The following is a 144,179-nucleotide window of genomic DNA, read 5'->3' as shown; positions in this document are numbered from 1 at the left end:
TCATGGTCCCGCCATCAAAGTAGTGGGGACCTGCACAAACGTGATGTGCTCTGGGGACCCCAAACCAACTTAACAGTGTTGAAGCCTGTGATTCTTTATCTTTCAAAAACAGCAAATTAATTATTCACAGGGAATGACTCACTGGAGCCCTTAGAACCAAACGCAGCACAGAGGGGTCTGTCAGCTCCAGCTTGCCAACACAGAGCGAATACAAAAGGCAACAACCAGGGGTTGCGCCCTGTCATTACTTCTAAGCAGCAGCAACCATCTCCCTGGGAATGAAAAGACGTGTGCTCTTGGGACCCAAAACCAGCTTGAAATAGTGCATCTCTCTTTCACAGCAGCCTCAGCACACACATGGTGCACAGCCTGCCCGGGGGCCCACAGCTAAAATACAGGTAGGGGCGACACATTATCATCACAATCCTTAAACACAGCTGTAGGAGCCATGGGAACATGTTCAACTTTAACCAAGGCCCGGGACAAACTGTTCCGGCGCTGCGGCACTCCTTGAATATTCAGAAGAAACAAGAAACATTACATTTTTCTGTGATTTTGTTCTCACATTACTTTCATGGTAACCAACAGTGTTAAAAGTCTACAAGAACAGTAAAATCATAATAATGTGTCAAGTACGGAACGGCAAGGCTCGCACACTGCCGGGTGATGTGGGCCATGAATGGTCAATGTTTCGAAAAAGAAATGTGCAAGGCAAATACATAGATACAAGACAAAGACATGAAGCACGTTAAGTGTGATTGTCAGCTGCTAAAATACAAGTGAAATACATCTAGATTAAAGGAAGCAGATGTACATAGGTGAGTCTTGAGCAAACCAGGTAGGCTGCATTATGCTAAACTTACATGAGGTGCTGTTAGGTGTGTCTATTTAAATATATTTCCAAAATAATACAGCACATTATGACTAAATTAAGGAAGACAATAACAATAAAACTGAAAATGAAGGGATGTAAAGCCAGGGAATTGAACCCTGGATGTACATGAGATAATCATGGAGATTATGGGATGGGCTGTTTTGTGCTACACTACTGTGACCCCCTGTTAGATGTGCCCATTAAAATATATTACCAACATAAGTTAAAATAATTTGAGTAAGCTACATCTGAATTATACATTGAAGAAGAAAATTGTGCAATCTACATGACTGATATGGGACTACTGCTGCCAAAGAGATTCAACCCTTGATGTGCATGAACAACAGATGATACACAGTAAGAAGCGTTCTACTGTACATTGCTGTTTTGAGTAGTTCCAACGTCAGTTGGTAAAGAGCAGCCTCAAAGTGCATAGCTGCCAAGCTTTCAGATTGCTAGGTGTGATATTTTAATAATTTTATTGTAATTGTGAGTCCGCCGCTGCAGACATTTGCACCAGTTTTAGTCTTCTTAGAGTTCCTCATTGCTCAAATGGGTGTAATTACTGATATATATGTTTCCCTCGTCTTCATTGCTTGAGTTTTGCTTGCACAAAAGTGTCACTCACAGTCGTTGAAATGTCACTCATAATTACGATTTAATTATGAAAATGTCACACACAGCAATTTGAAATTTTGGCAGCTATGCAGGGGGCCCTCGTGGGGTTGAATTACGACCTGAATAAAGGCCTAGAAACTCCAGCCAGAGCGATCGGTGAGTGAGTCTCTCCTTGAATTCGTAATCTCAGGGAGAACTCCAAATGCTACCCCAGCAGGCAGCGAATGCTCCATCGCCCCCACCCCCTGATGCCAGTGTGATACTTGGCAGGACTGCCTTTGTCACCGTGCGGCTCAGCTGTCTGTGTGAGGAGGTGAACAACTGCTGTAAATGTGAAACCCGGCCATCGCCACAAAATTAATTGCGGAGAGGAACTGGCAGCTCGCTGAGAAACTAGGGACTTTGTTTTCGAAGAGCCACAGCTTACTCTGCAATATCATGACCTGATTGATCACCATTAAGGCCCCCAAGTAACTGTACGGTCTCATGCTCCTTAAAACCACTAGAATAGAGTCAGCTGCCTGGCAAGTGGTTTGGAATGTGCCTGCTGATGTGCATTTCTGCAAACGCAAAGCATTTTTTTTTTCACGGGCACATTAAAGCATTTTGTCAGCTGAATTTATAAATCTGCTATATAAGTTGCAGAGAGATGGAGGAAGGGAGACACTGGCATAGTAAAGAGAGTGGGCAGAAAGAAAGGTATGGAAAGTGGAGGGAAAGGCAAGAGGAAGGAGGGGGAAGAGAAGAGAAGAGGGAGAAAGGAAAGAGAAGGAAGAGGTGAAAGGAAACAGGCTGAGGCAAGAAAAAGAAAGTAGAGAGAAAGCAGATGTGTGACCCTAAAAAGACCAGATGTCAAAATTATTAGAGACAAGAGGGGAAGAAGACGAACAAGATAAGCGAAAGAGAGAATGGAGAGAGGCTTGATGGAAACCAGTGTTTCATTCAAGTTTTCAACCTATGATGCCAGCTCTGTCCCAACTACCAGTGATGGATGAGCTGAGAATGGAACCGCCTACCCCCCACAGTGAAATTATCTTTTAATAATTTTATCATATCATAAATCGCTTTCTTCAAGCTGCTGCCTGGCTGAGATTATTCTCTCTTAAAGGGGCATCTGAAGAAAAGGCAACAGGCCTCTCCTGCACCACTAATGGGCACCACCAGTAACCATTCCAGAATGCTGTTTGATGACTGTGACGTCTGCTTGGATATTGATAGCTATTGTGACTTCATTCACTAGATGCCCTTTAATGAATGGTCCTTGGGTAGCGCACACACAGTATGATTCAGTCTTGTTGCACAAATGGGTGCAATGTCTGATATTTATATGTTTGCCTCAGCCTCGTTCCTTGATTTTGCTCGCCAGAAAGCGTCACTCATTGCCATAGAACTGTCACTCATAATTACACTGGAAAAAATTATGAAAATGTCACTCATTAGTATCTGAAACCTTGGCAGCTATGCATGATGAGCCACTCAGCAACCCACCCCTCTAAAAACGTTTATCTAGCTGGGCTCCTGCTGCTCTCTTACCTCACTCGCTCCATGGTCTCTACTCTATGGCAGGCAGGGGTTAATAACTTCAAGTTCAGGTGCTCTGACTGCAGCGGCCAGACTCCAGAGCCAGCCTGCAAATCACCCATAGCAGCACTGCCACTGACTGCCCCAGACCACAATTGACTCCTCACGACTTGAGCGCAGTGTTGCCAGATTTTTAGACCCGTCCCAAGCCCGAAGCCGCTCAAATATAAGCCCAAAATAAGCCCAATCAGACCAGTTCCAGCCCAAAAACCAGCCCAAATTAGCAAGTCTCCAATTAAGCGCAAATCGACATCAGAAACAATTTTAACGACAAATATACATTCTATTCAATATACAGATGGTGGGAGGGTGTTAACTGGGCACCTGCCTTAATGCTACTCATTTTTAAGACCAGTTCTCCCTGTGACTTTGCGGTGGCGCTGTGCTCATGACGGAGCCACTCCGTCATGAGCCACGGTTGAGCTGTGCTCATGACGAGTGGTTCCGTCATGACTCCGCCCACTGCGCTAATCGCCCGCACAGGCGGGGAATCAGCGCAGCGTGGGCGGAGCGGCGGCCAACGGCCGCAGCATGACGGAACCACTCCGTCATGAGCACACGGCACCCGTGGCTCATGACGGAGTGGTTCCTTCATGAGCGGGGAAGGGGTTAAAGGGGGAGGTGTGTTGGGTGCACGCCGGTTTCCTTGTTATTATTGTATGCCGCGAGGTAGTCACGAGCATTGCGCTCGTGTCAATGCTCGTGGCTTCCTCACGATCGTGGATGTTTATGCTTGAATGTGGGGGTTGGAGGGAGCTCCGTTAACGAGGTTTGAGTGGGCATTACTAGCTTGACCTCGGACTGCATGGACGTCTTTTAATAATAAAGACGGATTCTTCAATTACTGTTTCCTGCCTTTTCTTCCTGAAGATTACTCCAGCAGCGATCATTTCTTAACATTAGTGACTCTAAGGGTTCACCCACTCTAAATAATCAAATTTCTCACAGCCTGCATGAACACAAAGTAAACCCAAAACTGATGGTAAACATCACTGGACTGAGTAAAATAAAACTGGTGCACCGTTTATTACAATTAATGTTTATTTTTAAGGTTGTTTTCTGTTTAGAGGGTCATTGTATATATTTTGCACAATCTATTTTACTCTTGGTGGTAGAAAGGGTAGTATTAGATGAATGGAGTTCTGGCGCTTCCACACACGACAAAAATTATTTACAGTTAGCATTCCTCCACATATAAGATCACGTGCGCACAGCTATGAACTGAACTTGCAGAACATATATTGTGTTCTTTCCGAGGCAATCTTTGTATTGTATATAGCAGTAGCATCCATATTTAACAGTTTGAATTTAAACGTCAAAATGATTTGTTGCCCTATAATGCCAACAGATTGTCGTTAATGGAACAGTATGCTGCACAGTTTGCACCTTTTATAGCTGCGTAATTCAAGCAACTGAACAGTATAAAGTGAATCTAGCGTGCCTCGGGAATACAGCGCCCGTTCTCTTATAAAACATAATATAGAAGCGGAGTACGTCAAAGCAAAAAATTAAGCGAAGGACTGAATGACAGCTTCATCTGAATTCGTGGCAATAGTAGTACAACATGGTTTCACCTTAGGATGCCACGGAGCATACAATCAATCCGGAGTTCTGACCGCATTTGGACAAAGTGACACATAACAAAACAATAAAAGCCCAATGTAAATGCATTGCTTTTACTATGCGGATAGTATATCTAAAAAGGTTGTTGCCTGAAGCCTATGTTGGCGCTGTGTGAATACTATTGAACTTATTCTGGTTTAGGGAGCACTTGGTGTTACTTGCACCGGTTACCTGCGAACGTTCTTGACTGGGAAAGTCAGGTCCAGGCTCTGCAGCCAGCGCAGCACCTCACGGGGCAGACCTGTCCTGCGCGGTGGTTGAGGATAGCTGGAAGGGAAAGACATGGCCGGATCCAGCTTGAGCGCGTAGCGGTGAAGCGCGTGACGCATCACTGCTACGTTCTCGCGTCGCGAGGGCGGGCTAAAATCATGTCGTCCAGGGCCGTCATTGGTAGCGCTCGCGCGCTACAAGATTGACGGCTCTGGAGGTTGGGACTGACCATTCTGCCACCAACAGTCAAGGCAGGCAACTTTACAAACGCGGGACGTCGTCGCGGCCGCCTCGGCAATTTTGGCAGCACTGTCAATAACTGGGCCGCGCGTGCTGCACTGGTGGCCCGTTGCGGCCGCGACGGCCTTTAGAATTTATTTGGGGACACTGTGTCCCCAAATAAATTATAAAGGCGGCCGTGGCCGCAATGGGCCGACAGTGCCCGCGGCCGCCCCCAAAATAGTGCCGCCTGGGGCGGACCGCCCCCCCTTAGCTACGCCACTGCACCATTAGAAAGTGTGGCGATGCATTCCTGAAAAGATTTAAGAAGAGGTGCGCTATCAGTCAAATTGATAGAGGCCCGAGCCTCAGCCAAGACAGGGATCAAGCTTGCCCTAAGAGACAACGCACAAGTCAATGTGTCAGAGAAATGACATGTAAATTCCACAACAAAGGCCATGCAAAAATGTAATAACTACTCTTTATTATGTTTACAAATAGTTATTTCGTTAACGTGCATTTCAATTTAATACATGAATTAGTTTCTAAACTAAACTGCATTAGCAAAGGAAGGAGCTGTGTCCGAGGACGTGGCCTAGCTTTATTTTGTCATAGACCAGATTGGGCAATTGGGCAGTGCCCGAATGGCTGGTCTGACAAATAATTATGTGACCCGGTTCTTATCAGTTTGTGTGCCTGTTCTATGGCTGTGAGGGCTGGTTTTCGCTCTTGTTTTCTCTGATATTACCACAAACAATGCCTACAGCAGGCACAAATGCATGTGCTCTACCATGCCCTGGAAAATACCCATGCAGCGTGGCTTTACAAGTTCAAAAGTGATGAGATTTGCAAATGTGGGCCTCTTTTTTTTATGCTATCTGATTCACTAATTGGGGCCATTGTTTTTAGTGCCCAGCAGTGCTTAGTTTGTAAAAAGTTCAGGGGCATTTTCACAAGGAATTGGCATAGGGCAGTGTCACAAATAATTTTTCTGTGCTGCCCTAAGCCAATTCAAAAGGACAGGAATGCACCATGCTTACAAGATGCGGTGCATTCCTGTCCTTTCAGCTGGCACACATTTTGCAGCCATGTGCCAAGGCATGCAGGGCCAGACTGGGAACGCAAAGAGGGCAAGGCAATTGAGGCCGACCGGCAGCGGGGCGGGGTGATGGGGAGTGCGTGTGGAAAACGCTGCTGCTGCTTTTGTTACAGGGGGTCAATAAAACCACATCAATCATATAAAATGCATCAAAGACCTGTTCCAGGTCAAGGGCCAAACTGATGAACTTATGCCACTGACATGGGGAGACCTCCACTATTTGATACAGAGGGTGTATATTAAGGAAGGTATCTCTTCTTGGTATGAAGCTGTTCTGATCTTCCTGAACTAGGTCGGTAAAAGAGAAAGGAGCCGCTTGGCCAGCACTTTACTAAAAACTTTTAATTTTATGTTAAGGATTGAGAGGGGACAATATGAGTTCATTTGCAGTGGGTCCTACCGCTGCTTTATCATTGAGGTCACTATTGCTCTGATCAGGCTTTTCCAACGAGTAGCTCTTGAGCAGCCGTCAGCTCTCAAGCTACATGTATGTAGCTCTCCTGTATGCAGCCCAGTGAGCTAAATCGGAAGCTTTTCCTTGGCTGAATTAATGTATACATACCAAAATTGTAAAGTGTTTATTCGAGACATAAATGTGTCAACTTTTAGAACTTCTAAGTTGATGTTTGGAGAAAAAAATGGTAAAATTTCCAAAGAATAGTTTAAGCTCATATTTGAGTGCTAAATCACATTGGGGGGATATTCTCAAGAACGTGTGAAAACTACCACAAAAGTAGCTTAACGCAACTCTTCACATCGCAGTCAATCGCGGGAAAATAACACTGTGGTAAAGAGGCATTCTGAAGCCGGCGGCACCATGCGATAGGCCCACGATTACGCGTCAAAAGTCCACGACAAAGTCAACGAGACTCTGCCAAAATGCAGAACACGAATACAAAAACAGCTGCGATGAGGCCAAGCGCGATACAAAAATCAGCGAAAACCAGCCACAGGCCTGGAATTCTGAAGCGTCATGCAGGAAAATGCACCATAAAAGCAACAAAAAAACCACACCAAAACCAAATCAAACTGCGTAGCACCATGGATGCACCCAGACCGAGTGCAGAGGACAACCCGAGCCCCAAAAGCCCCACGGAGGACCAGCCAGAAACCCTGTGCTCGGGAATGGGCAAGGAGAAGAGGAAGACAGGGTTCAGTCTGCAGGAAGACCAGAGACCAGATCATCGTCACGGAGGTGATCGAACACTACCAACAACTGTTCGTCACCTCCACTGCCGCATTGGCAAAACAAATGGAAATATGGCAGTCCATCGTCATCAACGTGAATGCAGTCAGAGTGTCGAGGAGGTCAATGGAGGAGGTCAAGAGGCGCTGGCATGATGTGCACAGCCAAACCAAGGAGAAACTCGCTGCCAACAGGAAGGCAGCAAAGGCGACTGGAGGTGGGCCTCCTGCGCAAGAGGAGGAGCTGGATGAGCTTGAGCAAATGGTGGCCACAGTCATCAGTTCGGAGATGGTGCAAGGAGTTGGGGGTCTGGACACAGCTCGATATGACCTGACCCAACAGCAACAGGGTGAGTAACGACCAGGGACTGGGGGGATGGAGGGAGATGGAGGGAGATGGGCACAATGGCACACATGCACAATCATGCGCAGCACACTGCACACCCACAATGAGTGTGGAACATGTCCCTGACACCCTTGGCACACTGCAGCACACATAGAAACACCAAGTAGGCCCTGTCCACTATGTGCACAAATGGGCCCCCCTCCATCTCACCAATGCCACAACCTACCCATGCACATGTGCTGAATCCAGAAAAGCAGCGGCTCTATGAGCCACATGGACTATGCAAGTGACACTGCATGACCGATAGCATGGCTGCACTCACAATACATGACATGGTGCACAAGACGACTTTTTTTTTTTTTGTTTAAATTTGTTTATTGGTTTAAAAACATCATTATACAACATAGACTGAGGATAGGTTCCTTCTGACCTCACTTTCTTGTGTACCAAGTCATTAAACAAAATATACATTCCAATCAACCTGTTCCTTCTGCCTGTTGGCGCATTTCAAGTTCTGCCAAGGGGGATGTTACAGGCTTCCCTCGGTAATTGTTCCACCTTTCCCACTTCCGATCCCATTTTTGCACAAGACGCCTTTGAGGTGGCTGAGTGTGGACCACATCCGTAAAGGAGCAGGTCACACTCTGACACATCCATGTGCACCTACAACCCATGACGTCAAAAACACATCTGCAGACAAACAATGCTCAAGAGTACCAAATATGTCCAAGAGCACAAATGACCCAAGTTGCAAACATCACAGCACCCGAAAAGCACACAAGTCAAAGGCACACCGACTCAAAGGGATAAGGGGACGCCAAATCAGAGCTGCAGAGCAGACTCACCAACAATGCAGCACACACACATAGCAATCACAGCACATCAACATTGACGACAATGTGGTACAAAGTGCAACACTTACACCACAGGACAGAGGACACAACTCGTGCGTAGAATCTGGCCAATCACATCTGGCATTGCATGACACCGTGACATGAGAATGTACAAGTACAACCTCACATCCATCATGTAGTCGAAATGTCCACTGTCTCCCATCAAATAGCTAGCTCCTCCAAAACAGTCACAATGTACATTGTCATGCAGTCTGTATGTAAACATGTACAATGCTCAACATACATGGAACACACTGTTAACCTGCATCTGACCATTACATTGCAGAGGGACAATCAACACCTCCTGCAGAGCAGACCACACATCTCTACAGTGATGATGAGGTGGACACCCTGCACATTTGCCCAGATACCCTCCAACGGCTCATGGACAGCCTCTGCACTCCATCCCCAGGGGCAGGGCAGCCCAGCTGCATCGCGGTGACCCCACCCCCTGCACAGACCACACAGCGGGAAGCACTCACCACCACGGCTGGCCCACAGGACCCCCACAACCAACACATGGAATTCCAACGCTGTGTGTTAGCGTGCCAGGTGGAGTTGGCAGATCAGCTGCGGGTGGGTTTCGACCTCGTGACAGCCAAACTCAATGCCATATACGTGGGTGTCTGAGTCCCATCAGGGACCACGTACAGTCCCTAATGGACACCCCCTGTCCACACCATGCTCACTGACAATCCCTGGCTGACCTCGCTGGGGCCATCACTCGGATACAAGAACTGTCTAGTCAGACAGGCTCCAGCGATGACAGCACAGAGTTGGCACAGATGCGGAGGACAATGGAGACCATGGAGCGGATGCAGGCTGGAAGTCGGGCTGCCTCAGCTGAACACCAGCGACATGTAGCTGGGATCTTCCAGGCCTTGCAGATCCTCATCTTGCCATTGCTGCCACAGAGCCTGTACCAGATAACTGCTGCTGGAACCTCGACACACACATCTCCGCCCCCTGACGTGTCATTGGCACACAGTGATGCAACCCTATCACCTTCGCACCCGGATGTGTCAGTGCCCCACAGTGATGCTGCCATAACACCACCACACACACCTGACACACCGGACACAGAAGACATCTCAGAGGAGTAAGATGTGGAGGGCAATGACTGTGTGAGGAAGGAGGCGGTAGCTTCCGTACCCGCCACATGGCCTGTCCCTGCCTGGTTCAGACCTATGCATCATGCCCTGGTACAACACCTCCCACTGTCCCCCGGAACACTCTGCGACATTCAGCTGGACCCCAACATGGACTGCCATATCTGCTCTTGTACCAATCACACAGAAATCCAGCTGTGGACTGAACTCCTCCTCTTCTGATTAACTTTGCATTCCCCAAGGACTCTGGTTGGCCCACCACTGGGCAACGAAATCATGTGGGCTTGAACTGCCCATGTACCCCTCCGGCACCGAGACTCCCCAGAATGTGAATAAAACATTCCAAATCACACAGATGCGTCATGTCTATGTTCACTCATGTGTACAAGTATGGATGAATGTACGGACGTTGTTTGCACTAAAAGGTACACCCTGGTAAAGGTCATCAATGTGCATGTTTGAGCCTGACCCACATGGCCAATTAGATGAATGTGAAGGTGTGAAGTAGCTGTGGCCTCATTGCACATGAACAACAATCTCGCATCACCCAACGTAGCCTCACGTCCATGTATTATATAGGGCTGTGTGTGTAAATGTCAGAATCGGTAGCCCGCCTGAAGTAGTGTCCCCTATCGCATGTGGCTACAGTACATCTCTCCGCATGACGTACTCACACACACATCAGTGTAGACACAGCCTGTTTTAATGGATCACATTATTCCACATGGCAAGAAGTTGGACACCATGCTAACATTGCTGAAGACATGTGCGTGCACAGGTCTACCAGCAACTATCCCAAACACAATGTGTGGCTCACAGTGGTGGAGCTGCCAATAGGGATTCACCACCTATGTACCAGAGGCAGTCTGTCCCTCCCTGTGTACGGACAATGCTCATTGAGGCACACGATGTGTCAAACTAATCAACACTCATCACAGTTTTACACTGGTGAAGTTGCGTAGACTTTATTAGCATGCGCGTGTCAGTACGGGCAAGTGATGGGACACAACAGGCAGACAGATGCTTAAGACACTTACAGGCAGAATGGGAACGTGTCGAGGTGCAAGAAATGGGGTGGCAAAAATGAACACATATCCTTACGGTTGGCAACGGTCTCAGCCTACCTTGCTTTGCTGGTCGAGTCATGTGATGTTTGGCGTCTGCTCATTGCCCGGTGTCAGGGGACACGACTCACAGCCCATGGGATCTGCATGGAGCTGTATCACCGGACTGCGCCGACTGTGTGCTATGCTGACAGTGAGCAGGTGAAAGTGACCAACAAGGTCACATGTCGTGCTACATTGCCATGTGTGTAGTCTCCCTCCAGCAGTATATCAGATTTAGGAACTTTGCCAAGCGACGCTGTGCAGCTCTGCCCATGGGGCTGCAGCACCTTGCACAGGTGTGTGTCAACACGCGTAGGTGCACGCACATGCATTCTGAGTCCGAGCGAATGCAGACATGTCCACTGTTGTTCTGGCTTATGTGACCATTCCTCCACGATGCAACATGGTGTTGGGACCTGTGCTCTGGGTGTCAGTCAGTTGTGGCTGCAGGAAGGTAGTTACTCGTCCATAAATGCGAGCGCTGCTTCATAGGCAATCAGTTCCAGAAGTACGTCATTCTCGAATTCAAGGAACACGAGGGAGAGCCAATTCATTCACTGGTCCAAACAGATGTGCTCCGACCATGCTGTTTCAGAAGACCGCAACACAGCCCAATAGGGGAGCACCTCGATGTGGTCACTGAACACGATGACTTGTGCAATATTTCATCCACTTCTGCTGGCACAGACACCACATATCAAGGCATCCCATGCCCGGGTATCCCCGTTGCACTCCTGTTTGTGGGCCAACAGGGGCCGCACACACAAGTCATAATCCAGTTCAGCTACCGTTGTGTTGGATAGGCAGACCTCCATGGGCCACTCAAATGTACATGATCGACAGTGGAACCATGGCTGAACGCATGTGACGTACGCAAGCAGGAAACTCAGACGGTAACTGATTAGCAAAACTGCCATTGGCAGGGCTCCCAACAGATGCAGAATTCATGCACGGTACAGTTCCATGTGACAGGGGTTGTGCATGTGCCCAGGATTGCCTGCCATTTCGTTTGTTGGTCTCGTACCACCGGCACTCCTCAGACCGGCGGCAGTTCTGTGGATGATATGCCACAGCTCCGAGCAATGAGTCGTATGTGTGTTTGACGTTTGGGTTGTCTTTTTTACAGATGTGTTGGGGGCATGCCATGCAGGTGTAGCTCGAGCAGGGACAAATGTGTATGGGGTGTGGACACGTTGCTCTTTCATTAGGGCAGTTCATGGTGTGGTAGTCGCCAGAGTCTGGTATGGTATCTCGCTCAGGGGGTGCCGGGCACATTGGAGACCAAGGTCGGAGGTACGGATGTCCTTCCGCCGTGTGTATTGAGGCAAAGGAGCTTTCATGCCTAATTTTAGTCTGACTACTGCTTGCATTTCTGATTTGTGATGTGGCCTTCGCGCTGAAATTGTTGGCAGGCCTTCGATTTTGGGTGCACCAATTGCGAGACACGCAACAGTTGGCATGTATGTACCAAGAGACCGATTGTCCTTGCACTCCTTGTTCAGTCTCAGTCTCAGTCTCAGTCTCAGTCTCTCTCTCTCTCTCTCTCTCTCTCTCTCTCTCTCTCTCTCTCTCTCTCTCTCTCTCTCTCTCTCTCTCACTCTCACTCTCACTCTCACTCTCACTCTCACTCTCACTCTCACTCTCACTCTCACTCTCACTCTCACTCTCTCTCTCTCTTATATATATGTATCCAGACTCACCTTCTTATCTGGGATATAGTCTCACAGGCTGTCACTTACGGATTGTCCAGGGATGACCCGCCATGACTCTTCCAAATAGTTGTTTGGTGAGAAATTTAATTGTGATATTTTGTTTGGACTCTCAATGGTGAATGGTTGATTCTGCTTTTTCTGTACTCACATGACTGTTAGTTGTTGTGATTCTGCACCATCAGGCGAATGGTTTTGTTCATGATTTTGTGACGTTGATGTACAATCTCTTGGTCCGTGGGGTGGGGCCCCGGGGGAGTGGGGGGTGATTAGGGGGGTGGGTGGTGGTGGGTGTTGTGGCCCTCTTGGGTGTCCGAGCTGCATGATCGTTGGCTCCATGGCATCTGTTGTTCTTCTGGTGTGGCTCTGGGCTGGGCTCCCTTTTCTTGTGCAGGTTGTCGTCCAACTTTGTACCAGGTCAGAGCAGGTGTTAATTTCCTCCTGCTAACGCGCCTTATTGCATGTTTTGTGTTCTTATCGCCAATCTGGCTGGTCTTTGAAAATGCTGAGGTGTGGTGTTTTCGCTGCTTTTTGCTCGGGAATGCCTACTCTGCATCTCATTAGCGATAGTTGCCGGGGTCATCTGTGGCAATGTTTTTTGAGGATTCTATTGTCGGAAAACTGATGGTACCAGCTGTTAGCACCAGCTTGTGAATGGGGCGGTATTTTTATCGCGACTTTGGCTGTGCTAAAGTGCCGATAACTCTGCAATAGCTCCTTGAGAATATGCCCCATGGTGTTTGGGAGACTTATTACTAATATTTTTTATTGCCTCGGTGCCGGGGGCTTTGCAGCTATTACCCATGTAAAGGCATTCAAAATTGACAAATTATTTTTTGAAGGCATTCAAAATTGACAAATTATTTTTAATGGTACTACTGGCAACCCTGCCTGATGCCCTGAAGTGATCACTCGTGCTAATCTTTCACAGGGTGGCCATGATTGTAATCGCTATTACAACACTACAATACTGATAATATTAGTAGCTTAGAATGATTTCCACTGAACCTAATTAGCTCTTATTAAAGAAAAGGTTTGAGACCCCTAGCTAAAATGGTGGTAGCAGGGAGATGATCCTAAGCTATCACCAACTCATATATTGCTGGTAACTTAGGTGCCAACAGTGGCTCAAATGTAGCATAAAACTCAACAGGTAGACTGTCGTAGCCTGGCGTTTTGCCCCTCGCTAAAGCCCGTACATCCTTTCAAATCCTCGTGCTCAGAGATTGGGGCTGTTAAGAGCTTGTTCGCCTCTAGGGGCAGTGGCAGCTGCTCTGGCATTTAAGAGGTGGGGCAACGTGAGGGAGGGCAGCGTGCAGGGGCAGTGCAAAGAAAAGAATACAAAAAATTATACTTGCCTGCATTCTCCAGCATCTGTGGTCTTCTGGCCTCTGCTCCTCGACTACTGGCATGACATAGGATCCCCTATGCCAATCCGGACGCTTTTGTCATGCTTGTATTACCCAACATAAGAGCAGCACCATGATTGGTGTGAGCACCCTAGTTAGGTGCTCATTAAGGGACTTCGACCCTCTGCTTGTTCTCCACTCGGATATAAAGCACAGCTTGTGCGGAGAGATATAAGTGTGCGTGACGGTTTGGCCGGCCAAACCGTCATGCGCACTTCAAGCAGCGCATCCACTCCTCCTCCTTCCTGCAGCGGTGTCAATGGGTCGGAATGGACAGCCCCGCCCACAGCTCAGCTGCAGGAAGTAAGTGAGGAAAAATAAAATGATAATAACCTTTGTTATTATCATTTTATTTTTAATTTTTCACTGCTCAAAAGCAGTGGGGCGACGCTCCTCCGCCTTAGCGGATGAGCTGCCACTGTCTGGCGGTACATGAGGCAAATTAACACCTTCAAAGAGGGCCGCTAGCCTTTTCGGGTTAGGGTCATCTGTGATGGAGTAAAATTTCACATAATAGGGGCATATTATCAACGGCCAGCAATAATTATCGCTGGCCGCTCTTAGCGTTAAAATGTTTAAAGCCGGCTATCGCAGATAATTATCGCCATGCTAGTGCTGTATTAACAACACTCAGCGCAATGGCGATAATTATCCTAGCAATAGCGATGTTTTCCATGGAACATCGCTGGTTTTCCAACAATGTTCCATGGAAAACGGCGATACCCTTGATGATAGGGGCCTGTGGTCTTAGCCACACAATCCACCCTCCATGTGAAGTATGCATTAGTCAGGAATGTAACAGACGTTAAATTTCTGCGTTAAGGCATACTTAACTCGATTTAAAAAATCGCTACCCTTCCTTGATAATATCGCAAAGCTGCCTTCACGATATTTTACCTGGTTGGTTTCACAGCCACGCCTACTTTGCATCTCATTAGCGATGCAAAGTTAGCCGTGCGGGAAACGGGGGCTAAGTCAGCAAAACACGCGCTAGTGTGTCCTTGCTGATAAGGCGATGAAGTTATCGCCGCTTTACTCCCGAACACGGACGCTAAAGCGGCAATAAGTTTATCGCCTGGCCTTGATAATATGCCCCATAGTCTTTGAAAGTGGCAATGATCTTGGTGTGGGTATGAACTGTTATACCCGCTGGATTTGTGATGGATAATATAGGGGCCTGCATTAATGAGATTTGATTATCCAGTTCTTTATGAATACTTATTAACGTCAAAATATTGGCAAATGTTTAGTCTAATCATCTTACCAAAGCCATAGTGAAACATGGACAAAGAAAAGGGAGTCAATCAATGTGATGGACAAAAGGAAACAATTAGTCTTAAACCGCTGGCACAGATTACTTCTGAAATGGCAACTTTCAAAGTAGTCTTTAGAAAACACACTACAGTTATTTGCACATTAGAGGCCCTAAGAAGGGTCCCAAGTGGAGTAGATATATGTCAAGAGTTCAATTTCGATGGAAATGTCAATGCAAGAAACCTTTGCCTCGTATCAGCAACATAAGAAATTCACATTTTCCAGGAGACTCAGATGTTGCAACTCTTTTATTTTCTTCTACAGAGAGCACCTTTGAAATTGCTGCCACCGCCTTTTGAAGAATCACTTGAAAGAGCACAGCAGACGGGTCATTGAAACCTAGGGATACACAAATGCCTAATGCAATGTACACTTAACTTCCAATTATTTTCTATAAAAGATGTGCAGGCCAAAAGGGCAACAGGATTGAAGGAGTTTAAATGCGACACAACAGTAGCAGGGAAGATCATTAGCTGAGGCTTACCTACAGTAATTGTTGAAATGAGCAGACACTGCTAAAGAGCTGGACAGAAAAAAGCATAGTATCTTTTATATAATCTAGGGGGCATATTTACAACGAAAGTGTCGGAGCGCGGCGTTAAGCCAAGAAGGCTAACGCCACGCTCCGTCACTTTAGAAACGCAGGGCTGCACCGTATTTACAACAATACCATTCAGCCCTGCGTTTCTCCTTGCGCTGGTGCTCTATTTAGCTACATAGCGCCAACGCAGGTACCATTGCACAGGTGCCTGCATTGTCGGAATGATTGTTTATGTGCATGAAGGTGTCCCTTCCTGCACAGAAACAATTATACATGGTATTTGCTGTTTATGTGTGCAGCACAATGCAGCACACCGAGAAACAGCAAAAACGAGGATCAATAATGCATTTCTCCTCGTTTCACCTGCTTAAGACCAGGTATTCCCTGGTCTTAATTTTGGCGCTGCCCCATATTTACGTGACCCTTGTAAATATGGTTCAGCGTCAAAATGAATGGTTGTTGTAGCAGAATGCCCACCGCAACACCCATTGCCCACCCCTATCACACTAAGTATAGTGTGAAAGGTTATGTGATGTTACTCCGCATGCATTTACCCCGCATGCTTTTACCCCACAGTTTTGACTCCGCAAAATCTTTTACAATGCAGGGCTTTACAACGCAATTCGCTACAACGCATTCCCCATTCCAACGCAATTACTATTCTAAATCCAGGGGGGCATTACTTTGGGGAATGCGTTGTAACAGTTTTGCGGTGTAAAACCCTGCGTTGCAAATGTTATTGCAAAGTAAAAAATGCGGGGCAAAGCCATGCAGAGTAAAAAATGCAGGGTAAACAACGTTTCCCAGCGTGAAAGAGTGTCTTATTCATAAGGCGGCGTTAAACCACATTAAGTGGCTTAATGCCACCCTGTTAATAAGGCCAACCCCCTATAGCCATAGGAACGTCGGTAAAAGTGACATTCCTGTGGCGATAGGGGCTTGTAAATATGCCCATGGACTGTTATGCTAAAAGTAGCAAAAAATAGTTAGGGATGTACCTTCATAAACTCAAAAATAAGCAAAAGATGTTTTATTAAAGGTTGAGCGTGATCCAACAGAGCAACTCTCTGCTGACCAAGTGCCTTCTAGTAGCCCACCTCCTGACAGAAACTGGTCTAAAGTCCAGCCTTATCTTATATTGGCCCCTTGTTTATTTCTTTACTTGTGTTGGGTCTACTTTTTTATTTTACGACAGTTCTTTACCAGGTCTATTATTTGCCTCTTTAAATTCCTTGCGTATTTGTTTTATGCATTGATTGTCCACTTCTGTGTAGGCACTGGTTCTGCACCAGGCTTGTCAAAAATGTTTGCAGGACCGAAGGCCAAAACTCAATGCAGGGCCTTCTGGATGCTTCTTACGTTTTTGCCAAGTGCAATAAGTACCTGTTTCTAAGGTCTTGGTTATAAGATAAAAAGAGCAGTATCCCCTTGGGGGATTCCATGCCATCCAAATATAATTGGCCCAGTGTTCACCTAGCCAGATTTTAAAGGGTGAAAGAACAACAGGCCTGATTTTACTGGCCAGAAAATCAGTTTGGTAAATTCTTGTAAAGAAGTGGGTGCTGTGCAGCCACACCCACTTTTATGTCACAGGCTACACCCCCATGTGAGGCCACATCCTCCCCTTCCCCAAGCCTCCCTCCTTCCCTCTAAATCACACTAGCCCCTGTGCACAAAAGGCCTTATTTACAAGATTATGCCATAGGGCAGGGCCGCATGCCTTGGTGCTGGCTGCTCTATGGCAAAAGAAAAGGGCAGGAATGGGTTGTATCTATCAGATATGGTGCATTTCTGTCCTTTCCCCCTGCGCACAATGGGCTGCCATGGGCCAACGCAGACACCTTTGCACCGTGGTGCAAGGGTGCCTGCGTTGAGGGGGGTGATTGTTTTTGTGCCGGAAGGGAAACCTTCCTATACAAAAACAACCACAAGAGGCTTTTTCCTCTTTCTATGTGGGCTGCAGAATGCAGCACACATACAACAAGCATTTACAATGCAACGGTCTCTGCATTGTTAAAGTTAGAGCTATTGGCATTGCTCATGACATTATTTTTGTTTATGTTTTTGTTTTTAAAACATGTAAAGAAATAGCATTGTTATTTACAATGTCAATAGCTTAATCAGTGTGTGTGTAGGTGGCTCTGTGTGTGGGTGCAAATGCAATAGGTCTCGCATTTGAGAGTGATTAAGCTATTTTTTGGCCAGCGTGGTGGCCGATTTGTGCAGCCACGGGACAAGACGATTGCCGACCACCTAAAGAAATCATTCCCAGCGCCACCGCCTTTCTCCGAGGCAAAGCAGAAATGCCTCGCAGAAACACAGCGGCGTTTTCCGATTCGGGGGCGTGTTTTTCTTTTTCTCTCCTCTTGCCATTGGCTGGAGGAGAGAAAAACACGCCCATAGAAAAGTATCGCAAAACACGCCCCCGAATCCAAAAAGGACGGGGCCTGTTCGGAGAGACAAACCTCATAATCAGCAACGTGGCCTCTTACGAACTCGTGAAATTAGTGCTCACAGTATCTAAATACCAATACAAGGGTGACGTAAAATACCTAAATCCTGATGCATAGACGTCATCAGTAGCAATCTAGCCTCTTGTGAACTAATGAAAAAAAGTCTTAACAGAGAAATAAAATACCCAAAGCTTGAAATATTTTGAATATCACCAGGACTCTAGCTACTCGTGAACAAGTGAAACCAGTGCTAACTATATATAAACCCTAACAGAATACAATACAGCACAATACTAAAATATCCACCAATAGTTGAAATATAAAATGCACCATCAGCAACTTGGCCTCTTGTAAACTAGTGAAATTAATGCTCACAGTATCTAAATACCAATACAGGGGTGACATAAAATACCAAAATTCTGATGCATAGAAGGCACCAGTAGTAGTCTAGCCTCTTGTGAACGAGTGAACAAAGTCTTAGTCGTGAAATAAAATACCCAAAGCATGAACTATTAAGAATATCACAGCCACTCTAGTCACTTGTAAAACCACTGCTAACAATATATAAACTCTAATGGAATGTCATTCAACGCAATAATGAAATGAACCCCTAGTACCTGAAATATAAAATGCATCAACAGCACCCTGGCCTATTGTGAACTAGTAAAATTGGTGCTGACAGTTTAAAAATGCCAATACATTTCAAAAGTGAAATCAAATATCTAAATCCTGATCTATGCAAGGCTTCGCTAGCAGCCTGTCCTCCTGTGAACTCATGGAACACGTCTTAGAAAAATAAACTACAAAATCATAGAATATGCAGGATATCACCAGCACTCTAGGCCTTTGGGAGCTGGTGAAACCAGTGCTAACAATACATAATTCCTAATAGAATACAATAAAAACAATAGTGGGATAAAACCACAGCACCTAAAATACGAAAGGCATCATCTGGTCCCTGGACTCTTGTGAACTAGTGCCAACACCAGTAAAATAAAATACCCAAATCCTGATATATAGAAGGCATCACTATCATTCTGTCCCCTTGTTAACTAGTGAAACAAATCTTAACAGAGAAATTCAAAAACACAAAGCACGAAATATCCAGGATATCACCAGCAGTCTAGCCACTTGTGAACTAGTGATACCAGTGCTAACAATATATAAATCCTAATAGAATACAATATAACACAATGGTGAAATTAAACCCCAGTACCTGAAATACAAAGGGCATCATCAGCACCCCGGACTCTTGTGAACTAGTGAAATTAGTGTCATCAGTACCTAAATACCAAAACGATATAAACAGCAATACAACAGTGAAGCCAAACACCCCAAAATGAAATATTTAGGGTACTACCATCTCGATGATCACTTGTAAAATTGTGAAATATGTCCCAGCATTTAAATAAACATCCAAATAGTGAAATATGACGTCACAGAGAAATAAAATATCTCAAATCACGAAACATAGGGCATTATCAGCAACCTGACTACACGTGGACTAGTGAAACCCGTGCTAATGGTCACATGAAGTGTTTCACCCCTACCACTTGTCCCACTGGCCCGCATGACGCCAGAGGGCTGTATTGTGTAGTTGTTGGCGTCGTTGTTTTGTTTTGCGCTAAACTGTTTTCACAAGTTGAGGAGAGGCCAGGCTGTTGGAGATGCCTTATTTATTGCCGACCGGAGACGGGGACTGATTGGTTGGCCACGGAGCAGCAAATTTCCTTTCGACGAGAGCCAGACATTATTGGATTACAGAGCGTGTACGCGAACATCTCCACATCTGGAGGGCAAGTGATCGCACCTGTCTGTTGCAGCGTGGCAAGCTGTTGGAAATCCCCGGATTTAAACTCAGATCCGGCACGAGCCGCTGCGCCCCTACAGAGGGACCACGGGTTTGACGCACACTTATTGCTTTTCACAGGTTTCGGGCACAGGTTATTGGCCAGGAAGTATTTCTTCATCTCAAACCAGATGCATGAGCTCTTGGGTCCACCTTGCACCTGGAATTCTGAGGTCGTGTTTCTTCTTTGTGGTAACTGTGCCTTACAGCGGTCTGAGGGGGCGGGAAAGCGGCATGATAGCGCTTCCGCCTTCCTCCGAGGCAAAGCAAAAATGCCTCGGAGAAACGCAGCGGCGTTTTCCGATTCGGGGCGTGTTTTTCTTTTCTCTCCTCTTGCCATTGGCTGGAGGAGATAATTAGAAAAGTAGCAAAAAACACGCCCCCGAATCCGAAAAGGACGGGGCCTGTTCGGAGAGACGGACCTCTTCTCCAATGGCTGGCCAGCATTCAAGAGGCCAGCCAATGGAGAAGAGAGGAGAAGAGGGGCGTGTTCAAGCCCCTCTTCTCCAAGTCATTAAATCTCGAAGCGAGACTGCGCAAGCACAGCCTTCGAGCCGAGACCTAAAAAGGAAAAATTATGAGAAATAAAGGTATTTCTCCTCGTTGTGCCTCCCTTACACCTCTCCTGGAGAGGAGTATATTGTTGGCACTGGCTCAGAGTTATGAAATTCTCATAAATCTGGGGCAGTGTCAAAAAGCAAAGAATGGTGCTGGGAACGACCTGAGCAACACCCATTGCACTCCCCTTTAACGCAGAAAACGGTGTTAAAGTGAACAATATTTAAAGGCCTCATTAAGCCACGCAAAGTGGCTTAGTGTTACGTGGCAAAAATGGAGCAGGCCCCTGCAGCACCGGAGCATCGCAAAAGTGACGCTCCAGTGGCACAGCTTCATTTTAAATGAGGCCTACATTTTTCAAGAGATACCTGTTAGATGTAAGCGCTGAATATATACTAAGGCCAAGATTTACACAGGCATTGCACCAGGTTTTTTTTTTTTTTTTAACGCAAACCCAACACAAAATCTTTTTTGAGATTTAGAAACTGACGCAAATTGGTATTTGTTGGTTTATAAGGAAAAGTAAAGCAAAGCTCTGCTTTACATTACTTAGCATCAAGAGGGCGTCACATGTGTGGTACATGGGCATTCCTATGCAACCAACCACGCTTTTTGCCACAAAACCCTATGAACAAATATTAGTGGACACTGTTTTGTGCCTAAAAATAACGCTGCTGGATAGCAAGTGTTCAAATGAGAAATGTTTTCATTTATCTTTTCTTTTCCAACTTTGCATGTGTGCTGCACTGTACAGCACACTTACAAAATAGGAAAAGTGTTCAAACTTGTCTAGTCACGGTATTTTGTACCGGAAGGGAATCCTTCCAGTACAAAACCTATGCTAAACTCACACCTGAGTGCAAAAGTGTGTGCATGGCACACAGCAGAAAAATTCTGTGCCGGCGCTAGGGAGAAAGAAGGAGGGTGCCATATCTCTGTAGATATGGCACTCTTATGCTCTCTCCCTGTCATGCTGCACTGCGTTGCCTGACACCTTTGTAAATCTGGGCCTAAAATTGAATTACAATGAAGATCTATCCAATTACTGTGTCAATTCACCTTTGAATGTATATTGTTCCTTCTGTAGAATTTTGCAGTACATGATTGTAAAAGTCCTTAAAGATGAGAAATGTTGCACCTCTTAGCAGAACCTAAAACGGAAGAGAAAATAATTATTATCTCGCAATGTATTGGGTCAAAACTCTGTCCCTCATGAATTTTTCAAGAGGTTGCATGAGGAATTAAGGTAAGTGCACGTAGGTGGCTTTATATTGATATGTGATTTTAATATACTGCAAATGTAGTAAAAAACAAAGGTCAGATGGTTGAACACAGGGTAGTGCCAATCCCAACTGGGAATTCAATAATTTATTTATAAAACATCAACTAAATTCCTGGGCAGGTCCACAATGTTTTGAATCTGGGGCCCTATTACACATAGGTTGCACTCTCCCTGTTTGTGCCACAACACACATTTAAATAGGTGTACCATGCGCAAACAAGGAAAGTGTGCACTATTACAGGGAATGCGCTGCTCCCCTAGCAGCGGTGGACTCGTTCTTCTCTTAGGGCACTGCATTCAAGCGAAATATAGAATGGCTGTTTCAAAGCCACTCAGTTTTTGCCTGCACTTTGAAGAGGAATTAGAGATACCTTAGCAAGTGGATGCAGTGAGTGACTGCAACCCGCCTGCAAGGGGATGTCTAAGAGGTTCATATGTCCCACTTCCCTCTACTTCAGAGGGCTTCCCCCAGAGGGTGCACTAAACATGTTGCCACTTTTATTGTAGCACACTTTCAGTGGGCCTAGTGACAGCTTCTGTACCTTTGCTTCCATGTCCATAATATGGCACAGGGTCAGAGGTAAAGAGATTCCCTCATTTGCATGGGGCCACGACCCCATGCAAATGAGGAAACATCCTCTTGAGATAACGCTGCCACTAAATGTGTGCCATCGCTATCTGTATTACAGAAGCACCCCTTCTGTAATACCAAAGTGCCCCCAAGGCGCACAAAGCAGGCACACATGCCTGTTGCACCACCGGGGCACTTTCTGTAATACAGCTCCTGGTATGTTGAGTGTACAAAATGGTGAAGGGTTTGTCGGGGGGAAAATGCTTGAATGAACTAGAAACCAAATACATTACTTCAAAACCCACTACTGGGTATAAAAATCATGCTGCCTAATAACCATATTCATATATAAATATAAATATATATATATATATATATATATATATTACCTACTGGCGGTCGCCAGTAGGTAGTTATAGTTAGGACCACGTTTCCATAGGAAATCCGCAACATTCTATTTTGAATAACTTTGGCGCCGGTCGACGAATCCTCGCGAATTTTTCAAAATAGGTGGGGCGCTACGCTCCGCTCCTACCCTGAAAGTCTCGGGGGGATTCGTCAAGCGGGGGATGAGATAAAAGGGGGGTCCCAAAACGCGTTTTTCCCATGCATTTTTCCATAGGACCTTTAGACAGGGCTACAGCCCGAACGGCTGAACAGAATTTAATGAAATTTGGCAGAGAGGTAGTCCCCAGGTCAAGGAAGTGCCTTTTGTAGGTTTGGTGTAAATCTGTTCAGTAGAATCTGAGAAAATAGCCTTTAAATCAATATATATATCTGTGGCAGCTTACGGTGCGCTTACCGTGCGCGTACGGTGGCGTGCGCGAGCGCGATTCTGATTGGCTGTCAGATCTTAGTAAACATTCGAATCGGTCGAAACCAGGAAGCGGCGGCCGCCATTTTCTCTCTCGCACTCTGAGGGGGGAGCTGATAAACAAATGCCAAAAACATATAAAGGGGCTGTTTAGACAGCACCCATGCACATAACCATGTTAGTTGAGTCTTCAAAGATCCCCCAAGGCAAAAAACGGTAATTTTTTATTTTTCGAAAATTTCGCCGATTACGCTTACCGTACGCTTACTGTATGCGTACGGTAAAAAAATATAAAAAAAATAAATCCACACTCTCTCCACCCCGTGTGCAAATGGTGGCCGTTGGCCACCATTTGTGCATGGCATATGTAAGCACAGCATTTCCCCAAAAAATTTCAACAGATTACCTATCACAAGGAAGCGCATAATATGTCCTCCATGTGCGCACGGTGCGCGAAGCGCATCGTGCGTACATGGCCCATCTAGCGTAACGTGGGCACGCGGTGCGCGTAGCGCACCGCGTGCCCACCGTGCGTGCACGGCACTAACTGCGTAAAGTGGGCGCGCGGTGCGCGAAGCGCACCGCGTGCTCACTGTGCGCGCACGGTGCGCGCACGGAACGAACTGCGTTAAGTGGGCGCGCACTCCACGAATGGCGTAAAGTAACTTAGCATTTAAAAAACCGTACAAATTCACTGAAAAAACCATAGGTTTCACACACGTTATAGTTAGGAATTAGCATTTAAAAAACCTTGCAAATTCACTGAAAAAACCATAGGTTTCACACATGTTATAGTTAGCTGGAAATTTTACTGATAAAAAACCAATGAAATTCCCCCGTTATAGTTACTGTAGGCAACTATAACTCACGCGACCGTAATCCTGTGCTGATAACATATGTGTCTTTATGAAAAAAAAATATTTGTAATATATGTATAGCTAAAATTTAATGGAAGAAGACATGGGCAAATAAGTGTCTAAATACAGTATTAGCATCAGCAGAGGATTGCGGTCGCGTGACTTATAGTTGCCTACAGTAACTATAACGGGGGAATTTCATTGGTTTTTTATCAGTAAAATTTCCAGCTAACTATAACATGTGTGAAACCTATGGTTTTTTCAGTGAATTTGCAAGGTTTTTTAAATGCTAATTCCTAACTATAACGTGTGTGAAACCTATGGTTTTTTCAGTGAATATATATATATATATATATATATATATATATATATATATATATATATATTACCTACTGGCGGTCGCCAGTAGGTAGTTATAGTTAGGACCCTGTTTCCATAGGAAAACCGCAATATTCTATTTGGAATAACTTTGGCGCCGGTCGACGAAGCCTCGCGAAATTTTCAAAATAGGTGGGGCGCTACGCTCCGCTCCTACCCTGAAAGTCTCGGGGGGATTCGTCAAGCAGGGGCTGAGATAAAAGGGGGGTCCCAAAACGCGTTTTTCCCATGCATTTTTCCATAGGACCTTTAGACACAGCTACAGCCCGAACGGCTGAACAGAGTTACTTGAAATTTGGCAGAGAGGTAGTCCTCAGGTCAAGGAAGTGCCTTTTGTAGGTCTGGTGTAAATCTGTTCAGTAGTTCCTGAGAAAATAGCCTTTAAATCAATATATATATCTGAGCCAGCTTACGGTGCGCTTACGGTAAGCTTACCGTACGCGTACTGTGACGTGCGCGAGCGCGAATCTGATTGGCTGTTAGATCTTAGTAAACATTCGAATCGGTCGAAACCAGGAAGTGGCGGCCGCCATTTTCTCTCTCGCACTCTGAGAGGGGGTTAAAAAACAAAGGGCAAAAACATGTAAAGGGGCTGTTTAGACAGCTCCTAAGCACCTAGCCATGTTGAGGGAGTCCCCAAAGTTCCCCTAAAGCCAAAAACGTAATTTTCATTTTTTCGATAATTTCGGCGATTACGCTTACCGTACGCGTACGGTAAAAATTATTTAAAAAAAAAATATATCCATACTCTCCCCACCCCATGTGCAAATGGTGCCAGAAGGGCACCATTTGTGCTTGGCATATAATACAAGTGAAAAATTAAAATATTACCTTTCACAACGAAGCGCATCATATGTCCTCCATGTGCGCACGGTGCGCGAAGCGCATCGTGCGTACATGGCCCATGTAGCGTAACGTGGGCACGCGGTGCGCATAGCGCACCGCGTGCCCACCGTGCGTGCACGGCACTAACTGCGTAAAGTGGGCGCGCGGTGCGCAAAGCGCACCGCGTGCTCACTGTGCGCGCACGGTGCGCGAAGCGCACCGTGCGCGCACGGAACGAACTGCGTTAAGTGGGCGCGCACGCCACGAATGGCGTAAAGTAACTTAGCATTTAAAAAAACGTACAAATTCACTGAAAAAACCATAGGTTTCACACACGTTATAGTTAGGAATTAGCATTTAAAAAACCTTGCAAATTCACTGAAAAAACCATAGGTTTCACACATGTTATAGTTAGCGGAAATTTTACTGATAAAAAACAAATGAAATTCCCCCGTTATAGTTAGTGCAGGCAACTATAACTCACGCGACCGCAATCCTCTGCTGATGAAATATGTGTCTTTATGAAAAAAAAATATTTGTAATATATGTATAGCTAAAAATTTATGGAAGAAGATATAGGTAAATAAGTGTCTAAATACAGTATTAGCATCAGCAGAGGATTGCGGTCGCGTGAGTTATAGTTGCCTGCACTAACTATAACGGGGGAATTTCATTGGTTTTTTATCAGTAAAATTTCCGCTAACCATAACATGTGTGAAACCTATGGTTTTTTCAGTGAATATATATATATGTACAGATTATTCAGCACAGAAAGTCCCCAAGAGCCCCTTTGCATCTATGGAAAACAGTGAACAGTTTATTGACGGGCCATGGGCCAGACTTCGAGTAACTGAGAAACGTTTTTCATAATGTCAGATTTCGGATTATCAATTATGAATTCCTTAATAAGTGGTACATCACCCACTATTTCACGGTTCATTTATTTGATGGTTTTGTAGAGGAATGATTAGGAAAAGTCAGAGAAGGTGTAGAGACCATAGTTGAGTATTACTTATCAGTGTACCAAAGGTACGGTTTACGCAAAACCGCTTACCATACATATACCACTGATTTTAACTAAAAGACATATTGAGCTACAGTAGATGAAAAAGGGGGACTATGGCCTGAGGCATGGCTGTAAGTTCACTGAGAGAGCAGAATGCTACCAAAATGTAGCTCATGAAGCAGTGGTCTAAGGACATATGGGGAAACTGTCACACATATATGGCTGCATGCAAAGGAGAGAACCATGATTTCTCGGACAGTGAAGGGTCAGCGAGGGTGTCATGGACAATTGAACACATAGCTGGAGGTTTGTAGGGAAGGTAAACATGTGTTGTCTTTCTCCATACCACAGGTTGTAAATCCTGTAAAGATATATATTTTTGTGGTGATTTTATGTAATTTTTGATCTAAGTGAATTTCTAATGCATTGTTGCTTACTAAGACAACCTGAAATGAAATAAGGTTTTGAAAAATATATCTAATAACATTATTCTCAGAAGTGTGCACCCTCTAGAAAATAATTTTTCTTTTTCCTCCATTAAAAATGTTGTCAATGTATAGAAAATGTTATAGAAATCTAGAGCATGGTGTAGATAATTGATACATTGGAGACATTTTTATTTCAGACAATGCAGATGTTCATTTCAGATTAATTTCAAAGGGGAGAGTAAAGGCACCTGTCATTGGTAAATAAACCACAACCAGCTTAGAGATGAATGAAAAGAATATAAAGCATTGCAAAAAGAAAATTATTTTATTCATGTGAGAATATGTTGACTCTGGAAACATTTAGCGCTTCTAGAAGAATTTGAAAGCTTTGTTGAGAGAGGAAACACTTTGCTTTGCTACTAATAAAAGAGTAATACCATTAAAAAAGATTTGGAATCAAAATTAAATGTAAACGTTATGAAGAAATATGCTAGTTGAAAGAATGGGGAATATTTTGTATCTTTACAATAAACAAAAAAGACTTTGAAATATTTCATTAGTGTACTGCCTCAGCATGCAGTCTATAGTAATAGATAGGTATATTGTGAATGAGCAGATTGTTTAGGTTAGCCATTAGTGTTGAGTCTAGAAATAATATAAGCCTCTATAATTATTTATCAGTCCTGGATAAAGTTCAAATGTTGCAATATCCAGCATAGATTACAGATTCTTAGATTTATAAAAGGATTTCTTTAAAGATTAAATTTTAGCTTTCAAAAACTGATTGGATATTTTCTTTGTTTGCATCTGGAGAACTCAAGTCTCCTCTGCCTCAGACATCCAACGCCTCAACGCTGTTTGCACATCATCCAGACCCGGATGTCCAGCTCCTACCTGAAACTCAATCCAGTGAAGACAAAATTCATGATCTTTACCAAGAAAAATAAATAAGTGTCAGAACCCCTTTCAGAGGGCCACAAGGGCTACTTGGCCTAACCGTGGTGGTTGAAGCCTTTTCCTTCGGATGTCCCAGACATGACCTACTATGGATCCCGCTTAACAGAGCCAAGTACCACTTCTGCACTTGATAAACAGCGGTAGTGGTGGTCAAGCAGTCAAGACTCTCTCTGTGGCAGAGGGCATGTAGATACAGATCAGTGAACACAACTAATTACACAAAGTGCAAACAGAATGAACAATGAATCAATGTCCAGCGAAATACTGAATTTTATAAGAAAAAGTAGTATTTTATTTCTAATTCTACGCATGCAAAAAATGCAGCATTCAAATGCAACATCACAATCCCCCTTGAGGTCGAGTTTCTAGTAGTTGTCAGGCAAATCTCTGCCCCACCCTCCTTCGTGTAAGATATTAAGGATTATTCCCCATTTACTGGTGGCAGTATCGGGGAATGCAAACTATGAGGCCGCACTCAAGAGTTTCATTTGACTCTTCAGGATTTTTGTCAAAAGTGTTCATGGTGCCTCAGTACCTTCATCAGTAAATCCCTCGGTGCCCATAGGCCCCAGTTCAAGTCTTAGCTGCTCCGGCAGCACAGAAGATTTCAGCGTTACTGCAGGTGCTCTCAGCGCCGGCCCTCACAAGATCAGAGACTGCTTGGAGAAGTTGGGCTGCTTGCGGTGCACACTTCAGCGTCAGATGGGGCAGGCTCCTACTCCAGAGTGGCGCGGTCGCTCTTCCCAAGGATCAGAATAGCTTCCAGTTGTCAGCAATGCAGTACGTGAAGTCCTCTCCACCGGGGCAAATTCAGTACTTTGGCTCATAATTGGAGTCCAGCAAGGATGTGTCATCCTCCTCGGTGCCCTCCCGGTGTATATGGATCACTCAGGGCAGATCCTTTAGGGTGGCTAGACCCTGCGTTGACAGCCTCACTCTAGTCCCAGATGACGGCCCGAAGTCTTTGATGATTTGATCCCGGCAGCCCCTTCTGGTAGAAGGGGATGTTGCAGTACCTTCTGAACACAGTGTAGACTCTTCAGATGCAATCTCCCACTACACAACAGCCCCCTGGCATACGGAGTTACCACTAAGGCATCAATGAGTCCTGGAATGCTGGTCACACAACTTCTTTGCCATTGGCCACCTCTGGCATATGGAGTCACCACAACAAGGTCGTGTGGGCTCAGTGCCCTCCGTACAGAGGCCAAACCTTTGCTCAGTCAACAGCGGCCCTCTCCTGGCATATGGCTGAAAACAGTCTTGTGCCCAATCAGTGCAAAGCCGAATCCTCACACTCCGAACAGGGAGTACTCAGAGTAGGGCTCTCCACTGGACCTCACGCCCCCCATGCTCTCCTTTTCCTCACAGGGCACTGGTCTTGGCAAGCAGGCTGGTGCTGGTGATCCAGGCTCAAGGCCATGTGGTCTTGGTTTCCCTGGGTGATGTCCTCTCACCCAAAAGGGAGAATAGCAGGCCTTGGCCACCCAGTGAAGTGTAAAGAGGGTCTCTTCCTTTTTCCTTCTCTGTGTCCCCACCCAGCGCAATGCAGCAATACACAAATCTGCTTGGGGGAATTCCTCTCCTCCTCGTGTCTTCACCAGGCAGGCCTTTGCTTCCCAAAATGAAACCCATGGGCCTCCATACATGGTATCATTGCAGGCACACTCACTCAGTGTACATTCACAGCACACTTTGGGTCTGGCACTGCTTCCTTTATGCATTGTACCCTTACCTGTACACATGCATTCAGTACACATGTTCAATCTGTGTGCACTGTTCAGTACTGAATCTTTTCTATCTTTAACCTGGGTGTGTTATTTACAAACCCACACACTGACAGCGCACTCAATCCCTGTGCGTGCGCTGCACAGCACTTCACCCTTTATGTATTTTACTTAATGCAAGCACACATACATCCAGCACATGCTTTCCCTGCACATGCACTGCACAGCACTACTTCTCTCAAGTTATATATTCCTCTTAGGCATACATACACCCAGCACATATACTAACCCCATATGGACTGCACAGTATTGCTCTATCCTTGTACTTTACCTTCTCAAGCACACATACAACTTACGCAGAGTTACTACTGCGCTGTGCAGCACTCTAAAGCTTACCTTATGTAGGCCAAAGGTGAGTTAAGCAAGCCGCAGTGGAGCTTTTGGAAAGATGAGTGAGCTTGTAGACCTCACTCTAGTAACACAGGGTAAAAAGGTCCTGTTTACTACTATTGATCACTACACAGTATGCTGTCATGGCGCACATGCCAATGACAAAAAAAGTAGCATTTGGGATCCAGACAACAGTAGATTTGGGCACTCTGGGCATGGGTTCACGTCTTTACCAACAACAAGATAGAGTACAAACCTGGCTCAATGACATGAACCCCAACTTTCACCAAATACCAAGTCACTTAGATTCACCCTGGACAAGAACCTCATCCTCAAGGTATTAATTGCCAAAATACCAAAGTCTGCCTGGTACTAGCTTTCTTTTCTAAAGAAAGTCAAACCATTTCTTCTAGAAAGTGACTTTAGAATTGGAGTTTAAGCCCTCGTTCTCTTGCATCTGGATACTGTCTGGATACTGGATATACTGTCCTACTCTATGGCCACATGCGCCCCCCTTAGGGGGATCATTCATACTGCAGCACGTCTCATCCAGGGCCTGCAGAAATATTATCACATCACCCCTATCCTGTTAGAACTCCATTGGCTTCCCTGGCAGGCCCGCACCATCTTCAAAACCCGCTGCATCATTTACAAAGCTATCACAACCAGCACCCCCACTTATCTTGCAGCCAAGATCACCATTTCAGGTGGATCTCAGCACACCCGCAGTCAGGACACCAGCAAAATGCAGCCTTAGAAGTGTAAACAAAGAAATACACAAAACAGCAGGCCTCTTCCATTTATGCACCCAATGATCTGGAGGAATGCCCCATCGCTGCTTCAATTTAGTAGCATTGAAGACTCACCTCTTTAAAGAACACTACCTCACGAAACATTATTCATCCTCAACCCAGCCCAGTCTCCTTTTACTCGTTGGTTTTATGCTTGGCTTTGACCATGAATAGCGTACACTGCCGTTTGGCTTGGTGTGCGAAAAAGAAATACCATATACTTACATGCATTCATACATACATACATACAGAGTGAGTGGGAATGGCAGTTGGGCACAAAATGGCTGATTCCCACTAAAGCTATGAAGCAATGAAGGTGCCCAAGATGGCCAGCCTTCGCATCAGTTTCAGAACCTTCAAAGATCCATTGGAATCAGGACTCTCCCTCGTCTGCAGTGACTGTTAAAGATTGGGAGATCACCATCTGGATTTTCTGGTGATTTCTTTTATTGGTCCTTGCAGGGGCCCGCTTTAATCCTATGCAACAGCAGTTAAGTAGGTGGGGTGTCTCCACCCAATATGAGGGGTTTGAGAGTACTTGGCCCCTCAGATAGCAATGTGGGACTGGGTGTTGAAGAGCTGGCTTTTTACCCCTCTTTTTAGGTCGAGCATTCGTGACCTCTTGTATATACTTTAGTATATACTTATATACTTGAATATATACTTATATGCAGTGGCGGTGCTTGCATTGGGGGCGCTGGGGCGTTGCCCCACTAATGTCACCGCAGAAATCATTCTACTTCTGGCGCTAATTGCAGCAATCACTCCTGATTGGAATTAGCGTCAGAAGTAGAACACGTACGCTGTCTATTGCGCTGTCACTCAACGGCTGAGAGTGCTGCCGCAGCCCCACTCCCTTCAGCGTGATGCTGAAGGGGTGGGGCTGCGGCAGCACTCTCAGCCGTTGAGTGACAGCGCAATAGTGCGCATGTTAATTTTTGGGCTGATCATTCATTTTTATGATCAGCCCGAACATGCGCACTAGCCTTCCCCTTAAGAGACCGAGGGTTGCTTCATGCACAGCCCCCGGTCTCCTAATGGGCAGGGAGTATCCCTGCCCTCCGCCAATCCTGGCGCTGCTGGAGCAGCATGCGTCTGGATTGCCAGCCCCTCATGCAGAAGATGTTGAAGGCGCCAAAGCACCGGACCCGGCCCAGGAGCAGACAGCAGAGGCGGCGCAGACCCGCATAGTCAGGTAAGTTTTTTTTTTAACTTTATTTTGTAACCCCCCCCCCCCCCACGAGTATTGCAAACCGCAACTGGTGTTTTGTGGTCTGAAAGTGTGCATTGACGTTTGTCAGTGTTGCTCTGCCTGTGTGTGTTTACGTGCGTGCCTGTATACAGGGTTTTCTGCTTGCATGTTGTTTGTCGGTATGCATGCGCTCAGCAAAAGCCAAACCTATTTGCTCTGTGAATTATTTGTATTGGGTAAATACTGAGGTACAAGAAAGTAACTCCTTTCGTTTCGTCACCGATGGGATTATTATTTGAAATTGCTAGAAAACATTGCTGTTTTCCTCCCTGTGAGAACTGTGGCAAGCCTGGTAAATCATGCTTCATGGTTTTCTGCTAATCTAAAGGATTCCAGGTCAGCTCGTCCTCCCCCACCGCAGCCTCCTCACACTGTGGTTTTAACGCCACAGTGGAAGGGTGTAGCAGAGGCGGGACAGAAGATTATTCTCGCCATTCATGTGTAATGCGTGCATCCAACACTTGCACGGTTGTCTTGTTCTCTCCCTTGCCTTCTTCACGGGACTTGTAGGCCCAAACTGTCACACACACATGTGAGAAGAAACAAGTGCAATGTGGGAAGTGCTCAATGTGCACGAGGCGTCACTGAATGAATGAATGCTCGGTTTGTGTACTGCACAGGAGCTGTGCCTTACCGTTACGGCAGTATTACACGTACACTCTGACAGCAACCACGCGTTTCCACACGAGCCTCCTGTATGGGAGGTTTCTCTACTTGCTAGAGTCCATGTAGTAGGGGCTTAGTTAGAAGTGGCCATACAATATTGCATCTTCCGGTAGTTTACAGGTTTCCAAAAAAAGGCCTCACTGTCTTCCACCGCCTACAGTATAGTTCAGTAGCTCAGCAAGGATGGCACGGGCTCTAGTGAAAGCAAGGAAAGTGAACCTGCCCACGACTCTCTGGGTAATAAAATACTGCCAAAATTAAGGTTCAGTGGATCCCTAAGGCCTGTGAACCCCGGTGCCAGTGCACCTTTTGCACCATTGACAGCTGCTCATCTGGTCATGTGAGATGAGACTCCGGCAGATTAGATTTAGTCACCTCAGAACAGTCGCGAGAGCCAAGTTGTGTGCTTATACGGATTCAGTTCTTCATAAGAGGACCGGATGAAGGGTCTGGCACGCTTTTATTATTAAACACTGTTATTGTGCTCATCTCAAAATATGACAGACTGCGCCAGTATGTGGTGGTGGACTTTCCTTGGGATAGCATTAGAGGCCTCTAGAAGCCCTAGCTGAACCCACTGCATCTGAGGCTGACATGATGGATTGGGAACTAAAGTCACTGAAGCCGTTACTGCGCACGGTTTCAAAATGTAAAACCAGCCGCTCTGGAGTCAATGCGTGATGCAGAGGGGAAGGGGGTGCGTGTTGACAATGACAACTGACCTGATACACTTAACAAACAGAAGCGACGCCCAGCAGCAGATTACATTCTTCTCTTCAATTTAGCTCTCATTTGGCTCACGGACTGTGCTTTAACAAGGCTTTTACATAGTACAGCACTAAGGGCAGTACCTCCCAGGTCTCTTCTCAGGAAGCAGTGTAACTTCTCGAGCCGAGCCCAGGATACACGCAACAATTCTTTCAATTATAGAATTATTGCACGTTTTCTACAAACAACAGGTATTAATTAGTGGAGCCGACCCACATAATGAATTACCGGTTGTTTGTTTCCGTCCGTTTGTTTTGACATGTAGGTAGGCGCATTCACTTTTGTGAAAATAGGAATAGTTGTATTGAAGTACTCACTCATAAATGTTGGCATTTTTTTGTTCTTTCTGTTACTAACTGCAGATTAAAAATACACGCATATCATTTGAGATAACCTTGTAAAAAAACGTTCAATAATTATCTATGATTTATTATGTTTCTAAGGAAGCACGACCTTTCTCTATAAATGACTGAAGGTAGTCAACAGATGATAGCTATTAGTTGGTGGTGCAATTCTTATACTGATAACACAAAATGTAAATTGTGACATCACAATGTGTTATTTCCCATGCTTTTATTCACATTTTGCATTCTATCCTAGTATTTCTTATTTATCAGTCTTGATAAAGCTGGATTTCGGCAAAACACATGCTTGCAGTGAAGACTTTATACACCTGCACTACTACCCAAATTTTACGCCTCACCACTTTCAAATGTCACCAGCCGCCACTGCTTATATGTGTATGTACTTTGTGGGTTCTGGAGATTAGCCATAGGACTTGTCTGCTTATGCTTAGGCACTTTTTTTCTGTTCAACTGCCTCTATTTAACTGTCTTGATAGAAAAGGACCAGCAGAGGTCAATAAAATACCAGAATTGCTTTCTGCTGAGGGACTTTTTTTCAATTTTTCTGGCAACTGCCTCTATTTAACTCTCATGATAGAAAACGACCAGCAGAGGTCAATAAAATGCCAGAATCACTTTAGCATTCTCTAGATTCCAGTCCATAGAAATTGTCTTCCACTAGCACCCGTAGACAATAATATTTTTTTTAAATCTGGTATTTTCAGTGATATGACCACCGAAGGCCCTGATTTTATATTAAAAACAGAGCTTTGGACTATACCATTTCCCGCTGAAAGGCTATATTTCTCTCCAGGTGTTCCCATACCTGGCGTGTCACACAGTTTGGTGCGTACTTTCCCTTCATGTTAAAGAACAGTAGATGTTTCAGCACCCAGGCTAATGTGCTGCATAGCTAAACACATATAAGGTCCCAAAGGCATTGCAAATGCTTATTTACCATTGAGGCTGGTATTCTGACATGCTTGGGGTAGTGGCTTCATGACTAGGTTGGTGGTCCTCCTCTGAAGTTTTCCTGAACCTACAGGGTTGAGGCCATGATTGTGCTCCTGATGCCCTGGAAACTTATCCTGATGTAGGGAGCGAGGTGTGGCACCTGCGCAGGAAGTTAACGGAAGTGGAAGATCGTAATCGCAGAAATAATGTTTCTTTTTTTGGTGTGCCAGAGGATGCGGAGGCGAAAGACATGGAGGTCTTCCTTTCTGTTTTCATTCCAGAGCTTATGGGGTGGAACTTTATGCCTTTGTTGGAATTTCAGAGAGCACACCGGATCCGTGATAGGGGAGCTACTCATCGGAATACTTCACAACCAATAATCGCTTGTCTCCTACGTCATCAGCAAGCCTGTCAGGTCATTGTAGCAGCAGAGAGACATAATGGTCTTTTTCTTTATCACGGTACCAATGTTTATGTTGTTGCAAATTTTGCTCATGATGCTGAGCTTCATCGGAAGAAATTCATGGTGTTTAGGCAGACTTTGAGGAAACTTGGTATCCGCTATGGCCTTCTGGATCTGGATACTTTGCTTCTTACCATTGATGGCAAGAATAAAGAATTTGAGGATCCAGACGATCTTGATCCTTTTTTGTCTTCTATGCCTGGAGCGGACATGGAGGTGTCGTGACCTGACCCTGACAGTGTACCACAGTCTAGTTTGAGTTTTGAGCCTGCTCAGCGGCAAGGCCCGAATGATGATGTCCCAGAATGTCAGTGACTGGATTCTGTGCTAAAAGGATGAGAAGGAAGAGCTCCTGGAGAAGGATTTGGGACAAGTGACAAGTCTTGCTCTCCCATCAAGCTTTGTCTGCTTCTGACCTTTAGATTACATGTCGAACTTGTGGTTACTATCCTAGAGAATCTGATGCGAGATCTGTATGATACTATCTGTTCATTGGATGGGTGGGCACCTTTTCGGTGCTTTGTGATAGGTAGGGAAAGCCACTTTTGACTGTGGTTGACCTGTTCAGGCTTGCAAGATCTGATGGTGTGTCTTCTTGTCTTGTTCGTTTTACCCACTTGTTAATGATGACTGTTATGTATGTCCTTGAACTGTGCGGGGAAAGAGGTCTGGGTGGACCTTTGGGGTCCAGAGTGGTCTTTTATGTGATAGAAATGTAATAGAAATAGGGAGGGCCGGGGTGGCAGAGGGTTAGGAGCTTCTCTCGACGGTTTAAAGTATCTTATATTCTTTTAATAACTGGAGCCACGTATTACCCTTTTTAAAAAAAAAAAAATCTACATTTTTGTTCGTTTAGAAAAACAAAAACATATAGGATGTGTGTGAGGTGAGAGCAGAAAAGCTAAATTCTGTGAATTGAATCTTACACTTTTTGTTTCAAAGGCGACACAGTGATATTGCTCCCTTGTGGAGCGTGAAAGAAAATCAGATAGACACACCATTCTCTTAAGATACTCTAATTTCTATTGGAAAATAATGTCATTCAGAAAAAGTTGCCCATGCCACTCAGGTACAAAAACAGTTTTGCATAAATGTAAAGCTTTGTATGTGTATAGCAAAAATTATATTTGGTGGAATCCAGTTCTCAAGATTACTGATAACATCTTTCATTAGATAAGTTTAATTAATGGAAACGTGTTCATAATACAAAGCATTCCGAGAGTTATGTTCCTTGGCCTTTTTGAGATTTTAAAACACTGCCGTATGTCTTAAAATGCAGCAGAATAGATGTGTAATTCAACTGAGTTATCCCAAGAACTTAGCTGTTCCTGCGCTTTCAATGCAGCTAAATATGAAATGTGTGATGTCATAAGAAATAATCTTCTTTCTTCGAGTAAGATCTTTTCTGTGCTGTCTTCAACTCAGGGGGAAGCGGGTCAGCTCAACGAGCCGCAGTTTGGCCTGAACTAGCAAGGGATAATATTTGCAAAGCGCTTCTCTGAATAAGCTAGGTGTAAATCTCCAGTACTTACACAAAAATCTAAAGAAAAAACAAGATAAGGCAAGCTACTCCCACATGACAATCTGATATTTCGCCCAATACCCAGTAGGAGCCATTTGTTACAACTAGGGGACATATTATCAAGCACCGCGTTAAAATGATCGCCGCTTTAGCGGCAGTTTTAACGGCGATAATGGGCTTGATAATATGCCACAGAGAATTCCAATAGAAGCCCATGTTGACACCAGAACATGGGCTTCTATGGGACTTCCATAGAGCATATTATCAAGCCCATTATTGCCGCTTTAGCTGCAGTTTTCCTGCCGCTAAAGCGGCGATAAGTTTAACACCGTTTCTTGATAATATGCCCCTAGGCTCCTCTCGCTGTTGACTTCAATATTCTTAGTTGAAGAAAGTCCGACTCTTAGGTTCATGTACATTTATTATTCTCTTGTCTCCGTCTATAAAACCTGTATTCCTGCTTCCTCACAGATCCTGAAGGTGTCATTACCAGCACAGTAACACCAACTAATATGGTGCTCCCAGCCACCAATGTACTGACCATCAAACCTCCAAAGTCGTTTACAACTTCAGGTATGGTCATCATTTGTTTATAAATATATATATATATTTTTTGCTACAAGGAGTAATTTTCACACAAATATTATATGGGTAATGACGGGATCAAATAGAGTGAATAACTTTCCAAATACTACCTACTGAAGCAATTTGAATGCAAATAACTGTTTGTTTCTTAATCCCATTGCACCCCAATTTACAATTTGTGAAAAAAAGCAAGCTTTTCAGAGTAAATGTTGAAAGAATCCTTAATTTAGAGAACGTTTTGCTAGCTGTGTTCTGGATTGGTGAGATCAAACATCACCATAAAAGCGGCATGCTGTCATATGTAAGCTCCACCCCTGCTAGATGTCCCGTCCACCACTCCTGGCATAAGCCAAGCCATTTTTTTGCAACAAAAAAAGAAGGATTTCTCCATTTTAGGGAAGCCTAACTCCACACAAAATCTACAATTTGGAGGAATCTGTATTGTGTCACCACTATGTATTTTGAGCACATCCACACCATTACGGCCCTCAATAGTTTGTTGTATAGTAGATGGCCTGTATAGGGTTACATACAGCAAACCCCAACAATGTCAGGAGTTTGAGACCTCTGTAGACTGTCAGAGAGATTGCAATAATCTGGGCCTGGTGACTTGGTGTTCTGCTTGGGTTTTCGGATCAGGTGGAACCCGCTCAACAGAGCCTTTCTAACCCAAACCAGAACGTTACCCCCTCCCTAGGGCCTTTTTACACCTAAATAACCACATATATATGTACCACCTAGGGACAGGGAATTCCTATTATATATATATATATATATATCAAGACCTCACAGCCTCGCGATCTCAGACAGACCCAGAACTTCCTACCCAGACGGCAGCCACAGTCTCGCGGTCTCAGACAGACCCAGAACCTCCTACCCAGACGGCAGCCACAGTCTCGCGGTCTCAGACAGACCCAGAACTTCCTACCCAGACGGCAGCCACAGTCTCGCGGTCTCAGACAGACCCAGAACTTCCTACCCAGACGGCAGCCACAGTCTCGCGGTCTCAGACAGACCCAGAACTTCCTACCCAGACGGCAGCCACAGTCTCGCGGTCTCAGACAGACCCAAAACTTCCTACCCAGACGGCAGCCACAGTCTCGCGGTCTCAGACAGACCCAGAACTTCCTACCCAAACGGCAGCCACAGTCTCGCAGTCTCAGACCTCACAGCCTCGCGGTCTCAGACAGACCCAGAACTTCCTACCCAGACGGCAGCCACAGTCTCGCGGTCTCAGACAGACCCAGAACTTCCTACCCAGACGGCAGCCACAGTCTCGCGGTCTCAGACAGACCCAGAACTTCCTACCCAGACGGCAGCCACAGTCTCGCAGTCTCAGACAGACCCAGAACTTCCTACCCAGACGGCAGCCACAGTCTCGCGGTCTCAGACAGACCCAGAACTTCCTACCCAGACGGCAGCCTTAGCCTCGCGGTCTCGAACGGACCCAGTACTTCCTACCCAGACGGCAGCCTTAGCACGAGCTCATCCTGTTATCACCGTAGTACACGATAGGGGAATCGGGGTTACTATGTATCAGATCACACAAAGACTATTAGTTGAGCACAACCTGTTCTTTAGTTCGAGGGGCTCTTTTCTCCCTCATTCAGTTACCACTTACCTGATCAGGATTAACATCTGTTCATGTCAAGTTGAATCTGACTAGAAGAATAGGCTATCCTCCTATACAAGGATACACAACACATGCTGACTCACAACAAGCTAAATACTTTATTTAATTGCTACATGCACACTCACAGAATACATCATATATACAACCTGCAAGGAAAGTAAAAGGTTAAGTTATACACTTCAATAAAAAGGGGTCGACATCACCTTAGTCGTATGTAGCCTGTGCTCAATGGTCATCTAGGTTCCCTTCTCGTCTGTGCCTCGGCTTCGCCTGGAAGTCACACCTCCGCAGTCGCGGATCTACTCCCTTCTCCCTCTCCGAGTCACTGGAACCTCTTCCTCATCGGCTACTCTCTCCTCTTTAGATTCAAGTTCATCATCTGTCTTCCCTGAAATAAGTAGTAGCTTTTCTGCTAACGGCCAGGTGCCGCCTATGGACTAGAAGCAAGTGCCAATATCTAACTCAGACTTTCACTAATATAGAGGTGCATTCTCTCATGGAAAATTCCAGCTCGAAACCTGCCGCCCACCAAATTCCTGTACCTCCCCGTGCCAAGGACACGTTCCCAGCCGGCCGGCCTGATGTAGTGTCTTCGGCAGGGGAAGAATACACTCCTTCGATAAGGGCCGGCCTGAACCGGTTCTCTCCGAGCGAATAACACCTCATAACTAAAATATCACCCTTCACCTAGAAATGTCCCAAGCTGCCGGGGCAGAAAGAAAGATGGAGTCTCTCCTGTCTGAGGCCTACCAGGCCTGAATTCAGCACGACTCCATGAAATACCCTCACTATAGGGCAGGTTATCCTTAATACTAACGAATCTATCCCCTAGGCTATGTATGTAAGCCCTGATCTATGGGAGGAGCACAGGATCGTGTCAAAGTGTCTAATAAATAGGCTCTATTCACTACTCTAATCCTTAGACTTGGATGGAAAGAGACTGAAGTCATATTAATCGCTCTACAACACAAGAAGGCCGGGAAAATCGAGCAGTACATTTCACCCTTGACTTCAGTCTATTATACATCCATTAAACAGAACTAACATCGGTGGAAGAATAATATGAAACAAAACTAACTGATCTATGTCTAGTACCGAGTGTACAGAAGTGAAGCAGTGAAGGGATACACTGAATAAAGCAACAGATAGAAATCAAAATAGCGATAGCAATCAAAATGCCACCTAATGTGTGGCGTAACATATGCACGTCCGGTAACCAATTAAAGAGCCAGTCAAACCAGCCCTGATCAATGTGTTTTCTAACTTCATCCGTTAAGTCATGCAACTTATCTAGGTGTGCACGAATGGATTGTGTATGATCAGATAAGTTAAAACAGCAGAGGCCTTCAAAGTCCGAGCAACCATGTCCATGTTTAAGCAAAAGATAATCAATGGCTGCTCTATTTTGCAAAATGGCCCTACGTTCACCCTGGGCGTCCAATAGCAAGTCAGACAAGACTGTAGAAGTATGATTAATAGATTTCACCATCCAGCAAGCCATTTTCCCAATAGATTTGGCATTCTAAACCGCCAAAGCAGGAACACCAATAATTGAAACAGCTAGGCTAAGATATTCAGACTTGGAATATAAATGCAAAGATGAGTCACAATCCTCCTGTAACATCATAGTATCTCGAAGCACACGAGAGTTGGCATTTGGATGTGATGAGAACATCAGCAAACTCAGTCTGGTAATGGCACACGGGCCTCCGGAAATGTTTGCAGGGACATATGGCCAGGAAGTGTTACCACATGAGAAAAGCCATCCGGCAGGTAGCAACATCGCACGATAGTGACTGGGAGTAACTACCAAACTATTGCAAGTCATATTGTTCTGGACTGAGACACATGTGGTCGGTGTCCTCTGAAAACACAAAGTCCGTTCGTGAGTTGTGAATGAAGTGGCGCCTCTTAACTTGAGGCGTAGGCATTCAGAAATTGCATTAGGATTACATGTAAGAAAGAAGCATAGGTCACCTCGTGTGATATTATACGTAATTATTTGGGACTGGATGGGGAGTTGCTCATTCGGCAGTTCAGTGCACAAAGGACAATATACATGGGTAGCAAAATCACCCAGGATAATATTCGGACGAGCCTTCGAAACGTTAAAGATACTAATTAAAGTCTCCAGTGAGGCGGGGACAGCAACTAGACAAGTCGCTAGAATGTCATGCACAGATCTCATCGGTGTCAAGCAGAAGTGAGGGGCATCAGTCACTCTCTTGGCCAGTAATGTCCAAAAGTTCGATGACGAATCCCACGCATTGAAGGAACGCAACACTCGGGTTCTCAGTTCATCCCGGGTTGACGGGATCCCTTCTCTCTCGCCGAACCAATCCAAAAGGAGTCCAGTTCCGACACATCCTGCAGCAACAATCCAAAGAATGATCTGAAAAAGAACCAAATACAGGCATTAATCATTCTCGTAAATAACATTTATCAGCTGGGACAGCTTCCCAGCTATCTTTCCCTGGCCTCATAACCAAAATGGTATTGTCCTGACCGGTGGCAATAACCTCTGCTTGTTCAGGGGGATTCTTAGGCGATTGCACCCAAACCCTGGCCCCAGGGTTATCCGTAGAGCCAAAGCCTTTCTGGCCACGTACAGTTAGCAAAGTTGGGGCGGTGCCTTTCAATATCTCGCCACTGAAAACAGGCATAATGAGTAATTGAGCCACTCGGTCAGTGCGGTGTATCAGTAAGTCAATCTCACTGCTATTTAGCAGAAGTACCTTAATCTCTCCCTGATAGTCACTGTCGATGACACCTCCAAGTACCTGGATGCCTTTTACAGCCAGCCCCGATCTAGGGGCGATCAATCCAAAATTCCCAGGTGGTATATGAATACCAACACCAGTAGCAATGATGACCCGATTCTTACTCTCCAGAACGGTGTCATCCATGGCGTGCAAGTCTAAACCTGCCGACCCTGGGGTAGCTCTGCATGGAGTCAGAGCTCCGGGAGTAATTTCCCAATACATCACAGTTTCACTGATTACATTAGGCATAGTCTCAACATTTGGGGGAAACAAACGCATAAGTGGAGATTCAGCATTTAAAAAAGGACGATTATTCAGAATCAATAGTGCTTGTGGTAAAAAGTCTCGCCAGTTTTTATACTTGTCATCTGTTAACTTTCGTAATTGGTCCTTTAACAGGCCATTCAATCTCTCCACCAGGCCCGAGGCCTGCGGGTAGTAGGGTATATGAAATATCCATTCAATATTATTTTCCACACAGAATTCTTGTACCAATCTTCCACGAAAATGGGATGCATTATCAGATTGAATTTGGAATGGCACACCATAATACATCATAATTAATTCTAATGTTTTTATGGTATTCAATTGGGTAGCTTGCTTACATGGAAGAGCTACCAGCAAGCCACTATATGTATCGACAATTGTGCAAACATATTGACAATTCCTACTCATGGGAAGGGGTCCGATGTAATCAATCTGCCAAATTTGAGCGGGCAATTTCCCGCGATGTAAATGGCCTCTAACAATTTGGGGTACCTTACGCTGTCTGATATGTTGACAGACGGGACAATGTAAAATAACATTTTTGATTAGATCCAGGGGAATATAAATTCCTCTATCAGCAGCCCACCTGCTAGTGGCCTTCTCTCCAAAGTGTCCTGCCTTCTGGTGTGCCCATTTCGCCAATCCCGCAATATCAGGATCTTGTCTGTCCACCACTGCCTCAGCAATTTTAGATTTTTCATCTGCAATGTTATGAAAAAATTTGTCAAGGGAGTCTATTGGAGTGTGAGCATCCACATGGAAGATTGTAACAGTACTCTGTGGGAGCATCTCCCAAATCTCTTGCCATAACTCTTTTCCCCACAATTCTTTGGAATGTAACTTCCAATTATGGGAATGCCAAGTTGGCAACCAAACAGCCAGTCCATTGGCAGTTGACCAAGAATCGGTAAAAATATGACATGTACCAGGTAATTCTTGTTTCAAAACTTGGTAAACAGCGTAAAGCTCGGCAAATTGGCTACTCTTCCCTTCACCAGTTGTGCTCAACAGTTTCTGTGTGACCGGATTATAAGACACCGCCTTCCAGTGCCGTGTCGTCCCAATAAACTTCGCCGACCCATCTGTGAACCAAACATGGTTTCTGTCCTCAGCGGACAAATCATCAAAAGGTCTACCCCACTTAACAGGAGACTCCTGTTCTAAAGGTACGGAACACTCACTCTCAGTCTCAGTCGACGGTGCTTGCGCCACTTGCTCATGTAAAGACGCAACTCCTTTCGGGCCCACACGTGCCCTGTCTTGTATGTACCATTTCCATTTAATCACGCTCGCCTCTTGAGCATGCCCAATTCGATGAGTTTTCGGTGAACTCAGAACCCACTGCATAATAGGAATTTCAGGACGCAAGAATATATCATGTCCCAAAGTCAATTGCTCGGTATCCACCAAAGCCCAATAACAAGCAAGTAGCTGTTTCTCAAAGGGTGTATAACGCTCACCAGCATCAGGTAGCTTTTTGGTCCAAAAACCTAACGGTACCTTACTCCTGCCTTGTTTCTGCCACAAACTCCAATTTGCATAAGGGCCTTGCACAGACACATTCAAATCCACATCACCATCACGTACAGGCCATAGATCCATAGCATGTTGAATTGCCTCTTTCGCCAGACTAAATGCATCTTGCTGTTGCTTATCCCATTCAAATGCATTCTTTTTACGTGTAATTCGGTACAAAGGGGCCAATATTTGACTCAAATGAGGAATATGCTGGCGCCAAAAACCAAATAAGCCAATGAAGCTCTGGGCTTCCTTCCTATTCCTCGGAACCGAAAAATCAAGAATCTTCTGTTTAACTTGAGGGATCACCTCGCGGAGTCCCTCATGCCGATTAATACCTAAAAATTTTACAGCTTGGGACGGACCTTGTAATTTATCCGGATTGATCTCCCAACCTTTCTCACGCAGACACTCAATGACTCTATCTAATTGTGTCTGAACATCCTCTTGTGTTTCGCCTTGGATCAAAACATCATCAATATAATGACATATCTGAATTTTGGGATGAACTGGTACCTCAGCCAAATGTTCTGCCACCAGCCGGTGACAAATCGTAGGACTATGCACATAGCCCTGAGGAAGACTTCTAAACGTCATCTGACGCCCGTTCCACGTAAAACTGAACTGTTCCTGACACTCAGGGGCAATTGGAATAGAAAAGAAAGCATTAGCAATATCGATGGACGCATACCATGTACCTGGATGTGTTTGGATTCTTTCAATCAGGGTAATAACATCCGGTACTGCAACAGTCAAAGAGGGCGTGTGTTTGTTCAATTCTCGATAATCAACAGTCATGCGCCAAGAATTATCACTCTTACGCACCGGCCAAACAGGATTATTCCAAGCAGAAGTAACTGGAGTTATAACACCTGCATCAACCAACTCCTGAATGGTGGTACTAATCTCTTCATGACCACCCGGAATACGATACTGCTTCTGACAAACCACTTTGGTCGCCTGGGGAACTTGTATGGGGGGCATCCTTAAACGACCAACCCGTATAGGTCTGGACGAGATATAATGCGTCGTTCCAAATTGGTAACACCCATCATCAAGATGCAACGTCATTCCCTTCAAAATATCAATTCCAATTATGAATTCTAAGAGTGGCACCACTAATACAGAATATTCCTTTCTAGGGATTCTACCTATTCTCATTTCAAGCAAAGTTTGAACTGCAGGGGTTTCTTTTCCTCCTAATCCGGTAATAGTAAAAGGCTGCCCTGTAAACTTCTTTGATTTTCCATGAATAAGAGTGGCCTCCGCTCCTGTATCAACTAATGCTCGGGCCCTTTGGATATTACGATGTCTCCAATAAATATCAATATCTACATAGGGTCTATTATCTCTATGAGCCCATCTGTGTACCGGAGCTTGACCTATTTCCTAGTCATTCTTACTGCATTCTGTGTACCAGGACAAATCAGGATAAAGACTCTCACGTTTCTTAGGTATCGGTACCTCCTGTTCATATCCATTCCCCGTACGGAACGGATTCAAGTCTTCAGTATTATACCGTGGGTTACGATCAACCAAGCTGTGACGATTCTCTCTCCTCCTCAACTCAGGAGATTGATCCCTATCATCTCTACGCCTGCTGTAAGCATGATCATTTCTCCCCCTTTCCTTTTCCCCCTCTCTCTCCCTGTCCCGCTCTCGACGGGGGGACAGATCACGTACAGGACACCGATCATCACGACGATCAGAGCGCCCACGGCGATCGTCATCACCGCTACCATCAGAACAACCACGATCACACTCAGTCGTTCGAACACGCCGGGCACCCTCCTTCCGATCCAAGCCCCGTTTGCGAAACAACTCCCACAAATGAGCAGTAGTCTCACCATCAATGTCCTCCCGACGTACACCATCAGCCAAAAGACCAGTAAAGATATCACGTCTAGTAAATTTATATTCACCAGGAGTACGAGTGTCAGACCGGGGCTGACGTTCAGGTTTAAACCACTCACCCAACTCACCGAGTTGGCGCACCGATTCCAACACCGTAGATAGCACATTACCAGTCTGGTTAATCAACAAAGTCATCATGACCTGCTTGTAGGCGACAGGAGAAGAGCGAATGATACGATTCCGCACAGAAGAAGTCAACATCCCATCAAGCAACCTGTCAGCAGTGCCCAGAAAAATAGCCGTTTTCATCACTTCCTCCTTAAGACGTTGCGCAGCATCACGCAAGGTATACCACGGCTTGTCATTGACAGGCCAGTCAGATTCAGTAGGATACTTCAAATTACAACCCTCAGTCGCCAATTGGAGCAAAGAAATTTGACCACCACCATTATAGTTACGAAAATGATCTTGCACAGTAGAATCCAAACTCAAAGAACAAAATTTCAAACAGTCGCCAGTATCCAGCATAATACCGGCAGCGCCCAGTTCATAAAGGCACACCATCCATGTGAGCAAGGCCTCACCAGTCCGCTGCCGAAAGCGCTGCAAAATATCACTAATTTCTTGTTGAGTAAAATCTTCTAAACAGTCCAAAGAAACACCCTGCGGAGCATTAGGAGATTGCTGCAACTTCCGACGAAAAACCGGATGCGCAGAGACCACGGGACGAGCATCACAAGGAGCCCGAGCAGTACTAGTAGAGGGACAATCAGTGTAAGAAGCATCGATCCCGCCCGAAGAACGAGCATAATCACGGGGTGCACCATCAGAGGTGCGAGAAGCAGACTTACATTCATGACGGGAACGAGAAAACTCGTGCGTAACAGACTCCTCACCCGAGGAACAAGAGGTACTCGAGTCCCAGATATTACCATCCCATTCATCAGGATTCCAATCTAGTCCAGCTTTCGCCACGACCAGACGCACCTTACGCGTCGAAACTCGACCACGCCTGTTCTTGTACTTATAACGAGCAATCCGCACAGCCGCCCTTTCGGCAACCGTTTGGTAAGTGTCAAGTTTGTCAGAAAGCAACTTATTTTGACATCGCAGTAGAGTATTAGAATTCTGAATCTCAACAAAGTGTGCCTCCACATCCTTAAGAGAGATCTGTAATTTCAACAATCTCTCATGCAGAATCCGATACGCAGACAGAATAACCCAACCTCTGCGCCCCAAAGCGGGAACCTCCTCACCCTTCAATACAGGTGCCGTCTGCAAACAAGTAATCACGTCAGCCGGTTCCGCCGACTCCAAAGAAGAGTTCCAATTTTCACTCAGACCAGTAGAGTCAGCCCATTCACGGGCTAAGGCTCCATAAGGCGTTGAATCCCATCCGGGAATATCAACGGACAATTTAAGAGTAGATTTAGATTTCTTAGAAAACATCGCGAAAAAAGAAAGAAAAAGAAACGCAGAGAAAAGAAAGGAAGAGAGAAAGAGAGAGAGGAAAAAAAAAACTATACACGCAAATATATAAAAAAGAATGCAAAGAAAACCACGCACACACCGAAAGCAAACATAAGACAAACAAAACGCACACAGGTTTCGTAAACAGTTCGTGACGCCAAATGTTCTGCTTGGGTTTTCGGATCAGGTGGAACCCGCTCAACAGAGCCTTTCTAACCCAAACCAGAACGTTACCCCCTCCCTAGGGCCTTTTTACACCTAAATAACCACATATATATGTACCACCTAGGGACAGGGAATTCCTATTATATATATATATATATATCAAGACCTCACAGCCTCGCGATCTCAGACAGACCCAGAACTTCCTACCCAGACGGCAGCCACAGTCTCGCGGTCTCAGACAGACCCAGAACCTCCTACCCAGACGGCAGCCACAGTCTCGCGGTCTCAGACAGACCCAGAACTTCCTACCCAGACGGCAGCCACAGTCTCGCGGTCTCAGACAGACCCAGAACTTCCTACCCAGACGGCAGCCACAGTCTCGCGGTCTCAGACAGACCCAGAACTTCCTACCCAGACGGCAGCCACAGTCTCGCGGTCTCAGACAGACCCAGAACTTCCTACCCAGACGGCAGCCACAGTCTCGCGGTCTCAGACAGACCCAGAACTTCCTACCCAAACGGCAGCCACAGTCTCGCAGTCTCAGACCTCACAGCCTCGCGGTCTCAGACAGACCCAGAACTTCCTACCCAGACGGCAGCCACAGTCTCGCGGTCTCAGACAGACCCAGAACTTCCTACCCAGACGGCAGCCACAGTCTCGCGGTCTCAGACAGACCCAGAACTTCCTACCCAGACGGCAGCCTTAGCCTCGCGGTCTCGAACGGACCCAGTACTTCCTACCCAGACGGCAGCCTTAGCACGAGCTCATCCTGTTATCACCGTAGTACACGATAGGGGAATCGGGGTAACTATGTATCAGATCACACAAAGACTATTAGTTGAGCACAACCTGTTCTTTAGTTCGAGGGGCTCTTTTCTCCCTCATTCAGTTACCACTTACCTGATCAGGATTAACATCTGTTCATGTCAAGTTGAATCTGACTAGAAGAATAGGCTATCCTCCTATACAAGGATACACAACACATGCTGACTCACAACAAGCTAAATACTTTATTTAATTGCTACATGCACACTCACAGAATACATCATATATACAACCTGCAAGGAAAGTAAAAGGTTAAGTTATACACTTCAATAAAAAGGGGTCGACATCACCTTAGTCGTATGTAGCCTGTGCTCAATGGTCATCTAGGTTCCCTTCTCGTCTGTGCCTCGGCTTCGCCTGGAAGTCACACCTCCGCAGTCGCGGATCTACTCCCTTCTCCCTCTCCGAGTCACTGGAACCTCTTCCTCATCGGCTACTCTCTCCTCTTTAGATTCAAGTTCATCATCTGTCTTCCCTGAAATAAGTAGTAGCTTTTCTGCTAACGGCCAGGTGCCGCCTATGGACTAGAAGCAAGTGCCAATATCTAACTCAGACTTTCACTAATATAGAGGTGCATTCTCTCATGGAAAATTCCAGCTCGAAACCTGCCGCCCACCAAATTCCTGTACCTCCCCGTGCCAAGGACACGTTCCCAGCCGGCCGGCCTGATGTAGTGTCTTCGGCAGGGGAAGAATACACTCCTTCGATAAGGGCCGGCCTGAACCGGTTCTCTCCGAGCGAATAACACCTCATAACTAAAATATCACCCTTCACCTAGAAATGTCCCAAGCTGCCGGGGCAGAAAGAAAGATGGAGTCTCTCCTGTCTGAGGCCTACCAGGCCTGAATTCAGCACGACTCCATGAAATACCCTCACTATAGGGCAGGTTATCCTTAATACTAACGAATCTATCCCCTAGGCTATGTATGTAAGCCCTGATCTATGGGAGGAGCACAGGATCGTGTCAAAGTGTCTAATAAATAGGCTCTATTCACTACTCTAATCCTTAGACTTGGATGGAAAGAGACTGAAGTCATATTAATCGCTCTACAACACAAGAAGGCCGGGAAAATCGAGCAGTACACTTGGTGGAGTAACATACCCAATCCAGGAGTCTGTGTTTTGCCCCATGGTCATGGCTTCATTTCCCAGCAGGTTGCCTCAAAATGTTGTAGTCATGTTATTGCTTAGTAATGATTTGACTTTACATATACAGGTCTCCTAAATGTTGCAATTTAATGCACAAAATGTAGAGGGATTATTGCATAATTAAATGTACATGGTTTGAGATGATTTGGTTTTGGATCACCGTCTGTTTGAAAAAGAAAAACTATAATTTTAAAAATGATTAAAGGGAAACTTTCTTATGAAACTCCTTGTTCAATGCTATTCAGTTCAGATATTATTAAAAAATGTTTATATGAAAGTGAAAGGACTTCTAAGCAATAATTTCATGTTTGATGCAATACTGCGCCGGACAGCGAGGCAGGGCATTGATGGTCTCTTGGATAAACATCCTTTGTTCATCATTGTGCCTAGCAAGGTTAAAGCCAAAAACCAGCAGCTCTTAAATCAGTACAATCATATTCCACATGGTACAGCAACCAAAAGGTTCAAGCGCATGGTGGCTTCTCCTCTTCAGAGGGAGGACAACAAGGTTTATAATAAATAATAATAATAATCTGGCATTTGTAAAGCGCGCAGCTACCTACCAACAGAGGTGTCCCAGCGCTGTACTTATACCGCAGAGGAACCCATCCTGGCTTTCCCTGTGAAGTGTCCACTCCTGGGCACCCCCAAGGTGCAGCCAGGCATCCCCTGCGCTGTTGAGGCCGTTGTGGAGATTAAGCAAGCTATTGCCCAGAGTTGCAGAGTGAGACCCATGATTAGAATAGGCACCGAGGCGAGAAATATCAGGTCCGAGGAAATTAAGCCCAGGACCCACCGAAGCAGCAATTTCCTCGGACCTGATATTTCCCAGGGAGGATGGGATTGCAGCAGGTTGGAGGCACAGGAGGGAATAATGCATCCACCAATCAATGTTCCCACTCAACCAGAGCACTAGTTCATCAGGCCAAATGTCAGACTGTGAAAGGCAGATGTACAATGTTCAGAGCAGGGGAAGAGCATAGGAGCCCCTTTACCAAGTAGGTGTTGCCTACTGGGAGCTTCTCTGCAGTGTTTGTGATGATTGGACATGTTCTTGTTTCTGTGTCACACTGGGAATCTGAGCAGATAATCCTCATCTTTAGCAGGCTCTTTCTCCTCAAGTAAGTCCTCACAGCAGATCTCTGTCAGCTGAGAACCATGTCTTGGGCAAAATGTCAAAGAAGGTACTCTCCACTGACGGAAGTCCGCCTCCTCTTCTTCCCGGCCGATCTCAGCAGCTTGGGTGGCTCTTGATTCTATGATCACTTTTGGCTAGAGTGTCTTGGCAATAGAGTTCTGCTACAGGTTCACACCTTTGCAAGTGGAAGTACAGCACATTTCATGAGATGTGAAAGTGTAGCTAAAGAATTGTTTCAGAAGTGGCAGTATATCTTCAATATTGTAGGCCAGGGAGGGAAAGCTAGTGTCTAATTCCGGGGGCTTTGATCTTTAAAATTTAGGGAGTTCTCTGATAGAGACAAAGATTTATTGTAAAAAGTTTAGGGCCGTTCTGAATTCCCAGAGGTAGTGTGGGTATATACAACTGAAAGACAAGTAATGTTCCCTTATAAATTATTACAGGTGCATTTTAAAGACTTTTTTTGGCTCATAAAAACAGAAGACGAGCCTGTGAATAATTCTAGTCGCCAAAAGGTACATGAGGAGCAATAGGTATCGACACTGGCAAGGTCAGTCTTTTATTAATTATTCACAATCAGTAGTTACAGGGTCATAACCCAAAAAATATTTTGTATATATATGATAGACTGGTGGTGTTAATACTTTGAAAGAGCCGGCAACAAAGTGCTCAGAGCAAAGGTGCACAGTGCGATGATATCTGTTATTTCGATCAACAAAAGTGGCCCTCCACTGTTAATATTTGTATCAATATTCACAGGGAATGGCAACCCTCAACAAACAGGCGCACATGTCAACATTTCGGGTCTTTTTTCCTGTACACATGGTCTTTCTCAGGACAAAACATCGAACGCTCTAATGTGAATTAGATTTGCATCACCAGGGGGCATATGTATCAAGTTTCGTTTTTGCAATTCTCAAATAGCGATTTTTAGGGAATCGCTATTTGAAAATTGCAAAACGGGATGTAATAAAAAATTCGCAAATGTTTTGCGATTCCTTGGCATTCCTTAATTGCGATTAGCAAATTGGTAATCGAAATTAAGGAAAACCTTCCCATTCATTCCTATGGGCCTCCTAGCATTCTCATTTTGCGATTCGCAATTTGAGAATCGCAAAATGAGAATGCAATTCCAAGGGTGCTAGGGTGTCAAAAGGACACCCTGTTGCACCCCTGAAATATGTATGTATGCACATGTGGCGCATATACATGCCCTAAGGGCATGTCTGGGCGTCACATGGCACTTTGAAAAATGCCAAAAAGTGCATTTTTCAATGAAATGGCAAATTAACACCAACTTGAAGTTGGTGGTAATTTGCGATTTCTTACGGCCAAATTGCAATTTTTCTAGGCTTCATACATTGCATTGAAGGAATCGCAATTTGCGATTCCTTAAATGCAATCGCAAAGTAGAGAATTGCAAATTTTGCGATTCTCTAATTTGCGATGCCCTTTTGGGATGATACATCCCACAAGGCCTTTTCCCGTTCGCAAACGGGCCGATTCTGAGAATCGGCCCGTTTGCGAACGGGAAAAGGGTTTGATACATATGCCCCCAGATTGCCTAATTTGCAATGACTTGAAACAATAATTCCTGAAATTAAAGACCTATTTTTTTCCTGATTTCTCCACTTCTTTGACTTGTCCCTCATGTCTTAGGGCTCATGCAGCCAGACAAATGTAGTGGTTATAATTCTGAAGACGCCGATGAAGAGTAGGAAAGGAGGAGGCAGACAGGGTCTGTATCGTCACTGGTGGGTGGGAGACGCAGGCCGATGAGGCTTTGCTTTGGGAGCTGTGTTGGAACTGGTTTTGGAGCAGGTTACAAGACACTAATTGAGGTTTGTTATGGGGGTGGGTGGAAGGATGGCATGGAAGTACGAGCATTAGGCCAACATAAACGCAGACCACAAAGATATCCTCAGAGATGGCAAATGCTGTGTCTCCCAGTCACCCCATTGTCATACAAGAGTTCAAATCACACTGGCTGCGGTCATTTATAGGAGACTTAAGGTGCCTGGGTCCCCCAAGTCTGGATCAGACTGCAGTTGTGGGCTGCTGCTGGTCGCCTGAAAGCCATATTCTGATCACCACTGACCACCCAGAGCTTATCACATTAGCTATAATCTGCATTGGTCAGGATCTCTTGCTTCATATCTCATAATTCCTGTCACCTCCTGTGAGTCGCACAGCTCAGATTCATGAAAATGAAGAATTTGACAATATCTGAAGGTCAGATCCTTTTTGTTTATCTGTGGCTTTTGTAATAGCATTTGCCTGCAAGGGGCTTACAAGATATGGAATGATGGCGCTTTCGGCCACCGTTATCAACCCAGCACCGCTTGTCGGGATCCTATCATTTTGTAGATCTGATGATGGACTGCTGGATATTTTGTCAATACTCAAGATATTAGAAGACGGAGGATCAGAACCTCAATGTATTTGTCTTCAGGTGTTGGTGAAACTCCAAAACACATATCCTACACACCATGGCCAGATTTTCAAGGTGTTCAATTTTGTTTTCCATTCAATTCATAGAAGGTGGAAGCAGATTCCACAACAAATAATTTTGCACAGGAATTATTACTAGAAAAACGCAAATGAAATTGTTAGACCTGCCAGCCCTTTGGCTGTTCCCTCCTCATTTTTTTTCCCTTTACCCTCTCATTTTTCTGTCCACTAGCTTCTTTTTGGTGTTGACGTAGAGGCCCTGGGCGCCCCATTTTCACTGATTGAGAGTGAGGCACAAGGTGCTTCTCTAAAATGGAGGGAGGGAGAGAGCTCTTACAAAAAATGGTGGCCTATCTGTCACCTCAGAACCTGGGCCATAGACTGACATGAGAGGTTCCAGAACTTTCTGGGCCACTCTGGCCAGTGAGGGCCCAGGCTATAAATAGAGGTGAGGTGGTCGGCCATTTTGTGTTGGAAGGTGACGTGTGGTAGTTAGGAGTAAGGCACCTGAGTGGGGGAGGTGGGTGCGCTAGAGAGGGAAACTGACAGATCTAAGGGCCTGCTTTTTCTTCCCCCTTGGCTGACACCACCCCCCTGCCTCTTGACCTGACCCTGCCCTCAGCCACTAACCCTGGGATCACATCAAGCGGGAGCTCCCCATCTAGCCAGAACTCCTGAAGAGGACAGGGGATTAGACTGTTTATTACTGGCTTTCCTGACTTTGCCTGGGACTCCTCCATCCTTTGACGCCACTGGCGTGTGGCCTGACACCTCTTAGCCGGCCCGCCTGATTTCTGTGGGGCCAAGAAGTGTAGCGCCTGATCCCTGTGGGGCCAAGAAGTGTAGCGCCTGATTTCTGTGGGGCCAAGAAGTGTAGCGCCTGATCCCTGTGGGGCCGAGAAGTGTAGCGCCATACCTCTGCGGGGCCCGCTGAGGAGATCGGGGCCCCGCTGTGACTGAAGTTGTTGGCGCGGTGCGGACCGGAGTGCTGAGGGAGCTGTCAGTGGATAAAAGAAGGCCGCGTTTGGCCTTGAAGCCCGCATCTCCCCGATCACGTGCCGGGGGCGGACTGCGGAACACCGCCCCCGCTGTTGCTCAATTGGCTGTGGAGGCCGTGCCCCCGCAGGCCGCGTCGCGTCAGACGGCCGCGGGTGCGCCTCCTGTCAGCCGCTAAGGCCGGGGACGACCCCACGGCCGGATTCCAACTTTACCCCCCAGTCACCAGAGAGAGAGTGGTGACCGCCGGCAAGAGGAGCTCTTTGAGGAGCGAGCCCTCCACCGGTCCTGACGACTTCAAGGCGGCCCACAAGTAAGGAGATCCCAGGGGAGGAAAGCGGAAGGCCGGAGTGGCCCTGGATTCGCCCCTCCCCCAGGGAAGTCTCACCTCGAGCTTATGAAAAGGCAATGATTCATGTATCCCCATAATGCCAGGAATAAGCGCATAAAGATATAATGTGAACTGCGCTGAGGTTAATACCTGCAATTTGGGGGAAGAAGCGCATAAAGATTTGATGTGAACTGCGCTGAGTTTAATACCTGCAATTTGGGGGAAGAAGCGCATAAAGATTTGATGTGAACTGCGCTGAGATTAATACCTGCAATTTGGGGGAAGAAGCGCATAAAGATTTGATGTGAACCGTGCTGAGTTTAATACCTGCAATTTAAGCGCCTAGTGATCTAATGTGAAAGGTGCTATGCCTAGTAACTAAAATTCAAGCGCTTAAGGAATCCTGTGAACAGCGCTAAGATTAATAACCAGATTTCAAGTACATGGAGAATGCTATGTGCAGCGCTTTATGTAATGTCCTGATTTCCCAGCGCATTGTAAATGCTATGTGCAGCGCTACGTTTAGTGACTTTATTTAATGTGCTATTGACTTTACCGTGTTGGATTGAATCACCAAGTGACGCGTTTAATTTCCTACCAGGTCTAAAGTAGAATAGTACTGCCCATTTAGTCACAGTGTTATGATTGGACCATAATGAATTGCAGATGAGAACTGATTGAATTTTATTTGTAAGAAAGAAAGAATAAGATAAAAGGAAAGATAAAGCTTTTCTACCTTTTTTAATTATTTGGTGTAGCGTCATTTTTGGTGGTGATACGTTGGATTGTGAAATGAGTGTGATGCAAGCACGACATGACACGCTGGCATGAGGCCTTTCCACTTGAGCCAAGCTACCCTAGGACCTTAGGTCCAACAGAAATGCTTTTACTGTGTTTAGTATGGAGTAATTCTCTTAATATTGACATGTGTGAGGCTTTAGACCTACTTATCTTCCATTGTACATTTGTAATGCGAATGGTTTGCAAAGCTGACGCCAACACAACTTCCCCCCCTCCCTGCATATTCAGCCTCGTTTGTAACCTTTACTGTTTAAAATAATGATATGGAATTCAGTTTGTTAAATTTTCTTGCTTGCACTGTAACATTTACATATTTATATATTGTAATATTTTGTGTTCCTGATGTTCCTGGACAGGACGGATTTCACAGCTGTATACACATTGAAGCCTACTTCCTTCAGCAAACAAATGTTCTGTTTATATTCTTAATGTTGTATTGTTTTCTGGATATCGCATAGCAATCTATATATTAGATGAAGGACAAATGCAATTATTACCATGCAATATGTTTGTGTTAAGTATCGTTCTTTGTACACCACAGTGACTGCACAGTTTCTCTATTTAGAAATGTGTAAAGGTTCACCATTTTGGGAATGAGCCAAGTCATTCATTGACCCTCTTAGGAAGCAGACTCCATGCTGGTCTGTTTATTACTCTGCACTTAGAAAATCATCACATTCTCTCCTGCTTAACTGAGCAGACCATATGACTGTGCTCCATGATTTTCGTTTGATTTGCGCTAGAGTGTATTTGGTGCTGGTTGTTTACTAGATTAGGTCTTTATTTCCGCTGTAAATTATATTTTCTATATATTTACATTTTGAGTGATTTAATTTGATTTGACTAAGAAATACCTTTTGCCTTCTGTTTTGGTTCCTTAATAGTTTGCATCTCAAAATCTTGTCCCTTGTCTGGATGTTCTCTTGTGGATTTTCCAATTTGGCTTTCTTGTAAGTTGTGTTTAGGGCTTTCATTTTTAAAGACTCACACACACCCATTATCCATTCATTGGCCCTTTTCATCGAAAAAGCATCGACAGTTTTTGATAGCAAAGGATGATTAGTAAATCAGTGCAAATCATAGTCTAAATCTTAATTGAAAGTTTGCATATCCTAGAAATAGTTAAAAAGTTCCCTAGTCCCAGTTCCTGGAATCGATTGGAAGTACCAGTTCGACTTGAAGTAGCTGCTGAAGTTACATTACGTGGATATAAATAGAGATTGGTTTGCGTAGTGATGTGTGGCTCAGTGAGTTGATTGTCTTGCACCATGTGATTCATTATGAGAAATCTATTTGTGACACTTTTGATTTGAAGACGGCTGTCTTGATTTATGGGAAGCATGCACATTCATTTTGTAGCAAGTGAACTCATCATTGCATTGTAGATGTTTTTCATGAATTCCTGAGAATGTTTAAAATTTTGTTGAAGTTATGTTTTGATGTAGATTTTTTTGGTTAGCGTATTTAAAGTAATCCAAGATTTCAAGACACAATTATGTGAGTTGATTGTCTGCTGAAGGCGTGCGTCGACATAATACAAATGATATCTCTGTGAGTCCTTAATGGTCTGCTTGAATTAATTAGGGTTGTGTTGTTCATTTCTTAGTGCATATATGAATTAAAGTATGCATCATATATTCAAGTGCTCTGTAACAGTGGTTAAGGTAAGTGTGTGTGTATATATACATATATATATATATATATAACACAAATTCCCTTTCATCCAAGGCAATAATCCAGCACTCCAAGTTTTTTTCACTTTATTCACACGGTGATGGCATCTAGCGTTTCAGCTGCTACACGTAGCCTTGTTCACGATGCAGTGCAATCATTATTTATTATACATTTAGCGATACATAGACATTGACCAAGCACAAACTCCATTGCACATCAAAGCAGTTCACTGTGTAAATTCGGGCGCCATTTTGGAACATGTTATATTGTATTACATATTCAACACTTTATATGCTAGTGCACATTGTCTTCTTTTGATTCAATTTGAGCAATATAATTCATGATTTACTCTACAAATTAAAAGCAAAAGATACATAAAAAATGGAAATTTCCTTATTTTTACAGAGTGCTGCAGTGCATAACATTCCTTAGCTCCTCATATTTCACTTAGAATTTCTAAGTTCTCAACAAACATATCCTAGTTAAAGTGCCAGTGCATGACTTAAATTCTTATTTTAAAAAAAAATAATTTACATTACATTTTTACTAATGTGCAAGTGCTAAATTTCTGTACTCTTTCTTTACTGCTTCCGTATATTAAAATTCATATACTTTTCCATTTTTAACATTTCAATACAAAGTGCAAGTGCTTAGCTGCTCCCAATAGTACTCCAAAGTGCTTAGTGTTAAAGTGCTTGTGTCATTTGTCATTTTCCTTAAATTTAATAGCTCTTAAAAATAGAAAAAAAGGTTCCTTTGAATGTGCAAACATTAAAGCAGTGCTCAATACAGGCATGTAAGCAAATCCTCATAGATATTCCATCCATTGGGTTCATTACTATCGAACTCCAGAATAAAATATGTTTCTAATTTACGAAGTTCTTTTTCTCTATTCCCTCCCCTCTTTTTTCTGGGGACTTCAGCTATACAACTGTACCACATCAGTGTTGGATTGCTTTGATGGTTCTTTTCAAAATGCATGGCTTCAGGGTAACTCCTGTCCCTATTGATTATTGCTCTTCTATGTTGCAGAATTCTTTTATGGGCTGGCATGTGGTACTGCCTATGTATACTTTTTCACACAGGCTTTTTAGCATATATATTACAAAACTTGACTTGCATGTTAGATATCCCTCTAGTCTTGTGGTTTTATTAAAATCTGTTTTCAGGCTCATGAGGTTCTCCCCATGCTGACAGGCTTTACATTTAAAACATTCCTGTCAGTCTGTCAGTCTCTCTCTCTCCCTCTCTCCCTCTCTCCCTCTCTCCATCCATCCATCCATCCATCCATCCATTAGAAATTAGCATTTAAAAAACCTTAGAAATTAACTGAAAAAACCATAGGTTTTAGGGAAAGTTATAGTTAGTTGGACATTTCATTCGTACAAAACCAGAGAAATTCCACCATTATAGTTAGTTCAGCTAACTATCACTTGCGCCCCCGCAATGCACTGCTGATGACGTCACATATTACATCACTCATGACATGGTCAGTGACAGCACTGATGACATCACTCATGACATCTCAAATTTTTAACCCCTATTTTTTTTTTAAATGGAAAGGGGCCGCATGGCTCCCCTCCTGAGGTCATACTCGGCACCGGGGACCCCATCCCCCAGGGCATGGACAGTTTTAATTTTATTATTTCTTTGGAGGGGGGCTGTGTGGCCCCCTTCTTCAGGCCTGCCTTTGTTTTTTTTTAAAGAAATTTATTATGGGGTAGGGGGGCCGCGTGGCTGATTTCTGCCCCCCTCCTGAGGCTTCTGTTAGCGCCAGGGACCCCATCCCCGGGGCTCTGCCTCGTTTTTTTTTTTTTTTTTTTTAAATGTATTGGGGAGGAGGGCCGCGTGGTCCCCCTCCCAGGCCACTCCTGGCCCGGGGGACCACACCCCCCCCGGGGCCTGACCTTTCCGTTGGGGACCATGGGGGGGTCCCCAATTCCCCCACGGTCCCGCCGGCTCCCCGCCTCCTGCGGGAGCCGGCATTGCTTTTCCACACGAGGAGCTGCTGACATGCAGCTCCCGTGTGGAAAAGCAATCTGGTTTGGTTTTTGGAAGCGAGAGCAGGTTCCCTGCTCTCGCTTCCAAAAACCAAACCTGAGTTTGCTATGACAGGGCGGGAGCCGCGAGAAAATTACAGTGCCGAAGCACAAAGACAGTTATCAGATAACAACAACTATCAAAAAATCACTAAGAATGTCTATTTGGAAAGTGTCCAGAGATATCATGATCTCATCAAGTTATGGTTTGACAAATCAATGCTCAATATGGATGATTTTCTTTTTCTTCATTTTTTAAATCCTGTGGTGCCTACATTTTACCACACTCCGAAGATACACAAAAACAGTGAAAAACCACCGGGGAGACCTATTGTTTCATCACAAGGGGGACTTGCAGAACACTTATTTATTTTTGTTGATTTTTTCCTTTTTCCTTTTGTCAAGGATTTATCAGCATACATTAAAGACTCACGAGATTTTCTGAACCGAATTGAAAAACAACAATGGGATCCGGAGTACAAATTAATTGTCCTGGACATTACAAGTCTGTATACCCGGATAAATCACAAACATGGCCTTGAAGCGGTGGCACACTTTTTGAATAAAAAATCTTTGGAATTCGCAGAACATAACAAAATTATCTTACAATTCACAGAATTCTGTTTAACCAATAACATCTTGTGTTCGGTGATGATTATTACCGACAGATCTCCGGTATTGCGATGGGCACCTGCTTTGCCCCCAGCTACGCAAACTTGTTCGTAGGCTGGTGGGAGGAACAGGTGTCCAAAGCACAAGGAAGTATTGATATGAACAGGGTAATTTCTTGGTACCGTTACATTGATGATCTTTGTATTGTCTGGAATGGCTCGATGGATTCAGCTAAAAAATTAATTGGAAGCCTGAATGAAAATGTTGTTAATCTAGAGTTCAGTTGTGAGGTCAGTTCTGATACAGTGAACTTCTTAGATTTGAAAATAAGTGTAATTTACAACAAGCCATATGTGTCATTGTACCGAAAACCTACAGCCGGTAATTCGGTATTACATGCGGCTAGCAACAATCCACCTAGGTTGATTAGAAGTTTCCCCTATGGGGAATTCTTAAGATTGAAACGTAACAGTACGAGGAATTTGGACTTTGAAGTAGCTGCTAATGCCAGCTTAAATAGATTTGTTAATAGGGGCTATAATAGGGATTTCTTAGAGAAACCCTTCTGGGTAATGAGAAGAAGAAAAAGAACAAGATAAAGACAGGCGATAACAAGTTCAGGATGATGACAACTTTTTCAAATGAAGCCAATGACTTGAGAAAAACCATGAAGAAGAATTGGCAAATTTTAAAAACGGACAATGTGATAGGTTCAGACATCCCAGCTGCCCCTTTGCTAACCTATAGAAAGGCCAGATCACTAAGGGACAGTCTAGTACAAAGTCATTTCTATACTAGACCCAGCACAGGCGGGACCCTAAGGGAGCTGAGGGGTTTTTATCCTTGTGGTAGATGCAAGGCCTGTGCACGAAGTAAAAGAACATTGACTTATGAGGTGACAGGGCTTAAGATGCCTAGAACCATAAAGAAGTTCATCACATGTAATACTACCTATGTAGTGTATTGTTTAGAATGTCCTTGCGGACTGAAATATATTGGCAGTACAATCCATCCCATTAAGATACGGGTGTTAGAACATATGAGGGCGATAGCTAAGAAAGTTGCCACTTACCCAGTCGCAAGACACTATGCAGAGACACATGGCAGTGACAGGAAACTGCTACGATATTATGGTCTAGACACGATTGCCATCAGTATAAGAGGTGGAGACAGGATCAGAAAATTACGCAGACTTGAATCCAGATATATTATCGACCTAGAGACTAAGGGGCAGATTTATGAGCCCCTTGCGCCACTTTTGCGTCACTTTTCCCATGTTAAAAGTGACGCAAAAGTGGCGCAAGGGGCTCATAAATCTGCCCCATAGATTCCAAAAGGGATGAATATAGGAGAAGAGTTAGCCATACACCTGGGCGATTAAATCTGTAATTTATGTGTAATACGAATGAAAAACATGAATCTTAAGGTTTTCCGTGTGGATTTTGAGATATATTTTTATAACAAGTCAGGAAAATTTTTCAATCTATTGATTTATTGGTCTTTGATGTATGAAATTGAGTAATCCTAGAAAGGACTTAGCCGATACACGGCATGATTATAATTCACATGTGCACCATAGTTGTGGTTCTAAGGTTGTGACCAGTTTAGTCAGGGGCGGTGCGTCCATTGGGGCGCTGGGGCGTTGCCTCACCTGGCCACATAGCCCCAAGTTGGACCTCACGCAAGCAAAATAGCAAACAGCAAACTTTAAAGACACGTACTCGCTCCGCTCAGGCAGGCATTCAATTGGCGCTGAAGGGGGGTGGGGGCGGGGCTGGCTGCGGCAGCAGCAAGGAGGGTGACTGACAGCAGCGCTTACTAAAGCGCAGCTGCAATAGAGCGCATGCTTGATTTTGGGCTGGTCATTTTTATGACCAGCCCGAACATGCGCCCTACAGCCACCTCCTAAGGACCAGAAGAGCGAGGGGGGAGTTGGGACCGAGAGGCTGAGGGTTGTTTCATGCAGCAACCCTCGGTCTCTAATGGGCGGGGCGTCTCCGCGCCCTAGCCAATCCTGGCGCTGCTAATGCAGCGTCTGGATTGGCTGCCTGAGACACCACCCAGCCTGATCGCTGTTGTTCAGAAGGCGTGGGACCGTCCCAGGACAGAGCAGAACAGAAGGCGCCAAGCAGCCCCCAACGTGGGAACCCGGCCCGGGTCACCCTGACAGGTAAATTTGCTTTATTTTAATCTCCGTCATTTAAAAAAAAAATATTTTTTAGCTCCCCCGCGCGACCCTCCCCTGAATATGCGAGCCGTGACTGATCACTAATAGAAGTTAAAATGCCAAAATAATGAAATAGAATTTCTGAAGGTTGCACCGTGTTATGCTGCATAATTCGCTCTTATTGCCACACATGTCATCCGTGCCGCATAATTGGGCCTCCCAATGCCTCGGGCTTGCAGTGGCTGTGGTAATAGGTCCGCAAAGGTAGCATGCTGCGGCTAGCAGCTCCCGGGTCCTCTGTAGTTCTCGCCACATATTGGAAGCCAGCCCCAGCCGGAGGCGACCTGGTGCCATAAGCCCCTATGGCCACATTAGCAGCTCTCTGAGCGGAAGCGGCTCCTGCTATCGCTCCATACTGGCCCATCCCGTCCTATGCCCTGAGGAAAGTACAGGTACAAATTGTAATTGTAAATTATATTTAAGAGTGCTGAAGAACCTGAGCGAAAATAAACAAACCGGCCCGTTTTCTAAAAACTTTTCCTGCTGTTCGGGCGCATTTGGGTCTGCATTCTCTGAAAACTTTTCTGTTTCACTAAACTTCCATTTGTGTCTGTCACCAGGCTTTCTTTATAGCACCTTAGTGCCAAGACCTCTGGGTGTCAGCTGCTCTTTACAAATAATACGTAAAATACCCTCAAAATGGGCCCTCCTTTGCATATCGGACCTGATATCACGGGGTAGGATAATTAACTTCATTATTGCCCAGCGGTACAGTCAATTATTTTATACCTAGAATACATGTTAACTTTTGCATGGGTGTTATTATTATCACTCTACAAAGTTGTAGATATTTAATCAACATAAGAATGATGAAAGGCGGAGTTAGCTATGCTGGGGCTCAGCGGGTCACCTGTGGGTCCTATAGAGACCTCTGAGGCGGGCCTGTAAACCGATGACTTTCCTAGTCTGTGAGGAGTCTCTTTCCTGGGGATGAAGGCTCTCAGAACCATTACATTGTTGAGGGGTTCAGATTATAACAGTTAACCAAGTCAGGCATTTCCGTGAACATTGTGCACACCTCTGTGTAGCTGAGGTGAGCTCTGTGGATCACGTCCACGCGTTGGGAAGAACGTCGCACTTAAAGCTGGAGTTGGGACAGACCCTCATGTCAGTGGGAAGCCGAGTAAGTGCTGGGCGCCGGGCACAGATGAATTGTATTGTGCATCTGCATCAGGGCTCTTTTTTCACGTTTAAAAGAGTTTGGTGACATGTGCACATAGGCCAGTGTTCAGCGTAGTGAGACGGAGGATCGTGTGCCTGCTGCACGGACGGGCACAGATAAGCATGCACAAGCAGCCCAGTGCCCTTCCCCTTACTCGTGCTTATGCCACCTTTGGTGACGTGATCTAATGCTTCCTAGTGCAGTTTTTACTGGCTCTGTCATTGTTGCATCCCTAACCGCTCAGCGTCTGCTGCAGCCATATCCCCTCCAGCTGCTCTTTGCCTGTCCTGCAGCAGCCTTACATGCCCCTGCAGCTCCAGCCCCACTGTGGGTCCAGACCCCTTGCATGTCGCTATTCTGGGACAATTTCCTGTCGGTGCCCCTATCTTCGTGCCTGCCGTTGCACAGCATGCTGCCAGCTGCCCCCCGCCCCAATGCTCATAGTTTGCTTCCTGTGTGTAGCACCACAAGCCTACCGTTGACCCAGTCCCTGTGTCTTCTTCTGCAGAGGATGCTCCAATCAGTCAGCCTACTGGCTGCATCCACATGCCAAGGGCCCGCTGCCAGGTACCACCCTACTTCTTGCCTCCCTTGTTCCCGTTTCTTACAGCTCCTGCCTGAAGCTCCTTCCGACTGCCCGCTTGCATCGCTGTAGCATCAGGCCCAGTGCACCACTGCCCGCACCAAGCCCCTTGCCCGTACTTTCTGTATCCTCACACACCACCAGCTCAAACTCTTTGTTGGTGTCTGCTGCAGCCGCTTAACTTTACGTGTGAAAATGAGGGATGGACTCGCCATTCGCTCTGTTTTTAAAGTTGACTTTATACTGATATTACATGTTAATTCTTTACTAATGTATGCTGCAGGTTGGCCATTGTTTGTAGCTTGTATTCTTTGGCTGGTGTACAGTGGATTGCTGGTTCAGATTGTGAAGTGTCCACATTTCCTAGCACCAACAGGATTGGCTGTCAGACTTGTTGAGATGGTGCTGTACTCTTTCAGCAAACCTACACTGGTAACCCCACCTTGCCGCGCCGGTTGGTATTTCAGATAGTAAAACAACTGTATGCCTTTAACCAGAGTCCATCTAATAAAGTTCAGGTTTCTAGACTGCAGTTCAGAGAATAGAACTCACTAATTTGGTACCCATCGTACCACTGAGTCTCCCATTATGTTGTGCTCACTGCATGATGGAATCCTTCCTCCTTGCTTCTCCTGAGACACTGTACAGTGGCCTATTGGAATTTGTGTATACGCCACTATATTTATTTTTGTTATTATTCCTCGTCACAGTGATGCAGAATCTCACACTGAAGCACAAGCGTCCTATTCACTAAATTCAAACACCATGTCCTTTGGTAACCAACTCGCATTTTTAATGTGTGGTACCATCGGTTAAGAAAGTTAAAGTTCTGCTGCATATTAATATTTGATTTTAAGATAGGTTTAATTTATAACTTTAACATAGATGTTGCTAATCTTTCGAATGATGCATGTGAAAGTGAAAATAATAAATCTGAAAAACAAACATGAACAATTTAGGTCCCTTCTAGTTTAAATACCTCTCGGTGCAGGAAATGAAGTGTTCATATAAAGCTACTTTATCAGCTCCTGGGAATAAAGTCATGCATTTATCTACACATTAGCCACCGTATGGAAATCGAAAGCACAAGAATTTCCAACAAACACTGCCCTGCTAATTAGCTGTGTATCAACCCCAAACTGGAGCACCTCCCTCCAAGACTGAAGAGGGTGGTTCAGCTGCATCCCTATTCATTTCTTTCCATTATGTCTAGATAACTGCTCAGGGTGCCAACTAGTGAACACTACTAAAGGTGTGGATGCCTGCAATCTGCACAGTGGAACACGACCAGAACAACATTTCATGCAGAGCACTTAACTGCTTCTAGAAATATTTGATCAATTCTGCACAAGCGATCAATAAGTAATTTCACCATCTGCATACCAAAATGTTCAGTTTTACCATTTTGACAGTGGTTTCACATTTTCTGAACTGTAACAAGTACACTGGTGACTGGCCTTTCAAGAGCTGCTTGTCCTTCCTTTCCGAGGAGAGAGGCAAGTTACAAACTCATTCCCTCTCACAGTAGGGGCAGCAGCTGCTAACCATAATTTTGAAGGCTTTCTATTTTCCAATTATTGCTGTTCAGTGTTTCAGAAGCAATGTAGAGTATTTTTCTGTTCCCTTCTGAAATGATTCGCATATACCTGCAGTATGCACAGTAATAAACCATTCCTTTGGCCACTGTGCATTTTAGTTTCTCTGAAATCTCAGTATAAGAGATGGAAGTCTTCAACCCCTCTATAAAAAGCTGCCCAATGTTCTATTAGTCTGTTTGTGACATCTCTAGTCACCCGTTACAAGAAAAAGATGTAGATACCCAACTGAAATACCTTATAACACTTCAATTCTCATGCCACAGCGCCTCCTGCCAGCACCAGCAGACAGCTTGAAAGGCAGACAATGGAGCAGTATTAAAGCTGCTGTTTGAACATTGAAAAATACAACCAGCTTTTCTGTTTTTCTAACTTTTTCTCTGAAATGAACAATCATTGACTGTTTGCACGTCTATAGTTGAGAATATTAAGGGGCATTTGCCAAAATGTTACTGAACAATATGAACTTTAGCTATTTTTTAAACTGACTTCCATTAAACTGCATATATTACATTGTGGCAATAAATTACTAGGTGTGTACTGGTGTGTTTATTTTCACACTACAGGTTCCACATTTAGGGCCTTATGTAGGTGGGCTGGCATTTACCACTTCATAAATACCGAATCATACCGATTCGGTATTTATGAAGTGGTAAATGCAATGTAGGTAATGAGTCGGTAAATATTACCGAATCGGAGAAATTCGGTAATTACCGAATCGGTATATACCGATTCGGTAATGAGGCATACCTTCCCATTGATGGGAAGGTATGCCTCATTACCGTATCGGTAAATACCGATTCGGTAATGGGGGAGCACATGCAAGGGTGGCAGGGTGTCACATTGACACCCTGTTGCACCCCTGATTCGGCCATGTGTGCACATGTGGCGCACAAACATGCCCTAAGGGCATGTATGTCTGCCACATTGCACACTTAAACGTGCACAAAAATGCTTTTTTTCACCTATTCGTCATTTACCACCAACCTTTAGTTGGTGGTAAATAACGAATCCCCACACCCACCACACACTCCCCCTACATCTCATTTCATGATTCGGTATTTACCGAATCGGTAAATTTACCGAATCGGTAATATTACCGATTCGGTAATTTTACCGATTCGGTAAATACCGAATCATGAAATTCTCCCCCTACATCTCAAAAACCAAAATACCGGTACGGTAACGGTATAATTACCGAAAATCGACCGTTACCGACCGGTATTTGGCTTCCTACATGAGGCCCTTATTCTACTTATTTGCAACCACACTCTTTCATATGAAAGACTCTGGGCACAACATGCTAAGGATATAATCCTTTTGATAAGAGTACTGGTGTTACTATGTTGTTCAAAGTGCATAGTAGGGGGGAAAAATAGGTCCCAATCCCTTACTGGCCGTGTAAATTGAGTCAAAATTAGGTGAAAGACTTGTCATGTACAATCACATAATGTTTCATATTTGCCAGTGTTTGTGGAGGTATTTGGTATAACCCTGTAGCAGAGAATGGGCAGGAAATAGGCAGACTTAATGGGTTGTACCTATATTGACTGTTTTAACAGTGCACCATTTTATAAAACGGGCAAAATGTTGATGGAAAAGTAATGGTTGTATTTATTTAAACATATTTTAATACCCCTAACTACTTCCTGGCTTTTAGAATGCTGCGTGGTGTTTCAGAGGTACAAGCTTGAACATTTGAGATGGAAGGGGGGAGGAGGCTGAGTGTCTGACTATCTGCATTATTATTCCTATTCTAAGATCCGTTTGGGTGTCTCTGCTTTACAGTTTCAAGACTGAGATGTGTCTTTTGTTAGTTGTGTATTTGTCTGTCTACTTGGCAATCCCCAGTAGAGAGGCGTGTGTACACCTGTGAGTGAGCATGGGTCTCTGTGGAGCTGGGTGAAGGTACAAGAGCAAAGCTGAGTGAAGTGAGGGGAGGGGAAGTGCAGTGACCGATCTAGGTTAACTAGGCCCAGCACTAATTGCTTTATCAACCTTCCTGCTTCCTCAAATTTGCTTAAAAATGCACCGTTTGTCCACTCTTTTAAAAAAAAAATTGTTGGGTAGGGGAGCACCCCCAAACCACCCGTAGGTTGTTCGAGCTCGCTTGCCTCAGTGCAGCACAACAATAATGTTACACCTCACATCTTTCAAATGTCACCAGCCGCCACTGAGTTTAGTTGCATGCAAACGCCTATATACGGCATAATAACATTTGAGTTCGCTTTATCCCGTTTTAATAATCAAAATGTCTATATTTCATTTTGCAATATTATAAATGGAATTACTGAATGCATTTCATTTTATTTGCATCAGAGGACTGATATAGTATTAGACATTGGGATTTAGCAACTTTATACAGCCTTCAATATGGTGCCTGTGAGAGAGGAGTTATTGTCCTATGTTGATTTTTACTTTCGCTTGCATCATGTGACTTTATGTTGATGATTTTAAATGCCGTTGTTTGGCGCGAAACATAGTAACATTGGAGAAAGGCAGTAGCCGAAACGCGTCATGTTAACTGTTGGCTGTATGAATTAAAATATCAGAAAAAAGATAAAGATCCCTGTGAGTACTTTTCCAAAACTTTATTGGGAGAAGGAGTGAGCGTGCATAGTGTACGCGGTTGCACCTCCGCGTCATAGCACCCGTCCGAGAGTGCGTTGGTCTAAGGTGCAGTGGAGCAAGATATATATTATTTTAAAGGACCCCCTAAAACCTCCAAATTACCCTTTGTATCCCAATAACTATACACCCCCAAAATTCTAAAATTACCCTTACCCCCCAATACCCATACCCCCTAAACCCTTAAATTACCCTGGGCACCCAAAAACCCAAACCCACCCTGACCCCTAAAATTACCCTGGGCACCCCAAAAACCAAACAAACCCTGAACCCTAAAATTACCCTGGTCACCCCAAAACTCAAGCCCACCCTAAAATTACCCCTGAACTCCAAAACCACCCTAAACTCTAAAATTACCCAGGGCACCCCAAAACCCATTCCCCCTGAACCCTAAAAATATCCCTGCACCCAAAAACCCCAAACCACCCTAAACACTAAAATTACCCTGGGCACCCTAAAACCCAATCTCACCCTGAACCCTAAAAATACCCCTACACCCCAAAACCTAAACAAACCCCGAACCCTGAAAGTACCCTGGGCACCCCAAACCCACCCTGAACCCTAAAATTACCCTGTGCATTCCAAAACCCAAACCCACCCTGAACCCTAAAATTACCCTGGGCATCCCAAAACCCAAACAAACCCTGAACCCTAAAATTACCCTGGTCACCCCAAAACCACCCTGAACCCTAAAAATACCCCCAGCACTCCAAAACCCAAACCCACCCTAAAATTTCCCTGGGCACCCCAAAACCCAAACTCACCCTGAACCCTAAAAATACATCTACACCCTAAAACCCAAACCTACCCTGATCCCTAAAATTACCCTGGGCACCCCAAAGCACAAACCCACCTTGAACCCTAAAATAACCCCAGACACCCCAAAACCCAAACAAACCCTGAACCCTAAAACTACCCTGGTCACCGCAAAACCCAACTCACCCTGAACCCTAAAATTACTCCTGCACCCCAAACCCACCCTGAACCCTAAAATTACCCTGGGCACCCCAAAACCCAAACTCACCTTGAACCCTAAAAATACCCCTACACCCCCAAACCCACCCTCATCTCTAAAATTACCCTGGATACCCCAAAACCTGAACAAACCCTGAACCCTAAAATTACCCTGGGCACCCCAAAACCAAAAACCCCGAACCGCAAAAATATCCCTGCGCCCCAACACCCAAACCCACCCTGATTCCTAAAATTATCCTGGGCACCCCTAAACACAAACAAACCCTGAACCCTAAAAGTAACTTTCGCACCCCAAAACCTATTCCCCGACACCCCAAAACCCACCCTAAACCATATACTTACCTTATATTTACATGTAAAATACATATGCCTTTACCATTCATGCCTTTACAACGAAATTTGTTGTAAAAGCATGCATGGTGCATGGTATATGCATTGTAATGGCATTGCGGAGTAATGATAGTTGCGTTGTGTAGGAATGCGGGGTAATGGTATTAGTTTAACATTTTAACATTTTTCGTTGTAATGGCTGTTTACCAACCAAAGCCTAGATCTGTACAATTTTAAGCATTGAATTAACTGGATCTTGTGGCAGTTGAAAAGGAACATAAAAGCATGGTGAATGGTCCGGTTAGGAAAACAGTGAAGACTGGATGAAAGGTAGAAGGCAAATGCAAAAGAAAGTATGGAGGGAAGACACAATAGAAGGAGTAGGAATGTTTCCTGTGATTGTTAAGGAGACAGACAAAAAGAAAATAATAAATAATGATGGAAATTAAATTTAAAAAAGAGAAACTGGAAGAAGAGAGAATTGCATTCAAGGGGTTCAGACGAGGAGGGCAGGTTTCTAAATGACATGTTGAATTCAAGACCACCTCCGTGTAATTATGTACAAGGGGCCATATTATCAAGGAACGGCGATAACATTATCGCCGCTTTAGCGGCAGGAAACTGCCGCTAAAGCGGCGATAATGGGCTGAATAATATGCCCTTGTGAATTCCCATAGAAGCCCAGGTTCACACCAGAACCTGGGCTTCTATGGGAATAAATTGGGAGTAAATTGTGACAATTTTAAAAGTCATGCGGATTGATTTGAATACATTGTTTGAGATTATTATTGATAAAGACTTGTGGTTGGAGCCCAAGGCAGCTCTAAATTGGCCCGATGAAGAACCAGCAAGGGTTCAGCCCCACAATGGTCCATCCCCTACTGTGATGGATAATATAAATTAATGATTGAGCATTTGAAGACTAAAGTGCAGCAGAAAGAAAGAAATTGGTTGAAAATTATGAGAGCGACTCAAGAAACTAAAGAATCGGAGCATGCATATTATGAGAGACTAACACAGATGTACAGCGGAATTGATGACATCGCAAAATAAGGTGTTAGTGGATTTGTTTCAGTTTTTGTGTTGAGTTTGCCTCTAGAGATTTGTTCCCATATTCAGGAGAGTGTGATTTGTTAGCAAGCAAAATCTTTCAATGAGAATTTGAAGTATGCCAAATACTGCAGCGACTGTTTTGACGAGAAGTGGAGAAAGATTGAGGAGAAGCTAATGGTTGCTCAGATGAAGTATGTTCAGGAGATTTGGCTGGAAATTAGGTTCTCAGTTGTCAGGCTCTGGTTTTGAATCTGGTTTTGTTTCAGGTGTGAAATCGGGTATGCAGGGAGTTGGTGTGGAGAGTAATGCTTTCCAATTATTACAAGCTGGGAATAGTTTTTCTCAGGGCAGAGGAAGAGGTTTTGTCAACGGCTCAAGTGTGCCTACTGCAAACCCTAATAAATAGAAAAAGACAACACAGTGTCATTTCTGTAGGAAGATTAGTCATTGAAAGCAACAGGGTAGCTCTAACCCAGACAGAGTGCAGAATGAGTCACAACTGGTTCCACAAATGCAATAGAACATGAATCAATTGGAACAGAATGGGTTAGCAGTTCCAGCCCAACTGGCCTCTGTACAGAGTATGCAGAATCAAAGGCAGTTCAATAGAAATTTGCCATGAGCCCTAATGATGAATTATAATATGCAGAATTTTCAACAGAATCCTAGTTTTCAACAAAATCTTTAAGTGATGAGTAATAGTTTTCCAGGAATTGCATTGACAATCAGGAGGATATTCATAATAAAATGTTGGCGCACGGTGTTATACCATAATTAGTAACGACGCAGGGATGTGTCGTATTTACATAAATACAGCGCACCTATGTATTTGCCCTTTAAAAGCTGCCTACTGCCAGCGCCGGCACCCTTTCCCCATGTTGCAAGGGTGCCTGTGCTGCAGGGGCGATTGTTTATGTGACGGAAGGTGTCCCTTCCTGCACATAAACAATCTTGAAAGGCTATTCGCTGTTTCTATGTGTGCTGCAGAAAGAAGCACACATAGAAAGAGCAAAATACGGAGAGAAATGAATAATTTCTCCTCGTTTCGTCATCTTAAGGCCACGTGTTACCTGGCTTTAGTTTTTGGTGCGGCCCCATCCTTGTAAATTTGGGACAGCGTAAAAAAGCAATGTGTGTTGCTGCGGAACCTAATTCTAAAGCCGTTATCTTCATTAAATTCAAGTAAACAGCAGACACTTCATAAAAAAAAAAAGGTCTTCGAATGGTCTAGATAGGGGCCATCCTTAGGTTCTTAAGCCTGTCAGAGGAAGGCGACATTCCTTTTAATGGTATTGGTCATTCTCCCCTCCAAAATGATTTTATAAGTACGAACCTCCCTTTCTTTAAGCCTTGAAAACAAGACACCTTCAAACTATGATTGCATCTTTTTCAAGGCTATTCGGCTCTTGTGTTCAGCTAAAATCATGTAGATGGAATTTATAAGAAATACTGTACCTTGGAGAAAACAGCTTGTCTCTCTGTCTTTGCAATTCCTTTTGTCATTGTTTTCCTTTCTCCTTTTAATTGTCTTCTTTTCTCCTTAATTTCTCACTTTCTCTTTCTTTTTTGTTAGGTCTCTTTGAGGTTCTTGTTCCTTTTCTTCAGCCTACTTTTATACTTTTATACATGATGCACTGCTCTCTCTAATGCAATGATCTCCACGATGAAGATATAGGTTTAGGATCACAGTGAGGAAATAAACATACATACAATTGTAAATCTGTGTCAAGCAACTAGTTTAGTTTATCTGTGCGTAGAAACCACCAGATGCTGTACAATGGCAACATGAGCGTGCTTTCACAGTCACAACAACCACTGACAATGCCATAAAATGTACACATATAAAACTAAGATATTAATGCACCCTGTAGATCACAGCTGTGCAAGTTGTAATATGTTGACGATGGGTGAAGGACAGAAATTCCTCTATTGTTCCTGAATACCAGTACTGAAGCTGGAAAAACGGAAGTGAATAGCTTCTTATGTTAATATAGGCTAACTTTGACCTCAGAGTTCTCTAACGTGTTTTGGAGTCAACTGTAATATAGCTTTATTGCCTGCTGCCAAGGGTTATACCCATTGTTAAAGGCCTGAGCCGCAGGCGAGGGTCTATAATGAAGAAAAGGGCCATTAACAATCAGTATAGCCAGAGGCAGAGGGCTATTAGACCATTTGAACATTTTACCCACTGGGGGTATAATGTTCTAAATTTAAAAGCGAGACACAGAAAAATAAAGGTTGGAACGTTGACGCAAAAGACTTTTATCACCCATTATTAGCCCTCAGCCACATCATTGTCTTTAATGGAGCTCCCAACAGTCCAATGTTCTAATATAGCCGTATGGATGCTGCTGAGGGCTATACTGGTTGTTAAAGGCCCTGAACCTGTGGCGAGGGCCTTTAACGAAGGTGAGGGCCTTTAACAACCGATATAGCCTGGGGTAGAAGGGCTATAAGGCTATTCAAACACTCCACCTAATAAGGGTAGAATATTCTAAATTAAAAAGAGCGAAACAGAAAGGCACACATTGGAATGTTGGAGCAGAAGGCGTATACTAGCCATTATAAGCCCTGAGCCACTTCATTGTCTTCAATGAAGCTCACAGCACTCCTTTGTTTTAATGCATATTGAACATGAACATCGCACACTTCACGACTTTCATATCACCATGCTGCAACGAAGGGCTGAGCAGGATATGCTTCTCTAATTTCAGCTACAAGTTTCTTCTTTTTCAGTCATGCCTACAGAAGCTCTTTCTTCGGTGCCATCTCCTAAAGGAGCCACCACTGCTGGACAGACTGAAGGGAATGATGCCGAAACCCTTACAGAAACTGCCCCTGCAGCTTCCAGTGATGGAGGAGAGGTGACCGCTGAACCTATCACCACAGAAGAACCTCTGGGAGACGTCAGCTGGGCTTCCAGTGCCCCAGGGCCTACCAGCCGTCCTCAGGATCAGCAAGGTATTTTATTGAGGGCTCCACTATATCAGGCCTGGCTTGCCAGTGCAGCAGTCTGCATACCTGCTGTTTCACATTGTTTACATTATATAGAGGGTGCTTTGGCTCCACTCAGAGAAGTATTACTCTCTCACCTCATGCTATTGGCTGTTCAATGTATCATTTAGCCTTTCTGAAAATTCTTTATTTTCGACATATATTGTATACATAAAGCAATCCTTATTTTACTACTATTTTCCTAGCATTGGCGCTTCCAAAATGGCAGTCTTTACTATGATGAACAGCATGTGTGCTTGCAATATAGCCCGCTGCCGAGGGCTATACCAGTTGGTAAATGCCTTGAACTGAACCCATGGGGAGGGCCTAAAACAAAGGTAAGGATTATAAGTCTATTAGAACATTCCATCCACAGAGGGTAGAATGTTATAAATTAAAAAGGGAGAAACAGAAGACACACACTGGAATGTTGCAGCAGAAGGCTTATACCAGCCATTATAAGACCTGAGCCACTTTATTGTCCTCAAAGGAACCCTCAACACTCCAGTGATCATATATAGCCTTAGAGCCAGACGTAGAGGGCTCTACTGGCCATTAAAGGCTCGCTCCAGTGTTAAAGGCCCGAGACGAAAGCGCGGGCCTGTAACAAGGGAGCAGGTCTTTAATGGCCGGTATAGCCCGCCATGGAGGGCTCTTAGGCTATTAGAACATTACACCTGTAGAGGGCAGAATGTTCTAATTTATAAAACAAAGGCCTCACAGAGCCCAATTGGGTTGAAATCCCCTCGGGCTCCATGAGGCCTCTGTTCAAAGCCAGAGCTGTAAACAAACCTTAGAATGTTGATGTTCTGGGCTTCTACCAGCCATTAGAAGCCTGGAGCGCTCCATTGTCTTCAATGGAGCACTCAACATTCCAATGTTCTAATACATATTGAACATGCACATCGGACACTTAACGACTATCATATCACCATGCTGTAACGTAGAGCTGAGCAGGATATGCTTCTATAATTTCAGCTACAAGTTTCTTCTTTTTCAGCCATGCCTACAGAAGCTCTTTCTTCGGTGCCATCTCCTAAACGAGGAGTCACTGCTGCTGGACAAACTGAAGGGAATGATGCCAAAACCCTTACAGAAACTGCCCCTGCAGCTTCCAGTGATAGAGGAGAGGTGACTGCTGAACCTATCACCACAGAAGAACCTCTGGGAGACGTCAGCTGGGCTTCCAGTGCCCCAGGGCCTACCAGCCGTCCTCAGGATCAGCAAGGTAATCTATTGAGAGCTCCACTACATTAGGCCTGGCTTGACAGTGCAGCAGTCTGCATACCTATTGTTTCTAATTGTTTAAATTATATAGAGTGAGCTTTCGCTCCACCCAGAGACGTATTACTCTCTCACCTCATGCTATTGGCTGTTCGATGTACTATTTTACCTAACAGAAAATGCTTTAATTGAAATGCATGAGAGACTATTGTACACTCAATCATCACCACACTGTTTGTCACATTCAATTCTTTATTTCCGACATATATTTTATACATAAAATTATCCTTATTTTATTACTATTTCCTTCGCATTCTCACTTCCAAAATGGCAGTCTTTAATATAATAAACAACATGTGTGCATGCAATGACTGAAAAGAGCATCAGTGATTGATCTCATTTATATGTGTTGATATATTCGAGTCAAACCTATTGGCTTTGCCAGTGCTGTTTTTGTCTCAGAGAAGGTGGTCCTGAGTTATATAAATGGCAGCCCTTTTCAGTTGCGTGCATTCCTTCTCACTGGAATCGTCCATTTTTGTTAACCATCTCCATTCATGCACACCAAACCTTTATGCTTCCTATACATTTTCGCTCCACAATCCTCCATTCAGTGGTGTCTCTAATATTTAGGCTCATATTTGCAGTGAAAAGCAGTTGAACATACAAATGTATGCGTAAGGTGTGATGCCTTTTTTTTTTTTTTTTTTTTTTTTTTTTTTTAAAAACCTTTATTTCGATAGATGCACAATACACAGCGTCTGCCTACAACCCCCTCGGGGCCGGCCGCTATGACATTGGAGAACATAGAACAATAATGTCAGGATAAGAAAAGGTTTAATTTTATGGTTTTGTCGAGTACAACGTAGTGTACTTCGAACAGAGTCGAAGCTAATCACTGACCAGGAGAGACATCACCGTTCACGGAGCACCCAGAAGGAAGCGTTATATAGGAAGGCATTGGTAAGGAGACAGGTGGCCACCATCCAGGGACGAAGAGCATACACTATACCACAGAATGATAAAACACAATAAGCTCCTTACTAACACTGAACCCCGACCCCGAAGAAACAAAGAAACATAAAAGAAAAGGAAACCAAAGAGGAAGGGAGAAAGAAAGAGAGAGAGGGCCATAGAGACGAAGAAGACATAGAACACATCCCATCCCCCCACCCTGCATACCAGCGGAAGGCCATGGCCCACCCCCCCCCAATAGGCATGCCTGTCGCCCCAAATGAACCCCAAGTAGGAAAGAGAGTCCGGAGAGTGGGAAATAACCTCCCAGTCTCCGACTCCCAGAGAAGGCAGGAGGAGGAAATGTTACATACTCCCGGTCACCACAGCCCATTAAGCATCCCCCACCCTGAAAATCATCAGCACAACTGAAGAAGCAAGCAAAGCGGCAGGTGGGGAGACTCCATTTCAAATGTGCGAGCAAAGCAGATAATTAGCAGCCTCATCCTAGTCCCCGCCCGCCAATACGTACAGCAAACTAAAGAAAATCGCCCAGCCCCGGCCCGATCCTGAGCGGCCCCACAGATCCACCCCCGCGGTAAACAGTAGCAATTTACACACATGCGGCACAACCGATACATAAGCAAATATTCTAGTCCGGGTCATGCCAGGCGGTCAAGCAGGATCATCAAGGGAGGCAACATCAACCCTGGCCTGAACGCGGAGACCCCACCAAACATGGCCGCCGCTGGGAGTGTACCTCAGGCAGAACAAAGGAGCAAGATGGCCGCTCACGGCAAAGAAGACGCAGAGGGAGAAGAAGCGAGAGTTCCCAGTCATAGACCATCACCACATCGATAGTGACAAACACAGTTTTCCCCACCGAACGGCACACACTCCGGCGATGTTGAGGCAGACACGGCAACACCCGCAGAGGCAGAGTCTCAGCTTGTAAAGTGGAAGGGAGCTTTGTATCTGCAACTTGATCATTAGACAAACCCTCGACACTGTAACCAGGGAGAGGACGATCCATAGTACCCCCCTGTCGCCAATTTGTATCCGCCTCAAAGGGAATGAGAGGCATTGGGGGGTCAGACAACCGCAGTAGTTCCCTGGATGGCATAGCAGCATCGATCTTCCACTCCAGTTCTCGAGTGCGTTGGCACCATGTCGCCCGCAAGTCCCCCAGGGCTAGAAGGATATCACCATAGGTCAGGTCTGCTCCCTGCTGCAGCATGCCGACTGTATGTAAAGGCGCCACCGGGACACCCTCCAGCTCGACAGCAGGCAGTGAAGCCTGCGTCAGGGACATGGCGGCCTCCGCCTCTCCGGCGAAGCAGACCGGCGCCGACACCATTTCCGCCGCCAGCCCACCTCGGAGGGGTGAGGGCGACTCCATAGGACGGAGGAACAATAGTGAGGGCAAGAGGAGTTGCTGCTCGCTATACGGGGCTCACACGATGGGAGAGCCCTCGGCTGTGTTGCAATGCGGGTGGTGGGCGCTCTCAAACGGTCACCGCTCTGACCGCTGGTAGGAGGACAAAGGAAGATTCGCCAGCCCGGACCCAATCGTACAGGAATTCTCTCCGTCGCGAAGAAGGCTCCGCCAGGCCGCCCACTCCACGTCCGGTCACATTTCCCCCGGCGCCGGTCCAGCCCCAGGTCGTCTCACCGTACGTGATAAGCGGTGTCCGGCGGTGGTGGTCGGGCCAGAATGCGTGGGCAAAGTCCAAAGTCGGCAAACTCTATGAATCCTCGACCAAAAAAGCCGGCGGGAACATCGGAGGAATGCGGGAAGTATCAGCGCATTCGTGGTTACATTTGCTCGCGCCGTAGGCAGGATTAAAGATCAGGATGTCATGTAAACAGCAGACGGGCTGCGGAGCCGGGAGCTCAGACGTCCTGTCCCGTGATGCCTTTTTTATATCTTCTGTGACCTCCTGGCACTGAGCGCTAGTCAACAGTTATGTTGGTCTCCTAGAGACAGCAGGGCCCTCATTGTGCTCAGAGGCACCTCATCTCCCACCCACTTCACACATAAAACATACACATTGTGGAATAAAAACCATAATTTCTTGATTTGTTATATTTTGCTCTTGAAAAACCAACCATGAAGATCCTTTATCAGACTGTTCAAAGGCCTCATATGGTTAGCTTCCAATTTGTGCAGCACTCAACAGCACGAGCTTCTCGTTTGAAAAACAATTGGCCAGATGGGATTGACTCTCATTTTGTGAAGTTCTTGGCATTTTTTAAAGCACTGACCATAATAGCATTGGTTCCCTTTTATAAAGTCTAGGCCCTATTGACGAGAGTGGCCATTTTAGAACAGCTGACTTAATCAGCATTGACTCTCAGTTTATTGCACACTGCCCCCAATAGTTTTGACTCCCAGTTTGTGACAACATTATCAGCAGTTGCGCCCAGGACAAAAAATTCTCCTCTTGCCTCAAATGGCAGAAGTGTTATTGAGGTTGAGTTATACACATTGGTCTCTTTCTTCTCTTTAGGAACTGGGTACCTAGCTCTGAAAGTGGACTTTGTCTCCCTTGATATGAAGGATCAAGAATGGATGAAGAAGCAGCTGCTCCCTACGGTAAGAACATCAACATTAACCATTAAATTAAACAAGTAGTATGAGGGCTCACTCCCACCATCCTTCAGTGAAATGATTACCAAAGACATGGTCATTCACCCCAAGTACTCCCAAAGTTACTTAAATTCATTAACAATATTTCTGGTGGACCCATAATCTTCCTGCACATTCCACATCTTATGAATATCCTTCCCTGCCCCAGAAAACATTTCCTCAGCAATAGCTCTCCAGCGCTGCTAGGGAATGCAATGTGACTTAAGCCATGACTCCACCCTCCGCCGGATATGATGACATCAGGTGCACAAGGGTCAGTTCCTTGTAGTTTTTTCGCTCCCCATCAATGCGGGTGGAAGGACCCAAGACAGCAATAATGACAATAGCTGAACATAACGTTTGCATACTGTTGCATACTGTGGGATCCTATTATGCCAGTGACTAACTTGTTCGGGGAGGAGGGAGGACAGTTAAAAATCTGCGGGCAGATTATATATCCACCAGAAATAATAATTCTGCAGGTATGTAACTTTTCTTTTTAATGAGTACATCTTCCAACAGATTCCTTACCTTATGAACGAGTCGCCAAGTAATATCTTCCTGGGAGGTTGGATAGACACGTACCAATCAATCAAGGTATTCATGCAACACAGCCCTGACAAAGGCACTGCATGCCTCAACCATGAGGTAGTAATGGTGGGCAAAAGTATGCAGGTAGGAACATGTGACTGCCCACCAGATATCAACCACCGGAAACCCTCTGGTGGGAGCCATGAAAGCAGCCATGGCCCCAGTGAAACTAGCTCAAATGCCCTTTGAAAGGTCTTTCTTGGCCAAGGCCTAGCAGATCTTGATACTGAGAATGAACTAGTGAGTAATGGTGCATTTGGTCACCCTCTTGCGCTTTTTAACCACATTGAAGCCCACAAAGAGTTGATCATCTACTCTCTCCCATCAACAGCGATCAACGTAATAGAACAAGCCATGTCAGAGGCCAAGTGTACAGAGCTGCTTTGCTCCTCTTCTTTGGTAGAATAAGGAGGGAAGTAGGGTGGATAAGTAACAGTCAGACCTCCTTCAGGGGCTATTGGGCCACAAATGTGGGAGTTGGGATCATTTGACTCTGGTGTCATGGGATATGTAAGGCTCAGCAAAATGTGCCAAGTGTACCCACTCCACCTTTGACTCTCCTGGTTGGGAGGGCAAGCAGCCAAAGGGTTCGCAGGTGGAGAACGTGGAGTTAGAAGATCCAGCACTCAATATTTAAAGAGCAGACACAATAATTCACTGTCCAAACCAGTGCTTTTGTTTATAAAAATAGAATACTTTACTGCCATAGTAAAATTTAATACTACACACAGTAATGGGGGTTAAGTACAAGGGTTGATTATCCCATCTATGTGTTCTTGGGGTCCAACCACCTCCAATGTCTATTTGTGTTTCTTAAGGAACCTCAATCTCTGTGGTACATAGCATGAGTAGTAGGTCATTAGTTAAAATAGTCATAGGTGCAAGTTCACTATGCAGCCACCAGGTTAGCGGGCTTGTAGATTGGTTCATTTAATCTAGAGCCCCAAAAAAGTTCACACTAGCTATATTACTTCCCCACAGCAGGCTTAGCTTTACAGTTCAAGATGCAGTCAACTTTTTGACTACAGGGTCTGTGTTACCTGTTTGCAGGGGATGCAGCTCAGTGCTGTGGTGGCTGACATGCTTGTTGGGTTCATGCCAGCAGTGTTTTCAATAGCCCCATGGGACCAGGGACGGAAGCCTTGTCCCATGCTTGGGTCTCTTGAATGAACAGCCCAAGACTGGTTGGTGTCAGGTTTGTCTTCAGCAATGCTGCCTCGAGGCTCTGCATCAGTTTACCCACCACAGAAGGAACAATGACCTTCACAGGATACACTGCATGCTGGAAAGTGGAAGCATAAGTCCCTCTGGATCCAATGTGATGGTGCCGGGCAACACACTTTTGTTGGGTTTGTAGTTTTCTTCACAGAGTTTGCTACATGAACTGCTGATGTAGATCAGGTGATCGCTTCCATCCTGGTGATTCATCATCTTCTGGGTGCCACACTAGGAGCACAACTTATTTGCTATTTCTGGACTGTTAAATCACTTACAGGGCCAAGTACTCTCCTTCTCTCTATGAGAAGGAAGCCAGGCTTCTATACACTAATCTAACCCACAGTTTTTCAAACAAGCTGCTTTTACTTCAAGGGATGTCCCTGGGAGACCAGCTGCCATCAGCCTTGGTCTCGCAGAAGCTCTTCAAGTAATTTGTGGAGCACAGCGTTCCTTGGTCTATGTATCAACTTAGAGCAGGTCTGAATCCCAACTTTTTATTTGTTTTCCATTGTGTATCCACTATGTACTGTCTTGTAACAGGTTTGGGTAGTTCTCTTTCACATGTAATTTTCTGGCTATCGAGCAGTAACAACTTTTGTACAACATGATGGTTCTCACAATAGGTTGTGATGATGCTGGCTGCAAGCAGGAGTATCAGACACATGGGCTTAATGGAGTGTGGTGTCTCTGCACCTGGCTGTCTTCATCCTTCCAGAAGTAGCAATCGGGGACAGAGAAAACTTGCTGGCCTTACCTAGTAACTTCTTCACTTGTAACAACAAAATATGCTGACTCACCCCTTCCCCCTACCATCCACCACAGGTCAGTGCTCAAGAAGGCCTAATCAACAATTCACTTCTAAAAGTATCTGGGTCACCACTCCTACTATCTTGCAAAGCTCTATCCCATGCCCTATCTTGTGCAAGACACAATGTGAATCGCTGCACATTGGAAAGGTTGGGTTTAAAGGGATTGAGGCCTTCTGACTCTCACCAATCAAACAAATGTGTTCCAGTGCCTTGTATTAAAAGATTTTGTAGCAGGTCTCCTGGCAGATAATATTATGTCCACAATTTCATTAGACAGGCAAAAGGACTCGTTAGCACTGCTCACACTCCATGTGTGCAGCTAAAGCATCCGGGGATTGAGACAGAGGATCTAGTCATCCTGCCGAAACGGAGGATCCACTCAACAAGAGTGAGGAAAAGGTGGCTGAATGCCGAGTGCCAACAGGCCCTGCCTGCCCAATGTGCAGTAATCAGCTGTGTCCAATCCTCCTGCACCTTCCGCAGGACTTTCAACAGAAGCGGAATTGGTGGAAGTATGTACAGCAAACCCTGCAAACACCTGAATCTGAAGGGCATTTGGACAAACGATTGAGTTGTACTTATCTGGAGACAGAAATATCAGGAAAAAATATTGTTATACAAAAATATTGAGATGCAGAAATATCATTGTTAAGAATATTGTTTTTTCAGGGAAGTTATACTGTTGTTGTTTTCAATAGTATAGGTGTAAAAATATTGTTTGTTAGTGATTTTAATGTGTTTTAGTTCATATATTAATTTTATGTGTTACTGTTTGTGTAATTGTTGATTCATTTTTTTAAATATGGTTTGGAATTTTAAGTGATTATAGAAGTTTTAATTTAATTGCTAAAAGTAATTTATAGCGTTGTAGCAGGTTGTTGGGTTTATAGGAGGATAGGATGGGAAGTTAGTTAAATAGTAATTATGATTTAATTAATACTTTTAAAGTAAGTCTGATTGTGATATTAATTATGTATATTATGTAATACTAATTTATTTTACTTATATTGTAGGAGCGGGTTGCTATGTTGGTAGGGGTATAGGTTAGGAAGTTTATTAGCTAATAATCAACAATTAATTGTTAGTTTATTATTATTTAATTGATTATTAATTATGTACATTGTGTAATAATCAAATATGTTAGTTATATTTTAGGTGCAGGCTGTTATGTTTGTAGGGGTATAGGGTAGGAATTTCATTAAGTCATAGTCAATAAACAGTTCTTATTATTAACTATTGAATTGATTATTACCTGTGTATGTACATTATGTAATACTGATTTATTTTAGTTATGGTTTGCTAGGTCTGTAGGGGTATAGGATGGGAGGTTAATTAAGTAACAATACAAATTTGTTTTTTATTAATGAATAGTATATATTTAATTGATTAATAATTATGTAAATTGTGTAATAATTGTATATATTTTAGTTATAATTTAGGTGTTGACTGCTGGGTTTGTAGGGTGGGAAGTTAATTAAGTAATAATTAATTAACAATTGATTATAAATTGTTAATTCATTATGTCATTGATTATCAATTGTGTTATACTTATTTATTTTAGGTGTGAATTGCTAGGTTTGTAGGAATATAGGGTGACAAGTTAGGTAACGATCAAATGAGCATTCTTTTTTTAAATGAAGATTAATTATGACCTTGTTTATGAATTTTGTACATTGATTCAATGTATATATATATTTATATATATCATATATTATGTTAAGTAAAAAGTTTAGATTAGGAGTTTTTATATTTTGTTCTAAATGAATAGGGTTATTTAAATATGTAATGTATTTCAAGTGAAGTAGTTTACTGACTGTTGCACAGCCTGAAGTAGGAGTAGTAAATGTAACCCTTCCTCAGTCCAATACTTTCCCAACTGTTGCACATACTGCAGTGGGAATAGTAAATGTAACCCCTCCAGAGTCCTATATTTTGTCTATTGTTGCATAAACTGTAGTGGGAATAGTATATCGATTATTCCCAGACCCCAAGATATTTTCTAATATTGGTTAAATATATGTATTATTAATATTTTTTCACAATTTCAATTTTATAGTATTTGGTCATATTATTATTTGTTTTTAGATTTTTATAATGTTTCTGTAAGTGTCTTTTTGTGTTTTAATTTTTAAAAAATTTTATTTGGTAATTTATTTAATGCTTTGGAATCGAAAAGTTAATGATTTTATGTTTTATGTAATATCTATGTATGTAATATACATTGTGCTTTTTATAGTAGTAAATTTAAAAATTAAACAAATCAACTAAATGTAAAATATTTATTATATATACATACACACATATATATATATGTGTGTTTATATAAGTATATATTTATATATAGTATTAAATATTATTGAGATTTATTTAATGAACATTATATTATTGGTATATATTAAAATATTTAATATTTATTACATTAAAGTACCTTTGGTACTACTCAGGTGAGATCCGAACCCTTGACCCCAGTACCCGAGACACCAAATACAGCATCGCCTTGCCACACTCCTGCCACCATTGCTGCATCACTTGAGACATGAGGACCCCATTCAGCCGACACCTGACCAGAGTCCGCAGCTCCACTACACACTACTCAACGGCCGATCCCTCTGCAAGCACGCCACGTAAATCTGGGACACCATAACCACCCTCGCCCGACGTGTGTTTATCACAGAAACCTGGCTCACCTCTTCATCAGCAACCAACATCACCACTGCGACGCCCCCTAGAATCAAGATGATCCACTAAGACTACCCTGGCAGACACAGCGGAGGCATCTCCATCTTTTACAGGGACTACCTCAAATGCACCGCCCTGGACCACGACACCGATCATAGAACACCTCAACTTCCAGATCATACTAGATGCCAAAACTACCCTCAGAGAAACCCTTGTTTACAGACTCCCGGGCCCCGGTCCCAGCTTTTGCAACTCTATCTCGATCTTCATCGCCCCCCTGGGGATTGACACCAACCACTACATCCTCCTGGGAGACCTGAACTTCCACCTAGAAAACCCCAGCGACGCCAACTCCACCACTCTCCTAGAGACCATGAGCAACATTAACCACACACCGCTGGTCACAACCCCAATACACAGTGCAGGACACACACTGGACCCCATCTTCCCCACCAGCGACAGAGTCAAGTACTCCCACACAACCAAGATGATCTGAACAGACCACAACATAATTCACTTCAACCACGATGGCCCGGTCAAAGCCCCTACTGGACCTCCCAGCCACCCTCGCCGAAACTGGAGCAGATTCATGGAACTCCTCTGGAGCACCGCCCTCAAAGAATCAAGACCCGTCCCCTCAGACACCTTCGAACTCAGCATCCAGAACTTCACCAAATAGATTTCCACAGCCGCCAACACGATCGCCCCCTTGAGGGCAACCACCAGCAACAGATCCGCCAAGCACACTAGTTGGTTCACCCCTGAACTACTGACCCTCAAACGCCACTGCAAGAAACTAGAAAGAAACTGGTGCTCCAGTAAGTCCCTCACTAACCTCAACACCTTCAGATCCGTCCTCAACAGCTATCATTCCAATCTCAGGGAGGCCAAGAAGGAAGCCCTCACCAACTGCATCAAGGCGAGCGCCAAGCACACCAAGGAAATTTTCAGCATTGTCAGAGAATTCTCCTGCCCCTCTGCCACCAAGAACACGGTTCACCCCTCTCAAGCCCTCTGCGACACTCTGGCGGACTACTCTCACCACAAGATCTCCGACATCTACAGCAACTTCGTCTCCCAACCCACCAACCTCAACCGCCCCATCTCGCTACTCCCATTCCCCACCAAGGTCTTGGAAAAAGCCCACCAGTTTGCAGACTACCTCGAGGAGAACCACCTGCTCGATCCCTCCCAATCAGGCTCCCGGCTCAACGACAGCACCAAGACCACCCTGATCGCAGCCATGGATGACATCAGATGCAGTGTTGTCCTAGGTGGACCAGCTACCCTCATCGTCTGTGACCTCTCGGCGGCCTTTGACACTGTCTCCCACCACACCCTCATCACCAGACTCCACCACATTGGCATCCAAGGCAACGCACTCAGCTGGATCTCCTCCTTTCCCTCTGAACGAACACAGAGGATCCACACAACCCTTCTCCTCCGCACCCAAAGGTATCATCTGTGGCGTCCCCAATGGCTCCTGCCTCAGCCTCACCACACCTACATTACATCACTTGCAGACATCGCCCGTACCCACAGACTCATCATCATCTCTTAAGCTGACGACACACAGATCGTCCTCTCCCTCACAGAAGACATCGACACCAACAGAGCCAACTTCCGTAACACCATGCCCGACATCACCACGTGGATCTGGATGAAGGCCAACTAGATAAAGATCAACTTCGGCAAAACAGAGGTCCTCATCTTCAGAAACAAGGCCTTCCCATGGGACAACACATGGTGGCTCGCCGCTCTCAGCCCCACACCCTGCCCTTCCGACCACACAGGCAACCACTGAATCATCCTGGACAATCAATTGACTATGAAACAGCAGATCAACGCCGTCTCCTCTGCCTGCTTCCACATCCTCTGCAAGATCTTCCAATGGATCCCTGTCTCAACCAGGAAGACAATTACCCAAGCCCTCATCTCCAGCTGACTTGACTACAGCAATGTACTCTATGCTAGAACCACCAAACAGCTCCTAAACTGCCTCCACACAATCCAGAACATGGCAACAAGACTCATCCTTTAGCTCCCCAGAAGTACAAGCATCTCTCCTTATATCAGGGCTCTCCACTGGCTCCCCGTCCAGGAAAGATGCCTCTTCAAGCTCAACACACACACACCTATGAAGCCCTCCACAAAGCCGGACCAGGCTACATCAGCCACCGCCTGACGTTCCATCAACCACCCAGGGAGCTATGATTCTCCACCCTCTCCCTGGCTCACATCCCCTGCATCTGTCGAAGCCCTTATGGAGGTCGTTCCTTCTCCTACATCACCAAGTCCTGGAATGACCTCCCACTCAACCTACGCACCTACCCATCACTGGAAGATTCCAGGAAGAAGCTCAAGACCTGTCTCTTCGACCGTCATGGCCATCCGATCGAGGCTCTCAGAGCCCCATCAATGGAGACCCCTGGGGTGACAAATCATGATTTATAAGACCTATTGATTGATTGATTAAACTATATATATATCACTGAAAAAACCATAGGTTTCAGGGGTGTTGTAGTTAGCTGGACATTTCCCTCGTACAAAACCCTAGAAATTCCCCTGTTATAGTTAGTTCAGCTAACTATAACTTGCGCCCCCGCAATGCACTGCCGATGACGTCACATATTACATCACTCATGACATGGTCAGTGACATCACTGATGACATCACTGATGACATCTCAAATGACATCACTGATGACATCACTGATGACATCATCCATGTGATACATTACTGCATCTTCTCACACCCTAATTTAACCGTTGATACACCAACTCAAAATTTCAGACGTCCATTCTCAAAACCATAGATACTCCAATACCAATAACTACATACCCACTTATTAACTCTTAGGTCTACATACACCTCCACTCATTCACCTGTACAGTCACTCATACTTAGTCACTCCGTACAAGACTATCATATGCATTTATACACCTACAAAGACACTCACACACCACCAATCATCTATAGAGGTACTCTCACACCTAGTCAGTCATGCAAATAATTAATTACACTCCCATTTACTCACCTATGCAGTTATACACACTCCAGTTCACTTACTCATAAAAATAGTACCACATTCTTACGCTCTTATACAATCATTGATACAAGCACACACTCATCCATACAGCCACTCTCACAATCACACACTCTCACATATACCCACTTATATACTCTTACACGCATATATACTGCCTTTCACATATGTAGTTAGTCACAAATGTACCACTGAGATACACATTCAATCCCTAACACACCCATACATACCCTCACTCAACCATACAGTTCATCACAGATGCACTCTTAAAACCATGCACCCATAGAATCATCCACTAACACATCTATGCACAGTCACATACAGCCTACGCACACAAACACTCAGGCACCCATACAGATACTCAGACAACCAATCAATAACCCATATAGACACTCATATAGCTATTCACAAAACCATGCAGCCACTTATACACCAACACACAGACACATACAGACATTCACACAGTGTAGTCACTAGTCTGTAGTAAGATACATTTAATGTCTCACTTATAGAGTCAGTTACACACCTACAAAATCATCCATTCACACACTTGTACACCCACTCATTCTTCAACAGGCCTTTCCCTATATATAGTAAACATATTAAAACTTTACAGAAACACATACTCACTGGATGACGTCATCAGTGATGTCATTTGAGATGTCATCAGTGATGTCATCAGTGATGTCACTGACCATGTCATGAGTGATGTAATATGTGACGTCATTAGCAGTGCATTGCGGGGGCGCGAGTTATAGTTAGCTGAACTAACTATAACAGGGGAATTTCTAGGGTTTTGTACGAGGGAAATGTCCAGATAACTATAACACCCCTGAAACCTATGGTTTTTTCAGTGAATTTCTAAGGTTCTTTAAATGCCAATTCCGAACTATAACGCCCCTAAAACCTTTGTTTTTTTTTCAGTGAATTTCAAAGGTTTTTTTTAAATGCCAATTCCTAACTATAACGTGCATAAAACCTATGGTTTTTTTCAGTGAATTTCAAAGGTTTTTTAAATGCTAATTCCTATCTATAACTTATCTCTGAAGATATCATGTTTAATGATTTTGATTGGATTTGTATATTTTTCAAATTCAGTGTGTCAATTTCATTAATTACATTTTTTTTTAAATACTTTTTTATCACCATTTCTTAAACTTATTTTTTCAATTAATTCTTTTAAAAATTAAAAAATATTATTTGAACTTAATGGGTTTTTCAAACATATTTTTTTATATTTTTCAAAATATATGTTTTTAACTATATGTGCAAAACTTTATTTTATATATTTTTTTCAATGTTTTTGGATCCGCGCACCGTTCCCGATCCCTACACAATAGCATCCGCATATGGTATGCGTTGAGTACGTGTTTAGTGCGCGCTCGCAATGCGACCGGTACGCGACTCCCAGCGTATACCCGACACGTTCGATGTACGTAATGCGACGTTTACGCGCTTCCGCGATGCGTCATCTGCGTCTATGACGCGGTAGGTGCGCGGATCCCGCGAAATATTTAACATTTAAAAACACATATATATGTATTTCATGTGAATATTAATTGAAGACAAACTCTAAACTAGTCTTAAAACTAATATAATTTTTCATCTAATCCTATAAAAAAATTTCATTCAATTTCGCGGATGCGCGCTGGGTGCATGCTGCGTAAGCGCAGGGTGCGCGGATCCCATGTGACCTGCAAAAAAAGAGATTTGATTGGTTCATTACACTTCCTCTTCTAACTATTGAAAGACCCCACCCATTTCAATCATTCTTCTTTGACCTTCTTTAGAGCACCATCTCTTTGGAGAGAAGAGGATTTTTTAGACTAAGTTTACACTTAGCTCTAACTTTTTTCAACCAAAAATGGTTTCAGGGCAGCAGGCATCACCTGCATCACCTCATACTTCTGAGGATGAATTTTTGGCGGAGGCACCACCCAAAGAACGTTTTTCTTCAGTGGTGTGGAAATTTTTTACTTTTCCCGAGGGGCAGAATAAGACCAATACCACCTTGGTCACCAGCAAGATTTGCAAAAGAGTCCTGTCGCGAGGGGATCCTAACAAGAAATACTCTTGCGGCGTGTCAAGTATGATGAAGCACATGAGGACCCTTCATCCAAACAATCTTGCACGAGAAGAGTGCCGACGGATGAGAAACACTCCTGCTCCTGCGCCATCCACCTCATCACAGTCGAGCACCTCAAGAGTGCATCCATCAGCCCAAACCTTGGACATCCGTCCTCAATTTCAATTTTTAAAAGTGCTCTGCACTAAGTGCAATGCGACTTTGTGCTATGGTGAGCAGTCGATCGATCTGATCTGCCGCCTCCAAGAAAGTCACATTTGCTAGTTTTTTTATTTTTTTTATTTTTATTGTTCCCTGATGTTCATTGTTTGGTTTCTCCTGTTTTTTTTGTGTTTTTTTTTGCAGAAAAACCAAAAAAAATTAAAAATTGTTCAGAAAACCCCCAAAAAATTATAAAAGAAGAAAGAAGAAAAAAAAAGTTCTTGTAAGAACTAACTTTCCTGGTTTAAAAAAAGAGCTAAATTTCTTTGTTAGTGTTAGTTTAGATGAATGTATGTGTAGTACGTAATTGACTGAATGAGTGCATTAGTAACGTATGGTGAATGTATAAGTGCAGAAGTATGAGGAAGTGCTGCAGCATCACACAGTAACCTCTTTAACTGCAGTGTGCTGTAGTACTTCTGAAGCACAGGGATGCAACATATGTACATAAATATGTTGCAAATCTATGCTTCTGTCTGCACGGCTGCTTAAACTGCAGCCATGTGGTGACACAGGCACCCTTGCACCATAGTGCAAGGATATCTGTGTCATGTGCTGTTTGTTTTTCTGCAGGAAGACACACCTTCCTGCACAAAAACAATGAGAAAATGCATTTTGCTCCTTCAATGTATGCTGAACATTTCAGCATGCATTGAAGATATAAAAATGTGGAGAAGTGAAAACAATTCTCCTTGTTGGTCTTTCCTACACCAATTTTAGAATGGTGCACCATTCACACACATATCGAGATTTAAGATTTCTGATAAATCTAGACATGTGTCTTGTTCTATGAGTATTCAGTGCAATCATGCACAACAACACTTATAGAACACCCTTTCAAAACAAAGTGGTCTGCATGATGAGGTTGTATTTACATGGAGTATAAAAAGTGCACAGAGTGCCTTTTCCTCTCTTTGTAAATATGAAAGAGTATCTTACACAATAACTATGTTACAAAAAGTGACATATTTCCGTTTTTAAAATTCCTTGCGAAGATAAAAGGTAAGCACAGAGTTTTGTCTGCAAAGATGTTCGAAGAAGAATGATTGGAATAATTGCGGTCCTTCAATAGCTAAAATAGGAAATATTATGAACCCCTCAAATCTCTTTTTTTGCAGGTCACATGATATCTGATTATGGTCAGATTTCAAAACTACATAGGTATAAACAGAGTGTTTTTAGAAACATGTTTCCACTTTGTAGCTTCTTGCAGACCTCCCCATTCAGCATATTGAGACTTAGTTAAACTTACCTTCACAGTAATAGGAATAAAAAATGGTACACATTTTTTTTCACATTTTCATTCCAATCTAAATTCTTAAAAATTGCTTATTTTAAAATTTGGATCTGTGAAAGAAAAGGAAAAAAACATTATAACATGTAATAATACATTTTTTACAACACAGCATAATTTCCACAAAGTATTTTTTTTGCCTTTTTTGCTGTTCTCAGAATATATTAAATTTCACTAAAAATAGTGATTTCAATCGTACTCATCACTTAACAGCGGGCAAAAAAAACACAATCTCAAAGATTGTTAAAAAAAACTCAACATGCTATTCTCAAAAAAAAAAACAAGATACAAATCACAGATATATAAAATGCACACAGCTAACAACATTTTTTAACTTTAACTTACAAAAACTGTAAATGATGTCGCTTTAAAATATTCACCGAATCTAAAGATGAATTTTTGGAGGATGCACCACGCCCACAACGTTTTCCTTCAGTGATGTGGAAATTTTCTACTTTTCTCGAGGGGCAAACAAAGACCAATGCCACCTTTGTCACGCGCAAGATTTTCAAAAGAGTTCTGTTATGAGGGGATCCTAACAAAAAATACTCGTGCAGCACAGCTAGTATGATGAAACATCTAAGGACCCTTCATCCAAATAATCTTGCACAAGAAGAGTGCAAACAGATGAAAAACACTCCTGTTCTGTATCTGTAAAAAAAAATCACAAATAAATGTATATTAATAACTTTCAAATTTATACTATTCCATTACTGTACAAACACATTTTATATAAATACTGACTAAGAAACTATAGCCCTGAACCACAAGTGTGACAATGGTTAAACACTACATGCATAGTGCATACTACTTTGAAGCAGTTCATGCCCTAAAGCCTACCTCACTAAAACACTACATGCTAACTGACTAAATGATTACAGTACTATAAGGAGACACACTGGGTGAGTGACAGGGTGTTTGCTAGAAGTGTATGAATACTAACCAGGGAAGTGAAGGTGTGAAACACAACTGTGTAGGTGATTAGAGGACTGCATCCATACTGCATAGGCATTTAAAGCAGTCCATGTGGTAAGACCTGGCTCACTGCATGACTACTTGGGTACTGACTGAATGATTAGAGTACAGCAAGGAGAGTCCCTAGGTGAATTTATAAGTGGTAGGCTTTTCGCACAGGGAATGGATTAGTACTTGGTACTGAATGGGTCACTAGAGGAGTGCAAAGGCAGTGACAGGATGTTTTCTAGAAGTGTATCAATACTAACCAGGGAATTGAAGGTGTGAAACACAACTGTGTAGGTGATTAGAGGACTGCATCCATACTGCATAGGCATTTAAAGCAGTCCATGTGATAAGGCCTGGCTCAGTGCATGAATACTTAGGCACTGACTGAATGATTAGAGTACTGCAAAGATAGTATCTTGGTGAATTTATAAGTATTTTAGTTTTCGCACAGTGAATGGATTAGTACATGATGCTGAATGGGTCATTAGAGGACTGCAAAGGGAGTTATAGGGTGTTTCCTGGAAGTGTATGGATACTGACTAGCGAATTGAAAATGTGAAAGACAAGTGTATAGTATGTTAGAAGACTGCATGCATACTGCATAGACATTTGAAACAATCTATGTGATAATGTATGGTTCACAACATGAGGACTTGGAAACTGACTAAGTCATCAGACTACTACTAGGTTAGTGCCTGGGTAAAACTTTTAAATTTTCAGTTCTGGCACAGTGAATAGAATAGTACATGGTACTGCACTTTAGTGTCAAACCCTGACTCATTTTATCAATGCATAAGCAAAGAATAGCTTCTAAAGCTACTAAAACTTGACAACATGACCGATTTTAAAACAGTTATCTGTCATCAAATACACTATGTTACCAAATGCTTCTCTCACAATCCTAACCCAAATGTACACAGACTCACAGTGTGATTTTAGACAAGCAACACTATCCCTAGCAGTTTACCAAAACTCATTCACTAGTCTAGAAGAGTTAATGGTACTGCACACAATCTACATATTTAAGTACAGCACATTAGTGTCAAAGCATGACTCATTTAATCAACGCATAAGCAAAGACTGGCTTCTAATCCTACTAAAACTTGACAACATGACAAGTTTTAAAACAGTTATCTGTCAGAAAATACATGATGTTACCAAATGCTTCTCTCACAGTGATCCCAAATACACACTAACTCACAGTGTGATTCTAGACAAGCACCACTATCCCTAGGAGTTTACCAAAACTCATTCACTACAGTGCAAGTGGTAAGGGAACTGCACACAATCTACATATTTCAGGACTGCACTTTTCTGTCAAAGCCCGACTCATTTAATCAAAGCATAAGCCATAACTGTCTTCTAATGCTACTAAAACTTCACAACATGACAGGTTAAAACAGTTATCTGTCAGCAAATACACAATGGTACCAAATGCTTCTCTCACAGTGGTTCCCAAATAAACACTAACTCACAGTGTGATTCTAGACAAGCACCACTATCCCTAGGAGTTTACCAAAACTCATGGAAGGCGTAAAGGGACTGCACACAATCTACATATTTCAATACTGCACTTTACTGTCAATGCCTGACTCGTTTTAGTAGCATTAGAAGCCAGTCTTTGCTTATGCATTGATAAAATATGACAACATGACAGGTTTTAAAACAGTCATCTGTCAGCAAATACATGATGTTACCAAATGCTTCTCTCACAGTGGTTCCCAAATGCACACAGACTCACAGTGTAATTCTAGACAACAACCACTATCCCTAGGAGTTTACCAAAACTCATTCACTACTATGGAAGTGGTAAGGAAACTGCACACAATGTACATATTTCAAGACTGCACTTTTGTGTCAAAGCCTGACTCATTTAATCAACGCATAAGCAAAGACTGTCTTCTAATGCTCCTAAAACTTGACAACATGACAGGTTTTAAAAGAGTTATCTGCTAAAAAATACACAATGTTACCAAATGCTTCTCTCACAGTGGTTCCCAAATGCATACAGACTCACAGTGTGATTGTAGAAAACAACCACTATACCTAGGACTTTACCAAAAATCATTCACTACTGTGGAACTGATAAGGGAACTGCACACAATCTACATATTTCAGGACTGCACTTTTCTGTCAAAGCCTGACTCATTTAATAAAAGCATAAGCAAAAACTGGCTTCTAATTCTACTAAAACTTGACAACATGACAGGTTTTAAAAAAGTTATCTGTCAGAAAATACACGATGTTACCAAATGCTTCTCTCACAGTGATCCCAAATACACACTAACTCACAGTGTGATTCTAGACAAGCACCACTATTCCTAGGAGTTTACCAAAACTAATTCACTACAGTGCAAGTGGTAAGGGAACTGCACATAATCTACATATTCCAGGACTGCACTTTTCTGTCAAAGCCTGACTCATTTAATAAAAGCATAAGCCATAACTTGCTTATAATTCTACTAAAACTTGACAACATGACGGGTTTTAAAACAGTTATCTGTCAGCAAATACACAATGTTACCAAATGCTTCTCTCACAGTGGTTCCCAAATGCACACATACTCACTGTGTGATTCTAGACAAACAACACTATCCCTTGCACTATACCAAAACACATTTCTTCATCTAGAAGAAGTACTACATTTCAGTATAGAAACATAACATAACTCATTTCACAAATTCATAAACAATGACTGGTTTCTAATTCTACCAAAATATAAAAACTGCACAGTTATCTGTCTGCAAACACATGAAAAACACAAATGCTTATCACAGAATGGTTTCTACATGCACACACACGGTCAATAAGATTGTAGAGAAAAAAAAAGTACTCCCTACACTTTAGCAGGAGAAAAACATTAGTCTGATTAAAATCAAAATAGTCTACATACATCCCCACACAATTAAATAACTCATCTTTCAAGTTGTTTTGTAGATTAAGAAGTATATCAGTCACTCACCATATTTTCTTTTACAGAATCTCTGCACTGTGCACGTCTCCGCAAAAACAAAGAATGGAAAAGATTCCCTTTCTTTTTCCACACATATACATGTAAACATCAAATCACAATCCTTCACACATAAACTCAAAAGCAAACACACATTTCTATTGGTTAAACATTTCAACCCTTTCCAACTGAAATACATTTCAACCCTTCCCCCAATCTGTCTTCTGCCTGTTACCATAGAAACAGGTCAAGGAACACTGCACTGAGCACACAGGTCAGAAGTTCAGCACACAATGTTGCTAAACAAGAGAGGAAGTGTGCTTCACTTTTCAACATATCAGCTTATCATATATAATGTTCCTTACAATCTGTTTTTGTTAACCAATAAGAATCATACCTTTAAAAAACAGAAATATACACCCTACCTTTCAGTGTACAAAGTAGTCATACAACCAATGATTTCTTGTCTTATTAAAAAAAACAATCCATGGATCCGCGCACCCAACGCGATAGGATGCGCGCACCGTGCGCGCATTTTGCCGGTTTTTTTTTAAAGGGTGCACCAGGGGGTCCTTCTGGGACCCCCTAAGCACCTCTAGAGGGTCAGAGTATTTCTACTCTGCCCCCTTTATATGTTTTACACACTTATTCCCCTTGCTTCTTCAGCCTCGCTTCTACCGAGGCAGAAAATGGCCGCTAACAGTTCCTGGTTTCGAATGTAGACAGACACTCGACAGCCAATTAGCATTCAGCGCGCGATCGGGAGGGTGCGCCCTCGGTTCGGGGAGGGTGCGCTTACGGTGCGTGTAGGGTCCGCGGATCCTCCCCGGCCATAGATATTTATGTACTTTTAACTCTAATTTTCTCAGGAACTACTGAACGGATTCACACCATTTATGCAAAAGGCACGACTCTGAACTGAGGACTACCTCTTTGCCAAATTTGGTGTCATCCTGTTCAGCGGTTTGGGCTGTAGCTGCGACAACAGATCTTATGGGAAATTGCATGGGGAAAACGTGTTTTGGGACCCCCCATTTTTTTTCGGTCCCCGCTTGACGAATCACCACGAAACTTTCAGGGTAGGAACGGAGCTGGCCAAAAGTTTGGAAAATTTTGCGAGGATTCGTCAACCGGCGCCAGACTTATTGGGAATAGAATGTTGCGGATTTCCTATGAAAAATAGGTCCTAACTATAACTATCTACTGGTGACCACCAGTAGATAATTAAGAAACAATATCTTTGTATGTTTTTTAACAATACTAGTATAAAACGATATTTATTCTCCAATATTTTTGTACTTACCATTATAAAGTTTGTGCCATGATATTTTTTAAATGATATTTTTGACACAATATTTGTGATACATGATATTGTTGATTTTTATATTCTGTCCATGATCCAATCTGAAGAAATCCCCTAGGGAACCATTTGGAGAAAATTGTATAGCACACCACAAATGACACTTCCTGTTCTGGGCTGCGCTGAAGAGATTAATGGCCACGAATATGGAGAAGATCACCTTTGTCACTTGGGTGTAGTGCCCACGCATGATCCTCCAGTCAGAGGCAAATTCTCCATGGCAGGGGAAACGTCTACAGGCGAATTGGCTCATAACATAGAATCTTCGACCAAACACCACCCTCCTTGTTGATTTAATGGACGATGATGGTATTGATGGACAGGATCTGAATGGCACTCTGAGACGACAGGAGGATTGCCTTCATGGAAAGGCAGGCTTCCTCCAGCTCCAGAATACTCATTTGCAGACACTGCTTTGACGCAGACCAAAACCCCCACATCGTCATTTGCCCAGATGGGTGCCCCAGCACAGCAAAGAAGAGTATGTGTTTGCAGAGTGCTGAGCGGACAACTCACCTCGTGAATGGAGAGGTTTATCCACCCCTGCAGGTCTGTGTAACTGACTGGAATATCAGCCCTTGAGCCAAGAGGCTCCCTTGGTATTGGAGACACTGCCATTGTAAGCACCTCTGATTGGCCCCCATCTGCCTTCTTGCGCACAGAACCAGTAAAATGCATGAGGCCAAACAGACATAACATCGGTAGGACAAGGAGATGTGATTGAATCAGAATCTTCGAATCATCTCCCAAATATCCATTTTCCTCTGAGGAGGAGAAAAAGTGTTCAAGCGAGGCGTTTGAAGGTCAACCTCAGGGTTGTAGCGTGTTGGGAACTTTGGGAATCGATAGTAAAGCCCATGTCATGGTTAAGAGTAATTGTGCACTGCTTAACAGCCAATAATACAAGTATGGAAAATTAAGGACTCTCTAATGTCTCAGTGAAGCTGCCACTAAGTCAACACTTTCATAAAAACGCAAGACGTGTTCGTCAGTCCAACCATGAAATGAAAGTGTTGGGATCTCATGGAGAGTCAGGTACTCCAACCGATTTCCCTCATTCAGGGTCAGCAGAATTTGGCTCAGTGACAGTTTCTTGAATGTGTTCTGTCCAATGAAGAAGTGCAGAACTGGAGATCCAGGCTGCGTGTCAACCTATGTCCTCCTTGGAGACCAAGTTGTAAAGAGAATAGAATCCTGTACGCCTTTCTTCCTGAGGCATCACCTCTATGACGTTTTCACTAAAGAAATGAAATGGCCCTTTGGTTATTAACCCCACATGTTGGGGCTTTTTTTCACCTTACAGTGTAGGTGCTCCTTCACCGAGGAATGACTAGCTACTCAAACGTTCCAATATTATGGACCAGCACCATTGTGCGAAAAGATTTGACAGGATGACCTCACACGCCTCCCAGGTGTCAAGCTTCATCATTGGCCCCACATGGCCAATGATGAAGCCTGACACCTGGGAAACTATATGCGGGCTCATATAAGTGACACTCCAAAGTACTGATGTCACTTTCTTCCATAGCTGTTCGCACCCCAGAAGCCGAGCTCCAACAGCAAAGTAGCTTTGACCAATGTGCAGATTCCTAGACTTGTGATCTTATTAATGGATAAAGACAAATTTACAGAACGAAGAGGGTGGCAGGGTTGGTGAGGAATCTGCAATTAGAATTAGAAGGAGCATTACTGAAGGTAATATGCACTTCTTATAGAGACTTCTAACCGCAGATTCCTTGCATTTTGAATTGATACTAGAGCAGTACCTATAGGAGGTGGGTCAAACCAAACATTTCTGTAGGACTGAGTAGGTGGAATGCCCCTCTCAGCGAACCTGGCTATGCAGACAAAGGTGCTTTGTAAATGTGTGCAGGGGCGCACATGTAGCCACCTGACAGATGTACAAAACAGGAACTCTGCATGCCAATACAGTGGTTGCAGCTTTGCCCCTGGTGGAACGAGCTAGCAGTCCTTCCAGAGGCTGCTTTTTGGCCAATGCATAGCAGATCTTAATGGAAAGGATGATCCCGCAGGAGATGGTCCTCTTTTGTATGAACTTGTATTTTTTAGTTCTTGTGAACCCCACAAAGGGGCATATTTACAAAAGAATAGCAGAGCGCGGGGTTAAGCTAAAATTGCTAATGCCATGCTCTGCCATTCTGAAAACGCTGGGATGCACCGTATTTACAACTGTTACAGTGACTTTCTCTGCCTTACGTTACACTAGATTTGCCAGGCCACGCAGGGTCACGCAGGGTGGCCTTGCGTGGCTTGGTAAATCTCATTGTAGGTTTTGTGCTGTCCTGCGTTGCCTTGCGTGGCACAGAGTGGCACAAAACATATGATAAATATTCCCCTCAGATTCTATTAGGTATTCAGAACCACAGCCAAGCTCCTTTAACCCACAAGGATGTTTTTTTAGGAAGAGCACAAGGGGAGCAAGAGGAAAAAGATAGCAAACACAAGGGGCAGGAGAAATACACTCTCTATGATAGACTTACCAATGGGGGACAGAGCATTCACACTCAAACATAACGTCTCCTCAAGAATATTGGATGAAGACGAAGGGAGAGTATTGGAAAAATGATCATCATTTGTTCCCAACACAAAGTACAGATTTTGCACAGGTGAGACTGGAGGTGATGCAGTTCTTTCGCAAGACCCATCTTAAAGAATTCTTTGGCAATATGGACTCCACACAATACAGGAGTACTACTGGCCTGAAAATCCCATCAAGGTTTTGACCTCCCACTAGTAAGAAGCCAGCGGAGAAGACCGCCTCCGAGAGGATGGCCCTTAAAGAGGTGGACAAACTAGAAGAGCAAAGAAAGTATATGAAGATTAATTTGACTAAGTCAGTTGCACTCCGTAAATGACAACAATCAGAGGAAATCATGATAAAGTAAGCCAATAGGGGTGGGGCTATTTTGATTTTAGAACATCAGGATCATGAACAAGAAATTATGAGGCAGTTGAGTGATGATGTTCATTACAAAACAATTGAACATGACCGCACAAAAGAAATACAATCAGAGATTAAAAATATAACCGATGAGCCGATTGAGGATGGATGGCTCACTAGACATGAACACAACTTCTTTATGAATATGCAATCTAGGACGCCAGTTATGTATAACCTACCCAAGATACATAAGGGTATAGAAAAAACACCTGGAATACCAATTATATAAGGAGTTAATTCCATCCTGGAGTCCTTACCAAAGTATGTTGATTGTATTGTAATTGCAGTTATATAGTTCCTAAACCATTTCTCAACAATGTCACATGAAATGTTAAGTACACCACTGATATCATTAATCAGATTGAAGGTTGTGAATTTGATAATAATCAAGAGATATTGGACACTATGGATGTGGGGAGTCTTTACACAAGTGATGGCTTCTGGCATACGTTAGTGGTGGGGCGGGAGGAGGGAATACAAACAATTAGAACATAATTAAAATAAAGAAAAGTGCACTTACCTGCCGCTCTGATGGACGCCACTTCACTCCTCTCTGACGATTGTCGACTCCAGCACCACACTGCGCAGGCTCCCAGATGCCAATCCCAGTGCTTCTCTCATGCGGGGAATAGTATCCCCAGCATGATAGAAGCTCTGGGATTCATCTGAGCGGCCTGGTTTGCTGCTCAGACAGCAACTGGGAGCCTGTGGCGTTTCTCCATCCGTTGGAGAAACCTAAGTGCGCATGACAGTTTGGCTGGCCTAAGACATCCGACCAACCATCATGCTCACTTAAAAGTACCCACCACGCCTGTCACCGAGGATTGCCTGGCCCACCCTCCTGAAGACTTGCATCGGCGGTGATCAGGCAGGCAAAAATAAAATGATATTAAGATGCTTTTATTATCATTTTATTTTACATTTATAGCAGGGGGCGGCGCTCATCTTCCCTTGCTTTACACTAACATCCCTCAAGATGTTACATTGGAAACTATTGAGTGGTTTCTGGAAACAAAACCACTTCCTCACCCAGTTGCCCTCAGTTTTATACTCTGTTTGGCAGAGATTTGCTTGAAGAAGAATTTATTTAAATGTAATCAGTCATATTACATTCAAAGGGAGGGGGCTGCAATGGGATGCTTCTTCGCAGCGGAACTAGCAATACTGTGTATGGCACAGTACGAAGAGAAATGGATTTACAGGAATAACCCTTAGAGAAATTAGATCTCCTTATGAGGAAGAGATATAGATGATGCCCTTCTGATTTCGAAGGAGAATTCCAAGGATTTGATGGACCTTCATAAATAGATAAATGTACAAATGCCAGAATCAAATTCTCCATCAGTAAGAAAAAATATGAGGTTAGTTTTCTTGATTTGATGATACGACATCATGAAGGGAGGATTTACACAACAATGTACCAAAAAAATACAAAAAGGAATTCCTTCCTTCATTATTCCAGTCTCCACCAACGTAATCTCAGATACAATTTACCTTCTAGTCAGTTTCTGAGGATCAGGCGAAACTGCTATAAGAGGGAAGACTACTTTTTTCATGCAAATGCTCTTTTGGATGGACCAGTAGAGATGTATTATCCACGTAAATTGTTCTGATCAAATGGTGTGTGTGATGACATACAATCAGCAACCTCATGGCCTTCCCTAGTCTTACCTTGAGTCTTGTTAACGACCACTTAAACACTGTAAAATCGGGTTCGCCATTAGACCTTGCCCCCCTTCACATCCTCCATCAAGGATCTGAAAGCATTGCCCTCAATGACAGACCTGCTAAATCTCTCTCTCACTAGTGGGCAGGTTCCCACCTAATGGAAGCATGCAGTAGTTAAACCACTCCTAAAAAGAAACAACCTTCACCCCTCTGTCTGAGTAACTACAGGCCGATCTCCCCGTTACCAGGAGTCTCCAAACTCCTGAAAAAGCATGTTAACACACACCTCACTGCCGTCCTGAATCCAATGAAGTCCGTGACCCCACTCAAATGGGGTTCCGACCACAGCACAGCACAGAAACAGCTTTTCTGGCTGTGGCTGAAGAACTTTAATAGAGTTTTGGATCAAGGAGTTTCAGCAGTCATTATTCTTTTAAGCTTAGTACGGCCTTCGATTCAGTAGATCACTTAACACTCATTCAAAGAATTTCAAATGTAGGTATGAAGGACAAAGCACCAAGATGGCTTTCCTCCTTTTAAATTACAGAACAGGTTTTAGAGCAATCCTGCTACTCCGCTAGTCTTCCTTTGAATTGTGGGGTACCTCAGGGGTCCTCCCTGAGTCCTACCTTTTTCAATTTTTATTCGGTAGACCCTGGCTGATATTGTGCGATATTTCAGGTTGTCACTGATTATCGCGCTGACCATGATATTTTTTTTAATGAGGACTAAGTATCACATGATTCTTGAATGAGAGGCGCCTTGCGATTAAGTAATTGGTCAGCGCTCATGAAGTTGGTGAACGCGAATCGCATATCAGAGGAAGCAGCCCCTTTGTCTGTGAGGACGCCGTGGCAAGAGTGAAAACGTCTCTGGGGGAACATGTTTGATGAGTTGAGAGACTCCTGTGTGCTGCACTCTGTTTAACTTGGCTATCACAGTGAAAGGATGGGAATTTACCTAGCCTAGGTGCTGGTAAGTTCCGATTCTATTAAGGACTCGGAGGCGAGGATTATGCCTTCTTTCTCTGCTTTATTTCTTACAGCAGCGTTATAAACAACAACAAAGCCAAATTTCCCAAGAACACTTGGGAAAGGAAAAGAAAGTCTATCAACATGAGTCCTTCTTCTCTGACGGCACTCCAGCCAGCCCTGATAGTCCTTCCATGGTGTTTCCTCATCCTCTTTCTTCATGCGATGCACTTTGTGTCTGATTTTCACGCATCTTGCTTGGAACCATAATTTCCTGCAAAAGTGGCAGAGGCTGAACTGGAGAACAGTGCCACATAGCACTAGGCCACAACAACTGTAACCAGCATCTAACAATTCAGCAATACATTTAATCCCCATGACTAGATTACTTACAGCAATACGGGGAGGGTCCACTTCACTGAAGTCATTGGGAGGGATAATCCTCGCCTCCGAGTCCTTAATAGAATCAGAACTTACCGGCACCTAGGCTAAGCAAATTCCCATTCTATGGCAGGACCGGAGGCTTCGGATTATTCCAGTTCAAAGCTTGTCGACAACTAGTCTAGCCACCTCCACTACCGGCTTGAAATAGAACCACTTAAAGGTAGAATCTGAAGACCAGTCGGCCGCACGCATCAGATCTTCCAACCGTGCCCCTAGGGCAAAAGCTTTAGACGCCATTGCACCCCTTGCTGAATGAGCACCAAACTGCTTTGTATCTATACCAGCCTCCTGCATCACCCAACACACCCATCTGGCGATAGCCGGGGAAGAAACTGCCTTGTACGGCTTGCGTAGCGCAATGAGCAGTTGTCTTTCGCCCGGAGGGCGAGACTCATCAGCCATTTCTTCGTAAGCACGGAGGCACTGAACCACACACCGCTTCGGGGAACCATGAAAAGCTGGGTATGAAATTACCCTTGTGTTAGACTTCGACCTTCTGCTCACTGTGAAGGATATTCCTTCAGGGGGAAAAACTCTGGCAGAAATGTCCAAGGCCCTGACGTCCGAGACCCGTCTACAAGACACTAAACACAACAACATCGCCAACTTGGCTGTTACCTCCTTACGGAAGAGGAACCTATTCGGCTGCCAAGAGAGGAACAGGTTTAAGACTCTGTTCACGTCCCAGAAGACACAATATCGTGGTTCTGGGGGAAGCGATAGACGTATTCCCCTAAGGAGACGGCACACCAAGGGGTGTTCACCGATAGGGGAGCCCTTCACTATCACATGTCCTGCCAAGATCGCTGATCGGAAGGTGTTAATTGACCGATAGGCCAGCCCGTCCTCCGCCATACTCGCTAAAAAATTAAGGACATGAACTACATCCGCCCCCACGGGATCGACACCCCGTCGCAAACACCAATGACGCCATCGGTGCCAGGCTGATTTGTACCTCTTTGCTGTGCTATCCGCTCATACCTTGGAGAGCAAGTCCTCAGCCTTTCCCGAAAGACCTGGGAGCGTCCAACGACGCCTGAAATCCTCTAGGCCATTAGTCTCAACGTCCCGTCTTGGACTAGACGATGAGGACTAGACGGGAGTTGGATTGGAAAATCCCAGGAAAGTTCCAGTAGAACCGGAAACCACACTTGAGACCTCCAAAGCGGGGTGATCAACACCACCTCCACTTGTTGGCGATGCAGGAGCGCCGAGACCCTCGTGATCATAGAGAATGGGGGAAAGGCATAGCCCTGTTCCCCCTGCCAGTTCTGGAGGAATGCATCCGTTGCCTCCGCTAGAGGATCTGGACGCCAACTGAAAAATCTCGGTAGCTGATGATCTAGCCTCGACGCAAACAGGTCCACCGAGAACGGACCTCATATCCCCGACAGGCGGGCAAAGATCTGGGGGTCCAGCTTCCACACACTGACATCCAGAAGATGGCAGGAGTGCCATATCGGCCACCTCGTTCTCCCGTCCCGGCAAGTACTCTGCCGTTACCGAAATCTGGTTGTCGAGACAAAAATGCCAGAAATCCCTGGCTAGGTTGGCCAACATCCTGGACCTGGTCCCACCAAGGTGATTGATGTAACAGACCGCTGAAACATTGTCCATCCTGAGTAGGACACATAACTGCACTCTGTCCTTTGTCCAGCACTGCACCGCGAAGGAGCCCGCCAGTAACTCCAAGCAGTTGATGTGTAACAACTGTTCTTGAGTGGACCGGGCGCCACCTGTGGAAAACTCCCCGCAGCGGGCACCCCTCCCGGAGCAGCTGGCGTCGGACTCGATAACAATATCTGGGGCGGACCCGAAAATAGCACAGCCGTTCCCGGCTTCCATGTACGTGAGCCACCACCTCATTTCGTCCCGTACTTCGTCCGATAGGGGAATCAGTTGAGAATATGTCAGCCCCCGTCTGAGGTGATAGGCCTTCAGACGCTGCATGGCCCAGTAATGCAAGGGACCGGGAAAAATCACCTGAATGGAAGAAGCGAGCAATCCCACCAGGCGCACCAGCTGGCACAAAGAGATTTGACTCCTCGCCAAAGTCTGACGTAACTCGAGTCTGATCTTCGCCATCTTCCTGGCGGGAAGACTCAGAGTGGATGCTACCGAGTCGATGTTGAAATCCCAAAATGTTGCACACTGGACGGGAACCAGCAGCGACTTCTTTTAGTTGATAACGAAACCCAGACCCTGAAGGAGGTTGACTGCGGTCTGTAACTGGGCGGACAATCTCCGGGGACACTGGTTCAAAAACAACATGTCGTCCAAGTAGACGATCATTCGCACTCCCCTCACCCTGAGGAACTCCACCACCAACCGAAGGACTTTCGTGAAGCACCATGGCGCGGAGGATAGTCCAAAAGGGAGCGTGGCAAATTCGTAAACCTGACCTTCCCACCTGAACTGCAAAAAATGGTGATGAGGGGGAAACATGGGCACCGTCAGGTACGCGTCCTTCAGGTCTAGCCTGACCAACCAATCATTCGGTCTCAAGACATACCGGAGCAGGTGAATGCCCTCCATCTTGAAGTGGCGGTGCACCAGCCACTCGTTGAACTCCTTCAAGTTGATAACCGGGTGCCTGCCACCGTCGACCTTGTCGACCAAGAAAAGATTGCTGACAAAACCTCCTGGATGCTCGTCGGAATAACAAATCGCCCCTTTTTTGAGGAGGGCGTAAACCTCCTCGCGTACCAACTCTGTTTCGCGCTGCGAAAAGGAAATGGGGCGGGGGCGATGACGCCGACAAGGACAGCCATGGAACTTCAGCTGGAAGCCCTGGACCATCTGCAGCACCCACGCATTGCTGGTGAGGGAAGCCCAAGCTGGGAAGAACTGCGCCAAGCGCCCCCCATATGCAAGCTCACCGAAGGCAGCACACTCACCTCTACCAGCATCTTGTTACTGTCCTCTCTGGCGGCCACGGCCATGGAACCTCTGGGCTCTCGTTGGGTAGAAGTTATTAAACCGGGCGTTGTCCTGGACTTGACCACAGCCGGAGCCTCGCCCCCGGTCGGAGCTGTTAAAGCGACCGTACGAGCGGCTCCTGCCACGTCCGGCCCTGTCGAAAACCCGAGGGGTGAACACCTTTTGGATGTTGGCTTGCGCCCTGTCAAGGGTGGTGAAAGTAGCGACAAACTTCCCCAACTCCTTAACGAAGGGATCACCGAACAAGCCCCCCCCCGGGCCACCGCTCCAGCCTCGGAAGAGGCGAGGTCCCCCAGCTTGGGGTCCACCTTTATCAGGAGTGACCTTCTTCTCACCGTGGAAAGTGCGCAGTTCGCATTTCCAATGAAGACTATTGCGCACTGCCCCCAATTGGACAGAACCTCCGGGGATATCATGTCCCCCGACACCTTGGCCTCCTCAGTCATGTCTAAGATCTTCGTGACTGGCCCTACTGCATCAAGCAGCTTGTCCTGACAGGCGCGCCAGGAACGGTCTATGCCCTTTTTCGGGTCCCTAACGAATTTGGCCCAAAATGGCGCAATTTTCTGGTCTATCTCAGGTGTGAGAGTGACCTTTCCTTCCAGAGTAGGGCGGAGACACTCCGCCCGAAGGCGGCTGCGGGCATCCTTATCCATGGGCTTATGTAGGCACGCCGCCACATACTGTGCCACCTTATCCCCGGGAACCCATTCTGAGGACCTCGGGTGGACGATATCATCCGGGTCCAGCATGTCCGAAGGCCCTGATGGGGCGGGGGCCAAGGCCCAGGACCTAGAGGAGCATGCTTCCTCGTCCATATCTGGAGCATCTCCGCCATCAAGGGTGTCCGGAGTTATTGGCCTGGGAGACGGAGGGGGCCCCCCCTGTAGGGGCTGGCGGGTTGGGATGAGAAGGCGGCTGAGCCACAAACGTGCTCTTCAAACGCGCAAAGGCCTCCGCATCAACCCCCTCAATGCACAGCTTTTTGCTAGGGGGAGGAGAGGAAGTAGGAACCGGGGGGGCTGGGGTAGACGGAATGAGTGCTGCTAACTTTGCGTATGCCTCCTCCATTCGCGCTGTCAATCGTTGCTCCACGGGCCCCATGTCCTGATCTACAGCCCTGTAGTTAGAATCGTCCACCACCTGGTAAAAATCATCATCCCAGGGGAGGTAGCCCAGTGGGTCCTCCTCCTCGTAGTGATCCTGCTCCCCCTGCATGCTGAGTTGCAGTAGGCTCCGCAGGTTCCAGAAGCGCCAGGCAGCCTGTGTGCAGCAGCACAAGGTATAAATATATGGCCCTGACTAGGTACAGATTTGGAGCTGGGAGGGAGCCCAGACAAATGTGGGTGGCCAAAGGCGCACAATGAATGGGCAGAGCCCTAGGGACGCACCAGCCCTGCCTTATCCTAGGGCAAGCCACCTGGGACAGTGTCCCTGCGCACCACAACACACAGTGCCAATTACGACCCCACAGGGTGTTAAGGGATTAAACACTACTGACCCCAGAGGGCGATCAGGGTGAAATAAAGGTATAATTATGGACCCCCAAGGACGTAAAACTGGGTGGCAGGGGAGAGGCAACCTCGAGCGAGCAGCGCCAGCCAGAAAACTCCGATTTTTCGCGCTTCTAACTCGCCCTGCCCACAGAGAGGAAAGTCCGCCCCCTGGCGGCTGGAGTCCCACACCACACCAACTACTGGGCACAAAATCGCGTCAGGTACGCCCGCAGCGTCCCGCGATATACAGGGAATCTGTAAACCAGAAAAAACACCCGCAACAATCAAGCGTTAATCAGGCATCACAGAAAAAACACTCCCCAAACCCAAGAAGATAAAGAAAAAGCGACTTAACTTGCTGCTGAGCAGCGAAGAAAGAGGATGAGCAAACACTGTGGAAGGACTATCAGGGCTGGCTGGAGTGCCGTCAGAGAAGAAGGACTCATGTTGATAGACTTTCTTTTCCTTTCCCAAGTGTTCTTGGGAAATGTGGTTTTGTTGTTGTTTATAACGCTGCAGTAAGAAATAAAGCGGAGAAAGAAGGCATAATCCGAAGCCTCTGGTCCTGCCATAGAATTGAAACTCCCCTTATGAGAAAATCAAAGGATTAAAAATCAGTCCTCAAGAATTTTCTAAGGTACAATGGTATTCCCAGGGGCGTCTGATAGTAGAATTTAAATCTATATGGGTCTCACATAATTATAGCATAACATTTTTCATTTTATATCTTCCAATTTAAAAGTGTTCTAAAAGCAATTTCCATAAAGCTGAACGTTGTTTCTAATAATCAGGTATGTTTGGAAAAAAATGTGCACCATCAGGGTGCAAGATGAAGGGTTCTGTTTTGCAGTTATTTTGTTTGTCACTAAAACAGATATTGTTAAAATAAATTTCAGAACTACCCTGTAGTGAATTTTGTACGCGTTTTGTTTACAACTGCATGGCCTGAGGAAGGCCTCATCAAATTGAGTCCTCAAGTGAGCTCGGTGACAGACGTAGCGCTGGCATCCTGGACTGAGGCGGGAGTGGAGACGCTAGGAGACCTGTACGCGAACGGTGCTCTTCTACCTTTTGCGACTCTGGCGGCAGACAATGGTTTGCCGATGGGTCAGTTCCTTCTTCATGCAGCCATCACACGGACGTTGACGCAAACATGGGGAGACTTGACGAATTAGCTGCCAACACATCAGTTACTGCAGTATCGTCATGTAATGGGGGAAGGGTCGCATGTGATCCACTGGCTAGTACAGGCCCTGCTCATCCACGTAACGAAGCCACTACAGGGACTCCGAACACGTTGGGCTGAGGATAGAGGCCGTCCTTAGACTGACAAGGAATGGGAACGCGTCTTAGCCAGTGCCACACACATACCACGCAACTCACAATTTAAACTTATACAAACGTATATATTACATAGAGCATACCTCTCTCCGGACAAGATAAATAAATATTTCAACATTAACACCTCTGATTGGGGTTAGTAGTCAGAAAAGTGTTTGGATTAGTCCATTAGTCATTGGGTGCGGAGATAAAAATGCAGGCTCGCCTGAGGCAGGTTGTGGCGCTGTGCAATTTGGCAATTTAGCGTGGGACCAGAGAAATGTTTGGCCCAGTTACCTAAGACGGTATCTGTGAGGGCCTCGTTAAAGGGTAATAATGGCTTGGTAGTGATTTGTCCCAGTTGGAGAATTTCAGTCAAAACATTGTTTTTGACCTCTGAGGTGGGCATCTAGAGTTAGAGAACTCCGGCCGCCCACCACGTGGCCACTGCAAAAGGGCCATATTATGACCAGGTTTTCACCGCTCTTGCACCACGCAATGTGGAGTAATGTGGGTGTTCTCACGCAACTCACATGGTTTTTGACACATTTTCAGATTTACCAAACCTGGTAAACCTGGGAATGCGCCAAAAAGATACACCTCCACAGAAGAGGGGTAACAAGGAGAAATGCCTTTAATTCTCTTTGTTACTTCCTCTTTCTATGTGTGCTGCATTCTGCAACACAAATTGATAGAGGAATAGGCCTCGAAAGATTGTTTATGTGCATGAAGGTGCCCCTTCCTGCACAAAACCAATCCTGCATGCAACGCAGGCCCATTGCACCATGGTGCAAGGGAGCCTGCGCTGGCGCTAGGCAACCCATTGTGTGCCAACGCAATGGGATAGGACAGGAGTGCTCCATACGCCTTAAATACGGTGCATTCCTGCCCTTTCTGTGTCGCAGAGCAGCAAGGTGACTTGCTGCGCTGCGCCACTTTGCCATTTGGTTGTGCTGAGATAAGTTATGGGATGGGCTTCGACATCGGCGACTTCGGAGCGAGATCAAGAGGCATATGACCATTGCACACCCTTTCAGGAGTTGAAGAGTGGCGGGAAAGTGCTGAGTCCCATTCAGGGTTTTGTGCTTCTCCTTCAACTTATCTGAGGATTTGGAGCTCAACAACAATCAACCCCAAGATAGACTCCTCTGGGTCCTAGACCCGGAACAGGATCAAGACGACCCTCTGACTTGGACAAGTCATAACATGTGGTCTTCTCATGTTTGGCGACCTAGAGCTTCGCCTACCGGTTCCATATGGCCTTTAGGTTCATCAATGCGCAGTCACGGAAAGACTTAGAGTCGTGGCACAAACTCAAGCTCCACAGGCACACCTGGTGGGGATCTGTCATAGACATATGCTTGTGACAGTCCTTACAGGGTTTGAATCCAGTCGTCTTTTCCCTTGCACACTAAAATAACTTTGGTCAAAAAACTGTCTTAAGGAGATTAGAGGTAGCTCCACGTCTGATGGCACTGAAAGAAAGGAACTAACACCAGCACACAGGAGTGGTGCCTATATAGACTTTACGGGTAATTTCTGGTGTGGAACCAGGGGTATAGCTTAGTCACTGAGATTCAAGGGGTGTGAGTCTCACATTTCCCAACTAAAAAATTAGTGGGCTGCAAGGTGAAGGGGTATGATGAATGAGGTTTGGGATAAACTATCTCAACACACTCTTCTTCGTCTCTACTAACTAGGAGAAGCCTAGATGGTGGAATTGTTAAATTGGTGCATGTATGCAATTCTGCATATTTCCTGTCCTCACTAAACATTGCAGACCTGACTCACAGCCCTCAGGCCCAACAATCAATCCAAGAATGCATTTATTTGGGGATTGTCACATCCCAAACACCCCCCAAACCTATGCCCTTGAGTGAAACGGTGTTATTGTGCAGCCAGGTGGCACCACCTACCTCGCACAGAGGTACCCGGCCTAAGTTTTACAGATCCAGTCTGATTCCTGGGGAATATTCATAAGGTAAGGAATCTGTGGCTATAAGTCTCTGTCAGATATTTCCTGTACTGCTAGAGGAAATTCCTCACTAGGGAGGCTAGGCCCATCAACTGAGTCATAATTTTGCTGTTCTTCAAATATTTCAGGGAGGAGTCGGCCTCCTCTCTGAACAGCTGCTTGTCATCAAAGGCCATGCCCATGAGGGTTACCCAGACTTCTCATGAGAAGAGAATAGAACACATAAAAGTATGGTGGCTCAGACTGACGTCGATGCCCGTGGATCAAATAAAGCACTTTGTCCACACAATCCAGGCCACACATCAGGATCTGTTTGGAAATATCCGAACCGTCACTAACCAGATCCGATAATTGCCTTTTCATGTGATCTGGTAGGCTGATGTCTTTAATTTCTGCCAGTTCCCACAAGATGTAGACATAGCGTCCCAGTAGAGAAATGCCATTCGCCTTTCAAAGAGCAAGTCTGCCAGAGGCGAAGACTTTACAATTCAGAGTTCTGTTTCTTTGGCTCTATCTGGAGGAGCAGTGGATAAGGCATTCTAATTAAATTTTGAGGAAGAAGCTTAGACCACTAAACTGTCCAATAAAAGGTAAGATGTCAGTCAGAAAATGGGGGTTACCTGTCAGGAAGTTAGTCTGTGGGCTGCTCAGCCCATGAAGAGTTTCTCCCATGCAGCAAAACTGTTTCCAGAAGAGCCTCATTAAATAGGAACAAGGGCTCCAACACTGAAGAAGATGGTTGCAATATTTCAGTCAAAATGTTAATGAGTGTCTCCCCAGAGTGCAGGGGCAACGGTAAACCTGCTGTTGCTTTTCATGCCATAATGGCAAATGATGAGCCTTCTTCTACCCCTTAGGCTGGCCTTCAGAAGATGTCCCCGCCTGGTGAAGTATACAGGGCACTTGCATTTTGTAAATTAAGATGCACTCTAGCCTTCGTATTACAGGGAGGAGGCCTCAGAGTCATTCTCTGTGCATTGCAAGGCAAGGAAATCAGAGTCAGAGACAAATAAATCTTGCATCTGGGCGAATCCCGGAGCCTTAGGATGGTGGTCTGCCAAGTGTTCACCATCACAAAACACCTTAACTTTCTCTATCGGTAATCTCAGTCTACTTTGAAGATGGTGCCATAGTGGGCTTTAAGGGCAGAGTCTGGATCAACCTCAAAGGAGGAGCTGACCGTGCAGACGACAGTACCTGTCAGAGGCTTAAACTTCTTAGTTGCCAAAGACTGTGAAGGAGCGGAGACGGGAGGCATCTATGTTGAAGCTATTGGAATTGCCATGCCCGTAGAATCAAACTTACCCTTTAAGACACAGGATACATCTTGAAACATCCCAGAATCACTAGCTAGAAGGCTTTGAACTGCACCCGGCCCGACAATGGAGCCAAGAACTCTTAAACTTTGGAATTTCTTCTGACAATAAAAAGAAGCTCAATGTCAGAGAATGGCATCAAGACTTCCAACGTTCCTGGGAATGGGATCGTTTCCTCAAAGAATAAGAGGATTTCTCCTTTCTTGGGCACGTTTTGTGTTTTTTGTGGGAAGATCTTTTTGGAGAGCTTTCTCTGTCAGAAGATTTAACATGAGCCAAAGGGGAATCTTTTGGCATATGCCTTTGGGCTTAGGCTAAAATAGATTGGGCTCCTGCTTGCTGAAGGCTTTCAGGTGCTTCGAACAACTGGGGTCGCAGGCTGCTGTACTGTGTTCTAAGCCAAAAGAGCACATGCAAATGTCATGTGGGTCTGACAAGGACATTTTTAAGGCATCGGCTACAGGGTTTACATCCAGAGATCTAGTCACTGTCACTATCATGAGGAATGTTGTTGATAAAGCACCAAGAGATCTCCAGACCCACATAGTTGAGATGTGGAAAAACACAAACTGACACCAATCTGCAGGCTGGCATTTAATATACCCCGATTTGTCACACCTGAGGGCGGCATAGCCGCAAGGACCATCCGGCAGCATTGCCTGATGGAGAAACGTTTTCCAGATCAGTTGTGCGCCGCAAAGACTATTCATGCAATAAGTAGTCTGCAGAAAGATGCATCCAACAGAAATCTCAGGTTGAGCATGTATCCAACAGAAGTCTCAGACGTCTCAGGTTGAGCATGTATGCAACAGAAGTCTCAGGTTGAGCATGTATCCAACAGAAGTCTCAGGTTGAGCATGTATCCAACAGAAGTCTCAGGTTGAGCATGTATTTAACAGAAGTCTCAGGTTGAGCCTGTATCCAACAGAAGTCTCAGGTTGAGCATGTATGTCTCAGGTTGAGCATGTATCCAACAGAAGAGAAGTCTCAGGTTGAGCATGTATCCAACAGACGTCTCAGATTGAGCATGTATCTAACAGAAGTCTCAGGTTGAGCATGTATCCAACAGAAGTCTCAGGTTGAGCATGTATTTAACAGACGTCTCAGGTTGAGCATGTATCCAACAGAAGTCTCAGGTTGAGCATGTATCCAACAGACGTCTCAGGTTGAGCATGTATCCAATAGAAGTCTCAGGTTGAGAATGTATTTAACAGAAGTCTCAGGTTGAGCATGTATTTAACAGAAGTCTCAGGTTGAGTATATATTTAACAGAAGTCTCAGGTTGACCATGTAGAAGCAAAGGGGAAGCCGAGGTAGAAAAGTGACCAAATGAGAACTGGAGCACTGTTCTGTTTAGAGGTTACTCCTCCTAGTGAATCATTCTTATCTAAAATATGTGCTGTTAGACTATCTATTTTTGTTGAGCAGGTCTATCAGGAAGGCGGTACAGATCACGCAAAAGGAACATTGAAACTTGCGATGCGTAATAACCACAAGCGATAGGGCAAGAAGGTGGTGAATAAGTCATGGCAGCACAATACGCAGATTTATATCAGCCACTAAACATTTAACTCCATCAGTGGTGCTGATGCACTTAAGGAGAGATTTACTAAGATTTAACGCCGTGTTTGCATCACAAAAGTGACGCAAATTGGCACAAAATCTTTTCTTTCCAATGTACTTTCCAGCGCTAAACTTGTTTAGCGCTGAAAATGACATGAAAGTAATGCAAAGCAGCACATATCACTGCTTTGCATTATTTAGCACCAAGGGGGTGTACTATGGGTGGTGCATGGGCGTTTCCATGCAACCACCCAAGGTTTCTGACGCTAAACACAGTTTACTAAATAAAGTAGATAGGATTTAGCGTCAGAAAACTGCGCCCTTTGGAAGTAGGTGCAAGGAAGGAGAAATGCATTCATTTCTCCTTCCTTTTCTGACTTTGAAAGTGTGCTGCACTTCACAGCACACATACAAAGATTGGAAAGGGCTAAAGTTAGTTTAAGCATAGTATTTTGTACTGGAAGGGTACCCTTCCAGTACAAAATCTATGATAGACTCACGGAGATACCCTTGCACCGTGGCGCGAAGGTGTCTTCGTGGCGCACGGCAGCTGATTTCAGCGCCGGCTCCAGTGAAAGGGGAGGAGAGTGCCTTATTTCTGTAAATATGGGGCTCTCCTCCTCTCTCCTTTTCACACAGTTCAGAATTTGTGGCTGCTGCACTGCGCTGCGTCATTAAATGGTAAATCTGCCCCCTCGTGCTTGTTAGGTCTACGGAGCTTATTTACAAGCCCCTAGGGCCGCCGGTACGTAACTTTTTCCCAATTTAAAAGTGACGCACTGGTGGCGCAAGGGTCTTGAAAATAAGCCCCACTTTATTTGATGGTGACCATTTTTAAGGGTAGAGGACGAGGGTCTTTCAAAGGGGGGGGATGGGTGAAGCCTGGATGGGTAGAAGGCCAGAACATAGAGGAGGTTCATAGTGGCTTCTGAGCACTTTATAGGCAGTGGGTTTGAAATAGTATGGAGTGTCCAGGGTCATACAGGGAGGTGGCCCAGGCAGTGTAGGAGGGAGCAGAGACCTTGCATGGGTCAGTACACTAGTGCAGGGGTCTTTCATAAGGAATTCTATGTCAGGACCGGAGGCGAGGATTATGCCTAACTCTTCCTTGGCTTTAATACAAATAATTTTTACAGCAGCCTTATTTAAAACAACATTAGACAACTACATTTCCCAAAAATCCAGGGAAAGTAAAAAGCAACAGTCACTAATATAGTCCTTTAACGATGTCCATGGCTCTCATCCCATAAACCTCAGTCGTCTCCCTTGCACTTCCTCTTTCTTCGCTGCTTAGCAGCCAGAGTTAAGTGCCTTTTTCTCCTCTTACCTTTGCTTGGTACATGGATGCGTTTGCGCGCCTTAAGCAGGCCTTTTTAGATCTTGACCCGCGACCGGCTTCCCCTCAGATGCAGGTAGGAGATTCCCCCAATGGGTCGGACGATGAGGCCGGTTCCTCATGGTCTTGGCGACCGTCGGGCTCTACGGAACTGCAGAAGGCGGGTATTTCGGATATGTTAGACCCGGATTATATCATCCACCCCCGCTCGGCGGAGTGGGTCTCTGGTGAAAAAGCGGCCTAATATGTAGCATCTAGACTTAGGAAGCCCTTGGAGAACGAGGCCCGGAGCAGATTGCGGGTGGAGTGTCCTCGCCCTACCTTGGAGGGGAAAGTAGCCTTAACCCCAGATATTGAAGGTAAAATGGCGACATTCCTGGCGAAATTTATAAAGGACAATAAAAAAGGGATTAACCGCTCCTGGTGCGCTTGTCAGGCCTAGCTGTTGGACGCCATTGGTCCAATGACCAAAATTCTGGACATGGCAGAGGAGGCCCGTAGTTCGGGCTCCCCGATTGACCCGCAGGTTCTGTCCGCGTGGGCACAACGTGCGATCTGTTTTATGGGCAACGCGAATTGCGCCCTCTCAACTGAGAGGCGTAGGTCGCTTTTGATCAAAGTTGACCCTAAGTTAGGCGACTTGGCGTGTTCAGAGGCGGGAGCGGTCGCGCAAGGGGGTTTGTTTGGCGAGCCCTTCGTCAAGGAACTGGGCAAGTTCGTCGCCACGTTTACTTCCCTGGATAAAGCGCAAGCGAGCATAAAAAGGGTTTTTCATCCTTGGGTTTTCCGGGGGGCCGGTCGGAGCAGGGGCCGTCCGTCTGGCCGCTTCCAGACCCAAAACCCCCAGGGCAGGGGGCAAGGCTCCGGACGTGGACAGTACCAAACGGACCAGTGTTTCAACAACTTCTACCCGACCAGAGGACAACGCATCAGGGGCCGTGGCGGAGACAAAGGTGGCAATTCCGGAAACCCCAACGGTGAGTGTTTTGCCCGTGGCAATGTTGCAAGTTGGCGGCAGGCTGGCGCAGTTTTTTTCCTGCTTGGGAGACGCTTACAAGGGATGCTTGGGTTCTACAGACAGTGCGGGGGTTCCAGATAGAGTTTTAAGGCTCCCCCCACCAGGCCGTCCGGCCTCGTCCCATAGTTTTCTCCTCGTCCGACGCGGTCCTGATAGATGAGGAAGTGGCTGCTTTACTCCACAAGGGAGCGGTCTGCCGTACGAACGTTCACCCTGGGGGTTTCCTCAGCAACCTCTTCCTGGTGGACAAATACGACGGGGGCGGAGACTGGTGATCACCCTCCGGGAGTTCAATGAGTGGCTGGTGTACAGACACTTCAAAATGGAGGGCATTCATCTGCTCAGAGATGTTCTCCGGCCCCTCAATTGGATGGTGCGCCGGGACCTGAAGGACGCGTACCTCGTGGTACCCATATTCCCACCACACAGGCGATTGATTCCTCCAGTTTCTGTGGCGCGGCCTGGCTTACGAATTTGTGTGTCTCCCATTCGGTCTATCATCGGCCCCGTGGTGCTTTACCAAGGTTCTCAAACCAGCAGTAGAATACTTGAGGGCGCACGGGGTCCGCTTGATTGTCTACTTAGACGATATTCTCATCTTAGCCCAATGTCCGGTACAATTGCGATCCCATCTTCAGCTGGCCGTGTCTTTGTTTCAGGACTTGGGGTTCGTGATCAATGAACAGAAGTCGCTCATGGTCCCGACGCAGCAAGCGGTTTTCCTAGGTTTCACTATAGACTCTGTCTCGGCGTCGCTCAGCCTGCCCTCCAGGAAAGTGGTGAGGATCCGTCACGAGATCCGCCATACTCTAGCAAACAGAGGACCCCGCTTCAACAGATTGCGCGTCTGGTGGGCCTGTTTTCGGCTTCCATCCAGGCAAAATTCCCGGGTCCGTTACATTACCGGGCCCTTCAGCGTTTGAAGGTGCATCATCTGCGAAGAGGTCTGATGTATTCACAGCTGGATCCCAAAAAATTTCTCTGCCTGCAGGACCACTGGGGTCCTTTCTCCATCGACCTCTTTGCGTGCCGCCTCGATCACCAGCTCCCACGGTTTTTCAGTTGGAGACCAGACCCACTGGTGGCGGCGACGGATGCGTTCACTCAAGATTGGAGCCAGGAGTGGGTATGCGTTTCTCCCGTTCTCCATGATCACTCGGGCGGCAGCCCTAGTTCACAGGCAAGGGGCCTCTGTGGTTCTGGTGACGCCGCTCTGGAGGTCGCAAGTTTGGTTTCCGGTTCTACTGGAACTTTCTTGGGATTCTCCAATCCAACTCCCCCAGACTCCTCTCCTTCTCATGAGTCCGGAGGGGGCACCTCACCGGTTGGTGGAGGACGGATCCCTTCAGCTCATGGCTTGGCGGATTACAGGCAGAGATGGAGACTGCCGGGCCTTTCGGAACACGCTGAATTCTTACTATCCAGAGCCTGGGCTGATAGCACGTCCAAAAGGTATAAATCAGCTTGGATGCGCTGGGTATGTTGGTGTTAGCGACGGGAAGTGGATCCCGTGGTCGCAGATTTGACCCACGTTCTTAATTATTTAGCTGGCCTCGCTAAAAAAGGTTTGGCTTATAGGTCCGTGAACACGGTACGGTCCGCTATTTCAGCAGGACACGCTCCGGTGGATGGGGTGCCCTTGGGGGAACATCCTTTTGTTTGCAAGCTTCTCAGGGGCATTCGTTTTGTCGTTGCCTCCTGAGCCCCGTTACTCAACCCTTTGGGACGTGAACCAGGTGCTGAACCTGTTTCTGTCCAGGCAACCCAACCGTTATCTTTCAAGGAAGGAGTTGTCGACTAAGCTGGCAATGTTGCTTTGTTTAGTGTCCTGCAGAAGAGTTTCTGATGTCCGAGCCCTCGACATCTCGGCGAGAGTTTTTTCCCCTGAGGAGGTTACCTTCACGGTGAGTAGACGTACTAAGTCCAACACTCACACGATCTCTTACCCTGCTTTCAGGGAATCTCCAAAGCTCTGTGTGCTTCAATGTCTTAAAGCCTATGAGGAGGCTACGGAGGAAATCCACCCTCCAGGCGAACGACAACTCCTGATAGCCCTTAAAAAAACGTTCAAGGCAGTTTCTTCTCCCACTATAGCCCGTTGGGTGCGGTGGGTGATGCAAGAGGCGGGCATCAACACGAGAGCTTTTGAAACCCATTCAACACGGGGGGCTATGGCTTCAAAAGCATTTACCCTAGGTGCTCGGTTAGAGGACCTGATGAGAGCCTCAGATTGGTCATCGGATTCTACCTTTAAAAGGTTCTATTTCAAGCCAGTGCTGAATGTGGCTCAGGTGGTTATCGATAAGCTTTAAAGGGGCATAATCCTCGCCTCCGGTCCTGACATAGAATAGAAATTTCCAATTGGCCGCACTCTGCTCGTCCTACCAGCATATTACCCCAAGGAACTGTGGTCCATGTAGTGGCGACAGCGATTACGCCTGTGCCAAAAGTATTCGAAGAAAGTAAGTGTCGCATTAGCCATCCCTGGACACGTGTTTTGAGGTAGTTGCCTCTCGTCAGCAGGGAGTAGGTGAGTGTGTGGGGTTGCCGCGTAGACTGCCAAAAAAGTATTATCAGGTAAAGTACCACTCATGGCGCGCAGGTGCTGGTCCGGGGCTCGTCAGCCCAATGACTCAAGGGAGCCTTAATACAAAAAATCCAATTGGCCGCACTCTGCTTGTCCTACCAGCATATTACCCCAAGGAACTGTGGTCCATGTAGTGGCGACGGTGATTACGCCTGTGCCAAAAGTTTTCGAAGAAAGTAAGTGTCGCATTAGCCATCCCTGGACACGTGTTTCGAGGTAGTTGCCTCTCGTCAGCAGGGAGTAGGTGAGAGTGTGGGGTTGCCGCGTAGACTGCCAAAAAAGTATTATCAGGTAAAGTACCACTCATGGCGCGCAGGTGCTGGTCCGGGGCTCGTCAGCCCAATGGCTCAAGGGAGCCTTAATACAAAAAATCCAATTGGCCGCACTCTGCTCGTCCTACCAGCATATTACCCCAAGGAACTGTGGTCCATGTAGTGGCGACGACGATTACGCCTGTGCCAAAAGTATTCGAAGAAAGTAAGTGTTGCATTAGCCATCCCTGGACACGTGTTTCGAGGTAGTTGCCTCTCATCAGCAGGGAGTAGGTGAGTGTGTGGGGTTGCCACGTAGACTGCCAAAAAAGTATTATCAGGTAAAGTACCACTCATGGCGCGCAGGTGCTGGTCCGGGGCTCGTCAGCCCAATGGCTCAAGGGAGCCTTAATACAAACAATGGCTAACGCGACACTTACTTTCACCTAAAACTTTGGCACAGGCGTATTCGCCGACGCTACTTCATGGACCACAATGCCTTGGGGTAACACGCTGGTAGGACGAGCAGGGTGCGGCCAATCGGACTTTTGTTTGTATTCAGGCTCCCTTGAGCCGGTGGGGCTGACGAGCCCATGGATCAGCACCTGCGCGCCATGAGTGGTACTTTACCTGAGAATACTTTTTCAGCAGCCTACGCGGCAACCCCACACATATACCTACTCCCTGCTGACGAGAGGCAACTACCTCGAAACACGTGTCCAGGGATGGCTAACGCAACACTTACTTTCACCTAAAGCTTTGGCACAGGTGTATTCGCCGACGCTACTTCATGGACCACAATGCCTTGGGGTAACACGCTGGTAGGACGAGCAGGGTGCGGCCAATTGGACTTTTGTTTGTATTCAGGCTCCCTTGAGCCGGTGGGGCTGACGAGCCCATGGATCAGCACCTGCGCGCCATGAGTGGTACTTTACCTGAGAATACTTTTTCGGCAGCCTACGCGGCAACCCCACACATATACCTACTCCCTGCTGACGAGAGGCAACTACCTCGAAACACGTGTCCAGGGATGGCTAACGCGACACTTACTTTCACCTAAAACTTTGGCACAGGCGTATTCGCCGACGCTACTTCATGGACCACAATGCCTTGGGGTAACACGCTGGTAGGACGAGCAGGGTGCGGCCAATCGGACTTTTGTTTGTATTCAGGCTCCATTGAGCCGGTGGAGCTGACGAGCCCATGGATCAGCATCTGCGCGCCATGAGTGGTACTTTACCTGAGAATACTTTTTCGGCAGCCTACGCGGCAACCCCACACATATACTTACTCCCTGCTGATGAGAGGCAACTACCTCGAAACACGTGTCCAGGGATGGCTAACGCGGAGGCGAAGATTATCCCTTCCCCGCAAACTCACAGGTTGCGGACCCCCCCCCCCCGTATGGCTGTAAGTAATTTTTTTCACTCTGGTTTTATGGTCATATGATGGTGTTGCATTGACCTATTTTCTTGCTTTGCCAAGCACTGTGATTTCGTGTTTCAGTACGGTGTTTTACATGATCTTTTCATGATGGACTGTTGTTTCACTATGCTTTGCATGATTGGGGTTTTTTCTTTGGCTGATCCGTGTTGTTTTTTCCAGGGAACGATAATTCGAAGAACGATGCGTAAACAAGGGAGAGTTCCTCCAGTGAAGAAAGAGGCAGTGCAAGGGAGACGACTGAGGTTTATGGGATGAGAGCCATGCACATCGTTAAAGGGCTTTTTCCTTTGCCTGGACTTTTGGGAAATGTAGTTGTCTAATGTTGTTTTAAATAAGGCTGCTGTAAAAATTATTTGTATTAAAGCAAAGGAAGAGTTAGGCATAATCCTCGCCTCCGTGTCCTTTATAGAATTGAAACTTACCTACTCGTGGGTTAGGCAAATTTCTATTCTCAAATCATCTTTCACACAACCACCGTACAAAGACAGGATCTAACTCACTCTACTGACTGTACAACTTCACAATCTGAATCAGACTGTTATGTGAAGGAAAGGTTTGAACTGATTCGGAAAAGTCACCGCCAGACTTTCCAAAAGCCCTGGAATGTCAAACAAAAGGCAGATTTTGTGCAGCGTAAATGCCAAATAACTAGATCCAAATGCGCATTCTTGGCAGCTTGCCTAATGTTGGTGCAGTGGTGGTATTTGGAGCCAAACATTGGCACGATCCTAATCTCGGCAGTACAGGGACTTTGACTACCTAAATTCAAAATCTAGGGTGAACTAGTGGACTCATGAAGGCACAGGAGATGGGGTGGTTGAACACATTTGAGATTTCTCAAGCTCTGTAAGTTAAGAGCATTGCTCACCCACATAAAGCCCGTTCTAAAAAGGTCTTCAGGCAAGCCAAAATATTTTCAGGTTGAAGAAACTACAATAAATCGAAAAAGTTGCCATATTTGAAGTATGTAATGTGGAAGGTACGCACGGTACGCTTGTTCGGTGTTCTAATAAGGAAATGTATCAAACTTAGAATATCTTTATTTTCCTGCGTGACTAAGGGTAAGATGATCCATGTCACGGAGAAAGCCCGGTACCCTTTACGTGTTCAAATTATTGCGTTGATTTGCTGAAAAATCGGTTTTGGAGATTGCCTACAGGTTCTTTTGAAAAGGTATATGAATATATCACATATGTTCAAATGTAATAAACAGATCAAACAAAAAAATGTCATCAGGAAGGTACAAACGAAGTTACTTTATTCTTGGATGAGTCTAGGTGCAGTTACTTGCATCTGTGCACCCCATGGCGAGGTCAGACTGGCATGCCGCTGCCTGCTTCAGAAGCTACAAACGTGTTTGGGTATCATTTTAGAAGACATAATGTATGTGGGTGGCTCAGGGCTCTTCGAAAATAATCATGATTGGAAAACTTGTGGGATCCACAGGTTTCGAAGTGTACGCTTGTCTAAAGAGATATTTTGAGACAAATGTTACGGATATCACTCATGTAAAGGATTTTGCAGGACCAGAAATAACATTTTAAACAGTTCATTGATTAATAAAGATGACATTTCAAAGACAATTGTCAGGAAGGACTTCAGGTATTTTTCTGGTAATATTTTTTGTGGGTGAAGCAATTCGTTGTATTTTTTTTAACACACCTTTACTGGTCAGATGTGTTTGAACGTAGATAAACAATTTTATGGCTATACGTTTTTTTTTAATAATAGATTTTATTGATTTTAGCACAGCAATACAATAACCAACAGCTAAAACATGCTAATTCTATGAAATCAAATCAAGCATTCCACCCCACTCTCTCTCTACCACTCTCAAAAGTAAGGAATAGTTGCACTTTACATTGCCTGCCCCTTCATTACTACAGACTCCCCAACCACTCAGCTCGCCCCGTCCTCTCCAACCCCAGGTTCAGAATCTGGTTCGAGCCCCATCCAGTTACCCCATATTTTTTTTTTTTTAAACCGTTTATTACAAAGTTCAAAGAATATACAAAGATGGGCCTACAACCTTCAGGCCGGCCGCTAGCAAACAAGAGGAGCATAAGATACACACAGTAGAACGCAGGCAGCGGTAAAGGGAAACATACAGGAGTTAGCCGCGTTGATGGCCACACCATACGGACCCCACATGACGGTTTCTTTTAAACATAAATGACAACAAACAAAATCCAACCACAAGGCAACGCACGATCGAAAACCGCAGCATGTGCTCCCCTAGAAGGGGGACCCTACCAAACCATAGGAGTATCAAGGGGGGGGAGAAGGTCAGAACAGGGACTGGGTGGACTCAGTGCCCGGTACCGGAGAGCTAAACCGGCTAAGGGGATGGGGCAGGCGACGGATCGGGCAATAACGGCGGGGCGCAGATTCCACCTCGGTAGGCGTTCCAGGGGCCCCACACTTTCACCCATGTCCCAGGCTTACCTCTCGCTACATACACCACCTTTTCCCTAAACATTCACCGGTCCATATTTTCCTTCCAGGCCGAAACAGTCGGGGGCCTCTGGGAACCCCACAGTTGAGCAATATCGCGCTTGGCCACCATATATCCCAGAGTCACCCACCACGTCTGTGGCGCCGAATAGTCGGTTGGTTCCCACACGTTCAACAGGCATCTCCTCGCTTCGGGCAGCAGCGGCACACGCGTAACCACCCGCAGGACCTCATGCACACCACGCCAGAATCGCTCCACCTCTGGGCATTCCCACAAAATATGAAGAAAGGTCCCCAAAGAACCACACCCACGCTTACACAACCCGTCCACAGCATAGCCCATACGCAATAGCCTTGGCCCCGTTATGTAGACCCTATGGAGTATCTTGAGCTGGACGAAGCGAAGGCGGGCCGGTATGGCCACCTCTTTCGGGGAGGTCACCGCAGAGACCCAGTCCTCGTCGTCCAGCTCCAATCCATCGGCAGCCCAAGCCTCGCGAAAGTCAAGCAGCAATCCCACGCGGTCATTGATCAGTTTTTTATAGATTAACGAGATCGTGCTTTCCGGTACATGTCCATCCAGCACTCTATCTTCCAGAGGGGAGTCCTCCGGGATGGAGGCAACGTCCGGGAAGGCGGAGCATAGTGCATGACGGATCTGCATATACCGAAAGTACTCCTTGTCTTGCAACTGGAATTCCGTCTGCAACATCCCGAACGTTTTGAATCCCCCCCTCGTCCAGAGATCCCCCACCCTGCTAATGCCTATCATGTCCCACTTCTCGAAGCCCTTCGAGGTCCACAGGGAGCCCAACTGCTCAGATGCGTACAGTGGTGACGCCCGGGTCAAACGATCCTTCCACCCCATCGCTACATTAGCCGCGTGCCACACTCGTACCATGACACGCGTGGGGCCCGTAAGACGTGCGTCGAGCGAGCTGGAGTAGAGCGCTCGATTATAGTCACCACCCGGCAGTAGCATCTTATCCATTTCAAAGGCCGGGTTTAGGGCGGCCCGTATAGGCCGTGATTAATCGCAGCCAGCTGGGAGGCCCAATAATACCGTTTAATATCCGGGAGGGCAATCCCCCCGTCATACCACGGGAGCGTCAGCTTCGCCAGGGCGATACGCGGTCTCCCGTCCCAGAACAGGAGGCGTTGCAAGCTCTCCACCTCGCGGAAGTAGCGCGCCGGGACGAGGTCCATTGTATTCTGCAGAGCGTACAGGAAACGCGGCAGCGACATCATCTTAAACAATGCCGCCCGGCCGAGCGGCGAGAGCGGCAAACGCCGCCAACGCGCGACATCCTCCTTCAGGCGCTGGAGGGGGGGCAGCAGGTTTCGGCCATACCGGGCCTCCGCGTCTAGGGTGATGAAGATACCCAGGTACCTAAATCCCTGCGGGGCGATCTGGATAGGACAGCCCCGCGGAAGGATAGGAGCCTCCCCAGAGAGAACATACACGCACGATTTAGCCCAGTTGATGACGAGGCCGGAGTTACGACCAAATGAGTGCAATACATCAACCAGTACTATCAGTGATTTACGTGGGGAAGCCAGGTACAGGAGAATATCGTCCGCATATAGAGACACGCGGTCCTCATACTCGGGGGTCCAGCGGAGACCACGAATAGAACGTTCCCACCGCAGCCACTCCGCCAGGGGCTCCAGGGCAAGCGCAAAAAGAAGCGGCGATAACGGGCAGCCCTGCCGCGTGCCCCTGCCCAACTCAAACGGAGCCGACACTCTACCGTTCACAACCACCTGTGCCAGTGGGCCAGAGTACAACAATTTAACCCAGCTGATAAACCCTGGGCCAAACCCAAATTTCGCGAGCGTCGCCCAAATATATGGCCATTCAAGTGTGTCAAACGCCATAGTGGCGTCCAAGGATGCCAAGATGGCCGGCTCCCGTATGAACGGGACACGTGCGAGCACCCCATGCAAACGTCGCAGGTTAAGCGCTGTGTTACGGTGGGGAATAAAGCCGGACTGGTCCTGGTGGACCAAGTCACACACCACGCCGACCAGCCGATTAGCCAGAACCTTGGCGAGAATTTTGGGCTCCGCATTCAATAACGAAATGGGTCGATAGGATGTAACCCGGTCCCGTGGCCTCCCCTCCTTGTGAATAACCACGATGGTAGCCAGACGCTGGTCTAGCGGGAGGGAACCCACCGAGTGGGCCGCAAGGAACATAGCACGGAGAGGCGGCGCCAGCGTATCCGGCCGTAGCTTATACAACTCGATGGGAAGACCATTAGGACCCATGGCCTTGCCGGAAGCGACCGAGCGTATGGCGAGGGCAATTTCTTCGGAGGTTGGAGCGGCGTCCAACAACACTCTGTCCTCCTCAGAAAGGGAAGGCAGCGCGATATCTCTGAGCAGGGCATGGGAATCCTCTTCAGAGCGGGAAGACACTGGGGAATATACCCCACGGAAATAGTCCGCGAAGCAGGAGACAATTTCCTCCGGTTCAGAGACACACACACCATTCGGTTTCTCAATCAACGGGACAACACGACTCGCTCTCTCTTTTTTATCCAGCCACGCAATCAATTTACCAGCCTTATCACCCACATCATACAGTCTCCCCTGTTGCTCTCTACTGAGGCCCCTGGCCGCCTCCGTGACGAGGGCCTTATAGGCCGCTTGCTTGAGTTGGAGAACATGTAATTTATCCTCCGTCACCCCACGTTCTAGATCCCCCTCCAACTCGGTTATCTCAGCTTCCACACGGGTCACCTCCTCCCGCTCGCGCCTCCGGGAGTGGGAAATAAGGGACAGGGCTTCTCCTCGGAGTACTGTCTTGAACGCCTCCCACAGTGAGACCGCCGATGACACAGACCCCACATTCTCGTCAAAATAGCGCTTAAGGGATTTAATCAGCTCTGCGCGAATGGTGGGGTCACGCAGGTACCAGGGATTGATCGGGGCCACTCTACCCTCTCCCCTCGGCAAAACATCAAAGTGCAACAAGAGCGGGGAGTGGTCCGAAATACCCCGTGCCAAATGGCGCACTTCTCCCACCCTCCCTACATAAGCCGCTGGGACCAGGACATAATCTAGCCGTGAGAGACTCCCATGGGCCCCTGAATGGAAGGTGTACTGTAGCTGCGTGGGATGTTTTAGTCGCCAACAATCCACCAGCCCCAGGGTATCCAAGAGGCCAGATAACCACTCTTGGGCCCGGGGGAGATCCCTAGGGGGGTGACGATCCACAGTTCCGGAAACTACAGCATTAAAATCCCCCCCCACCACTAGAATCCCCTCCGGAAGGCCAAGGAGGAGGTGCCCCAGGTCCGCAAAGGTGGTCGTCTGCAGCCCCGGTGGGACATATACTGACACAAAAACGACCACTCTGCCCTCCAGTCTGCCCACCAAAACCGTGTAACGTCCCCTATCGTCATGGCGCACCTCATCAATCTCCAACGGGAGTGAGTTTTTAACCATAATGCCCACACCCCTTGAACCGGACGTGAAGCCCGCATGGGCCACAAGGCAGTAGCCCCGTCGATTCATAGCGCAAAAGGAGTTGCCAATGAGGTGCGTCTCCTGCAGAAAAACTATATCGGGCGAAGTTCGCTTCAAGAACTGCAGGACCACACCTCGTTTTATCCTGTCCCCCAGTCCATTAACATTCCAGGACAACAAACTCAGTCCCCTACCCCCCATCATAAACAGAAGTCATCACTCGTCCCCCAGAGAGCACTGTAGGAATAACACAAAGATACGTTTGCCTTGTGGTGTAAACGAACAACACCCCACCCCAACCCACCCATTCCAACAAAACTCCCCCCACCCTGCACCCCTGCATGAGCCCGGACAGCCCCCCCAACTTGCAGTGTGCCTGTCACCCCTATAAAAAGAAACTAGCTAGACCCCCTAGAGGAGGAAAGAGTACCCCTTCTAGACCCCACACAACCTCCATGGGAGGGGAATGTACAAAGACAGACGCTTGATTGAAAGTAGCATCGTATTCGTCCAGAGTGAGGCCCAATATTGACCCCTCAGTCCCGATCCAGTGGGCCGCCTCCTCCCGCCGCCCCCCCCGCCATCTCGATCCCCAGACAGAGTGTCCAGCCAGTCCCCGGCCGCTTCGGGACGATCAAAAAAATGCGTGCGACCATCCACCTCCACTCGCAGCTTGGCCGGGAAGAGCATGGCGTACTTTAAGTTCAGGTCCCGGAGTCGGCGTTTAACGCCGAGGAAGCTCAGTCTTTGCTTCTGGACCGCTTGGGTGAAATCAGGGTAAAAGTTCACCTCCATATTGTCCAACTTAACCGGCCCATGTAGTCTGGAAGCTTGCAGGATAGCGTCTCTGTCCCGAAAGTTAAAAATCCGGGCAATGAGAGGTCGCGGAGGGGCTCCGACCTTCGGCCTTCCCCCGGGAACCCTGTGGGCCCTCTCCACAGCGAAAAATTTACTCAGGCCCCGAGGCTGGAGATGGGTAGCGATCAGGTCCTCCACAAATAGATCCGCCGCCGCTTCCTCCCGTCCCTCGGGTACTCCGATGATTCGGATGTTATTCCTCCGGGCCCGACTCTCGGAATCCTCGAGGCGCCGATCCATAAGTGCGCTCGCCTGACTTAGCCGGCGTACCTCCAGTTGTAGTGCCGCCACCTCAGTCGTAAGGCCCGATGCGGTGTGGGCCAAAGAGTCAACTCGATCGTTGGTCTTGGAAAGATCGGCCCTCACCAGGCCAACGTCTACAAGGACCGCATCGATCTTCTGTGCCAGGGTGTCGAACCGCTGGCCCACCGAGGCCTTCATCTCGGAAATGGCGCCCATGACGTCGTGGAGAGTCAGATCCGTGGGCAAGTCCGGGGCATCAGAAGGGCCCTCAGGGGACTTATGCGGTCCGCCGGGAGATCCCCTCTGGAGGGTATAGCGGTCCATGCTGTTGGCCGGATGGATGGTGCCACGTCGGGTCGACTTGGTCTTTGACCGATCCCCATCCTGTTTCGTGGCCATCTCCGCTGGTCCCACAATCGAACCAGCAACGCCGTAGAGGGCAGGCAATCAGGGCCACGAGCTCCGGGAGGGCCACCCCAGATCGGCGGGGTGGGCCACAGCAGGCAGGCAGGCCAGGCCCGGCCCGCCGTTGTTGTTCACTTTGCCACTGGGTCACCCCCCAACGCAAATCCGGGGTTCGGCGAGAAGAAGGCCGCAAACCTCAATCGGTGCTCACTCCGGCACCCGAGGTCCAATTCGAAAACGGATTCCAAGTTCAAGTTCAAGAAAACTTTATTTCGGAGTAACTCCGTAAAAGTACATAAAATAAATGTAAAAACATTTAACAACAATAGATAAAATGTTTAAGAATGGTGCAGCCACACGGCTAATACATACTAGTTACATACAATGAATCAGATTGGCATTTTTAGATATTTTTTCCGTTTGTGCCAAAAAGCCCCCAAAAATTTTGCCACTGCGAACATAATGTGCACGGCCGTTTCGCTCTTAAGAATTCTGAAGGCTTCATGGCACCTGGTGAAGCCCAGGTTCCTACAGATGGGGATAATCCATTTTCTGCGCGCCTCAGTATAACCCGTGCAAAAGAATATGAGATGCAGCTCGGTTTCGTCACTTAATCTGCAAGCCGGGCAAATACTGGGTGTCGACAGGGACCAGGAACTAGTAAAAGCACGAATTGGCAAAGACCCGTGCCTCCATTGCAAATAAAGCTTCCTGAGTATTATAGGGTAAACATTATCAAGGGCCAATTCAAAGGTGTAAGTGCTCTTCATAAGAAGGAATTGATTTGTTAGAGACCCTAAAGATTTAGAAGGTCGGAGTAAAGGTGCCTTGGAATCATGATACACTTTGGTTAGAGCTTTCTTGGAAAGCTTGGGACAGGCGTTACAAGGATCATTCCATAGTGCATCTAGACCTAGGCTCACCAAACTATTCCTTACGAATTTAAGCCAGGCAATGTTCCCCGAATTTGGGAAGCTAAGAACTTCCTGGAGGCCCTGTCTGTAGTGAGTCAGTTCGGGCACCGTCCACAATCTGTGCCAATAGATCACGGGACGAAGTGCCAACTCTTCCTCCAGGGGTCTAATGCCTAGGTCAAGTCGTAAAGGCACTAGCGGTGTACTCGGAGGAAGAGCTACTAGACACCTGAGGAATCTGTTCTCCTCATTTGTCAAGCTGTCCAGTACTTTGTGACCCCATAATTCGCTCCCATAGGTAACTGCTCCTCTTGCTTGGACCCTATAGATGTGAAGGGGAGGGCCTATGGGTTTAATGGTCGACCTGTTCTTCCCCACCATCCCTAATATTCCACCAATGTGTTGTGCTAATTTCAACCTCGCTTTCTCCTGGTGTTGACCCCACCTCAATTCCTCGTTGAGTGTAACACCAAGGTATTCAAAGGTGTTTACTCGTTCGAGTATGTTTTCCCCTATGCGAGGAATGCGGTGAAACCTGGGTGGCGGATTGAAGGCCATGAATTTGGTCTTTGTGGTGTTTATTTCCAATCCATGCTCTCTACAGAAGTCCCCAAATCCATCCAGCACACGCTGGATTCCCATAGGTGACTTGGAGAGAAGGAGGGTATCATCAGCAAACATAATTGCTGGGACCCTCCTTCCCGCCAACTTCGGGACATCCGAATTGGGGACCCCGTTAAGATGGTCAATGACACCGTTGACAATGAGGCAAAACAGGGTCGGTGCAAGTACGCACCCCTGTCTTACCCCTCTCTCAACGGGAAACTTGTTTGAGAGTGCACCCTGTGCACCGCACCTCACTCGAGCATAGGTGTTTGTGTGGAGGCGGATGATCATACTCAGGAGGTCAGCTGGCATCCCAACGTTCGCCAGGACTTCCCAGAGCTTGCCGCGTGGGACCAGGTCAAAGGCTGCCCTTAGATCTACAAATACAGTATAGAGGCTGCCACCCTCCAACTGTATTGTTTTCCAATGTAGAAGGGACAGCCTGAATACCTGATCTATAGTAGAGGTCTTCTGGCGAAACCCGGCCTGAAGAGGGCTCAAAATGTCCCTCTCCTCGATCCAGTCCAAAAGTCGGTCCAACAGAAGCCTCGCAAAAAGTTTCTGTGGGACGTCTATCAGACTGATCGGTCTGTAATTAGCGGGGAGCAAAGGTGAGCCCCTTTTAAAAATGGGCACAATCTCCGCCCCGAGCCAAGTTGGAGGGAGTGCCATCCCATGAATGATGGCATTAAACAGTAACAGGAAGTATGGTGCCCAAATACTGACCTCGTGCCTTAAGAGGTCGCCTGGGAGCTTATCTAGGCCTGGCGCTTTTCCTGAGGAAAGGCAAGTAATTGCCCTTTCCAATTCCTCCAGCTTAAAGTCTTCCAGCTCAATGTGATTATCGGTGGTGGGGGCCACTAAGCACTCAGGCGGAGTTCCCATTTGGTCTTGCCCAGCTCTACTATAGAGCGATGAGAAATGTTTTTCCCAGACTTCCGGTGCAATGTTGCCTTCTATAGCCATAACAGGCTCGACTGAGCCATGTTTGACTATGTGCCAAAATGTCCTTGAATCTCTAGTTTTGAGAGCAGATGTTATTTCTGTCCAGTTCTCCCAGTCCCAGTCTATTTTAGCAGACTCAAGGAGGAGCTTATAGGCCACCCTCTTTTCCCTAACCACCGAGGATGCTTCCTTGTTTTTGAGCGCTTGGAGAAGATCTTTCTTAGCTCCCCTGCAGCTGGCATTGAACCATGAGGCTCTTTCCCTCCTCAGTTTCCTGCCCCGGACCACAGGGTTCAAAACCTCAGCTAAATTGTCACAGAGTGTCTGATGGATGTCCTCGAGGGGAGAACAACCTTCTGACGAGGACAATTGAGGGAGGAGACTTTCCACTCTTTCCAGGGTTAATGCCACTTGCTCGTATATTGCCCTTATACGAGTCGGTTTCTCTAGCAATTTGTCCCACCTTAATCTTCGTCTGTTACTGGATAAGGTGAGACTGGGGGCAGGTAGTCTATTTCCTCGAGTTTCGGTCCTGAGGAACCCATCTGCAGCTAATGAAAGGATTAGGGGGTTATGATCACTATCCACCCTTGGGACTATTTTAAAATCTAATGCCAATTTCCAATCCTGAAGTCTGATCAGTATGTAATCAATCTGGGACTCCTGTCCTGGTCTATTAAAAGTTGGCTGGGACGGAATATCCCCATCGAACCTACCATTGCATGCTCTAAGTGAATTTGCCAATGTTAATGTTAAAACTTGCAATAGGAGGGGTGATGCTGCCCTGACTGGCGGACCTACAATGCTTTGGATTCCCCAGAGATCGTCCTCCTCACTACTGATCCCATCTAAGTGAGACGGAAGTGGTTCAAACTGAATGTTAATATCCCCTCCGACCAGGAGTGTATCTGGCCCAGTGAGAGAGTCAAGAAAAGTCATTAAATCCTCCAATGTCCTTGAGGTGGCCGCAGCTCCGACTGGTCTAGAGTATATATTTACCAGACTCAGACCCCTCCCAGTGGGCCAACGTAAAACCACACACAGGATGTCAAGTGAATTTGTTTCTACCACCTCGGCCGTACAGCCTAGATGGCAGGCAATCCATATTGATAGTCCACCAGACGGCCGTCCCTTCCCGCCCCATCTAGCTGGAATATTAAAAATTGCGAACCCGGGGTGGCAAAGGTTTTCTCTGGCCCACGTCTCTTGGAACATGCATATATCATGTTCTTTAATGAAGGTTTCCCAGTCAGTGCTGCCTAACTTATTTGGGAGCCCAGCCACGTTCCATGACAGTATCTCTAGTGGCCTCATAGCCCTGTTTGTGGGCATAGAAATCTCATACAGAGTACTTTCTACCGTCCGTGGTGGGGCACAGACCCCCAACTCACTTCGTACTTTAGATGAGGACCCCTGTAGGACTTTGGTCTTTCCTGAAGAGCAACCACCCTCCACCTCTACCCTCTCCTCCCTGTGTGCGGAACGATAAGGTTTTATAGCCAATTCGTCTGCGGCCGCCGGGACATATTCCAGGGGCACTGTATGAGTCACCGGTGAGGGCAGGTGTGGTCCAGTGGAGATAAAATTATTAGGACAAGAAGTCAGCAATTTGGGAATCAGATCCATATCCTCAACCTGGTCGGCCTGTGTGCTAAGCCCAAAGTCAAAGGTAATACTATGTCAGTCGCAGTCATCGATTCCTGATAAGGCCCCGAATCTATTAGCAACTTCGAAAGGAGTAAATGGTAGCCTGTAGTTCACCCTCCGTGGACCAAATCTGTGATTCCCAGAGGGAACCGTAACCCATTCTGCTGCATTTCCGTATGCCACAGAACTGGGTGCATACATGTTACAGTGTTGAACAAGGGGAGCAGATGTTGCTAGGAATGGGTGAGGGTGAGTCACCATTTTTACTGGAGCCCTGGGGTATGCATTATAAGAGACTGTTGATCTTGGGTAGAAGTATGATAGTACACGGGGATTTATAGACCCCATGTAGAACCCAAGGGGTAGTCTAAGATGTATTTGACTGCTCTGGGGTCTCTAAAGTTGATGATAATTACATCCCCTTCAAGATCCTTGATTCTGCGACCTAGCCAAGGAAGTCTCCGGACGTGCAATATCTCCCCATTGATGTTGGGAGGGAGGGGTCTGTTTGTCCTAAGCCAGTGCATGGTTTTATTTTTTAGATCATAATAGCCCTCATTTTTACCCTTTGCCAGAGGCGGAACTTCTGTTAACACTACCACATATGGTACCGCCTCTGGGGGTAAGTTAACTTGATGGCTATATGAGTCTCTTGCTCTAGCTAGGTGATGATTCTCACCCCTCTCCTTTGGGGACGTTAGTAAAATGGGGTTTGCTATTTCCTTCCTTAATTCACCCTCTTCGTGTTGGCGATGACTTTGAAGGGTTGTAGTGTCGGGCGACTTGTCCCTATGCTGGAAATTAGAGCTACCTATCTCATTAGTCCTAGTATGAGTAAGAGATACATCTGAAACCATAAGGGGGGGCGGGAGTAGGTGAGCAGAATCTTCCCGTGACCCCGGGTGTTTTATGATTAAAGATTCTAGATTCCCCAATCGTGACTCTATATTTTTTAGTCGTTCTATTATGGGTAGAGTGAATGATCTTATCAATTTCTCGATGCTCTCAAGATATGGTGAAATTGTACCCAAGTCAGATAGGAGCAACGGAGAACGAGACAGGTCAGAAGAGGGGGGAACCAAAGAGGTAGTAGATATTAAGGCCACATCGTGTATTACTGATGGCGATGATGGGACCTTTGTCAACGATGCTATGGCTACAGTTTGCATAGGGCCCTTGCCAAAATCAGTGTGATTGATCTTACCTTTTGGCAAGTTGCCTAACCTCTTTCTTCTCTTGGGCGGAGGGGGCCTTGGAGCTTTAGACACCAACGCCCTCCCTGCCTTCTTGCTAGACGACTTAACCTTAGATTCAGAGGGAATAGTGACAGTATCAGTTTCCTTATCAAGAGTAATAGTACTAGGAGGGTACAAAACAGTTGAAACTGGTAACAAATTAAAATTAAAATTGCTAGGTGTAGACTCAATAGTTCTAAGCAGCTCGGGGACATTGTCCATAGCTAACGCCTCCTGCGTCAAGGTAGGAGGACTTAACACAATGAGGGACGAAGTCAAAGGAGATGTACTGTCCATTAATGTCCTATTTTTAATACACTCTATAGAGCGACGTCGCTCGGCCCTTCGTTCGGCAAGCGCAGTCTCCTTGTCCGTGGGTTCAATAACTTTTTTAAAACGGGTTCCACCTCAGGTCAGGCTCACCAACACAGTCCCCTCAATCGAGGCAGGATGAATTCAGGATAAATGTAGGAGGTTGCGGAGGTCCTCGGGAGCCTCGCACCTACGCGGCCATCTTGGTTGCGCGCTAGGCTCCTCCCCTCGGCTATACGTTTTTTAATTGGTTTCCTACAGCATTTATTACCACTGAGTTAGTGCCTCAAAATGGCCATCTAATGACCCTTCAATCAATATGAAATTGTCAGTAAAAGTCAGCATCAAATAGCAGCGACAATCAGCAAGACACAAAATCAGCGTGAAGTGCTGATCACCACAATCACCATAAATTCCCCCTCCCAGAGTGCTACACAAGAAAGGTGTGGCAGCCATGGTCCAAAAGTACTTGATCCAGCAGGGCCTCACAGTAGTGTCCACAATTGCCACATTATCAGGCAATAAAAGGACCATGGTTTGCCCTTGAGGACTGCATATAATGACTGCAACTGCGACAAAGTTGAGATTAAACCCCCCAAGACACATGAATGCACCAGCCAAAGTACAATACCTAAAAACAACCAACCTGAAGCCCTTGAAATGGATAAACCACTTTTTACCGGAGCTGGTTAACAAGGCGAGGACACACTGGAGTCCAGCAGCGCACCGACTTATACCACAACACATGTTTGGACGTCCTTCTCAACAAGGTTGCTAACATGTGGTCCCATTCAAAACCTTACCAGGAAGTAATCCTATAGCACTTTATAAATTAAAAATACATAAAAAATAGGCATGGCCGGACCTCGATGCGACCACAATCTCACGCAGTAACCTTACACTCAGTATGATTGTTGTTGATTTTATCGTAGTAACCTTAAGCACAATATGACCGTTTGATGATTTATTTATTTCCACCAGTAATATCTCAATAATATTGAGGCATACTATTAATATTAAATAACATGAAGGTCGATGGTTCAAGTTTCAGTAACCAGCTTGGATGTCTCCAGCCATGCTGCGTCTACAATTTTAAGAACCCATTAGTAATGATGTATTACATTACATTAAGACTTCATGTGCTACTTATGTAGTTTTGTGTATAAGGCAATATTGTGATGGTTTTTATTAACTTAAAACAATACCGTTTGATTGACTGCCACAAAGCATTGGCCATCAATGACAAAGAACATTACACAACACTGCAACCAGATTGTGCCTATTAATTCCACATAATTGTTGGTGTGAAGTCTATATAGTATTGTTAAGCAATAACACATTATTGCCTCCACTTAACCTAAAGATGCTTTCCACTGAAAAGAGATACTTGCACAACTACCCCTTTCCCCCCCTTGTACTGTTGGGTGGCAGCTGTAGCTTTGCTAGACGTGAGGTGTCAACTTGTGCTCAGTCTTTACTGGCAGTCGATTAGAAGGAACTGAAGTTGGAGGTGTAGCATTACTGCACTGTTGTTGATGCTGTACTGCGGGTGGAAGATAAGAGGCATGCCAGACAGGGGTGTAATGCAAGCCCCTGTGATGCAGGGGGCAACCCTTCAAGGGGCCCCAAACCATCTCAAGGCCAATATATGTTTGCGAGATATGGGAGACTCTGGGGCCCCTCATCACATTCTGGGGACCCTCCTCACATTCTGCAGCCCCACCCCCGACATGTTCTGTAATGTCACAGATGCCAGAGCATGTATTGGTCCTTCTCTGCCTGCATAGGGCTCCTTGAATTATGTGTGGATAGCAGCCGCTTGGCCCCACTCCAAGGCCACCTGCAAGCAGCGGACGGTGGGGGTTGGAACTCCTCCATGAGAAAACTCGTTAATGATGCTTTGCAAATTGTTCCGCAGGGGGTCACTGGAACACCCACTCGCATCCAGCAGTTGGGCGATTACTGTTGCCCCGTTTATCAAGAGCAGTGTGGTTGGGTTGAGATCTGCTGATTAGTCTCTGTGGCCGGATAGTCGAGATCCAGAGAAAGGCGTGTTGTTGAATGACTATGAAGACGTAGGATGATGACCTTCCTGAAAGGAAAAGAGTGACAGGTTAGGAGGTATCAGTGTTCTTCTAATAAATGCAGTTTCTTTGTCATTACTAGGTGCAAGAGCTCTTGGAGGAAGGGTTTCCTGCACAGACCTTCCTACTGAAGTGGGTGGGCTATGAAGAGACTCTGGACAATTGATGTAGTTGAAGACCCACCATAAGCTGCTCCTCCGCTGATCAGTATCACGTCTCGGGTAGAAATGGACCCTCGCTCCATACACTCAATTCTCAAGCACAGAGTGAACAAGAACACAGTCATCTGGAGTCAACCTTGAAGATATAGATGCAACCGTGGGCATTATGGCTCATTCAAAGTCAGACGGGGCTTGCGAGACGTTCAGAAAAGAGATCTCTGCGTGTGCATTTTGTGATTCTGAAGTAAAATTTCAACTGCAGACTCCTTATCATAAGATCTATCCAACATCCTGTGTCCAGGATCTGATTTTCAGGATTGAAAAACATCTCTAAGGAAGAAGCTAAACACACGAGTTGCAAACATTAATGCTCATGAGATGTTAATAGCTATAAAAGAGTATTTCAAAACCATTTGGGTCTGGGATTTCAGTGTTATTTTTTTTAATTTCATTTGTGTTTTTGTACCTTTGCTCGTACTTTCTAGTACACATGTGCACTTTTTTGTCTTGAAGTACAGCTCCTCTTTAGTATTAACCAATCCTTACTCCCCTAGTGCAAAGACCAGCAATGTCTGTTACCTTCATTGCCCTAGAACCATCTTTCCCATACTAAAGGTTCCGGTGGGATCCGAATCCCAACCATCTGTTTCCCAAAATGGGTCAGTGAGGGTGCATGGTCCTTCCCTCTCCAAAACTAAATCAGTGTCAGCCACATCAGCCTTGTACCCAAGAGCCTCAGCCCTCCAACTCCCACTGGTCATCCTTCCCTCGGATAGCCAGTGATTGGCCCACTGGTGGATCACATACAACTCAAGCTGTACAACAGTCTTACTCCCATCACACACAAGCCTCTAAACCACATTCATAACCACTGATAAAACAACTGTACACTGCATTCTACACACCTGCAGAGCATCCAAGGCCCACTCCGTTGAACTAAAGGATGACATTCAGATACACACCCCCACCGTGCATCCTCATTCCGATGAAAAATAATGTGACCATGTCTCACAAAGGTTTATGGGCCCAGATATTCTGTCATACATCGGCCACAGGGTTGTATGTCAGAATATCACGCACACCAAAAATATCATAGCCAGGGTATCGACCACCAAAATATTGTAAAGGTAAGTCCAAATAGGTAAGTCAAAGAACCAGAATTAAGAGCAAAGGAGAGAGAAGAAAAGGGGGCGGGAAAAAGTGGCTTGAGGTGGATCTTTACCTCCTTTTTCTTCTTTTTTTTTATTCGTCTCCTCATCCCCTCCCTCCCCTCTGTCTTTTCCTTCCCATCTTTTTTTTTTCTTCTCGCTTTTGTCTCCTCACAACTTTCTATCTCCTACTCCCTTTCTTCCTCATGGTCCCTCCATCTTCTTTTGATTCAAGCTGCCTCTGCATTACTCTCCTGTCTGCATTGCTGGCTACCAATGAGTATTTTTGGGTAGTTTTTTTTTGGTTCTCTCCCTTCTCTCCTTTTTCTTCTGATTATTGCCTTAATCAACAAGTTGATGTGAAGCGCTATCTGCATTTAGCCACTATGTACTAACACTCAGTTATATCAAATCTTTTCACGACAGACCTGTGGCAGCATCGACTCACTGAGGCACCCAGACATTATCCCTACTGGTACTGTTAAGGGGCTTTATTCTTCTGTTTTTCTTCACTCGGGCAATATTGCATTTTATTCTTTCACTCAGTGCCTGTGCTTTCTTTGATCAAGGGTGTCGAATAAGCTAACAGAAGTCTCATGATTAGGCTTAAGCCTGTAGGGTTAAAGCCTGGTTTTGTGACGTGGCAACACATCCCAAAAGACCGCTTGTTGCTTCGCTGTATGAAGACTTCTAAGGGAAAAAAACACTTTGATAAGTGTACTTTTACTATTCTCAACAACAGCTCTACTTTCCTTGAAGATGCTTATATATATATGTAAATATATTATCACTGTACATATACATGAAGTTGCGAACAGTAAATCCATACTTACCTGCAAACACTTACCTTTATAATATATAACTCAATATTTTTGTTATGATAGTTTTGCAGCCGGTATTAAAAACGTGTTATTCTAGTAGTATACAACGCACAACTACAACCGGTATCGGAGTTGCCATTTTCTGTAAAAGATCCTTGAATTGCACATCCCTGCACCCTTATACATTTTCAGCCTTTGAAATGCTTCCTAGTACCAGAACTGTGAACGTATACCTCCAGCTTCAGCAGCATTGACCATCTTGGTGGAGGCTGCTAGCTTTTGGGGAACAGTGTTTAGAACTCATCACTTTACAGTTGACTGAATCCTCTCCAATCCTTGGACAACAGACTGAGGGGCATATTTACAAGCCCCTATTGCCACCATAACATCATTTTTGTTGTTGTTGTGGTGGCGATATGCGTTTCACCCTATTTAAAAGGCAGCGTTAAGCTACTTAACGGGCCTTAACGCAGCCTTGTAAATAAGGCACCCTTTCACGCTATACTTAGGAGAAATGCTTTATTTCGCCTTGTTTTTGCTGTTTCTATGTGTGCTGCATTGTGCAGCAAACATAGAAACAGCAAAACACCATTGATTGTTTATGTGCAGGAAGAGGTCCCTTCATGCACATAAACAACCATTAAAAAATAATGACGAGTTGCAACGTCTATGTGTGCGGCACAGAGGTGCACATATAGAAGTTACAAAACACACTTGCAGATTGTTTATATACAGGAAGGGACACCTTCTTGAACATAAACAATCATTCCCCAAAAGGCAGGCACCCTTGCACTATAGTGCAAGGGTGCCTGCGTTAGCGCTAGATGGCTAAATGTAGTGCCAGCACAGGGGGAAACGTAAGGTTGCACCATATTGTTGTTAAAACGGTGCAGCCCTGTGTTTCAGAAGTGGTGAAGCTCAACGTTAAGCCAAGAAGGCTAACGCCGCGCTCCAACACTTCTTTTGTAAATATGCCCCATAATCCTTAATCCTCGAACAGCAACTTTTTCTGCGGTCGAACACGTCATTGGGGACACATCAAAATATCCATTAGTCTCCATCTTTCAAATGCTTTCTTAATTGACATGACTTCATACGGCAGTGTAAAAAACAAATGTTGGATAAAGGGTGCCCTTAATTTTTATAATTGTCTAATTTGTAAGTCTACAATTTCAAGACCTGATTTGGGTTGAATGGTCAGACCACCTCTAGATCGAAGCTTTAACAAAGTGAAACTAAAGGGTCAGCCCAGAACCCTGAAAAAGTCTTGGTGAGAAATCTAAAAGCCCTGAACAGAACCATATTTAACAATTTTGTAACCCCTTCTAGTGGTCGAAGACAACATGAACAAGTATGTCTCAAAGCAAACTTCTGTGATATTCTCACATATATTGTAGGTGACTTCGCCCCATGAACCGTAAAGAAAGCCTAAACGAAAAATTCTTCACCCTTGCTTAATTTCAGGAAGGAACATGTCCAGATTACCATAAGGAAATCAGTTCAAAAGTCCTTCACAATATAAGCAACAAAAAAGCCATACATAATCATTACTAATTGAGGTCACTTGAAGGGGTAAAAATCTGTACACAGTGGTCAAAGGCATCACTGAGCCTCACCGCGTACTCGGACTACGCATGTGCGGGCATTAGAAAGCCATTTGCTCTGACTCTCCTATCATCACCATGAACATCACAAAGAAAAACCTACAACTAGCATGACTTCAACGAACAGTACTTGAAAGTGTGCTTTTCAAAACTGATCAGCTACATCGGATACTGTAAGAAATTTGATTATTATTTGGAGTTGGTGCCTCTTCTCAAGGAATAGCTAAAACCCTTGGCAGGCTGAACCCTGAACGTCACTAAATTAACCTGCACTCGAGACCTGGTAGCCATGGCACAAAGCATACAGGCTTAACTTAGAGGCAATGTGTAAATGCTTTTTGCAGTGCTAAAACAATAATAAAGTCAAAATGCAAAATAATAAAAGTCCCAAAACAAATTATAAAAACAGAGTAAAATGTTGTAAACAAAATGACATAAAAATGACAAAAATCCAAAAGGGGAACCAGGGAATTCATAAAGTTTTAAGTAGGAATAGCCAATTGATGCACGGTGTCCTTGTTATTTACTCTTAAGTAGGAATAGCGCCATGAAGTACAAAGTGCCAATGATAGTCAAGGGTAGAGGTAGACCGGGACCTAGGTGCAATTTGACACTGACCACAATGGAGTGCATATTGGATATACCAACTAGGTTCGTCCTGGTCAAAGGTTTTACCATTTTGACTTTAGTCTTTTAAGTCCCAATCCACCACAGGAGTACATTTTTAAAGCCTTCCCAGAGACTTCAAGGATGTAGAGACTCACAGGGGGTCAGGCAGAGGCCAACATCAAGGTCCAGTTGCCATTGGTAAGCTGGGCAGTTGCAGGAAAGGCCACTTGCAAATTGTCTCTCTCTAGCCATGCAGGAGGTCAGCTAATTTACACTTGGATTCCACTTGTTTGTCCTGAGTTCAAGAGGGAGCAGGTCCAGTCCTTCAAGGTTTCTCTCAGTTCACAGACTGCAGGACCAGTCCTCTTATGTTCTTCCTCATGTCCAGGAGTGTTCTGAAGTGAGTGCCTGGAGATGCCATGTTGATGCCTGGCATGAGCTAGTAAATGGGAATGATTCCTGGCCACGCCATAACAAATAAGGTAAAAGTTCATAGGGTCCGCCACACCCACTTTGGGCATGTTCAAGATGGTGAAAGCCTTCAGCCACACTAAGCATGGGCTCTAAAGGCTGGGGGGGTGCGTGGGGAGTGTGCTATGGCAATGCTCATGTTCTCCCACATCTAACATTAAATACAGTTTTGAAGCTGTCACAGTACCCCCAATAAACCCAGAGACAGATGTCTGTTGGAACAAAGCAGTGTTTTCCAGCAACCAAAAAGTTGATACACAAGAATTAATTTGCCATCTTATTTCCCTTGCTTTTAAGTGCACCCCCAGAGTTATATGTAAAGACCCAGAGACAGAGGTCTGTGGGAACAAAGCAGATCCTTCAGCAGCTAGACGGTGGCTATCCAATACAGTTTTGACATCCTGTTATCTTTCCTTTCAAGTGTGCTCCTAGTTTTACATGTAAACACCCAGCAGACCTTTCAAGCAAGATTTTATATTCAAGCAGGATTTGCCACTGCAATATCAAAATAGGGTGATCACTGACTTCCACCAGCCCATTCAGGCCAGCCTATTGTTTGCTCTTGGGAGGCACTTTGCACCTTTTTCACACCCATTCAAATGCTAATTACTGGCATATAGACTTGGAATATCAGGCCTTCCAGAGCAGCAATCCAGTTGAGTCCTCTAAGCAGCACAGAAGTACCTCTGGTAGAGCTTCAGTTCCAGATCCAAAAGTGTCTGGTTTTAGGGGGTTAGAGACCGATTCCCAAAAGTGCCTTTGATGTTGGGGTGACTTCAGAGCAACTCTCTGAAGTGCACAAAGATCCCTTTCAACCCAATCCTGTCTTCCAGGCTATCTGTGGGGGTAACCAGTCCTTTGTATGGGGACATGACCCAGCCTATTCAAGTGAAGTGCTAGCCCCTCCCTTCCATCCTGCCCAGGCAGAACTATCAGAATGCAGATGTATGTAGTTAGGTACTCAGACACACCTAGCCTTCCTATGGTTGTGGCTGTCTGAAGGGAATGCACGTGGCTGTCTGAAGGGGATGCACAAAGTGTAGCTATCACCCGGCCTAGACGTGTATTGGAAACAGGCTGAAAAGCACACCGAGCAGCAAGTACAGAGAAATGTCCACTTTCTAAAAGTATTTCTAAAGGAACAAAGGTCCCTTGAGTGCTAAGTGAAAAAAAGGGTTAATACACAGAGATTCAATGAAGTGTATGTCTGATATTCAAAAGGACACTTTTATGCATTTATTAAGTCAAGGTAAAAAATAAACAATTGCAGTGGAGAAACAACCATGACAAAAGTCATAAAGCCTTCCACACTTAGGCATTTCATATGTGACACAAATGAAGATAATGATAAAGTCATAAACTGGAAGTACACATGCTCATATAAACAAATGATTAATTACACCATTTTGAGTCAAGGTACTATAGTCAACTAGTTTTGATCCTTTAACCAAATATACGGATCATCATCCAGTCATAAGGATTTATGCCCGAGATAGAAACAAGGGTTACTACATATGTAACCAAATGCCAGCTGAAGAAAAGAAAGAAACGGAAACAAGGAAGAAGGAAAAGAAAGGGGGAAACTACATTAGATGTCATGTAATAAACCATGAGAAGTTGAGATCAACCATCTAGCCATGCAAGAGGTGTCCAAATTCAGCCATACACGTCAGTCCAGTATACAAAAACCGTGGTTGCATGAATTTCTTGGACACATGCACAATGGTGCCAGCAGCGCAATAGCACTTAAATGAAGCTAACAGGCAGTGAACGGATAAGGCACATCCTATAAGGTGAGTTTGTATGGAGAACAAGTGTAAACTATCCAAAAAGGTACCACAATGTGGTCCTTCACGCTGGTATTCAGCTCAGGATTACAGACTGGGGTACAATGACAATCTAATCAGACGGGCTCCAATAGCAGATACTGGAACACAGAAAAAGCATCGAGGGAGTGAGGGGGAGATTTAAAAGAGTCCATGCTCGAGGTCATGCTAAGTGATAAAATAACAACAAACCTTAATGCACATGAATAAACCACAGAGAAGTACTTAATGTGGCACAATGGCTGATACACAAACATCTGTGTCAATATATAGTTTTGAGCAAGCTTCAGGGAGTGACTGCAATACAGAAAAAAGTTATAAATATTCATAAAACTCCGTACTCCTCACACAAAGGACGGCACTCCACGTGGTGGGGTTGAAATATTTATTTATCCCAATTGCAGACAAACATCTACGCATTTCGGTTCTCACTGAGACTTGTTCACAAACAAATATATATATTCACTGAAAAAAACAAAGGTTACAGGGACGTTATAGTTAGGTTGACGTTTCACTCGTACAAAACCAGAGAAATTCTGCGATTATAGTTAGTTAGCTAACTATAACTTGTGCCCCCCGCAATGCACTGCTTATGACCTCACATATTACATCACTCATGACATGGTGAGTGACATCACTTAAGCCATCACTTATGACATCATACAGTGACTAAGTGTTTTCAAAAGTTTATAGGGCATATTAGCAACGATCTGCGATATTTATCGCAAACCGTGTATAGTGCTGTTTTCTTTATCCCCGCATATCGCTGGAATACATCGCCCTGTTAGTGGCGTATTATCAACGTGCTGCTCACAGGCGATGTGAATTCAAGCGATAGACAGCGATAAACTGCAATAGCGGGTGAAAACCTGCAATTAATCAAGAGTGTAAAGGAAATGCTTGATGATACGCAATTGTGTACTTAGCCCATCAATCCACCTGCCATTGAAGAGATGGCTAAGTCAGATTTCTAGCAGGAGTTAAAATCCTGCGATAATGGGGGCTTAGTGCGCCTTTTATTCCCGCATCGCGGGTACAGTGCAGCCTTGTAAATATCGCGAAGCTGATTTCGCGAGTGTTTCTCATGTAGTTTTGCTGAGGTACGCCCACTTTGCATGTCATTAGCGATGTATATTGCTGACATGCAAAGTGAGATAAAAAATGGCTACTATCTCAAGGATACACGCGCTAAAGCCTGTTAATAATAGAGCGATATTTAAATCGCCGCTTTTCGGCCGAAAACGGCCGCTAAAGCAGCGATATTGGGCTTGATAATATGCCCCTATGGGTGTTAAATATATTTATCCCAAGGTGTATTGGTGAATTAGTGGGTGTATGAGTGCCTGATTGGATGATTCAGGGGGTGCGTGACTAACTGTATAAGTGAGTGATTAGGTGTCTTAGTGAATGTATGGGTGATTGACTGGTTGTGTGAATGTCGGTATCTGTCTGTCAGTTGGTATCTAAGTGGCTATTTGGGTGTGTGAGTGTCTGTATGGGTGAACGTTTGGTTGTCTGAGTACCTCTGTGGGTGCCTGAGTGTCTGTGTGGGTGGTTGAGGGGTGTGTGACTGCCTGTATAGATGAGTGACTCAGTGGCTGTTTGGGGTAGTGAGTGCATGTGTGAGGGGCTGTATGGGTGAGTGTGTGTATGGCTGTGTCGGTGAGTTAGTGCATGTGTCAGTAGTATATGGGTAAGTAACTGGGTATGTGAAAGGCAGCATAGGTGAGTGATGGGTTATGTGAGTGACTGTATGGGTGAGTGAATGTGAGAGTGGCTGTGTGGGCAAGTGTGTGCTTGTGTCAGTGACTGTATAGGTGAGTGAATATGTGTTAGTATCTCTATGAGAAAGTAGTGAGTGTGTGTGTAACTGTATGGATGAGTTTGTGGCTGTATGGGTAAGTGTGTAGGTGTGAGAGTAGCTCTATGGGTGACTGACTCAGTGTGTGAGTGGCTGTATGGATGTATGAGTGGATATGTCAATGGCTGTATTATTGAGTGAGTATATGAATGACTGTATGGGTGAGTGATTGGATGTGTGTGTTGATCTATGAATCAGTGAGTGGCTGTGTAAGTATTGGTATGGGTGTGTGAATAGCTTTGAGAATGGTAGTGTGGAAGTTGGAGTGGGTGTATGAACGGTTATATGGGGGTGTGAGTGAATGAGTCAGAGATTCTGTAAATTATGTCATCAGGGATGTCATTTCACACGTCATGAGTGATGTCACTGACCATGTCATGAGTGATGTAATATGTGAGGTCATAAGCAGTGGATTGCAGGGGGCATGAGTTCTAGTTAGCTCACTAACTATATAACAGCTGAATGTCTCTGGTTTTGTACGAGTGAAACATCAGCCTGGCTATAATATCCCTGTAAACTTTGTTTTTTTCTGTGAATTTCTATGGTTTTTTAGGTTTCGACTGTGCTTGTGAAACCTTTTGTTTTTAATATGATCTTAAAAGGGGCTTACATCTCGCCCACTTTCTTTCCTGGCTTTCCATTGGTTCCTGTGCTTGCAACTTACTTTTCTTCCATTTCTATTGGCTGCAGTATATTTTCTTGCATTTGCCAATGCTTGTTCCTCATCTACTTCTCCTATCAGTTCCCTGTCGCCGAAATACTGTTAACATCTGATTTGGTGGAACTATTTTTGCATAACGTTCTGCCGCTTTCTGCTTTTTTCCCTTGTAGCAGATTTATATAGCGCCATTTATCACTGGGAGAGATAAAGTGATTTGCCCAGAATCACAGGATGTTGCATCGCCGAGACGCAAACTGGGATCCCCAGCTCTCAAGACAGCAGCTCTGGACACTGTGCCACATCCTCTCCACTCTTGTGATGCTTGTAAGGGAGCTCTTTCCTTCGTACCGGACGGTGATTGATAGAAACAGCTTATTAGTCATTACATAGGAGAAACCAATGCATTACCCGTGCTTGTTTAAGAAGTACTTGCGTTTACAGAGTGGTGGAGAAAGGGTGCGGGCTCTCTGACTAGCTCTCCAGAATCCCGCTGTGTAGGACTTACAGGAGGTGCCAGGAGGGCTTCTTGGCCCCCAAGGTCCCTCAAGAGTAAAGTGGACTTCATCCTCTAACCAGTATTGCGCCAGGAGCCGTGTTTGTAAACTTTGGAGAAAGGGGGCATGGCCTCTGAAGACCTCATAGCAATCATGCTGTGTGGGACTTACTGGAATAACAGGAGGGGTACTTGGGAGCCAACTACCCCTCCTGTTACCTCCAGAAAGATCCACACAGCAGTATTGCTGAGACCTGGTAGAAGGCAATGCCCCCTTTCTCCACCACGCCACTAGTAGGGGGATGAAGTTCCCTTGGCTTTTGAGAGTCCTCTGGAGCCAACTACCCCTGCTGTTGCCTCCAGCAAGTCCCCTTTCTCCACCACTTTGCAAACGTGCCTCATGGTACACTACTAGTTGGGGGATGATGTCCTCTTAGCTTTTGAGGGTCCTAGGGGCCAACTAGCCCTCCTATTACCTCCAGTAAGACCCACACAGCTGGATTGCTGAGAGATTGTCAGAGGCCATGCCCCCTTTCTCCACCACTCTGCAAACGTGCCTCCTGGTGCACTGCTGCTTGTGGGAAGAAGTCCACTTTTGCCCAAAGACCCTCAGGAGGCAAGGGGACCTCATCAGCCCACCAGCAGTGCTCCGAGAGGTGCATTTGCAGAGTGATGGAGAAAGGGGGTATTGCCTCAGACCACCTCTGAGCAGTTCCACTCTGTGGGGCTTACTGGAGGTAACAGGAGGTCTTGTTGGCCCTTAACGACCCTCAGCATCCTAGGGGACTTCATCCCTCAACAAGCAGTGCACCAGGAGGCAAATTTACAGAGTGGTGGAGAAAGGGGGTGGTTACCAGCTTTTTTCGATTTCTATTTTTTAGGAAAGCGAGGGGGGCCACGCAGCACCCGTCCTGGGCCGATTTCGGCCACAGGTTCCCCATTACCCTGCCTCTATTTTTTTTTAAAGCTTTTTTTTTTTTTATATAAAGGAAGAGGGGCCGCGTGGCCCCTCTTCCCTGGGCCAATTTTGGCCCCGGGGACCCCATCCCCTGGGGCCTGCCTTTATTTTATATTTTTATATGGGAGGAGGGCTGCGCGGCCACCCTCCGGAGACCCCATCCCCTGGAGCCAGGCCTTTGTATCTGTTCTGAAAAAGGGGAGCAGCCCGCACGGCACCCCTCAAACCATCCCCCGAGGCCAGGTCTTCATTTTTGTTTTTCAAATGGGGAGGGGGGGGCAGCACAGCCCCTCTCCCTGGGCCAACTTCGGCCCGGGGACCCCATCCCTCAGGGCATGGCCTCTCCATCGGGGACCGCGAGGGGAGCCTCAAGGCCTCCGCAGCCCCTGCCGGCTCAACACCTCCTGCCGGAGCCGGCGTTGCTTTGCTGAAATGCAGCTCTCTGGGTCCCAAAGCAATGTGTCTTTTTCACTGCTCACTTCACAGCAGGTAGGGAAACAGGCACTTGCTCTGCATTCAGCAAGCAAGAGCATTTTTGCTCTCGCTTGCCGAAAGCAGGGAGTTTGCTATGGCTAAGCCATAGC

The 144,179-nt window shown here is 45.5% G+C and overlaps 1 protein-coding gene across 1 annotated transcript; it reads left to right on the top strand.

The window, feature by feature from the left end:
• Positions 1-33,479: 33,479 nt before the first annotated feature.
• LOC146833757 (uncharacterized) lies at positions 33,480-133,421 on the top strand. The gene is made up of 6 exons (XM_085600084.1): positions 33,480-33,599; positions 37,163-37,264; positions 72,251-72,475; positions 73,509-73,736; positions 77,197-77,282; positions 133,065-133,421. The coding sequence occupies exons 2-6, from the start codon at positions 37,204-37,206 to the stop codon at positions 133,146-133,148; spliced, it is 684 nt and encodes a 227-aa protein (XP_085456210.1). The 5' UTR covers positions 33,480-33,599; positions 37,163-37,203; the 3' UTR covers positions 133,149-133,421.
• The last annotated feature ends 10,758 nt before the right edge of the window (positions 133,422-144,179 follow it).

Source organism: Triturus cristatus, chromosome 4_2 (assembly GCF_964204655.1).
Source record: "Triturus cristatus chromosome 4_2, aTriCri1.1, whole genome shotgun sequence".
NCBI lineage: Eukaryota > Metazoa > Chordata > Amphibia > Caudata > Salamandridae > Triturus > Triturus cristatus.
The sequence above is the reverse complement of the archived record's forward strand: the minus strand, read 5'-3'. Positions and strand labels throughout refer to the sequence as shown.

Coding starts and splice junctions, on each gene's coding strand:
- LOC146833757 (XM_085600084.1), top strand. CDS start 37,204: ATGGTGCTCCCAGCCACCAATGTACTGACCATCAAACCTCCAAAGTCG. Junction 72,476..73,508: donor CCGTCCTCAGGATCAGCAAG/GTATTTTATTGA, acceptor CTTCTTTTTCAG/CCATGCCTACAGAAGCTCTT. Junction 77,283..133,064: donor AGAAGCAGCTGCTCCCTACG/GTAAGAACATCA, acceptor TGTCATTACTAG/GTGCAAGAGCTCTTGGAGGA.